The sequence below is a fragment of the Lonchura striata genome, chromosome 23, assembly GCF_050655825.1.
Source record: "Lonchura striata isolate lonStrDom1 chromosome 23, ASM5065582v1, whole genome shotgun sequence".
Taxonomy (NCBI): domain Eukaryota; kingdom Metazoa; phylum Chordata; class Aves; order Passeriformes; family Estrildidae; genus Lonchura; species Lonchura striata.
This window is the reverse complement of record NC_140725.1, coordinates 8,677,417-8,803,237: the sequence shown is the minus strand read 5'-3', so window position 1 is coordinate 8,803,237 and position 125,821 is coordinate 8,677,417. Positions and strand designations below refer to the sequence as shown.

At 46.5% G+C, this 125,821-nt stretch overlaps 1 protein-coding gene and 1 pseudogene across 31 annotated transcripts; both read left to right on the top strand.

Moving 5' to 3' along the window:
* The first annotated feature begins 9,500 nt into the window (after positions 1 to 9,500).
* On the top strand, positions 9,501 to 28,587 carry LOC144247526 (CCN family member 2-like; annotated as a pseudogene).
* Positions 28,588 to 29,433: 846 nt separating this feature from the next.
* On the top strand, positions 29,434 to 123,463 carry EPB41 (erythrocyte membrane protein band 4.1). Of its 31 annotated transcripts, none has more exons than XM_085559943.1 (26): positions 29,927 to 38,277; positions 72,487 to 72,946; positions 75,492 to 75,722; positions 77,963 to 78,067; positions 81,047 to 81,089; positions 83,033 to 83,108; positions 83,556 to 83,774; positions 85,934 to 86,021; positions 86,547 to 86,699; positions 87,466 to 87,563; positions 87,892 to 88,064; positions 89,583 to 89,699; positions 90,950 to 91,078; positions 92,282 to 92,389; positions 93,865 to 94,070; positions 95,867 to 95,923; positions 96,041 to 96,082; positions 96,830 to 96,892; positions 99,833 to 100,012; positions 101,895 to 101,930; positions 113,246 to 113,719; positions 114,921 to 115,049; positions 117,032 to 117,133; positions 117,584 to 117,664; positions 119,049 to 119,176; positions 120,030 to 123,463. In XM_085559943.1, the coding sequence occupies exons 1-25, from the start codon at positions 38,000 to 38,002 to the stop codon at positions 119,145 to 119,147; spliced, it is 3,747 nt and encodes a 1,248-aa protein (XP_085416069.1). In that variant the 5' UTR covers positions 29,927 to 37,999; the 3' UTR covers positions 119,148 to 119,176; positions 120,030 to 123,463. The 31 variants fall into 31 exon arrangements, with proteins under 31 accessions (XP_085416063.1, XP_085416064.1, XP_085416052.1 ...); XM_085559935.1 differs by lacking the exons at positions 29,927 to 38,277; positions 92,282 to 92,389; positions 101,895 to 101,930 and adding exons at positions 38,284 to 38,459; positions 39,196 to 39,286; positions 110,422 to 110,472; XM_085559937.1 differs by lacking the exons at positions 29,927 to 38,277; positions 92,282 to 92,389; positions 101,895 to 101,930 and adding exons at positions 29,434 to 29,526; positions 110,422 to 110,472.
* The last annotated feature ends 2,358 nt before the right edge of the window (positions 123,464 to 125,821 follow it).

The following is a 125,821-nucleotide window of genomic DNA, read 5'->3' as shown; positions in this document are numbered from 1 at the left end:
GGGAATCACACGGTCCGGGAGCTCTGCTTGGAGCCGTTGCTACATTCAGAGGCCTGCGGGCCAGAATAAAATCTCTGGATTAAAATCCTTCATCAGAATTGACTCCTTTCCTTCAGCATAGCCTTAAAAGATTCTCTGGCAGAGGAAAGCCTCTGAGGAAAGGGACCCTCTACAAGAGTAAGCTCCATCCCGCCGTCACCAGAGCTCTGGCATGTCTGGACTTATCTCCCCGTGCCCAGCTGCAACATCCAGCTGGCCAAAGATGTCTCTGGGGTGAAACACCACAGTTGCTGCTATTTGGTTCAGCAGCAGGGCCAGACAAGCCAAGGCACGTCCAGTTCTTGATATTGGTAACACCAATACTGGGGAAAGCCCAGATTCTGCCAGAATACCAGTTTTTCCACTACAGCTAAATCAGTAGCTGCGCTATCCAGGCAGAATGTTTCAGGGGACACACACAGAGCCCTAGCAATTAATGCCAGAGCCAGGAGCATTTCTGTGGGTTCTGAAGGTGCTGAGTGCCAAGTGACCAACAGCTGCCCTGGCAGGAAAAGCCCTTTTGCCTAATGTCCTTGAAACAGAGCTTGGCCCTAAATTTTTCATCTCCTCCATCCCATTTTGTGGGGTTTGGCCATCTTGGGCTCAATTTTGTAAAAATCTGAAAATCCCCCAAAACTTCCTTTTTTAACAAAGCACCTTGACCTTGCAGACTTGTCTCTCTCTGCCAGGCAGGTCGTCAACTTCCAGTCTAATACACCAGAGAGAACATTGTGAAATGACTGCGCATGAAGAGGCATTGGAGTAAAGGTGATTTGGGGCCATTCATTTGGCCAAGAAATGGAATAAGCTACAGCTTTTCTTTAGCTTGACTCATGGCCATATTGCAGGGATCAGGTTGGAAAAAACCAAACTGACTGTTATTCACCTAAAGTCTGCCTTCAAATGCATCTTGTGCACCTCTGTTGCCAGATGACATCATGTTTCTGAGGGAGAAACAATTTCAAATACAGAGATGCAAATAATTGATTCAAATAACTTCTTTAAAACAGAAAAAAATAACAGACTGAGGCTTTGGAAAACTGATTTGAAAATATCTGTTATTTCATATCTGAAGTCAAATGGCCTAAACTGCAAAAGTTTGAGCAGTGTGTCAGTGGTTGCTTTATAGTGACTGGGAATTTAAAAGACAGCGTGGCAAAAGCTGTACTGAAAACTGAGATTCTGAAGTGTTTTAAGCAGTTTTATAACAGTAACACTGTTGTACATAAATATAAATATGAAAAAATGCAGCATTTGTAACAACTTTCCACTACTAATAATAAAACTGTCACCTCTAAATATATATAGGGGTTTCTACCACCACACAACTTTCTGGGAAAGTGAGCTGGGGAATTGTGTAGGAAGAGAGTCCTCTCTGAAAGAGAGTAAACTCAGCTTGTGTGAGTTTGGTCTGTCTGAAGGCAATGATGGTTCCAGCCACAGTTATCAATGTGACACTGCTGTGCCAGGGACGGGCGAAATTACTTGTACAATTTCAGAAGGCAAATGAATGTTTACTCAAAAGCACTCTCTCTTTTATAGAGAACATCAATTCCATTGGTCTTAAAGTAAAAACATTTCACTTAATTGGTACACTGGACTTAGGTCAGTGTGGTAGAACATATCTATAGACAATATGAATGGAAAACAAGATAATAGATTGTTTACATTCGTCTCAGACTTTTCCCCAGGCACTGAGGGGGTCCCAGAGGGTTTGGGGGGTCCTGGAGGAGTTTAGGGGAGTCCTGGAGGGGTTGGGAGAGGTTTCAGGGGGAATTGGGGAGGTTTGGGGAGGATTTGGGGGGTCCCAGGTGAGCTGCAGGTGAGCTGGGGGCACAGACAGAGGTCACCAAGGGGGTCCCAGGGGTTTGGGGGAGATTTCGGGGGTCCTGGAGGGGTTTGAGGGAGATTTGGGATGTCCCAGGTGAGCTGGGGGGACAGACAGGAGGTCACCAATGGGGTCCTGGGGGGATTTGGGGGGTCCTGGAGGGGTTTGAGGGAGATTTGGGGGGTCCTGGAGGGGTTTAGGGCAGTCCTGAAGGGGTTGGGAAAGGTTTCAGGGTGAATTGGGGTGTCCCAGGTGAGCTGCAGGAGAGCTGGGGGACAGAAAAGGGGGTCACCAGGGGGGTCCGGGGGGGTTGGGTAGGTTTTGGGGGGATTTGGGGTGTCCCAGGTGAGCTGGGGGCACAGACAGGGGTTGCCAAGGGGGTCCTGGGCAGGTCCTGGGGGGGGGTTGAGGGCATTTGGAGGGGATTTGGGGGGATTTGAGGTGTCCCAGGTGAGCTGCAGGTGAGCTGGGGGACAGAAAAGGGGGTTACTTTTATCTATAAACATAATGAACGGAAAACAAGATAATAGATTGTTTACATTCCTCTCAGACTTTTCCCCAGGCTTAGCCTGGCAGAAATCTTTCTCTTTTTCTCTCTGACTGAACTAAGAATATCCACAGCAATGTGTGTAAAATTCCATAATTCCAATAACAAGGCTCTTTATGGAGCTTGGAACTTGTCTTTTCTTAAACATTTGTGATGTGAAACTTCAAAAATATTAGTAAGGAAACAAATGAAAAAAAAAGGCCAACCTTATAGATGTCTGTCTGTAATCACAACAAAAAGAATTAAGAACAGGCAAGTGAAAGTCTTACACTTAACATTTCCCAAATAATTTTTAAGGTTTAGTAACTCCGCTTGTGCAGTCCCTTGGAGGAAGATGCTGCTCTTTAATCAGTAGCTTTGCAGCTGATTTTGGAGGTGTCTGTGTTACATTCCATGGTTAACAATCCCTTCAGCTGGGAGAAGTCCCTGCCACTCCAAAGGTGCCAGCCCTTTGTTTCAGGGGGCTGGAAGCTAATCAGATTCCTGTGCTGAGATTCCTGTGTACAGGAAAGGCTGGCAGAGCAGTAGCTGGCTGAGCTGGGGACCTCACTGACCTGCTCACCTCTCCTGGTCTCTGAAATCTACCCCTCTTCTCTATCCTCAGGGCTGGGTTGGGCTGCAGGAGGACCAGATGACCTGAGGGTCCTTCCAATTTAGATTATTCACTAATTCCATGTAATGAGCTGGACTATTTCCAAAACCTGAATGGGAAAGGTGTGGACAGGCACCCATTGGAATCTCAAACTCCTAATGAAAGCTACACAAATCCTGGGAGGCCACCCATCCCTCCAGGTCCTCTCAGGTTGCCAGAGCTCAAGGACTTGCTGCTGCCTGTTGAAGCTCCTGAGATGTGCAGCTGGTCTGAATTACAGAACTATGTCAGAGCTGTTTTGCCTGAGTCCTGGATTTTAGGGCTGAGATATTAGGTGATGCTAGAAGTCCTTGGAGGGATGGGATCCAGAAGAGAATTTCCCCTTGTACGCTTTTGGATTGAGCTGTGTAGACACAGGCACAGGAGGAGGCTCCTGGTCCTTCTGGCAGAGCTGCAGCTTCTTCAGGAGTTGGCAGATCCCAGTGTCCATAAAATGGGATGAGAAAAAGCATTTGTAGGCAGAACCGGTAATGTTATTTCATAGCCCAAAACAGGAGAGATGTCCCTTTGTCCCTTCTTTTTCCCAAGCAATGCAACCTCCAGCACATCCTGCTATGCCTTGCCTGTGCAGGTGCTGAGGACTAAACCCCCAAGACACATGGTGGTCACAGACACCAGAGCTGTGGTCCAGAGGAGTTCTGTGGCACTGGCAGCCTCCTAAAATCATCCTGTCCAAGTCCACCTTAAACATGCCCTACCTCCCTGCAGTTTTCCTTTGGGATAATTAAGCATTCAGTAAGTTAAGAAGTGGAAAAACCTGAGGAAGCATCTGTTTCGCAGGTGGGTGTAGCTGTTTCTTCCCATGACTTGTTCTACTGTAGTTCTGTGCAAGCCCGTGCCTTGGCACAAATGCTTCTGGCCATGATGGTGACTTACACTTGTATCTAAACATCCAAATTTTGCAGTTTTCTCAGGGGATCACTTGCTGTCATACCTCAGTCTTGTTGTATGGATGTCCTTGGAAATGCTGAGTTTCTCACGGTTCACCTATTCTGAAACAAGGATCCTGTGTTTTGATAAATAGGGTTTGGTGTTTTTCCCTTGGGTGCTCCGGGCTGTAACTCTGGTACTGCAGAACTGAGGTTTGCATCCTGCCAAGATCAGGCTTCAGAGTGCCATTTATTTTTTTCCTAGAATAGAACGTTTGCTTTTGCTGGCCAGCTCTGTCAGAGTACCATCTCTTTCTGAACTTACGATGTTAAGATTGTATATACATATATATATATATATATATATATAAAATATTACAAGGACATCAGCAGCCACCTCACCCATCCCAAGTGTCACATTCCTTGATAAACTTCAATGTCACAATAAATTCTCAAATACAATAGTTCCTCCCAGAACTAATTTCACGGTGGATTGCTCAAGTCAACTCTGCAACCATGGACAAAATTTTCCCCCTGCCTGACATCCCTTGTGCTATGGGCACAGCAGTGTGGTCTTGGGGCTGTGTATCTGGCAAGCTACACAGAGGGAATCCCAGCTCTGCTGGAGCCAGCAGGTGTTTCCCTGCAGTCAGCATTTCATCGCAGGGCTGTGCTGGACTGAGGAGGAGTTGTTTTCCTGCCCTTTCCATCCATAGAGAAAGGAAACCTTTGCACCCAAGTTGGAGTTAGACAAGGTGAAGCAATGAGCCTTTTCTGAGCTCTGGTGCTGCTTTTCTGTGACACTGTCTTTTGACAATTTACAGCCAGTACTGTGGTGCCACAGCTGCTGCACTTGGACAATAGGGCCAGTGATCTCAGGTGTTCAGGAGCCCCAGCTCTTCTCCACTTATTAAAGAGAGCCTAGAGAGATTAGGCTACAAAAGGAGATGCCTTAATTAATTTTCTATCAATTAGACAGCATGAATCTGACCCTAAATATCCTTCTAGATATACTGAATTAGTGCTAACTTGAACTCAAACTCAGGTCTAGAAGAGCCCTTCTCAGCTGTTAATTCTCTGGGAACCATGCTGAGCCCCAAAAAATATCCAGGGCTGTTTATCTGTCTTGCCCCAAGACACACAGACCAGCAGAACTCCTTCCCAGCCTTGCAGTAAACACAGATCCTTGAGAGACATTGGCGGGTTTTGTTCTGTTACAAGTAATAAACCACAGATGAAGAAACCACCAGTGGCACTTGAGTCCTGTAGCCCTGTGCCAGCAGGAGAGAAGTGAAAGGGCATAGCCCAACTTAAAAATTGCATTGTATCCTCAGACTGGAACAAAAAACAGGGAAAGAACTCCTCCATTACCCTGTATCTGGCACTTGTGACCAGCCTGAGTGTGGGAACAGGATGCATCAAGCAGGCAGCAGTAGTTGGGTAAATGACCAAGGAAATGGAACCCCTGTGTTTCCAACCATTGAGTTGGATGGATCTCACCATTGCTGCTGGGCCAAGTTCGTGTTTGCTGTCATCAGGTTAAGAATTTTATATCATCAGGTTGAAGGAGTCCCAAATGGGAATAAGGGCCTGCCATCCACTCCAGAGGTAACTTTTGCCAGAACTGACCAGCTGTGAGAACACAAACCTGCTGCAAGGCTCCAGAGGCCACCTGTGTGTTCTGGGGGTGACCAAGCAGCTCTGGGACTGGAGACAATTCTGAAGTCACAGAGGACTGTGTGAGCACAATTCTCTGTACTACGCTGCTTATAGCAGCTTTTATTTTGGCTTCTGCAGGCAGAGGGACATGGAGAGAGATCCTGCTGAGCCAAAAAACTGTGTGCGCTTGCCTTCAATTTATTCTTCGGCCTGACATGATTTTTAGCAATTATTTAAATATCTTCCTTTCACATAACTATAAATCCATAGAAGCTGCTGATTGGGCATGGTAACTGAACCCAGAAGAGTGTAACAAGACACCCACTATTCTTTGCTTGGGGAAGATTTTAAGCAGGGTTGCCGTATTTATCCCTTCACTTGAGGCAGCTCAGGCAAAAGGAAGAAATAGAAATTGGTGCTAACTTGGGTGTTTCTTGCCTTTGATCATTCTGAGTCACTCAACCATCATGTTCTTCTTATACCTCATGGCATCTCCAGTGGGATAAGCAGCTCAGTTCTATCATGAGGGGTAGTTTTGGTTGTCCCAGTGCCCTATTGAAATCTTGGATAATGGGTGGAGTGAGCTCCCAAAATCAAGGGATCTCCAGCTGATACTTCTTCACATCCTGCTTCTATAATCCGAGAGTGGCTTGAAGGATGGATAGGATGGAACTTGGTGTGTTTTACTGTGATACTCTGTTATTTCACAGTTTGTTCTTCTGTAGTAGGTTTTACATATTCCTTGTTATACCTTTGTAATGGTTCATTGCATATACCCCATTTGGCTTCTCTAATGGTTCCGTCCTGAGTTGTTTATCCCAAGATTTTCCCATCAAATGTATGTCAATCCACCTGTCAGTCTCCTTGTACCTCCTTTGTTCCCTTCTGGAATGTTCCCTTTCCTTCACCCCCTCCTCGAAGCAAGACTGGGGTGCAGGGTTTGCTCCTTCCCCTTGGTGGCCTCTATTGAATACAACTTACCTTGCACTCCTCCCCTAATGCCTTCCTATTGGTAAAAGGTTGTGTCCTTCCCTTATTCCCACCTGTTCTTAAAAGCAGCTTTTTCGTTGTTTGTCCCTGAATCCTCTGAGGAAATAAAACTTTCTTGGAACTCAAACAAGTGACCCTTCTCTATTCCTTTGCCTTGGTTTCTTCTACTGTGCTGCTGCTGTGTTACCCAGGCCACAGCTGTCGCTGCAGGGAGCTGCGAGCCCCTGTACCCAGCGCCAGCTGGGGGAACTCAGCAGAGATCTGGGGCAGCGCCTCCGTGACTGCACACCGGTCTGGGGAGTGAGCTGGCTGGAGAACATCTCCCCTGTGACCGCAGCACGCAGTTACATTTTACTGCCCTGGCATGGTGGAAGCATCCAGGTGGATGATCATGATGATGAGAAGCTTGGAAAGGATGGTTCATAATGGAATTATTCTTTACTTTTGTTGTAGGTTGAAAACTTAATCAGCTGTCATAATACTGGCTTAGTCGGAATATTCCCCACGGAACTCCTGACAAGTGAGTGATGTTGGTATTTTGGCTGAACAGCTCATCCGAGGTCACACAGCAGGTTTATGTTAAAGCAAAATTTGGAAGATCACAGTTTGAGGGGCAGCTGCTGCTTCTTATAGAATCAGAGAATCATGGAATGATTTGGGTTCGAAGGGAACTTTAAGTTCATCCAGTGCCACTTCCTGCCATGGGTAGGATCACCTTCCACCATCTCAGTGTGCTCCAAGCCCCATCCAACCTGATCTTGGACACTTTCAGGGGTAGAGCAACCACAGATCTCTGGGCAACCTGTGCCAGGGCCTCACCAGCCTCACAGGGAAGGATTTCTTCCTAATATCTAATCTAAACCTGTCCTCTTACAGCTTAAAGCCATTTCTCCTTGTCCTATTGCTGCACAAAGGGGGATGTGTTATTCTAACAGAAGGAGGAATAGATTGAGCAACACATTACATACTGTCCTTTTAAAAAGCCACAAATATGCCATCTTCCCATCTTCAGAGGCCCTGGAGGGGTCAGAATTCAGCTTGGGGTTTATATTTGAGAAAATTAGACCAGAAGTGTGCAGCACTTTATCCCTGTCTTATTTACAAACAGCAGGAGAATGTCCTGGGAAATGTGAGCAGCTAATTTTAGGTGACAACATAGTTCAGGCCCTCCAAAAGGAGAAGGAATCTATGTCCAGCCAAACTGCCTGGAGCTTGAAGTGCCTGAGGGCAGTGGATGTTTATGGCATCTCCAGAACCTGAAATCTTTTGTGTGCAGACATAATCGTCTGGCGTGCCTCGGGCAGAGGTGGCTGTCATGGATGTGATTTTGAAATCCCCCATCTCATTGAAGAGGAGAAGAGGTGCATGTGGAGTGGTTTGCACTGTGCTAATGCTCTCTGGCCCCAAACCCAAGGGGCTTTCCAAATGCCAATTACGAATTAGAGTTTTCAGTTTCCAGTAGGGGACACAGGGAGTGTGGAGGCTGATCTGGTGTTGCACAGGAACCTGAAAAGACCTGGATGAATTGCAGGGCTTGATTCCCAGTTAAACTGACCTACCTTGGAGGCAGGAAGGAAGGAGGCTGAATTTAAATAACCACTATACACTCCCTGTGTTTTTTTCCATCTTCTTGTTTCCCAGCAGCACTTAGCTGGAACTGGGATATGCTGGGGCTGCATTGCACAGTGCCTGGGCTTCTGGCCCGGCTTTGAATTGGCTCAAAGAAGGTACCATCCTTGCACCACTTCTCCCCGGGTAAGCTTCCTGACCCTGAGGAACGGCTCCATCTTTCTTAAGTCACTCCATATGTACAGAGGCGCCTGTTCAATACCCAACTGCTCTGTCTCACCCTGGCCAGCGAGGACTAAGAGTGCCCTCTGCTGCACTCCTTGCGTGGCAGTGCTCTGCTTGCTGTTCGGGAATAAACAAAATGATTCTTTAACGCAAAACCCAACTGTTTCATGTTTTAAAGTTCTGCCGTTCTGGCTGTGCACAAGCCTGGTGCTGTATTTCAGCAGCAAACAGAAAGGATCATGATCCAAAATAAAGATGTGTGTGATCCTGCAACCATTCCAAAGCACTTTGGGGAACTGCTGTCTTTTAGGAAAAACTTTCATCCAGGAGCTTTTCATTGCCTTGTAAAATACACGGCTCCTCATGCAGGAGCTCTAATTATGAAACTCATTCTCCGGAGCTGACAGGTGATGCACAGCCAGACGTGGTACCTGGCAGCACCGAACTACCTATCCCTTCCTCCTGCTCAGACTCTGAACACCACAAATCTCTGTTTAATCACTCCTCAGCTCTTGAAGCCGAAAAGGAACGGTTGTAGGTAGGGAAAGGGGGTCGGTGTCAAGGAAAGCTGTGCCAAGCTTCATATTAGGAGGTACAAAGAGGAAAAATTAAAAAACAATTCTCCTGCTTTTACTGGGGTTTGATTTACCCACCTGGAAAGTAACCAAGCTGCAGGCAGCGGTGGCAGCTCCATCACCGCCGGAGCCGCAGGAATCCACTCGTGTTCCCTGGAATTTGGGCATTTTTTGTTGCACCCTTCTGAGCACGGTTCCAGCCCGTCACTCAGCGCGGGGCCAGCCCCTTCCAGAGGATATTTAAAGGGAAGCTGATGCACAACTTACTCCGAAGAGGCGGGGAAGCTCCGGAGGAGCGGGAGGGGGCAGCCGGCAGCCTGAGATCGCTGCCCTTCGCAGTACTCGGGATGCTGCCAGCTCGGGGACGGTGACCCGGACTCCGTTCCTGCTCCTCCTCGCCCCTGGCTGGGTACGTACGGCCCTGCAGCAGCTCTGCCTGGGCACTGCAGCTTCTTGCTTCGATGTGTGCGAGGGCTTTGGGCCGAGAGACTCTTCCCGGCTGCCACCTGCTCCCGAGTTTCCGAGGGAAGCTGGGCTGGGAGCGGAGTGATGTAAATGTCCTGGGTAACTTGGACAATGGGTTGTCCAGTCGCACCCCCCCCCCCCCCCCCCCACCCCGGGGGCTGCCCCGTGTAACGTGTGTTATCCACGGGCCTTAGAGCTCCTGGCACATGGGAATGGGTTTTGTTTTTTCCTACTCCTGGAAGCCAGAAATTCGCCCTGGTCTAGAAGCGGGAGAAGAGAGCAGAGAGAGGGGAAGTCAGTGAGTTTGTCATTACAAAGAGTAACAGTCTCATATCTCAATTCCTTACTATCACCATCCTTCCCCAGCTGTCACTGAATCCAGCCATGTGCTCCCAAAAGCAGTGATCGTGAGGGGAAAATTAGACTGCATCATCTCCAGAGCAGGATTTGTGCTTGTTTTCCTGTTAATACAAGTTCTCGAGAGAGCACCTGATTCCTCTTAGGACATTTGAGTGCTGTTGTCGTGTCAGCAGTATCAGGAACATCACTACCATCATTAAACTGCCAAAAAGCACTAAAAGAAGCACTAAAAGAACCAGCTGAGTGTTTATTATATGACCTCTACCTTGCAGCATTAACTCCTGCCTCCCTAAGCTCTTTGTAAATGCTCAGCTCAGAGTTAACCTTTTCCTGCCCTCTGAGTGCAGTCATGAACCCAAACACATTTTTAAGACAACCTCATTGTTTTGGCTCCCCTAGCTGGTTCCCTGGGCTCCTGTGGACATTGGTCAGGAATGAGAAATCCAGACAGTGCCATGGACCTACTGCAGTGGTGGGAGCTCATGTTGCAGCACTTGTACCTCCCTAATGATGCAAGGGAAGAGGTTTTATATAAATATGAAGCAGGAAGAACAGTCTCAATTTTTTTTACCTGCATGTAACTGGGTTTGGCTCTGGCAGTTTGGGAGGGAGCTTGTTCTGGCTTGTCAGCCGAGCAGACAGCTCTGGGCAGCTAGAGGTAGAGAACACAGTGGAGTGGAACAGAGCAGGGGAATCCTCTGGTGTGGCTTGGCCATCACTCGGGGGTCCTGGGAGTCCCACAGTTTCACACAGTGTTTGTGATGGATGCAACAGCTGTCAGAAAAGCCAGAAACAGGGAGAGCCAACATGCCAGGCTTTAGAACCTTCTTAGATCCATGGCCTTGATCTCCGAGTTGAATCCCTCTGGACCCGGGTCAGTGTCAGGTTATTTGGAATTGTTGGACTTTGTGTTACCTTTGGGTCTACAACAAAACCCTGAATTCTGATCCTGGCAGCTCTCGGGAACAGTTTGTGGAGTTCTTTGCGGAAATTTTAAGGCAGTTCTTTGGGCAGAAGAACCAGAAGTAGCCTTTGGAAAGAATGCAGGGTGAAAAACCAATATAATTCACTATTCAGCCTCTCTGAAAGAAAATTCTGTAATGGAGGGCTCAAGGACGTTGGCTGAACATTGACTTTTCCCCAGCTGTTCTCCCACTTGAGAGCCTCCCTGGCCAGGCAGTTGTTTCAATGCTCTGGCTGTTGGGTGTGTGTGAGCCAAACCCCATTCCAGCTCATTCCCTTCTCTACCAGGCCTAGGAGAGCAGCAGGAATTATAAATAGTTTGGGCTGACTTTGCTCAGCAATAAAACCAGCCAACAGGAGCCCCAATACCTCCTGAGCAATGGAGGGAGACACATCTGAGCCGACTGGGAGCATCTGGGTGTATTTAGAAGGGTCCTGAAAATCATTATAAATTGGGATTTTGAGCTGACGGCTGGGGGAGCTGAGGTACAGAATAGGTGACTGCAGGGTCTCCAACTGGTCTCTGATACAACAGAGATCTGAATTGATATATTCTCCTGCTGAAAAGCAGCTGTGATACTGAATGAGGAAGTCAAGCTACTGTGAACAGAAGGTAAAACCATGTGGGCTGGTTTATGTGACTGAGTTATGAAGGAAATAACTAGTGCCAGCCGTGATTAATGAGGGCGGGAGAGAAAAAAACCACAGAATTGTAGAATCATGGAATAGTTTGGGTTGAAAGGGATCTTGAAGATCATCCAGTTTCATCCCCTTGTCACACGCAGGGACACCTTCCACTAGACCAGGTTGTTCCAAGCCCTCTCCAGCCTGGTCTTGGACATTTCCAGGGGTGAGACAACTCAGTTGGGTTTAAAGCTGTTGCATTCTCTTGTCCCCAAAGAGCTTGGTTTAGTTAGCATTTCAGCAGGAAAGCTATTTTGGGAGTGTTTCTATCTATGGCCTGTGGCTGACAGTGCATTGGAAAATACTTGTTACCATTATTTTTTATTAAGTGCATGGATTACATCTTGGTATAGATCCCATGTTAGGAATGCTTTGTTTCTTGTGTGATCTCATGCACTCCCTCTGTCTCATGTGGGATTGAATAATGCGTTCCTTGGCAGCTGGAGCTAGAAAAAAGTAGGCAAGATTTCTGTATTTTTAGTTCTTTTAATGCACTTCAGCAGTTGGGAATCGATTCCTGGGACAAGCTGGGTTCTGGTGAGTGGCTCCAGGGCAGTAGGCTGGGAACAGCTGAGCTGCAGGCTGGAGAGGCCTGTTTCCAAAATACTTAGTGCTAGGAGTTATCCAGGACAATTATGCTGATTCCTGCTGAGGAGAGAGACTCTGGAAGGACTCACCCCTTGGGACCACATGAGAGAATGGCTGTAGCTGTTTCAGGAGTAGTTTAGATGGATATTAGAAAAAGGTTCTTCTCCCAGAGGGTGCTGGGCACTGCTCAGGCTCCTCAGGGAATGGTCATGTCCCCAGGGCTGCGAGAGGTCCAGCAGCATTTGGACAACACTCTCAGGCACAGGGTGGGATTGTTGGGGTGTCTGTGCAGGGAAGAGGGGTGGTACTCCATGATCCTTGTGGGTCCCTCCCAACTTGGATATTCCATGACTTTGAGGGCATATTTAGCCCAATCTCAGTCCCACAGGTGCTGTGTTGGTGACACAGCTGAACAAAGAAGTTGGCACATTCTGACCCCAAATGAACTGAAGGCAGAGCAACAATCAAAACAGGTGGAAGTTTTCCTGCTCTGGTTGGTGACAGACACAATATCCAAGAAAGCTATTTCACAAGTGAGGGGTGGATGGGATCTGACAAGTACAAACAGAGCCTTAACAAGATACATTTTTTGACCTGTTTCAGGTGTGTCCCCCTCCCTGCTGCTCTCAAGGCTATTACCAGCTGTCCTAGGGTGACGTTATGGTGTTTGCATCCCCAATCGTGTGTTCTGTGTATGTTTGATATTCTGTTCTGTGCTTTCAGAACCGACTCAGAAAGTGAAGGTTTGTTTTGTCTTGTTATCAGCCGGCTCACCTCCCCCATGGTCTGTTGTCTAGAAGAGGCTGGTGCTGGCTTTGCTTTGCTTTGCTTGCTTGCTCTTGCTTCTGCTTTTGCCTTTGCTTTTGCTTGTTAGTTTAGCTAAGCAGTCCAATTCTTTCCCTGGACTGTTTCTTTTCCCTTTCCCTTTCCTGAATACCATCCAACCTGCTCCAGACAGGACCTGGGAACCCCGAGGAGCACCGGGAGCCTGTGCTCTGTGATCTGCAGCAGCCATCCCCAGTGCCCAGAGCAATCCCCAGCGCCCAGACCCGGCGGCCACTCCCAGGAGAGACTTTCTGGATTTGTCATCTCTGCAGAGTGGTGAAAGGGTTTTGTTGTCATCTGGTGTTGTTCATTTTTTGGTGCTGGAGAGTGTTTTGTTTGTTAAATAAACAGGTTCTTTTCTCACTTCTCCCGGAGAAAATTCTTCCCGAACCAGGTTGGGAGGAGGGGCTGTGGGGGTTTGTTTTCTGAGGGCTCCTTCCAGAGGTTTTCTCCCAAATTTGCCCTAAACTAGGACACCAGCTCAGCTGCTGCTCTCCTGCAGAGCTGTGAGGGGTCTACCCCATTGGATGCTTCCCGCTCCACCCTGCTCATAGCAGTGTAGGATCCCAGAGTGTTTTGGTGGCATCATCCATGTGCCAGGGTTGTGTCAGCTCTGGGTATGAGCTGAGCCGTGTCCAGAATAGTGGAGTGGTGCATAGAGTGGGGCAAGGGGGAGTTTGGATGGGCAGGATCTGAACAGTAAACCAGGCTGGAGCTGGCACTGATGTTTCTGAGGAGGTTTCAGAGGATCTCTAGAGGCCACATGTTCTGCACTGTTCACAGTCAGGGTGTTATATCTTGCCCAAATCTGGGTACAGGCAGAGCTGAGCTGGTGCTCCTGCTCTGAGCTGATGCAGAACAGGGATGGCACACACTCAGTGTACTGGGATGCTAGTCCCATCTGGGTTTTCCAGAGCAGGTAGTCCTGCTTCCGCTGCAGCCTGGTCTCTGTTTGGTGTCTGAAGTGTCATGAAGCCAAGGGTGGGTTTCAAGGGCTGTCTACTGAAATGCTGTCAAAGGGAGGCATCTGGGCACTCACAAGGTTCCAAGGAAGATTGGTTATGCTGTGTTCCTTGGGAAATGGAGAGGGCGCATGTTATAAGGAAGAAAGTGTGAGATGCAGGGGACAAAATGAAACCTTCGAGCTTCTGGGTTGGTTTTCAGCATCCCCACAGTCCCACTGCCTGGCTTTGGGCAAGTCCTGTTGCTGTGCATATTGTTTTTTCAGCTTACACTGTGTCTGATGCTGGTGCAGAGACTTTGATGGTTGTCCCATGTAAAAGCTGGTGCTCCTTGTTGTTAGTGATTACAACTTTATTGCTTCCAGGGTGGGTGAGGTGTACAGGGGCCTCTGAGCTATCACTTGTCCTGTTTGTTTTGGCTCTGTTTCCAAGAGGCATCTTTTTTTTTTCTTTTTTTTCCCCTTGAGCTCCAGATGAAGTAGGGATGAGGAAAACATGAGTCCTGTGAGTCCTTGGGAGCTGCATACACCCCTCTGCAGCAGGGCTGTTCCCCCTCTCTTCTGCGGTATCTGTGCTTTCAGCAGAGCTGTATTTTTCCTCTCCCTGTCCAGCTGCCTTGCAATAGACTCATTCTCTCCATGGCTTTTGCCTTCCAGGTAGAGCCACAGGCCTGCACGTTCCCATGCCAGTGGCCCTGTGGGTACCAGCCATGTGTGGGATGTCTGTGGCTGCTGCAAGGTGTGTGCCCAGCAGCTGGGTGAACTCTGCTCCTTGCACAGGCCCTGTGACCATCACAAGGGACTCTACTGTGACTTCTCCAAAATCCATACATGCAGTGGGATTTGCTTAGATGAGAGCTGCAGGTTCTGTCCTTGTGTGTTTTTTTTTGTGGTGCCTCCACAGAACACCCATTAGAATTTCCTTGGAGCTTCATCCAGTGTCATGCTGAGAGATCAGTGCCAGCCCTGGGAACAGCAGATCCCCTGGCACACACACAGCAGGCTTCTCACAGCTCCAGTGAGGCATGAGTGGGGCTGTGGGACTCCTTTTTCTTACCTGCATGTAACTGGGTTTGGCTCTGGCAGTTTGGGAGGGAGCTTGTTCTGGCTTGTCAGCTGAGCAGACAGCTCTGGGCAGCTAGAGGTAGAGAACACAGTGGAGTGAAAGAGAGCAGGGGAGTCCTCTGGTCTGAGTGTTGGCACTTCTGGCGTGGCTTGGCCATCACTCGGGGGTCCTGGGAGTCCCACAGCTTCACATACAGTGTTTGAGGACATCCTGCGACATCCTCTACCCTTTGTGCAAATATCAGCAGTCCGAGCTCTTGCTGAAAGTACTTTTACTTGGAATATCCTACCCCAAATCCCTCTGCCTTTTGCCATGGATGGGTGTTCTGCACTTGGCTGCTCCTATGCAAGAGGCAAAATGTATTTCTGGCCATAGCATGTGGGTGGGAAGAGCTGAACATCTCCTTTACCACATTGTGTCTGTGTGGAACATAGAATTCCTGAGCCAAGTAATGCAAATGTGGAAGCTGCTTTACCTCCTGACACCTCTTTTCACCTAGAAAAGAAAATTTTTTAAAGATTTTTTTTTTTAGTAGTTCCTTCTGAAACAAGCAGAAATAATTTTGGTCTAGAGGAAAACAACGTGTTTCCATAGCCTCCTGGTCTTTGTTTCAAAACAAGACTCCTCTACCCCATCTCTGACAGGAGCTGGTATTTTTTCTTACATTTCAAAAGAATCAAATTTTCAAAATAATCAGGAAGACCTAAGAGTTGGCAGTTTGGTATGAGTACTTAGGGAGATGTTTGGCTACAGCACTGTCTCTGGAAATGATCCAGCACCAATCTGAGACAGAATCATAGTATCATGGAATGATCTTAAAGCTCTTCTTGAGCCATCCCCTGCCATGGGTGGGGACACCTTCCACTATCCCAGTTTGCTCCAAGTCTCATTCAGCATGGCCTTGGACACTTCCAGGAACGGGGCAGCCACAGCTTCTCTGGGTACCCTGTATCCTCATGGCCTCAACAGCCTCACAGGGAAGAATTTCTTCTCAATATCCCATTTATCCCTAGCCCTTGTCTAAATGAGTCTAACTTGTTGGCATTTGCTCATTCAAGAAGTTTTTTCAAGTTGCTTCATTTTCATTCCCCAGTTTTGGGGGTTTTTGGAAGCCATGTGAGCTTCTGGTACTTTCTGCAGACATTGAGACACCTGAGAGCTGAGGATTGAAGCTTAATAAGGCAAACACAGGTGTGATGACATCCACCAGATAGATGTGAGCAGCATGCTGCCTCATTCCAAATGGGAATGCAGTGTCTGTTTGTGGAGGGAAGCTAGCAAAAATTTCCTCAGGAGCGTGGGAGTCACCATTTCAAAATCTCTCAGTGAAGCCTTGAAATCCTTCTAATAAAGGTGCTTTGTATTCAGCAGACATCCAGGTTTGATCCAAACATTGGAAGTGATTCTGCTGTGGAGGAAATCAGAATTGCAGACACAACTGTCCTTCCTGATTTTAAATGAGAAATTAGTCTTTTCACAGCAAAAACTGCTGTGAACAGAGGCCAGGATTTATTTCTAAAATGGGCTGAGGATTTGGGCCATAACATCCTTGGGTGACGTTTTTATGATGTCCACATGGGTTTGTTGGAAGATGGGGGATTTTGGAGGCAATGAAGGAAGCTGGAGGAGTGAATCAGAGGAAAGGAAAGGTCAATGTTTTGCCTTAATTTTATCCAAATAAGCAGATGTGCTGGAAGGAGAAAGGAGCTGATGTGTCACGGGAAAAGTATCATGCTTGGGTATCATGGGGAAAGTGTCTCAGTTGAGACCAGTCTGTCGGCTGTATTGGGAGAGATGGGAAGGGAACCATCAGAGGGAAACTTATTTTATGTTGTATAGAGGGAGGATGGACGGATGGCATCCACTTTGATGGAAAAAGTGAGGATTTTGAAGTGTCAAAGTTGGAGCACAGGAGTATTTTTATCCCAATGACATTGTAAAGAGTTACAAGATGAGATGCAAATCTTTATAGGAGCAGTCCAGAAGGATTTGTGTCCCCTCAAGGGATAGAGATGGGATGGAAAGAGATTCTTACTCCTTGTTTGATTCAAACACTTTCTGTCGGAAATAGTGTCCTCCAGGCAAGAAGGACTTAGGGGAAAACAAATCAGGTTTCCTGGGAAGCATCCCCAAACAGTCAAAAATCCTTCCTTTTGCTAACTTCCCCATAGAGGTTTGCATGGATTTTTAATTTTTTTTTTTTTTTAAGGATCGCGATTGCAGAAAACAGAAGCTTCTGAAAACTGTCCAAAATCAAGATTTCTGTCCTGTGAAAACTCTGAGATTTCAACATTGAATTTCAGGCTGAGAGAAAAAAACTACATTAATATATATTAAAAAAAAAATTAAAGTATTTAAAAAAAAAACAAACTCAAAACTTTCCATTACTTATTTAGAATACTCATTTGGCTGTGTCAAAACTTCCCATTCTATCAAAATACTTCATCTTGATCTTTATAATAGCAAAATAATTACTGAACAAAGTGCTTCCCTCTGTGGATACTATCCCATGTGTACTTTGGTTGAGCATAAAGTAAATCTTTCATATCAAATGGTTCAGTTGGTTCTTGAAAATATTCTTGATCTTAATTAGGTAAGAGATTTCTGCTGGAAAGCTTCACTGGGAAAGTTCTGGCTAATGCACTGGTAAGAACTTGGGAGTGTTTTCATGCCTGCAGAATAAAAGTTGCTACTCTGTGTCAGATATTGTTGAGTTTCCTTTTTTTTTGCCCATTTGCCCATTTAAGTTTTATTGGGAAGGAGGCAGCAACTGGTAGGAGATCTGGAGATGAGAGATCCAGAGATCAGAAGGGTGAAAACTGGAAAAAATTTGGGCTGGAAGGAGGAAGAGATTTGTGCATCACAGAGGAGCCAAAAAGGACATCATCCCAAAGTATCATTTTCATTTGTAGGTACCATTTGCATGGGGGAACCAGCCATTCTTAGAAGAGTGTTGCCTATTGGTATCCCAGGAGTACTGAGGAGCAAAGCCGTGCTCACATGTCATGTCAGTGTTATGTGTAATAAATATAATTCGTGCCATTCCTCGTAGGAAATATGTAATATTGGATATTTGTTAAATCATGCCCGTTGTATTAGTTCCCCCCCCCTTTACAGGCGAGACTGGGTGTATATTAGAAACTGATTTACAAGTAAAAGGATGTGGCTTGGCCAGGAGATGGGCCATGGCTGGGCTCCAGGTGTTAATCATCACGATCATCAGTGCTTATCGTCCAAGATGGATATCATGGAAATCCTCAGACAGATCCATGTGAATGCAGCCTTCCTGTAAACTCTCATCAAGAATTCAACTACTCCGGACATTGAATTATTTCTCCTCATCACCAAAAAGAAATTCTTATTAACATATGGACTCCGAATAGAAGAAAGGACTGATTGCTAAAACCTTGGCCTCAGGCAGAATTTTCCCTATAAAAACTGCCTGTGCCAGGATGGAGGTGTGGGCATAGGGGAAAACCTCTGCTGAGGCTGACTCCTTGTTGCACACCCAGGGTCGACCCCGGGCTCGGCTCTGTCCTTTCCGTGTGGCTGACTAGATAGAATCTGACCACAAATAAAATGATTTTTATTTTTAATCTGTCTGAATAAATTCTCATTTATAACATCAGGAATATGTCTTGCACAGCACCACTGACCAGTCACTTCGAGGTGGTTGGGAAGAACTCTGACAGAGAAAAGGCTCTTTACAGGCACCAAACACCAAATCATACTTAGTAGCTCATCCAAGTGGAAAAGAATTTTTTCTAGAGAATTTTGGGAGGACCAGCACTTCTGAAAAATCAGTGTCAGAAGTAGCCTTGGGTCCACGGAGGCAAATAGGATATATTCAGGACTGGGATGGCAGAGCAGAGGAGGATGGGCTCTGTCCCTCATCAGGAGTTCTGTGTCTCCAAGGCAGGGCTTCAGCCTTCTGCTTACTCCTCCTCCTCTTCTTCCTCCACCAGCTCATGAGGGTGCAACGTGACCTGCTGGGCAAGATGTACCTCAGCGGGGAGAGATTCCAGCCCACATGCAAAGTGCAGTGCATCTGCACGGATGGGGCCGTTGGCCACATCCCGCTCTGCACTGATGACCTGTGCCTGCCGTCCCCCGAGTGCCACGACCCCCGAGGGTGAAGTTCCACAAGTGCTGCGAGGAGTGGGTATGTAAGGAGGGCAGCAAGGATAACTGCTTTGGAACGGCCATGGCAGGTCAGTGGGGCACGAGGGATGGAGCTGGGAGCTGTTTGGTGGGGAAGTGGAGTGAATTTGGGGCACTGGCTGGTTTGGGGCTGGTGGTGGCTTTGTGCATCATCATGATGGGGATGAGAACCAAGTGTTGTGTTCTAGAGCTAAACACCAGCCCACCCAGCTGCTCTATCACTCCTCTTCCCAGCTGAACAAGGGGGAGAAAATAAATGGAAAGTGACTTGCAGGTTGAGATAACGCAGTTTACTAAAGCAAAAGCAAAAGTTTGCATGTGCACAGGCAAAGAAAAAAAAAATAGATTTATTCTTCACTTCCCATCATCAAATGGTGTCCAGCCACTTCCTGGGAAGCAGGGCTTCAGCACATGGAGCAGTTGCACCAGGAGGCAAGGATATTCCCCCTCCACCCCCTTCCTCCTCCTTTCCTTAGCTTTTATATCTGAGCTGACAGGATGCGGTCTGGAATATCCCTGTGGTGAATTTGGGTCAGCTGTTTTGGCTGTGTCCACTAACAGGATCTTGCCCCAGCCCTGATGACACGTGGCTGAAAAATTAAAACTCTACAATTTTAATAAAGATTTGTAGGGAATGGTTATTTTAAATTTTTTTTAGCGCTGGGCACACACTGGAATTTTTCTTGTTGCAGGGATTTCTTTTAAAGGGCATGCACGCTCTTTGGGGATTTTTGATTTTTTAAAATTATTTTGTACTAATTTATATAGAATTTTATAATAGGTTTATGTATATTTATTTTGTTGATTTTGAGTTATAATTTATAGTTGGCTTTTTGTATAGGGAACTTTTTAATCTTTTTGTCTATTTTTGTAGACATATTTTTTTTTGTTTTAGAGTTTAAGGGGCCCCTCTTATCTCTTCACCTTGGAGATTGCATTCTTTTTTCTTTGGCTGGGACAGTTTTACAAGCACAGCAGAGTTAACAGACTGTCTTGGTTTGACAAGACAGGAGTCTGTGAAGGAGGGCAAAAGCCTCCTGTGCAATGGAGAAGGTAAACCCCCTCCCTCCGAATTACTAGGATTTTTAAATTAAAAGGCTCTCAGGCAAAGATATGGGAATGGGAGTAACAATACTTTACTAGGAGAAAACTAGATGACAATTTAAAAAGGCAAATGCAATCGGTACAAATAAAACTAGTGATAAAGTCCACAACCGGAGGATTCGGGGTGCTGGTAGCAGTCCGATTGAAATGATAGCTGCTCCCCTTGCAGTGGCTGATGAATTGCAGCTGCAGTGGTGATCTTTAGAAGGGTATAGTTTTCTCTGAAGATCTGGTGGCAGTGGGGCTGGTCTTCCTCTGCGCCGGGGTTTCCTCCGAGCTCCGCCGCCGCCGCCTCAGCGCGCTCCGGCTGCTTCGCTGCGAGTGCCGCCGAAGAGAGCTGCTTCTCTGGCAATCCCCCAAAGTAAAGAGCTGCTCTGTCCCCAAAAAGGTACCCCCTTATATCCAATAAAAGAGTGCTTGGCTTCCCCCTCTGGGTGGAGCATCTCAGCCCTGCAGTGAGTCAGTCAATGGCCCATTAACAAACCATTACCTCTTCGGAGCAAACCATTGTTCTTGGAAGAGATAACAAACCTGCCCAACCTCCAACAGATGGCAAATAGAATACAAGCTTATCTTACAAACCAGGACACAGACTAAACAGCAGATTTTACTCATGTTAGCAGGCCACTTTGCAGTACACTTTACCTAGATCTAGATGGATTTTTTACCCCGTTAAATTTTACTCTGTTTCATCTCACCCTTTCCTATATATAAGTAAATTCTTTTACTTAATGTAAATTATTGCAATAATAGGTGTTTCTTAACGCTTTATTATGTATATTTGATAAGGAGGTTAATATAACTATTTGTTGTAGTATTTTTAAATTAGTAATATGAAGGATAAATTTAAATTTATTTTAATATTAATAAAACTATAATGGGGTGGTACAATTTATTAAAAATTTTATTTGCAGTTGGTGATTATTTAAAGATTATATTTTACTAGTGATGATTTGCATATTGGGTTTTTGTAGAATTTTGGTTACGTTTTTGGTATTATGATGACTAGTAACTAGGTTTTTTTTGTTTTTTAATTATTTTTTTTTTATCTTTAATAGGTTCTGGTGTTTAGTTAATTGTGTTATTAATGTGAGGTTTATTTTAATAGGAGTGGGTGATAGTTATTGATATATTGTGTAATTGGTTTTAATTAGTTGGTAGGATGTTACTGGGGCTAAATATGAAAAATTATATTTAATAATTTTAATAAAAGTGTAAATATAAAAATTAGAATTATTTATAGTAGACAAAATTAAATTACTGTTATTGATTTTTATGATATTATAGGCAGGTTTTAAGTATATATAATTTTTACTAGTATATATAAGTATAGTTTTTTGATTAGTGACTGGATAGATTTTAAAGTGGCAAATAATTTGTTTAGTGTTGCGACATATATTGAGCATTAATGTTATTGCTTTTATAAATGAATCTTAGTTGCTCTTTAGCAACACAGGATCTTAAGTTTATTGTTTGTTACTTTTTATTTACTTTTTGTTCTTATACTTTATACTTTGAGGGGTAAAGTATTGGTTTTTTATTATTTAATCTTAGTGTGATGATGGAGTGGATTATATAAACAGTGATATTATGTATAGTAAGTACAAAGATAGTGGCTATATTAGAAGTAGGATTATAGGTAAAATTTACTAAAGTTTACTAGGACTGAAACTTTCTTTTGAAATTAATTAACAGGCTGGGAGAGTTTTACAAGCACAGCAGAGTTAACAGACTAAACAGCAGATTTTACTCATGTTAGCAAGCCACTTTGCAGTACACTTTACTAGATCTAGATGGATTTTTTACCCTGTTAAATTTTACTCTATTTCATCTTCATCAGGGGAGAATGTTGGAGAGACATCAGTGATGCTGTGTCAACCCTGCCCAGTAGTAGCCAAAAACACTGATGTGTTACCAACACCTTTCCAGCTCCCACTGCACAGCACAGCACTGGAGTGGCTGCTCAACTCCAGCTCAGCCAGACCCAATACAAAGTGAAGCCTCAGCAGGGCTATGGGAAAGCGTCTGCATCCTGAAGTGTCACAGCAGAACTGTCTGGAGCTGGGCTATGTAGGAAATGGACCCTGCTCACCTGCATCCCTTTTCTGCTGAGAGACCAAGTATCTCATGGGATGGGCCAGACCTTTGCTAATGTTCCTGAAGTGTTAAAGTGTGTTGGGAGCTCCCATGGAGCTGCTACTCTTTGTCCAAAGCCCTGAGCCTTGCCTCGTGTCTCTTCCTCATGGCTCAGTTTTCAGGAAGGATCCAGCTCATAAGCCGGAGCTGAACAACCTGCAGGAGAACTTCTTGGTGCAGACCACAGAGTGGAGCATGTGCTCCCGGAGCTGTGGAATGGGCATCTGTTGTGGCGCGGTATGCGCTCCTCGCCGCGGCACTCCGAGCCGTGCCAGGGAAGAGAACGGGTGGCCGCTTTCCCCTGCAAGCTCTGCAGTTCAGTTCGTGGCGCGCGGGGGCAGACGAAGGCGACATGGGACTTGGGGGGTGAACGGGATGGTTTTATTCAGTGAGCCCCAAGACCCCGGCGGGCGGGGGGGCAAAGGTTTTATACAGAACTCAGGAGGACGGGTGTAGGAACAGCAACCAATGAGGGAATAGCAGGGGAGGAGTTTAGGGCAGAACTAACATCTGGAAGCTGAGGAGGGGGCTAGAATGAATGACAGGGAAGGTTCTAGGGAAAGGGGCAGGGAAAGGGGGGTTGGGGGGGGGAAAGAGATATTAAACTAATATTAAATGAAAGAAAAACACACCACCGCATCTCCCTCTTTTCCTTTACAAAAAGAAGGAGAATTTTGTGGTTTAAGCAAATTGATAAAACATGCAAATAATATAAAATCATATGATAACATTGTAAATTACTTAAAGGACATGAAAGACACATTATTGCATTTATAGGGCAGGAAGAGTAGTAACATCCTAAATCAGACATAAGACTGTATAAAACTTGCTGTTTTGCTGCTCTGAGTAACAATCTATAATAATGCAAATAATTGAAATAATTGAAATAGAATTGAAATCAGATAAAAACTAGGTGATTGAAATAAAATGAAATAGTTAACAGAAATTAAATTTAAAAATTGAATTAGAATGATTAAAATCACAATTATTTAATTTAAATAAAATAATTAAATGGAATTATTGGAATTAAATATAATAAAAAATCAACTAAATATAACTAATAAATTTTTAAATTTCGCAGCAATGCAGCAAGCCTGAAGTGATATAGTAGCTGAGTGATTCCTGTAGCAGTAATGGTTAAACACAGCCTTTAAGTAAAAAAATATCAGAAAAGACTGAATTAATTATAATTACAACAAAACAACTTAATATAAAATCAAATTGTAACATTACATATTATTAAAAAAACATAAATTGAAAGACATTAAAAAATGATAAACTAATTGTGATTATAACATATGAAACATATAAAAACTTCATCTGGAATATATAAAATTGTCCTAAATGAAAGTCCAAATTAAGGGTACAAAGCACAGCAGGATTTGTGACTTCATCTGATTTAGAATTTGCTTTGTCGCGGCGCTTGCGATGTTCAGCTTCTCAAATTCTTAAAGCAGAGTCAGCGGATAACGGCGCTTGTCTTAAAGCAGAGTCAGCGGATAGTGATGTGGTTTGTTTAATTTGAATGTTTGTTTGCGAGGTGGGCATAATATCTTGAGTATTAATTAACTGGGATGATATTTCTTTCTATAAAATATAACTCAACAAACAGATTATTCAAAAATAATCAAAAGCAAAAAGAGGAATTTGTAGTTAAATAAAAAGGAATATTGGGTAGGGTACATTAAGGAATAGGATAGGGGAATCAGACAATCACTTAATTAGTGATTGCCATGATTAACAGGGGGTATCGGTAAGGGGTGGACTGGGGCGCTGCCATTTTAGGGGGAAGACAAAATGACGGATCCTCAATCCCGGGTTTCGGCTCCATTTCCTTGGGAGAAGATCCCTCCCGACCCTCCCCCCGGAGGACGAGCCCGAAGAAGGATGGGGAATATCCAACCCCGCCTCCCCACAATAGGGACTAGCCTCGTGCAGGGACGGTGCAGGGCTATTGGGGGAGAAATGGGACTGGCGGGAAACTAGGGGCGGAAAAGAAGGGTCAAGGCGGGAAAGCGGGTCCCGAGCGGCGTGGCCAGCGCCATCTTGGGAGGGGGTGCCAGATACACTGCACTTGGCCTGAGCAGTGTCCGGCAGGGCACTTGGGGCGGCTCGGCCACAGCAATCCCTAAGGGAGGATAGGAAAGGGTTTTAGGAAAGTCTGAGGGGATGGGGGCATAGGGAGCTTCACAGAAGCAAAAAGGGGAAATTTATAGGGGGGGGGGGGCCGCCCGACGCAGCTGGATGTCGGCGCAATGCGTGGGTGTAAAGGGCCCCTTTTAACAACTCTCCTATAGCTAACGTGTTGCCCTCTTAGCTGTTCCCTACTGGTGTCTTTTCTACCCCCTCCGTCCAGCCCAGAATGGGGAGGGGAGGATAGAGAAGACAACTTTTTCGAGGAGAAGAAAAAGCGATCTAATCTAGGTCCCCACAGAAGACTAGGCGAAGGATAGCACTCAGTGCTAGCTTCCCCCAGAAAAAGAAAACCCACCCGCTTGCCAGGGACATGCACGGCTACAGCCCCAGTCTGGGCGCAGACAGGGGTTAAAACGCGAGAAAAAAAAAAAAGGTGGCAATCCCAGCCGTCCGTCGGGGCGACCCCCACCCCGTGTAGCCTACCTTACCTTGCAGGCTCGGACGGAGATGGCTTGAATCTTCTCTTCGACTCGATGGAAAAGTCGCGCTAAAAACTGGGGATGTTCCTTCTCTTTCGGTTTGGCCCTTCCGGAAGCCTGGGTGTTCCCGTTAAACCAAGACTCGTCCCCGAAGCCTTGGTTTCGGCCACTATCAGCCTCCGGTGGTCTCACTGCAGCTGCTGACCGAGGAACCTCTTCTCGGTAGCCTTTCTTCAGGCTCTCCTGAGCCGCTGCCAAAACCGCTCTCTCTGTGTCCTCGGGTAAGTCTGCCCGCCAAAAAGCTCTGCAGCCCGGCTGCCCATGCAGCGCGGCTGCTTCTGGGTGGGTAGATGGCGAGAACAAAGAGGGTCCCGGAGCGTCAGTTTTTCGCTCGGCGCTCAGCTCCTCTTAGCATCAGGCAGAGCTTTTACGGCCGTAGATGTTCCTCTTCCCTCCTTCTTCTTCTGTGAGGCGGGCGCCCCCATGAATTTGCCCGTTTTTTTTACAAGACGAAGGAGGGAACCATCCTCTCGCTACCATATGTTGTGGCGCGGTATGCGCTCCTCGCCGCGGCACTCCGAGCCGTGCCAGGCTGGGCGGTGAGGGAAGAGAACGGGCGGCCGCTTTCCCCTGCAAGCTCTGCAGTTCAGTTCGTGGCGCGCGGGGGCAGACGAAGGCGGCACGGGACTTGGGGGGTGAACGGGATGGTTTTATTCAGTGAGCCCCAAGACCCCGGCGGGCGGGGGGGCAAAGGTTTTATACAGAACTCAGGAGGACGGGTGTAGGAACAGCAACCAATGAGGGAATAGCAGGGGAGGAGTTTAGGGCAGAACTAACATCTGGAAGCTGAGGAGGGGGCTAGAATGAATGACAGGGAAGGTTCTAGGGAAAGGGGCAGGGAAAGGAGGGTTGGGGGGGGGAAACAGATATTAAACTAATATTAAATGAAAGAAAAACACACCACCACAGGCATCTCCACCCGTGTGACCAAGGACAACCCCTAGTGCTGCCTGGAGAAGGAAACCCGGCTCTGCATGGTCCGACCCTTCAACTTCTCCATGGAGAAAACCAAGGTATGGTGAGGTATGGTGCTGGATGAGAGGGGACACAGCACCCCAAATGCTTGGGACAGCCTTTGGAATGATCCTGGCTCACAGGGTTTGCTCTGTGCTTCCACTGTCTCTGTCTAATGTGTCCCATAGCCCAGCGATGGGGTCAGAGCACAGGCCTCAATGCATCTTTCCTGTCATGTCCATGGCAATCCATCTGCTCTCTCCCTAGAAGGGAAAGAAGTGTGTGCAGACCCCAAAGCAGTGCCAGAGCCTCCACTTTGAGTTTTCAGGGTGCACCAGCACCCGCTCCTATCAGCCCCGGTTCTGTGGCAGCTGCTCAGATGGGTGCTGCTGCACACCGTTCCTAACCAGCACCATGGATGTGGAGTTCTACTGCCCTGGTGGGGACTTCCTCCCGAGGAAGGTGATGCTCATCAAGATGTGCTCCTGCCTCTATGACTGCCCCCAAGACAATGACATCTTCCTGGCCACATATCATCATTGGATGATCAGAGACCATGTCAAGATTGAGCAGTAATAGCCCTGTCTTGCCAGATCTGAGCTGTGCAGGAGGGCTCTGCAGTGTTTTTGTGGCTGTGTCCAAGCCAATGCAGCCTCTTCCCCTTTTGTGAGGGGCTGTGCTTTCCACAGCAGCACCGTTCACACCAGTAGTCCCTGTGGTTTTCCCAATGAGCCAAAGGAGGAGCCTCTGACCCCTACCCACAGTGGTGCAAAGGTCAGTGAAGAAACCAGAAACAGGCTTGAGCTGTAAACTTGATTTGTATTCCTGCTGGCCAGAAGAGAGAGTGGATCAAAGTCATGTGGCTCCCACCTGTCTCCAGCCCAGAGCACAATTCCTGATTCAGACCCTGAGAATTCTTCCAGCATGAACTGAGGGTGAACCAAGCTGTCAGTCCAAGATGTGTCCCCTGAAGGTGCTGCTGTGGGCAGCTTTTAGTGCCTTGATGAGCATTTCATAGAACCATGGAGTGGTTTGGGTTGAAAGGCACTTTAAAGCTCATCTAGTTTCAACCCACTGTCATGGACAGGGACATTTTCCACTAGCCCTGGTTGCCCCAAGCCCCATCCAACCTGGCCTTGTGCACTTCCAGGGATGGGGATGGGGCAGCCACAGCTTCTCTGGACAACCTGTGCCAGGGCCTCACAGGGTGGAATTTCTTCCTAATCTTGTCAGTAATGGCTCTGGAGTGGGAGAGGGACTGGACCCTACAAGCTTGCATATGCATAGTGAGACTGCAGCTGTTTCAGCTCTAGAGTCTTTTCTCTGGATGTTTGTAAGTAGGAGGAACACTGTTCAGCTCCAGTCTCCCTGGACAGTTTAAGATACTGGCAAGAGAAATTCTCCTATTTGTAAATGGAGCAGATCCCATCTGGAGTTATTGGGGCAGTGCCCTGGGGAGCTGTTGACACTGGTGTCTCCAGCAGTGGGATTTCCTCCTGGCCACAGACCTGGCAGAGTCCCTCTGCCAGGAGGGGACCCTATTGCCAGCCCATAGTGCCAGGAAAGGCCACTAGCAGCCAGTGCCAGTGGTATGTCTCACAGCACGTTGGCAGCTTTGTGGGACTGCTAAGATCTTGTCAGGTGTGGAGGAATCTTAGTTTTAGCAGAAACATCCAGGTACAGGACCTGATGCTGGTTTTTATGTCATCCTTGCCATTGGAAATCAAGAAGCATTTCTGTTCCAGTCAGGCAGGAGCAGCAGCCCCAAGGCTTCACCTCACCATATCTTCCTACCCCACATTAGAGCCTGATGCCAAGGGACATTCCCAGCTGTCCCCAACTGCTGCCCTGAATTTCCAGACTGTTGACACACCAGCTCAGGGCCCATGTTCCATCTCAGCCTCTGTTCTTTCTCTCAGCCTGCAGCAGCTCGTGAGTCTTCACCCTCCTGTCATCAATTTGAACTGTAAATAATTTATCTGATGTTGTTTCTGTTTTTAAGGCTTTTGTGCAATCCTGAGATCCTGTTGACATAACCCTACTCAGGCTGTTAACCCTCTCTGAGCTTCTCTCCTGCCATTCGTACAGTGCTGAGTCTCAAACCATCCTGAGGTTTCACTTTACTCAATGCTAATAAATATCTCTATTTGTTTATATCTGAACTCATCCCCGCTGACCTTTCCCCAGTGTAAGGATCCTCTGGAGAGTTGATGGCTGGGTGCTGGAGGGGAGGGGGTGACAGGGGTTTCTTTTCCTGTTCCCAAATAGCAGCAGGATTGATGTTAAGTGTTTCACAGACAGCTCTGCAGCCCACAAAACATAGCTCCTCCCTCCGCGGCTTGTCGGGGGGGACAAGCAGAGCCCTCCTCTGCCTGCAGAAGGATCCACAAGTCCTTAATACCAGATTAAAAATAACCCCGGGAGCGGATGTGAGCAGAAGTTGGTGATAACAGGGCCAGAATGCAAGGGGCTTTGCAGTGGCTTAACAGCTTACGGATTCATCCCCCTCTCATCACATTCATCACATTATCAGGGACTCCCCCCTCTCCCACTCCACAGGGCCTAGAGCTTCTTCCTGCCCCCGAACCTTCATCCTCGCCGGGGAAGGCTTAGGGCTTCCAGGGAGGGGCGGAGGAGGGGGAACAAACCCCTGCCACGCTTGAGCTCAGCACGCGTTGTGTTGAGGTCCTGAGCTCAGGGCAGGATCCGGCCCGTGCACCTCTGCACGGGCCCTGGGAGAGGCAGTGGGGGACACGCAGTGATGGTCCTCGACAGTGCCCCAGGGCGGTGACCATTAGATGCCACCAGGAACTTCCCCATGGGGACACGCCGTCCCCAGCGCAGGGTACAGGGGCGTGCGGGGCCCCTGGCGTCCTGGGGGGACTCGGCTGCTGAACGTGACGCCGAGTAGCACCCCAGGAGTGCCCGCTCGGTACTCCAGCCCAGTCCCGGCAGCCAGTGCCACCAGGAGGCCGCCACCGCCAAGCCAGCGGAGATGGCAGCGAGGCCCCCGGTGCCAGGGCCGAGCTCCATCCCGCCGCCTCCTTCCCCGTCCTCGCGGGGGCCCTATTCCGCCTTATCTCCGCAGCCGCCGCCTGCGCGGCGCCGATAACCCGGGCGTGGCCCCAGGGATGGGCCCGGGTTCGGGGGCGGCTTCAGGAGCCCTGATGTCCTTAGCGGCTGCGGCCACACCGAGCCTCCTGCGGTGGGCCACCACCGGCTCCTCCAGCCCAGAGCAAGGACGGGGTTTTCCCTAAGATAACTTCGGAAAATAGTGAAAATAAGCAAAAAGGTCTACAAAAGCCCTGATTCTGCTGGTTAGGCGGGACTTTGAGCCTCTGCCTTGGCGCGGGGGAACCCGTGGGGGCACCTTGTCCTTATATGGGCTTATGACGTCACGGGGACGCTAGAGGACTCGCCTGGCCCCACCCCCGCTCGGCACCTGCGGGCCCCGCCCACTGCAGCGGCGCGCGCCGGCCCCGCCTCCTCGCGCGGTGACGGGAGGGGGCGGCAGTCAGGGGGCGCGGCCAGGGGGCGGGGCTCGCGTGGTGACGTCAAGGGGCGGGGCGGGGCCGGTGGTGCAGGTGGAGGCAGCGCGGAGCGGAGTGGCGGCCCCGGTGAGCGGGGGCAGGTGAAGTTCCTCGTGTGTCAGGCCTGTTGTGGGGCGAGAGGGCTTTTGAGGGGAGGGTGAGGGCTGTAGGGGTTGAGCAGGTTGCGGGAGTGCTGTGGGGGGTATAGGGGTCAGGCAGGTTCTGGAAGATTTGGGGCTCCCTAGAGGGATCCATAGTGAGTCGGTCTGGTCATGGGCTGCCGAGTTGTAGGAAGAGTTGTGGTGCTATGGGGGCACATGGGGGCTCAGGCTGGTTATAGAGTGGAGGGGTTGCCAGGGGACATGGGGTGCTGTGAAGCAGGGAGTTTCCGGTACGGTCAGGCTGGATGTGGAGTGATCTGGAATTGTGGGAACCAGGGGCACCCGTAGAGGTCAAGGTGGATGTAAGGTGGTTTAGGGTGCTCAAGGGTTTGGAGGGGAGGGGGGGGGGGGGATGTCAGTCTAGGTATGGAAGACCCATTCTGACTGAGGTGTAAAGCAGGGGGTTATGGAGAAACGGGGGATGTTCAGGGACTGGGGAACACTAGGGAAGCACCTGCAGCGCTTTCAGGAAGCCTATAGGGCAGAAGGGAAGTGAGGTGCTCTGGAGTGGGGAGATTCCTAGTAGGGTCAGGCTGGGTATGGGGGGAATGGGGTGCACTAGAGCTGTCCTAGAGACTCTGAGTTGGGGCTGCAGGGGAGGATGTGGCGTGGAGGGCCACCCACAGTAGGTTCATGCTCAGGAGGTGTATGGGGCCTTGCCTCACGGGGAGTGGCCAGCCCTGGGACTCGGATGTTTCCCCCCCATACTGTTGTTTTCTCTGATGCAGTGGAGTGGAAAAGGCAGGTGCAGCCTCGGGAAGTGGGGTCCCCCCTGCACCTCACAGTCACGGCAGCAGCGCTGGTGTCCGTTCCTGGGAGGTGGCAGCTCCCGCTTTGGCATTTGGGTCCAGCTCTGGTTCTTGGAGCATTCGGTGTTGCTGGGGCTGTACCATAGATGCAGCAGCTCAGCCTGGGGCTTCGGGGCGGCCGCGATCTCTTCCCAAGACACCGTCTGTGCCCGCCGGTTCGGTTCCCAAAGACAGCGGCAGTGGCCGAGCTGCGGGGCGGCGGGGGCTGCTCCTGCCGTCGATCCCTGTCCCGGCGCCGCGCTGAAATCTCCCATCGACTTCCTCACACCCGTGGGGGGGGGGTCGATGTCTTCACGTCCCACCTCGACGGGAACACTTTACGCAACCCCAGGCGTGTGCGGCGTGCCCAGCGGTTCCTGCAATCTCGTACTCTCCTGAATTTCGCCCTCCTGCAGTCGTGGTGGGACGAGAGGCTGGTGAACCTGCTCTGGTGAACCTGTTCGATAGTCCGTGTCGTTGGCTGTGCCGGTGGCGGGTCCGAGCTGCTGGTGGGATGGCAGGGGACAGTGGGGGACAGTCACTATCTTTAGAGCTGTGTTGCAATGGAGGGGTGTGCCTTGGCTCGGCGCTGCCGGCAGCCGCCTCCTCGCCCGAGGATTGACTTACGCCGAGGCTCCCGCATGAGGAAAGTCAACACTTGGTCTGCGGTTTGTGTGAGCAGGAGGGGCTGTGATGGGGCTGTGAGGCTGAGCCAAGGGTCGGACAGTATGGGGGCTGGTGTCAGTCACACATGCCCTGCGTGAGGTCAGGCTGTGTGAGGTGTGCAGGGCTGAGGTTTGGGGTGCACTGTCGACCCTCGGCATATCACACATGCTCTGCCACTGCCAGTCAATGGGAACAGCTGACCTGGAGCAAACAGCCAGCATGCAAATGTTGATGGTCCAAGGAATCTCTGCTGCCTCCTGGGAGAGAAGTTGCCCTGGAGCACAGGAATAAGTTGGGTTCTTGCAAGGTGCATCCCAGAATGTTCCCATCCCTGTGCTCCCTTCCTGATGAGGCTTAGTGGAAGCACAGATGAACCTGTAGGAGAGAGCCAGAGTCAGGTCTCTTTTCAGTCCTGTTTCTGCCAGAGTAACCTGGTTAGTTCATGGGAGTAACTTGCACCAGAGTTGACACTGAGGCTCCATGTTCGGCTTAATCCTTCCTCTAAGCCATTGCCATGCTCATGGCCACTGTGCCTGTGGTGGTGCAGCTGCATGGTATGCCTGTCTCTGAGAGAAGGCAGCTGAAACTTGTGGAACAATTTGCCTCCCCCCACGAGTATAGTTTCTCTCCCAGTTCTGGGGCCTGTGAAGACGTGGGTCTCCTCTATCTCATGATGCTGGCAGTCCCTCAGTTTCTCTGACAAAGTGGGGCATATGCTGCTTCTGCCTGTGGCGATGATAACAATGAATCAGCAGAAGCAAAAAGTTGATCTGTGCATCAGACTGCTTCCCATGGTTGTTCTCAACATGTTCTGTGGATGTGGGCCACTCCTGTCCCTTCATTTCGCTTTTCCTTGTGCATAGGAGCAACTTGAGGCATTTCCAAGAGGGCTTGAAGCCTGGTGAGGAGAGAAAGTGCCTTCTCATCTGCAGCGGTGCTGCTGGGATGAGGCTCCCTCTTCCTGACGCGCAGCCTGGCAGTTGCTGGAATTGCCTGCAGCCGCATCGCTCCGCACCGCAGGTCCCCCCCCGCAACCCCGGCTGGCATGGTCCTTTCTGAGCCAATGGCAGGGAAAGGATTTCTCAGAGAAAAGGCAAAACATGAGATGTTTTCCAAGGAGGGCATTTTGGACTTAGGTCACTGATTTAATATATAGCAAGGTTTTTCTGAGTTCCCTCCCCACCTATTTCCCAGAGAGGAAGGCAGGTTGCAGGTGGTCCCTGTCCCAGAGGGCAGGAATTGTCCCGTCTCTGCTAAGCAGTGTTTCACCTTTGTGTTCACAGCTGCAGGAAGAGGCTTGAGGCTGTGGTGGCTGGAAGTTTAGGGTCATAATTGGCTCTTGGCCACGTTGGATGCTGTGGTTGGATGTGTGATTTGGGAAGGGGGAGGACTTGCCCATCGTTAGCCTGGAGGTGTCTCTCACTGAGCTGCCCAGGAAGGAGGGGGATGTCTTGGTTGTTCTTTTTATGAGTTTTGCTTCATGCAGTGATTTGTGAGCTCTGGGTGGGATTCCCCAGGGGGAGCTGCAGTTGGCTGTCCCTATTTAGCCTGGGACCAGCACCCGGAGGATGAGCAGTCTCACACAGCAGTAATCGCAATGAGGCCATGACGGTTCAGGTCCCTCATACCATGATATTGGGACTTTGTCATGCCATCCCCTTCTGGGCTGGTGGGAACAGCCAGGGTGGGCTGGCTGGGGCTCTGGGGTCTGGCCAAAGCAGCCACCACAGCTGCCCATCTCTCCCCACTAGAGGCTGCTGATGACCAGAGCACTTTCCATCCCTGCTCTGAGAAAGCAGTGGGATCTGGAATTTGCAGGGCTGAGCATTCCAGCTTGAGCTTTTCCTGCTCATTCACCCTGGAGACAACAGTGTGCTTTCCTTGGCAATGGCTGGGTTCAGGGGGCACATCTGCTCCCCTGCCAGCCTCACAATAGATCTCCCTACTTCATTAAGTCTTAATTAGGTAAATGCACCGGGACCATGTGCGAGGCCATTGCCAAGGGACATGGATCATTCATGGAGCTGTGTACCCGCGATGCCGGCTACCATCCTGCCTGCCTCAGGGGTTTTTCCAGCTGGGTGCTGAATGTGGAATGAGTTCAGGCTCTTGTATTGTTTCCCCAGAGGATGGCTCAATTGGCAGAAAAAAAACAAGGATTAGTTAAGCTATGGAAAGGATCCTTCACCTCTGGGCACAGCCATGGTAAAGCCACCCTGTAGATAAAAAGGAGACTCTTAGTCCAGGCCACCAAACACCTGGGCAGGATGGGTTGGAAAACCAAGACCCTGGAAAGATGGTAAATCATGGTTAAAACAATGAGGTGTAAAGTGAAAGGCAGTGGCTGCTGCTCTGGAAGTGCCTGAGAAGGAATCTGTGGAGTTGCACAAGCCCCACTGTCCTTGTTGGTGCAGGCAGTGCTGGGTGGGCAGTGTGGTGCCAGCTGGCTCTGGCACAGGGCACGGCTTTCCTGACAATGGCAGAGCAGCACTTTACATAATCTGTGACTTGCCAAGCAAGCTTGAAGGTCTGGAAAATCCTCTTGCAATTGTTCATGCTCAAAGTTCGCTAAATTTCCTGGTTTGATCTGCAGGGCTGGATTTTGTTTTGGGACAACAGTGGGGGGAAATGCTATTTGCACAGAGGGAAGAAAAGGGTATTTGTGGTGTTTCATCCATTCTCTGTAGATGAAACTATTTTTGTGGTTTACAAGAGGTTCTGAGCAGCTGCTCACAGCTTTGTCGGGCTGCAGGACTCACTGTCTATCCAATTAGTATGGTTTGTGTCTAGTCCCTTCCTGATGCCCCCCTGAGAAAAGCCTGGACCACCAGATGAGGATGGGGCACCGTGGGTAGGGTTCACACAACCACCATCTGGGCTCCCAGCTTGGAGCCTGTGTCAGGACACAAATGCCGTGTCAGAACAGCTTTTTACTGTCTCAACCCCCTTAAGTCAGACCCCGAGGCTCTGGGAAGGCTCCAAAACTGCCACTCGTTGGCAGATTTTAGCAGAAGGGGCTTGATGGGAGCTTGAGGTGGATTGTTGTGCTATGTCAACCCTGGTGACTTCCTGGTGATTTAGAGTAGCTGGGAACTCCTCTAGGAGGATGCTGAGCCGGTGGGAGCCACCCCAGGCCCATCCTGGCCAGTGTAAGGCTGCAGGCTTGACCTGGATGTATTTCCTGGCCCCTGAGAAGTGTTTTGGGGCATGGAGCCTGCCCTTGCTCTTCCATTTGCTCATCCCAAAGCCCTTTGCCAACATAAAGCCCCCGTGTGCTATTCAATTAAGTGAAGAAATCCTGTTAAAATGTTTGTGGATAAATGACTAAGAAACCTGACTTTTCCTTCCATTCCTGGGAAAGGCAGGTTTTGTAACAAGGAATGAGGTGAAGTTCTTGCTGGTCCACTTACTGTGAGGCAAATTTTTGAGCCCTGGAAAACAGCAGATGAGGAGGAACCTCAGCCTAACAGCATGAATATATCCTCTTGTTAGAAGTGGCTTTGAGTGCCTTTTATGTAGGTAATTACATCTGGCCACAGTTGACCAGAGCTGGATTTAAAGAGGGGAACATAAGGCTTGGCACATGCTGGGAGCCTTTGGAGTTGACTGCAGTGGTATTACAGCAATCTGGTAGGTGTTGCTAACAAGGCAGTGCAGGGCAGCTGTGGCAAAGCTCTGAGCCTTAAGGCCTGGAAAACTTGGTGTTGGCACTGACTTCAGCTTTGTGGGGAGGAGTGAGGTGGACTGATGCCTCAAAGCATCACCAGGGTGTTAAGGCAGCTGTGTATCATGCTGTATGTGACCTTTGTGACCTGATCCCTCTGATTGCTGTGGTGGTTTAGGTGCTCACCGGGTAGTACCAGTCATCCAAGGGCTTATATTTCTATATCCACTCTCCAAATACCCTTGGAGATGGATAAGCTGCTTGTAGGCACTTCAGAACTTGAGGGGAGCGCTTTGTCTGTGCTGAGGGTATGTAACAGGACAGCACGAGTTGCCTCCCTGCCCCCAGGTGAACTCAAACATTGAGTGTGGGAACAAGGGAGGGCAGATGTTAGCCCAGCACAGAGCCACGTTGAGCTATAACGTGACTTTGTGCTTCTGTGTTGAAGTTGTGCTGGAGGTGCTGTGTCTGATGTGGAGGTGAACCCCTCCCGTACGGCCGGGATTGGCCTCAACCAACCCATGGCTGCTCAGAGGCTCACAGGCTGGCAGATGGGGTTAACACTGCTTGAGAATTTCCTTGGGTGCAGAGTGGAGGCTTTTAATAGCAAATGCAGTCATCTGCATCATGACATGGCCTGAAATTTGGCCCTAAGGATCCACTGGCAGCTGGGCACTGGCTGAGCAAGATGTCCATGCTGGTTGGATTTTTTTTTAAATGTTAAAGTGAAATGGTTTTGAGTAAAAATTAAATAAGACTTAAACCTGTTGCTGGTGGGTTTGAGGTGCAGCACCTCCCTGGAAGGGGTAGCCTGGAGAAACCCTGCCTTTCTTGGGAAGTTTATGTGGCCCCATCCCAGTGTGCTGTGCTGACAGATCCCATGCCTCAGCTGGGTGCCAAGACTTCAGCCTTCTAGGAAAGGCAGCAGGAACTGGTATGGGTTTTCTTCTGCCAACCTGTGGGCACCTGGTGCTGTGTGAGCAGCGTCCAGAGTTGCAGATGGGTTCACATTGTGGCTGCAGCGCTGCTTGCTCCGTCCGAGCTGCCTTTGACTGGGAACATACAAGATACACAAGTGCAGAATTGATCTCTGCTGCTGACCAGGGTTGTTTCTGGTGCTGCTGTCTTTTCTTCTGCTGTAGCATGAGGTGAATGTGATTTCAGCAGCTGCCTGGCTCTGGCAGTTTGCATCCTGCCTTCCCTACAAACTGTCTTCATTCTGCTCAGCTTTCTGACCCCTGTCCTAGTCAATACAAGGCTGTTATTGGAGCTCAGCAAGCCATGATGATCACATCCAAGTGCTGGACCTCAAACCACCTGGCAGTGCTGGGCTGGATGAAGAAGCTCATTTGCATAGTGTGGTTAATTCTCTGTATGCTTTAATCTCTGTGACCATCTGTGTTCTTTCCCAGGCTAGGGAGACGGGAGCTCTTCAGATTTTCCCAGGAGGTGAACACAGAGAGGACTGCTTATTCTGTGTATGCTGAAAACTGCCCAGGGTCAGGGCAGGACATCCTCATTAGCTCTGGGAGCAGTTGTTCTGCACCTTTGGGCAAGGAGGCATTGATGTGTCAACTCTATCCTGAAGGCATATCCCGAGGAGATGCAGGGAGGAGATAGGGGCAAAGGCTAAAACTGTGACTGTGAATGCTGTCCAGCCTTCAGTCCCAAACATGGAGGGTCTGTAACCAGTTTAGCTGGCACCCTAGAGGGCTGAGGTTCCAGGGAAGGCTGTGTTTGTCTGAGGAGAGATAGTACACTAAAGCATCTTCTGGCCATCCAAAAAACCCTGCCAGGTTTTGGCAGCCTCTGGGGTGTACCCCACCAGCAGCTACTGCTGTGTCCTGGTGAGCTGCTTGATTTGAGCCTTAAAAGCTGCTTTGGAGACTGGGGCACACACAGTACCAAAATAAGAGGACCAGTGCCTATATGGAGCTGAACTAGCATCTCCAGACCTGTGCAGGCTGCTGCTGGCAGAGTTTTTTCTGCAAGCAACACCTGAATTCTTCCTCATTTTGTTTTCTCACATTTGGAGCCTGCTTCTGCAGACCATTTGCAGCCCAGCTGGGATCCTGCTCACCATGGGCAGAGGTGACACTGGCTGCAGGTGCTTTTGAGGAATGCCTGTCCCGGGCGGCAGCATGGCCATGCTGAGGCTGCTGCTGGCATGCAAACCCAGAGGGAACAATTCCTGCCCTGTAATTAAGCTTTTCTGCTTCTGTTGACAACACTAATGAGCTGTCTCATGGATGTGCTCCTCACAGTTGCTCTGGATCCTCTGTGTGGCTCTGAAATTGGAGGTGACTTTCCAAGAGAGCCACCTGCAAAGGGCAAGATCTCCATTCCTGTCATGTTGGGGTGAGGTATGTGGGCTGGGAATCTTTGACTGTGAAGGCTTTTCCCTGATGACACCCTGTGTGCTGTAAATTCTTCTGACAAGGAACACTAGCTAGCTTCTTGGTGAGGAGAGCCCTTCCTGCTGTTCATGCTTGCAAAGCTGGAGAAGATAGAGGTGTTTTCCCAGCCTTCAGCTGAAGGACTGAGTCTGCCTCTTGAAAGGAGAGCTGCTCTCTACCTGCATCCAGGCTGGATAATAACACTTAAAAAATAAATGGTGCTTCAGCTGGTCTCCTGGTTCACTAGTTTGGGTTTTCAGTCTTGATGGAGATGATGGCACCAGGACTGTGCGTGCATGATGCATGTTGGCATCATGGTGTATCCCAAAGGATGGCTATAGGCTTGTGCCCATATTTCTACCTGGTCTAGTGGAAGGTGTCCCTGCGTGTGGCAGTGGGTTGGAATGAGATGAACTTCAAGGTCTCTTCCAACACAAAGCATTCCATGATTCTGTGATTCTTTGGCATGGCAAGGTGACTGTTGAGTCCAATGTGTGCCACGAGTGCTCGACTGTGTGCTCGACTGTGTGCTTATGTGAGGCAAGTCCCTGTACCCTCAGTGGGGCTGTTGCATGGGCTGAGGATCTGACTGAATTTCAGGCCCTGCTGTGTGCCCACTGGAGCCCACAGCCAGCCTTGCTGCGGGTTGCTCACTTGAATCTCTTCATTTAGTTAATGATCCTTTTGTTGAGAGGATTAGGGTTTAGAGGCCTCTGGCCGAGTGTTAATTAAATTAAGGCTCTGGTGTTTTGTGGAATTTTTAAAGCCCACTAGAGGGCTCAGCTGGAGCCCTGTGGAGCCCGGACCGGTGGCGCTGGGCTGTGTCTGTGTCCAGCCCTCCAGAAGTTTGCAGGAGAAATTTTGTAAGTCTAGAGGAGCTGAACAGGCGCAGAATTTGCATGGAGCCCGCTGCTCCTGCAGCCTGGCTGTGCCCAGAGCTCGGCAGAGGCCGGCCCGTGCTGATGGGAGGCTGGCAGGCTTGGGGTGCCTGCGTCACTGCTCACTGCATAATCAGCATTAGGCAATGCCAAGCTGATGTTTCTGTTTTTTTGGTTTTTTTTTTCCCTTCCCCACTTGGTGTTTACATTTCTAAGAAGTGGCTGACCGTGAACATCCGGTTCCACCTTCACTTCTGGAAGAGGCAGATACTGAAGTTGTGCTCCGTTGCCTTGCTCATGTGGGTAGAAGTGTGAGCTTTTGGCTTTGTGGCTTGGGTTTTTTTGGTGGGTGCATAGGTTTTTTGTGTTTAGCTGTAACTGCTTTTTAACCAGTGTCTCTTCTCCTTTCTCTTCTATCCATTGCCCCACGACCGATTTTGGTGCTTCGCCTGTGTGGTTGGCCTGGCTCGCTCATCTCTGAGTAAGTACCTGCTTTGTTAGATCAGTGGGCAGAAATAGTTGAAACCAGTTGTTTTGACTTAATGATAGGACTTACTTAAATAATTAACTGGCCTGTTTATTTTGTCTTAAATTCTGAAGCATTGATTATTGTCAAACAGCATGATTTATTGTCTGTGTGTGTGTCAAGATTTTGGATATTGAAAAGCACTTAGTTGGCCTGGAAAGTGCTGTATTTTTTAATATGAAGAAGCCCCCAGTAGTAGTTTTTCCTACCAGTCTAGGTTGTGGAGCACTGACCTGGGGGTAAAAACACACCTAAGTGCCAGCAAGTGAGCAAATGGAAGGGAAAATATATTTGCAAATGGAAAGCAATGCTTCCTGTTCTTTGCAGGATGTCTCCTGACATCTGTTGGTGGCAAGTCAGCACTGTGGTTGTGAAAGGGACTCTCTGATGGCACTGGACCACTTTGCCCTTTGCAAACCATGGGTGTCTGGGGCTTTGCAGGCCACGGAGAGGAGGCTGAGGCCCTTCTGGCAGGAGAGGAGGGGAAATGCATGTTGAGCTTGGAGAAGAGCATCAGGCATTGGTAATTTCAGTTTGTGTTCATGGAGAGCCTGCTTTGCAGGGAGGAAAAATTGCCCTGGTTGGGTGGATTCTGATTGTTTCCCTACAGGGGTTTGGTGCCTGCCATGAACTTGGTTGTGAGGTGTTGTTTGTATATTAAAGCCTCTGAGGACAAGGTGTGTGTTCTCAGGGTGGAGGGAAGGAAGGGATCTGCTTGGTGAAGCTTTTTCTCTGGATGCAGTGGTGCCTTTGCATCGAGGTTGTGTTCTCTGGCAACTTCAGTAAGTTTAAATTTACTTTTTTTTCTTTTTTAAAATTCAAACTATCCTCCTGCTAAGCTTTCCCCTCTCCATCACTCCTCTTCCCCAGTAACACCCTCTTCTCTCCTAGTAAAAGGGAAAGGGCTGAGCACATTTAGAGCAGTTCTGCTCTGTGCCTGAGTATTTAATGTGCTGCCAGTCATTGATGAAAGACTTGAAGGGAAAGCAGAGGAAGGCGCTGGGAACAGATTGCTTTATTCTTAAACCCAACATCATTATACAATGTCTCATTGCAGGGCAGGGGAGATGAATCAAATCCAAGCATAAACCTGTTGTTCTTACTCAGAAGTGAGTAGCTGCCTCCTGATCTGAATGAGCTTTGCTAGCAAATCTCCAAAAGCAGGATTGTTAATTGACTAGAAAACCTCCCTTGGTCAGAATTGCTGAGCTCCAACCCCACCAAATACCCAGCAGCCATTTGAATGCAGAATAAAACTCCTCTGTGTGGAAGGTACAGCTGGAAGCTGCTGTGAGCTTGGATGTGGAGCAAGATACAAGTGCTCACTTGCATGATAGTTGGAATGGGTTAGTGAGAGGAAAGCTATACCAGCACCGCAGCTGCAGCTGTGCCAGGGTAGCCTGGAGCAAGTCTTTGGCCAGACAGTGTTCCTGCTCAGTTCTTGAGCAGACCCTCAGGACAGTCACCCATCTGGCTATCTCTGTATGACAAGTCTCTGGTCAAGGGTAAACTTCTCCCTTGGGAAACACTGATAACCTGGACCATCCCTGGTTTGCTCTCCCCAGAGAAGTCTCCATGTTACTTTTGTAACATGTCAGTTTTCTTGCATGTATTGCACAGAGGGGAGAGAATTGCATTTTGGTGGTCCTGCTTGTTACAGGCTGTGGAGGTTTTGATCCTGATATGAGATAAAATTTGCTGCTTGCTGAATAATTGGTGTCAATCTTTGTCAGCAAACAAGAAAGCCACGTGGTACCTTGTTAGGGATAGCAAAGATAAAAGGGGTGTGGTACAGTATCACTGGCTCAGAGACAGCTCTGACCTTCACACAGCAGAGAAAACAGCAGGCTCAGATTGCCTCTCCATCTTTAAGCCTAGCTTATATCATAGGTAAACATAAAATGGATAGATGTTTTAGTAATATATTTATATTAAATATTAATTTAGTAATATAATCTCCTCTCCTGACCTGGTAGATGTTGGGCAAACCACCAACACACCAACAGCTTCCATGGAGAGAAGCTCTGAGTAGCTGTGGGGCAGAAACCATGAAGGAAAATGCTGAAAATGGTAGAGGAGCCGCTGTTGGGGATTTTACTCTTGACCTTCAAGTTGAGATTTACATATGTTGCCATTATTTAAAGCCTGTCAAGAAATCCAAGGTGAGGTCACTGCTGAAAAATTGGTCAGAGCTGTGTCTGTGGTGGTAAGTACAGAGTGTCCATTCATGGGCTGTGTTTGGGCTCTGTCTTCCATACAGCGGCACTGGTAATGCTGGAAGCCGAGTGCTGTTATTTTTATTTATACATGTTGTTTCTTTCTATCCCAGAATTCATGGGTGACCTGGAGAAGGGCACTGCTTTGAGAGCCCTTGAACAGCTTGTTGTGTTGTGAATTTGGGTCTCCCCTTAGTTCTTGTTTACACATAGCCCAAAGAGGAAGAACAAATGAGGTTTCCAGCACCTTTCAGTGATATTTTCTTCTTTGACCTCCCCTGTTGGTTGACAGTGCCTGAACATGAGCCCAGGTAGGCAGGAAGGCAAATGACACATGGTGTGTACGAGCACTAGTGTGGCCAGCAGGACTAGGGCAGTCCCCAGGTACTGGTCACTGCTGTGGCCAAACCTTGAATCCTGGGGTCAGTTTTGGGCCCCTCATAACAAGAAAGACATCGAGGGGCTGGAGGGTGTCCAGGGAAAGGAACAGAGCTGGAGAAAGGGCTGGAGCAGCAGGAGCAACTGGAGGAGCTAGGGTGGCTTACCCTGGAGAAAAGGAGGCTTGGGGGACCTTCTGTCTCCTTAACAGAAGGGGGCAGCCTGGGAGAGATCGGTCAGGGAACAAGGGACAGGGCAAGAGGAAATGGTCTCAAGCTGTGCCAGGGGAGGTTGAAGTTGGATATTAGGGAAAAACTTCTTCATGGAAAAGGTCATCAAGCACTGGCACAGGCTGCCTAGGGCAATGATGGAGTCCCCATCCTTGGAGGGGTTTAAAATCCATGTAGATGTGGCACTTAGGGGCATGGGTTAGTGGTGGGCTTGAGAGTGATGGGTTAATGGTTAGTCTCTTTGATCTTGAAGGGCTTTTCTGACCTAAATGATTCCATGATTCTGTGGAGATGTGGCAGCAAGGTATCTCTTTCACTTGTCCCACCCTGTCAGAGACCATGGTCTCTAATGTGGTGTCAAGTTCTAGAGCCAGCTTAGCTCAGTGTTTTCACTTTGTTGCTTAGTAAAGGAGTGAAAACAGTTCTCATTGTGGCATTCAGAATAGCAGTGCTGCCCTCTGAATTACCATCTAATTAAATGAAAGCAAAAACTCCAAAACAAGTGAGGTTTCTGTTGCATAAGGAAAGTTGTTTTGGTTGACCTAAAAACCTACACTGAAAACCAGCCTAAACAGAGATGCTTTCCCTCCCAGCTCCGCAGGCCATGCAGAGCAGTTGCTACTGTTCTTGGAGAGGCATTCATGCCATGGCAGCTGTGAGCCCACTTCAAAACAGTTACGCCTTTGAGACTTGCTTCCCTTTTGCTTGATGGTTGGGGAAACCCTGCTGTGGAGACAAATAATTAAAAAGAAAAGATGGCAGCTTAATGAATATTAGCTTTTCTGAGGTAGTCTGCAGTGAGTGCAGGGTGAGATTGGTGTCTCCAAGCTGCTGTTGCATCTCCTGCTCCAGAGATTTACTGTGTGCACTGTTATTGTGCAGCCTTAGTGGACCTGCAGAACACCCTGAACTAAGTTATTTATTTTAGTAACAAACCTTTTCAGACTCTTGGCAATTAACTGCGACAATGGTAGTATGCTTTCTGTCCTCAGCTTCCTATCACTTCATCCATGCCCACAGCTTTCCTTGGCAACCTTATTCCCTTTGCCCTCCTCAATTTCTTGGATTCTGTCTATTAATATGAACCACTTTGGGTTGGTTCTCCTATTAAAATAAGCATGTAAAGTTACTACCTTAAAAAAGCCTCAAAATGCCTTATTTTGAGCTCCAGAAAATCTGGCAGCATTGGGATGCTATCCTCTGGGATTCTGTCTTATTGATATTCATCTTTTTGAAGCTGGTATCCATGACTGCCAGTTTCAGAGGTTAATATACTGCATTTCAAGCAAGCTGAGGTCTTTTTAATTTGTGATATGGAAATGTGCACCAATTAATCATTGTGCACCTGCAGAAATGCCTGTGGGCAGACTTTGGCTGTGCTCTATCAGGTTCTGGGAATATCAGTAGGCAGGACTAAGAGTGACAAGTCTGATCCAGTTTAGTAGCTCAGGACAAACCCTGCGAGGTCCAAGGATATGTCAGGCGGGGGACACAGTGCTGACCAAGGTGGTACAGAGCTTTGGCTCTTATTTCTGTAAAAAATAATGGTTAGAAGTTGTATTTTTTCTCCACAGTTAAAGTTTAATCTAAATAAATGTTAAGTTTTGCCAGGTGCCCCTCACTGGCACACAGGTCTAGCCCTCAATCACCAATTGCTGTCTGTTGACTAGAGCTGGGTTCATGGCTTGCATGAATTTGCTGCCTGGCCTTTGAATTACATGGAATATGTTAGTGCAGACTCAAACTCTCTTGGCCAAGTATCTGCCTCAAACTTACTGCTAGGTAAAGTTAAATAGTCTTAAATAGCTCTAAATAAACCCTGATCTTGAAACTGTCCTTCCCATACCAAAGAGCTCTACGCATTTTGAAGGCAAGGGGTGCTGTTTGCCCAAGAGCATAACAGTATGGAGTCAAATCTCCTTCACTGAATTGGGGCCTTTCTGGGGAGAAGCTGCAGTTGAAAACACACCTACCTGGTGTTATTTAAAGAAGCCAGAGCCTCTCTTGGCTACAGTTTGACTCGTCATCCATGCAAGGAGTAAATCAGCCCCTGACATATTTTGTTTGTAGTGCAGCTTGGCTGCCTCCCTGCTGGAGGTCTGGTCTCTAGGTGGTACTCACTGATATTTTTGGGTGCATTTCAAGAAAGGCTGCATAGCTGAGCTTGTCCCCCACTGAAGGGACAGCTGCCTCGTCCTGCTTCACTTAGGAGGTTGACACAAGGGCTTGAACTTCTTCCTGCTGCCCAAACATAGGAGTTTCCAGCAGCATTACTGAAAGAGGGATAGGGAATCTAGTGCTGTCTGTGAGCACACTCCTCTGGTTTTAGTTTTTTACTGCAACTGCCAGGAAATTAAATCCTAGTAAATGCTTGGAAGGAGGGTGAGCTCTCGAGGTGATGGAGGTTAGTGTTCTGTGGGACAGTCTGAGGCTCCTGTGATGGTTCTTTCCATAGTTCAGTGTTGCAGTGCAGGGTCTGCCGGGCAGCTGCGGCAGGGCCACGACCGTCCCCTGCGAGCTCTGCGATGCCCAGTTACCGGCAGGGACAGAGCAGGGACAGACAGCGATGCCACGGGGCTTGGGGTGGAACAAGATGGATTTATCCCTGGGCTCCCAGACAAGACTGGGGCGGGGTGAACAGAAGTTTTTATAGAGCAGCTCAGGAGCAGTGGTGTAGGAAAGTGAACCAACGAGGATATGGTAAGAGAGGAGTATAAGGTGGGGCAAATAGCTATCAGGGAAAATGGGGGGGGGGGGGAATAATGCAAAGTAACAAATGGGGTGTCGAGGGCATCAAGACAGACACAGAACTCTTTGGAGAAAGGGGCAGGGATAGAGGGAGGATCGGCAACTTGGAAGGGAGGAGGTTAGGGAAGGGCTTGGGAAAATTGGCAACTGGGAAAGGGAGGGGATTAGGGAGGGGAACAGGGAGCAAACATGGATTCAAAGATGAGCACACCATAACAGTCCAATCAGTTTCTTAGATTGTGTCTGGAGCTCAGGCTCATGCCACACTGACTCTGCTGTTTCCTGAGCCTGCTTGAATTCACAGCATCACTTGTAATATATTCTCCAGGATTTGTTAAGCTCTTTGTAGATACTTTCAGTGCAACCACTTGTGTGTTTAATACTTCCTACTCATACTTGAGAGGAGAAGTATTTCTCTGTCAATGTAGAAATGTTCACACATTCACCATATTAACACCTGATCCTGCAGGCTGCACCTGACCTCCTCTAATCTTTAATCGTGCATCTTGGTAGAAATGTGCTTTACATGCTGACTCTTAAGCCATGAATCTAAAGAAAGCTAACTCTTCAGGAACTGTTCTTCCATGCACTGACACATAGTCTGGAGAGAACTGAAGCTCCTCTTTTGTTTTATTCCTCTTTCTATTTGGAGTTTATCTGCTGTGCTGCAAGACGCTGCCTCAAATGAACATCAGCTTCATACAAATCAATGAAACTCATGATGGGAGTTTCTTCTATCAATTAACCAGATTGCAGGTGGGATGGGAATTCCTGGATGTACAGACTCAGTTCCCAGCCACCCCCTCTGCTTTCCCCATCTGCCCAAAAGTGATCCATATGAGCCAGCCCAGTACGAAGAAGATCTAATGGCTAAAAAATGGGATTCTTTTGCCCACGGGAGAATATGTGGTTGTAGTTTAGCAACAGTAGCTTTTAAAGGCTACAAATTACAGTTAACAAAATAAATTTCTCCAGAGAAGAAGAAGGATGGCAGAAGCAGTTTGGATTTAGCAAAATTGGAGGTGAACTGCCCTGGATCCAGTACCTAAATCACTCAGTCTCTTTAGCTAATGGAGGGTGCTTCTTGGCCCTTTAATAACTATCTCAGCAGTGAGTCAATGGTAGGTTTTGGAGAGTACTATGATGGGCTGGACTAGATTTAATCTTTGGTTAAATACTTCATACAGAGCCAGGTGAGTGTTGATGTTCCAGGTTGCCTTCAATGTGCACACCATGAGTTGTAGCAAATCAGTGCAAGTGTTCTAGACCTTAGTGAAAATTCCTTGAATTTGCAGTTCAGCCTGTCAGAGGCTTTTTCATCAGTGAATTCTATGCTGGAATGAAGGGTGGGCAGGGGAGAAATGCAGTGTTAGTTGAAGCATTCTTTCCTTCCAGCTGATAATTTATCTGCAATATTTTAATTCTAAATCGCCATTTTGCAGGAAGACAAAGCTTGAGAAGTCAAAAGGAGGTTTCCTTTCCTCCTCATTCTTGTCTTCTGCTCATGGCCAAATCAGCACTGCTGATGGTGACAGCAAAGCTGGAAGAGGAGCCAAGGGCAGAGGGCCAGGAACTGACAAAACTGAGCCACCTGCTCTCCTCCCACCTTGTTTGCTCTTGTGAAATGGCTGCTGCTGCAATGGAGACTGTCACTTGTTTGCAAAGTTTGCAAGTGTGAGAAAGGGAAACAGTGTGCCTGGTGTGTGTTCACATATGCGTGCGTAATACAGCTCATTTAGAGCAGGATAGATAGAAGATTCATCTGACCAGCCTATTTTTTTTCTTTTCCTAGAACTCGGTGTAATTCCAAGTATTTCTCTTCACTTTAAATCCTGCTTGCTTTGGGGAAGGGAGCACAGCACCAGTGTGATGCACAATTGTCTTGTTTAGACTGGGAATTCCTCACTGGAGAAGCTCCTCAGGACAAAGAGGAGAGCTCTGTCTGTGCCTTTTATTGTTGTGCCAGTAATGCTCTGGGCAGTATTCCCCAGCACTGATGTAAACTGGGAGCCCTGTTTTGCAACAAATCCTACCAAGAGTGTATCTTGTGGGGCCTACAGAGTGCTGGATCACCATACAAAGATGTGTTCTATGAAGACCTTAACTTGAGCTAGATTTAATCTGCTATCTGGATGCTCCTAGGATGCTGCAGTGTGTCCTCCTGAGCTGCTTGAAAGTGCCTGCACATTACCCAGGCAGAGGGCAGGGTTTGGCATTGTCTTCCATGACCCAGTTAGTTTGCACTGACTGAATCCACCAGGATCTGAGTGCTCCCAGTGGCCTTTCACCTTGTGAGGAACGACCTCTGCCTTAGCGACTCTAAACGCATGCCTAAAATGAATATAATTCCTGTCCTTATTCCTATATCCAGCAGGCAAATACCAAGAAATCCTGACTCAATAAAATAATTCGCAGTCTCTAAATTACTCCCATAAAGCGAATTTAACCAGCTGGGAGAGTTCTTCAAATAGTTGCAATTCAGGCTTGGCACAGAACGAACTGTTCTTATAGTGAAGAATTAAAGAAATTTCCATTACTTTCTGTGGGATTTCAGAGGTCACTTTGGGGCTGTGTAGGAAGGAAAAAGTTTGAAGCTAAGCCAGTGACTTCCAGCAGAAGTGTGGTGGTGATCGGTTTATTTCCATGTGCACAAGAGTAGTGGTTTCGGGTTTCTTTTTCCCTTTTTTTCACATATTTTCTGCTCCCTATAAATCATCGCTTTATGTAGGCTTAGATCCCCTTGCCACAGAAGAGTGTTTTTCAGACTCTCATGCCATAGACCAAGTGCATCTTTTTGTATTTGATAATTCAACTTTTTTGTTTCTCTTCCTTTAGCTTTTTAGCCAGTCAAGCTCTCAGCCATTTGTTTGGGGTCTGAAGAGATGACAGAATCCGTTGCCCTCGCGCACAAGCGTGTCGGCAGCTTGCACTAGTGCTCCCTGTGGATAAATGCTTCACCTGGGAATATAAAATGCAGGAGCTGCTGCTTCTGCTCTTCAGCTGCTGGCAGATGGAGTTGAGGATCATCTGGTGATCTGAGCGCAGTGGATGATGCGCAGTGTAGTGTTAAATCACCGCTTTGATGTGAAATTTTTGTTGCCCTGGTCTCTCCTCCACATCATCTGCCATGTGTAGTATACAATGAAGCAGTGTGGGTTTGTTTGCTTGTTTTTCTTTGCTGCAAGAAGCTGTTGCCAACCAAAACTTGTGGTTTCTTTGCTCCCTGGGTTTCTCCTCAAAGCCGTTTGGAGTGGTATTTTTATTCTGACAGTGTTTTAAGCTCACCCATGGGTGAGCAGTAGTAAAGGCAGTAGTTGTAGTGGGTCAGCACTGAACATCTGACACTCCTCCATGCACTGCCTGGGCTATTAAAATGTGCTAAATTTTTGCACTGGGGATGGAAGTCAGAGCTTCAGGACATGATTCAAAGGAACTACCTGTCCCTATTGTAAGAGTAGCAACTTAGAGCTGCCAGAACTTTCCCAGCCTGTCTTTTTTTAATCAGATGTGCTCATCTAAGTCCAAGAAAACCACCAAGCTGTCCAGATTTAAAGGAAGAAATATCTGTCTTCCCTCTCATTAAGGAGCTTTTTGCAAGTGGTCTCAACACTGAGACAAAGGGGAGCTGCTCCGTTCTTGGCAGAGCTGACTGTCATAGACACATAAAGGAGAAGGGGTAAATAGCTGTGAGAAGCATGTTGATTTTTTCTAAAAATCTGGGTATTTTTAGCTTCATATAGCACAAATGCCGTCAGTGTGTGAGTGGTCCTTGCTAGGTCGGTACCAGTGATGGAGTGATCCAAGTCAGGGTATGTATCAGCTTTGGGTATTATCCGCTGATGAAGAGGCAGGGCAGTTGCTCTTAATCCAAGCAGAATAATGTGCCTGAGACCTTAATTCTCTCTGGGAGACAAACGGAGATGCCTTAGTGCCAGGCGTATTTTGGAGCTGTGCAAATATATGAGGGGGATTTGGTTCCTGAGCTGGGCAGACTGACAGCAGCTTTGCTGGAACCTTTGGAAGTGCTCAAGAGGCACTGGGCAGCGTGTTTTGCTCTAATGTACAAGCTCTGCTTGATAAAAATAACTGATTCTAATTTGGTTGTAAGCGAGGAAAATCCAGTCCATGCTGGAGGTGCGGGATTCCAGAGCAGGAGCAGGGCGGGCCCCTCGGTGGGGCTGTGCTGGGCTCCTGGGGGCGTTTCTTGTTGACCAAGCTACCTCAATTGTCGCTTTCTTGGCTTGCCACAGACTGAGGCAGCATCTGTTCGATTACGAATAGCCTTATGCTTAAAAAAATGAAGACTATAATACCAGCATAAAAAACCCCCAACCCTCCCCGCCACCTTTCTTTATATACTCCTCCTTGCTTCTTCACCCCGGGTTTCCCTTCAGAGCTGCGCCACCACTTTCTCTGGGAGGCAGCGAACGGTATTTAAAATTTAGGTCACGGAGGGAGGGGGAGTGGCGCTACCGCCCGCGGTACCGGCGGGCAGGCCCCTTCTTGTCCCCTTCCTATTGGAGCCGTGCGGCGCCAAATTATCTCCCCCCCGCCACCATCACCTTAGCGGGGAGGGTGTGGCGGTGGCAGGAGCGGGTGGCAGTCCCGCTGTTTCAGCCTCTCGCTGCCGGGTGTCGCCGTGGCGGGATCAGGAGGGCGCTCCGGGCGCTCCCTCCGGGCCGCCCGCGCGAGGGAACGGGAGAGAACGGGATGAGCTGAGCCAGGAGGGGGCGCACGCTCCCCCGCCCGCGCTGCCGGCCGCGGTTTCCCCGCAGCCAATGGCGAGGCGGCGCTGGCGTCCCGCCCCTCGCCTCCGGCCAATGAGAACTTACTACAGTGTGGTGGGGGGGGCAGAGCCGCGGGCGGGCGGCGGCGGGCGCGGAGCGGCGGGCGCGGAGCGGCGAGGGACGGAGACAGAGCGGCTGGCCGGGCACGGCGCGGCCCGGGGTGCCGCACCGCAGCGGGGGCTCTGCGGGGCCCGCTGTGAGGCCGGCGGGCGCCGCGCGCAGGGGCGGCCGGGTAAGTGCGCGCGGGAGCGTGCGCGTGGCCTTTGCGCGGCGGGTCCGTGTCCGCAAGCGGCGGGTCGGTGCGCGCCCGCGGTCTCTGTGCGGGCGAGCACGTGTATGTGCACGTGTGTGGTTGTGCGCTGTGTGTGAGTGCGTGTGCTCATCTGCGTAAGGTGCATCTGCACCGCGAGTGTGTGCGGTTGGTGTGCCTGTGTGTGTAAAGGGTGCGTGGGATATTGGAGCGTGCACGCGTGGTCTGCACAAGCACCCTGTGTGTGTAGTTGGTATCGGGGGTGTGTGGTGTGACTGCTGTGAGCTCTGCGTGTGAGCACTGCATGTATACGCAGTGCGTGTGCAAGCTGTGTGTGTGTGCACCGTGTGTCTCTGCACACCATGTGAGTGTGCCCCATGCGTATGTATGTACTACGCGTGTGTGTGCAGCGTGTCAATATTTGCCCTGTGTGTATACAGTGTGTGTTCGCAGTGGCCGAATCTAGTGCATCTGTGTGCGTACAGTGTGTGTGTGCGCGACTGGTGTGCCACCGCTCCGTGGGGCTCTGTGTGACGGAGTACTGGAAGTCAAAAGGCGGAGGCTCAGCCCGAGACAGATTCTGCACGAGGCAAGAAATAGGGATAGCAGGATTGGGACACACAGCTCAGGAGAGCTGGCACCCAGTGTCTCCCTTTGCTGGGCCGAGCTGGCATCCCCAGCTCTGCCCCGAGTCCATTGTGCAGGAGGAGGAAGGAGATAAGGTGGGGAAGGGCTTAGGGCTCCACGGAGCGATGGCTGTTCACCAACCCGTGGGACAAATGTAAATGCTGTGGTCTGGTAAGCGCTCTTTGCTGTCCGAGCACGCTGCTTTCCTCTGAATTCCAGCTCAAGAAAACACCTTGGCCCACTGGGAAGTGATGCTCCTACTGGATTTTCCACCAAGGCATGTTTTTATTTCCTATCTCCAGCAAGGCACCGTTTGTGATGAAAATTACTCCAGAAGGTCTGGAATGAGTTAAAATCCACTTCGACCACCTCTGAGTGCTGCAGCTGCAAGTCTCCCAAGTCCCCACTTCCCTATCTTTTGGGGAAAAGGAACTTGTTCACCCTTGCTGCACTGGTTTGAGGAAGCTGGTTTTGGGCAGGGTCTGGCAGCATTTCCCTCTGTGGCTGTGCAAATGGTAATTCAAGAATTGCATGATGAAGGTAAAATTTCTCAGAGATTGTCCAGTTTCTGGAGTAGGTGCTATGTTGGTTCAGGTATAATTTCATGTGTTAATTAAGATACTGGACAAGCAAAGCAAAATAGGTCCTTTCCAATCCAAACTATTCCATGAAAATCTAATTTTTGAACAGTACCACAAACCCCGTTTTTGCCTATCCTTGCTCTTTCCAGTTAGGATTTGAAGGCTTTTCAAACATGCTGGATTTTGCTTGCCTCAGTTTGCTAAATCTGGATGGATGGTCTTTGAATTAGTAATTCTTATTCAAAGTTGAGATATGTAAAAATAATCCCTGTAAGATCTCGGGGGCAGAGAATATGGTGGGTCTGAATGAGGGATGAGGAGGGAATCTGCCGTGGCTGCTGCTACTGCTGTGATGCCGTGGAGTGCAATTCCTTTCACAGTTGGCTAACTCTTGTGTTGCTGCCCCAGGATCTGCTCCCTTTGCTTCAAAGGTTGTTTTGTGGAGATCCAAAGTAGGTTGTTTTTCTCTTTTAATGGCTGGTCCAGCAATATTTTTAATGAATTGAAGGTTTTCCTGCAGCATTGTGGTGGTTGATAAGGATTGTGTGTCACATGTCAGTGATGCTGATAGTCTTGATGTTTATATTTTACATAATCTTGCATCTTCAGTTGCACTTCTATGGCAATTTTGAGCATTGGGTGGGATCTAAAAGGCAGTGTATATCTCTGCTGTCATGGCCTTAATAAAGAAGGTGAGGATTTTATAGGATTCTCATGGACAAGCATAATCTGCTGCAGAAGATAAATATCAAGATAAACATAGTGCTCACGCTCCTTACCTTGAAAACTCAATTAGAGCCTTACGAAACGGAGAGAAGGATGATTTTTTTTCCTAATATAAACTCATTCATTATTTCCTATATCAATTTAGATGACGTGAACAGGAATTACCTGTGTTTTCATCTGATCTCACAATTGCAAATTAAACAAGTAATCTTATAAAAAGCAAAGCATTTAATGGGAAAGCAGCAGTCCTGAGGGGTAAGGACTCCTCTTGGCCTGTTTCCAAACACTGTATGTTCCTAAAGCCTATAAATGCTTCAGGGCAATGATACTCCAAACCTACAGCTCCTGACTCCAGATCTATCTCCCTGCCACGTGCCTATATGCTCTGTATCAGCATCCGTGGTGTTTTTCTTTTGACATCCTTTGATTTTTGGAAAGTGGTAAAACAATGTCTCTCCTACTGCCCCATTTACTGCTTGTTGAGCAGATATTTGAATGAATGGGACATAGGCTGGCAAGGATGTGGCTTATTTAGTGAGCAACCACCTCTACAAATTCATTTAGTAGAGATCCAAGTGTTGCTCTGCCAGGGTAGCTTGCTGGGGTGTTGGGATGCTCCATGTGCTTTGATACATTGATAAATGGATGATGATGATAATGAGGTTGTGAATGTGGCATGTTACATGCTGGAATAAAGTTGGGTATACAGAAGTGTTGCTGATGGAAGGCAGTGACTCTGTACTAGGTTTTCACCAGCAGTTACTTGGCATCTCAAAGGAATCCTGGATTTTTGGGGTCAGCAGGTGAACCTCAGGCTCTTCATCCTTGGATGTTCAGTGGAAGTGTTGGCTGAGTATCCACAGCATCTGATTTCTTCTCAAACATCTTTCCTTGTGTTCCCAAATGAGAGTTATATGCCTAGAGCCTCTTCATTTGGGGGAACTGTGACAGTACCTGTGTTACTGCAGGTGGATTTTTCTTCTGCCTCTTACTCCCATATTTCACCTATTTCTTGGAAAAGCCCTGGAAATTGGTAATGCTCAGAGATCTTGTGTCCATGTCGAGTGGGAAGGCTCTGGGCTCTCCCCACCTGACCAGGCCAGGGATCCCTGCTCTTAGTGGGAGCTTCCCACCCCTCTGTGAATGGAGGCATGTGTGGGTGAAGCTGCAGTGGGGAGGTAGAGCTGAGCTGTACTCTGTGCCACACTGGGTCAGTGTCTGAACTTGCTGGAGCTGCTTTTACATTACTGGGAAGCTGTGATGAATCTAAGGGCTTTAATAGGACAGTGTGAGGGTCCCTGCAGTGGCCCTATGGATGCAAATAATTTCCCATCATAAACCTTTCTTTGTACTTTCAAGCGCCACTGCAGTCCTGTCGGCTTCCTTCTAACTTCTGTGCAGTTTTCCTAGAGCTTTAAGGAATAGCAGATACTCGGGTTGTTCAGGCTTGGAGCTGTGTTTCTTGCAGTTGTGTATTTCTCTGGGGAAGTTCAATATAAAGCTTTGCATCAGGAGTAGAAGTTGCAGTCTGGGTTTGGGGATCTTTTGCAATGATTATTCTTTCTTGGTACTTGGTTTTTGCTGTAATCTTGTGTAGATTAAGCAGAGAATGATGCGTAAAGATTTCCATTTGTATGTCTTATTTACTACTGTTTTGATCAGTAGTTTCTTAAATTGCAAAGAACTGTAGATGTGGCATAGCGGGGATTTATCTTTGTCCATCAGATGGATTAGGTAGGAATGTTTATGGCTTGTACTTAATCCAGATTAATATTATTAGTTTCTTTATGTTCAGTCAGTTGTTTATGCTTGTTTTCTGTTTATGTGAATTTTTACTTGTGTAATGCTGCAAACATTGTGTATTAAAAGACAGTGCTTTTAATTTGTCCATGTAGATGGACTAAACCTTTTTCTCTCTGTCTGTCTCTCTCTCTCGCTCTCTCTCTCTCTCTCTGTCTCTCTTCTTTTCTTTTTTTAAATTAAGCACTTCCACAGAGAGGCAAATTGTATGGGTTTTGGGGGTGTGTCAAGCAATTGTATTCTTTCAGGGCGTGCTCCTCCAGACCCTGCTGCATTTCTGATCTGGGATTTTTAAACACATTCCCATGCCAGCTTGCTTTAGCTGCTGTGCTCAGAGCAAATGTTGATAGCAGTGGTTTGTAATTTATAATTTATAAAGTCCTACAGCACTTGAACTCTGGTGCTTTTGGAGGGGACTAAGAATTTTGTATCTCCCTGATCTCAATGCAGAGCCTAAAAGATGTAGGAAGATGAGAAGCACAGGGGAGTGTTTAGTCTTGCAGGCAGTGGGAGAGCTTGATGGCTGCCTGTTTGCATAGCCACGGCCACAGCCACAGTTTTGGGTGCTTCCCTTCCACATGTGTGTTTTTGGGGAGCAGGCCAGTCCCTCTGCTGGTGAGGGTGAATGCCATGGCTTTCAGACTGGGTCACATGAAGGTATAACTCTCTGTGGCTGCATCAGGAAACCTGGAGCCCAGACCTGGGCTGGATCCTTTGCTCTGTCAAAATTGGGTCCTTACAGGATCAGCTCAGCCTGAGATGTAACCACAGCAAAACATGCCGTGGCTGGAGCCTGGGGATGGGAGTATGCTCTGCAAGCAGTGGAAGAATTGGCCTCGTTAGCTATTTCTGTGAAAACCACAATTCCTTTGAACCCTCCAGTCACTGGTGGTAGGCTGATTATTCTGCTCCTTCCCCACCCCATGGAATGTGTGTGTGTGAGAAAGATAACGAAGAGCTTTTAGTTAAATAAATAACTAAGCTGCTCACATGGCTTTACAGTAGAATTGCAGAGCCAAAGCCTTGGAAGTGGAAGATGGTGTGTGCTGCTGCTGGTCCCACAGCATCTCCTTGCCTTCCCATGCTGGTGTGGAGCATAATTTCACATGGACTTTTCACTCCTAGAGCCTGTGTATCGCTGAATTTGAGAGCAGGCAGGGTGTAAGTGGGGACAGTCCCACCCCATTGTGTCCAGGGCTCCAGGCTGTATTTATTCCCTGTTATTCAAACAGGGAATTACTCTGCTCTGAAGACAGGATTAATAATTCCCACCCAAATTCATCTGCAATGTGTGTGTACAAATGAATCAAAAGCATAAGCTGGTCTTTGCAATTCATTCATTAGATGGTCTGGATGCTCCAGGATGGCTTGAAAGGTGATTTGGTTTTATCCCATTGACACAGAGCTTGATGAAATGTTTTATGTTCCAGTCCTGGTTTCTGCCTCTGAGCTGCCTGCAGTGCCTTGAGCCAGGCACTTGGAAAATGACAAACGTTCAGCTGGTAACCATTCCTGGGGAGTCTTAGGAGTCTTTTGTCATTGGGCAGAGACTGGTTTATGGAAGGATAAAAATATTTTGGCTCCAGTTCTAGCTGCCCTATCCCAGTTCCTGAACCAGTGGATAAGAGGGCCCTATAACCAATATCATAGAATCTCCTGAGTTGGAAGGGACCCACAAGGATCATCAAGTCCAACTCCTGGCCCTGCATAGGACACCCCAGCAATCCTATGCTGTGCATCCTTGAGGGGCTTGTCCATTGTCCAAACACTCTTGGAGCTCTATCAGCTTTGGGGCTCTGACCATTCCCTGGGGAGTCTGGTCAGTGCCTGACCACCCTCTGGGGGAAGAAGCTTTTCCTCATATCTCACCTAAATTATATTCCTGATTTCTCCTCTTAACATGAGGGCCTGAGGAGAGGAGGATGCCCTGGGGCTTTATGGGAAAATGCAAATTTTAGTCAGTGCAGAGACAGCTCAGGATAACATTTTGCAGACTGACAAAAAACTCTTCTAAATCCCCGAACGAAAACTGCTGGTCTGTCCTTTAAGTACTGGATTCTGTGTGTGCATAGTGTATTAGTCCTGTTGGCAAAGACACATATCCTGGCAGTGTCACTTTGACATGCACATCAGACACAGCCAATGGGACTCTCCAGGGATGCTGCCCCTTGGAGAAGAGCAGTGGTAGGCTGTCATCCTCCTGGTACAAGGGTGTCCTCCGGTCCTTCATGTATCATGAAATCTAAGCTGCTCATTTGGTCTGAATATTCTTGAAATCCAGCATTAGGCCAAAATTTTCTGGCCTAAATGCCTGTTTTGCAACTATTGGTTGGCAGTGAACTGACAGGCAAGATGGAAATTGTGTGTTTAAATTGTGGGGGTAGTTGTTGGTCTGAAGTCAAAAGAAGTCACCTATCCAGTATCCCTCTTTCTCCTGCATGAGTGCATGTGAGTGTATAGAGGCAGTAAAAAGGCCATTTGTCATGTAATCATACCCTGACACAGGCAGAATGCAGACCTATAGCTTGTTGGAGGAAGGGGTCACATTCCATGCAAGAAAACAGTATTTCTAGGACCCTTGGTAGTCCCTTGGTTTGAACAGGGAGAAGCCAGGTGGGATGAGTATCAGGCACTTCCCTGATGTCCCTCCATCCCTCCTCCTGGGAAGTACCAGCACTGCTTCCATGTCCCTCCATTCCTTCTGGGATTGGTGCTGGTGGCTGATGCTGATATTGCTGCTTTTTTATCTCCAACTGCCAACTTGAAAGTTGAGTGTGCGTGTGAGAAGCTCATGAGAGTCTTGGTGAATATGCACATGAAGTAGCAACAAGATAAACTCAGTGTGGGCTGCCTGGTCCAGTTGCGGGAATAACTTTCATAATTTTTTCTCCTTTTCAGAGGAAAAGCTGGAAGCTTTTGGTGCCTGGAGAAAAGTTCAGTTGCAGATTCAGCTGTTCATATGAGTTTCTAGTCAAAAGGGTTTAAGGACCCCTACACTTTCACGAAGAGGGGGAACAACTAGCAAGAGAAACTATTTTGGGAGGGGAAGAATGTAGGGTATATATATATTGCTTTTCCATGGATTTTCATGTGCAGCCAGGCTCCCCCAGGTGTTTAAACATAATGAAAAAGGGTTATTGCAGATGTGAGTTTGCTGATTCACACACATGAGTTGGCTTCTTTCTTCAGGGTTTTCTGAAAAATTTAATATTGTCAGGATGGTCCTGAAGAAGGGAGTTTATCTGCAGTGGGAGCAACTGCATCAACATAGGAAGGGTATGCTGGTGATAGAGGGGGGAAATTGCCACATGCTGAATTCCTCTGATACTGCTTCTAGTGAGTGCTATAGTTTCTTCAGACTTCTGGAGGGGTTTGTTGTTGTAACTGCTGCTTCTGTTACTTCCATCAGATCTACCTAGATGCTGCCTTTAAAAAACACTTCCTTTGTTTATGGGTGGCAATATCAGTTTGTTTGCTGCCACCCATCTCTGCTCTTTCCTTTGCTCCTCCAGGAAGTGGTGGAATAAAACTGGGATTGGTTGATGAGGTCAGAGCAGCTGTTGTGCCCATCCCGGTGCAGGACCTCATCCTTGCCCATCTCCTCAGTGAGGTTTGGGATGCTTCATTCCCTTGATAACGAGAACCAAAGGGACTTGGTCTTCTTGTCCAAGCAAGTTTGTCTCAGAAAATGACCTTTTTTCCTTTGTTTACAGACTGAAGCAAATTTTTTTATTTTGTTTTGTCCGAAGCAAGGTGCTTTGAGTAGCTAATGTCTCCCCATCTCCTCAGTTTTGGGGCACCAATGCAGAAAGCATTCCTCTTCTTGGTTCAGGTGCTCTTTCTCCCACCTGCGAACACCCATCAGATGCCTGTGGAGAAACCAGCAGTGACACCAACAGTGTTAGTGGCTTCATGTTTTGCAGCTGCTGCTCTTGGTTTATTTAAAAATGATGATTGACTCTCTTCATCTAGCCTGATGATGACGTATGGCGATATCCCTTTTGCAAAGATGTGGTTTATTAAAAAAAGAGTCTCTGTTGCATGATGAATCAAGAGGGAGCGCTCAGGGAAAATCAATCTATTGGTGTTATTTGCCTGTGTGCCTCCTGAGGCAGGAATAGGAGTAGATAATGGACATGAGGGATGAATTCACAAAGCAAGGAGGCTTGCAATTACAGAGAAATTTGGTATTTCACTGTGATGCTTTTCTTGCAGGTTTATTTTTTTTTATAATTGAGCTGGACTCTCCAGCATGAGCATTGCTTGACTATTGCACTGGTGAGTTTGACCTGCACAGTGCTAATCACAGTAAAGGCTGGCAATAAAATACATTATATTATACACCGTATATGCAAATACAGTGGAATTAAACTTTTTTCTCCCTTTTTGAGGTATATGCACAGCTGCATCTGTGCCAGTGATAAGGTTCTCTGCAGGCATAGGTGAAGGAGTGGTACCAGCACCCCGTGCCTGCAGCTCCATCACACACAGGTTCAGGAGGTTGGAAGGTGTGCACGGGGCTCATTGGTGTCTCAGTGAGGGGCTAACCTGGTTACAGGGTTGGCTCTCTTTGCTGGGCTGATGCTGCTGGGGGACGTGGTTGTATGTTAAACATTTCTCATGATTTCTCAGCACAAACAGTTATAAATCACTCCTGTGGTAGGAGCAGCTGCAAAAAGTGCTCAGCCCTGGTTTTGCTGTGCAGAGGTACCACCTCCTGCCTGGCCTTTGAAAACAGAAATGTAAGGAAACAAAGAACTCTGCTCTTTTGATGTATTAACTACAAAGTCAGCTGAAAATTTGTTGATAGATTCTGCTTGTTTTGGAAACAGGTTAACCTTCTGAAACTTCTGACTCTGGCAGAAAACCAAGGAGTGATGAGTTATACTGAGGTTTGATTAATTGTCACTCTCGTAGCACTTCAGCTTCCTCACTAGAAAAACACTATAGGGTTGGTGAAGAACATTTGTTTTTTCACTAAAACACTGTTCTAATAAATTTTCTAGACTTGGGGGGGAGAGAACTGGAGTTGCAGCTGTGCACCTCTGAAACAGGAGGCTTGAGAGTGGGTGGTTCCTGTCTACCTCAAACGTCTGCTTTTGTTTTTCCCCAACTCACTTCAGCAGAAATACACTCCCTAAGAAAATATTTTGAGACATTTCTTTAAAACAAAAAGCAAGGGGAGAGAGAAAAGCACAAGCCTCTCTGTTGTAAAGGATTATCAGAGCTTTGCTATTGGAACAAGAGTGTTTGGGATTTAGGGAAATGGACAGACACGCAGGCAGCTGCACCTCACAAGATTGAGCATCATCTCAACATCCCTGTGTCAGCCAAGCCTAGCAGTTGGTCTATTCCACATCTCCAGAAAAAACAGCGAATGGGCAACCTGCTGTTTTTCTCTGTTTTTCCAAGTTAATCTCCTTGCCTTGCTTTCCCATCTATGGTTTGTGGTTTAGCCTAGTCACAAGGTGTTTCATGGGTGCAGTCAGTTCAGGTGCTTGCAAGACAGAGATGTCTGGCGGTGAGTCACTAGAGCTCAGGATGGGGCAAGTTTCTCAAAAACAAGAAAACAGGCTTTGTGAAAACTTAAAATTAAGAGTTGATTCCCAGACACAAAAAGATCCAGACCTCTTGGTATCAGCAGTCATGAGCTCTTTTGATACGCCTTGAGAAATAGGCTTGAAATTTGTTGCCGTGTTTAAAAAAAGAAAGTGTCTTGGTTGCTCCAAGCATTTAATTATATTTTTTTAAAAACGTAACTTGAAAAAAAATGCAAAATGGAAAAAAATTCAGCTTGGGACCATGCAGAGATTTGATTTTTAGGTTGATAATCTGGCACACAAGTAATTAGCCAGTGTGGTATCCAGCACAGTCCCTTCTGACTTTTGTGGTGATCATATATGTGATCTGCTCTTACTGTGGAGAAAAATGGATGTGGCCACTTGAATTTTAGTTGGAGGACTGGCTTTTTTGTGTTGAATCACTGTAAATGGGGATGTGTATGTTTAATTTGGAATCTGAGATCCACCCATCTGGTACTAGTGAAGTGTTCGGTATAAACCATCTGCAACAGAAGCTTATGCAGCCATTCCAGATTTCTCAATGACATGAACATGTGTATGCTTGTGTGGCACCTTCTTATTTTAAGCCGTGCTGGAAGTTGGTTTTGCTGCTTAAAATGAACTTCTGTGAAGTAGCAGCTCACTGGGTAACCACTAATTGATTTAATTACTGCTCTTAATATGAAATATGTTGTGGGTTATGGAAGAATGTTCTGCTGCTCCACAGTATTTGACCAATGCTGTCCCAGATGTGGGATGTGTTCCCCGTGTCCCCGGGTAGGCATGTCCCTGGTGTGAGCAGTTCAAGCCACCATAGTGTTTCCCGCCCCAGTGCTACAACATGTATTTTTCTCAAAAGCTGTGCTTGGCAAGGTATGGGAGCAGAAGTGAAGCTCAGAGAAGAGTTATTCATTTTTTCATTTTTTCTCTTGTATTTAGATGTCTAGCACTGATCTTCCCTGCTGTTGTCAAGACTGAGTTCTGCAGTGCTGTTGGTGAAACACTTTCGAAAGTGCACTGCACCATGCAAAGGGAAACACATTTTTGAGAAAGAAATCTAATATTCAATTTAAAAATAAGTAGATAATCATGGTGAAGTGCTGTTTCCTTCTGGCATATCACTGTTTCATGCAAGTGGCGCTGCATCAGGGCATTGTGCAATAAAGATCTATTTGTGGAAAGCAAAAAAAGAGGCCAGAATTTAAGGGGATTATTAAATTTGAGCAATGTGAGTTGCAAAATAACTTGTTACACTGCTGTCTGCAGAGGCCACTGTGAGAAGGCAAACAGGCATTCTGTGCTCTTCCCGAAGGCTCATGCTGTACTCCTGTGTCCCTGGGCTCTGCACAAGGAGTTGTTTTGGGTCTTAACCTCACAGGTCTGTTATTAATGTCTGAACAGCTCAGTTCTTGGCATAAAGTTACCTGTGCTTGAAGGGCCACGGTACACAGGCATTTCTCCCATAGAGTTTGGGTTCTTCATCCTGGTTTTGACTGCTTTGCCAAGGCACTTAAAACTCACGGACACTGGCTGCTGTTGCTGGTGTGTGCCCTTAATCCCAGAGATATCTGGGTTAACATCCCCAGGCTTGAACTGGTGTTGTGTTTTGTTGAGTCCTGTAGGGAAAAATGGATATTTATTGCTGTGAATATTTGGGGAGTCCAAAGGGCTGCTGAAATCTGAGCATTGAGGCTGTGATGCTCATGGTCTGTTTCACCAAACCTGCTCTTCATGCTCAGGACTGTTAATCCACCACTGAGACGAGGAATCTCTGTTTCTTCTCCCAGAGGAGAGATCCTGGTCCTGGATACTTCAGCTCTGTGCAGTTCAGCAGGCAGCAGCCTTGTTCGCAGGGTACCCTGTAATTAATGTTGGCTCTTGAGTACCGAGTAATTTGGAGCAGTAATTGGATGGTAGCTTAAGAGTAGGAGCATGGTTTAATAAAACAAACAGGCTTGCAGTTGTAATATCAGCAGGTAAAATGCCTGGGAAACAGCAAATGCACATGGCAGTGACGCCAGTGAGGTCCGTACTCAACATAGGTGCTTCGAAGCCCAGGCAGCGAACCAAAACCAGCAGGGCAGGTCCTCTTCTCCTTCCCTAGGTGCTGAACAGGGGACACAGCCTGGTTAGGCAGATATTTTTAAACATCTCCCATGCTTAGGAATAAGAGAATTAAATCTTCATATTGTTGAGTTCTAGTTCACTTCTAAAGAGTTTTTGCAGCTTGTTTAGCTGGAGAGTGCCTGAGCTGAAGTGAGCTCAGGCTGTGCACCAGTGTCCTCACCAGAGGCCACCTCAATGCATTTGTTTCTGTCCTGTTTTTGCTGTTTACTCTTAAACTACACTTCTTGCCACTACAAGAGCTCCCATTTCTCCACTTTTATTTTCTGTATTGCCCTGCTCACAGCTTACACTGGTGAGGAGGTGCCTCCCAGCTAGCTCAACCTGCTTGGACCTCATTTGTATGTTCATTGTTTTCATCTTAGAGAGGAACAGGTGACAATTTACCTTCAGATTGTATGTATAGAGAGAAAACCTGAAGGAAGCGCATAGGAGGTAGTTTTAGAATATATTTATTGGAGGATCAAAGAGGGGGTTTGGCTGGAGCACCTGGGTGAGCTCACTGATGCTTTTTGCTCTCTCCAGTCTTTTTACCCTGGCCTCGTTTGAAGGGTCTTCTCATGGCAGTTTTAACCCGAACAATGGTATCACCAGAGCCTGCAGAAAAGAGGATCTGTGTGTCATTCTATTCCCTTGTGCTGCATGAATGTGGATTTCAGCAATATTGTTGTGTGGCTCTTGCTGTCAGCAGCACTGTGAAAAGAGCGGCTCACTTGTCTGGAATTGTGACTGTGGGATTCACAGCACTTTAGCAGCATAATTTTAGCTGAGGCTCTCCTTTTATTCCTCAGTAGTGGTCCAGACCAATTGATGTTGGATCAGAAATACTGAGAATAATATGGTTTATTTTTAATTTGCTGTTGCCTTTGAGACTTGATAAATACCTGAGCTGCACTGAGTCCCCATGAGCTCCCTGTGGAGCTTTCAGCTGGATGAAGTACTCTTGGGCTCAGTGCAGCTTCAGCTGTGCATGAAGCAATTGCACAACAAGGATTTAAATATTAAAAAGAGTAAAATAAGCAAAGCTTCTCAAAAAACCCCATGTGATTGTTCCTACCACCATTATATTGTTGCGGGTTTGTGTGTATACACACAAGCACACACTTTGAATAGAATAAGGATTTTTTTGAGACCTAACTCATAAAATAAGTATAAATGGGATGCTGAATTGTGTATATAAGGCCAGTAGCTTATCCAAAAAACAACCACTAGCCCCATGTAACCCCATGTAAAATTTATTTTATTAGGGAGAAATTTAAACCAGTTACTGTTTTCTGCATATGCTTTATCCCTACTAAAGAATATATTTTATCTTTATTGGCTCTTCATTTATTTTAAAATATTGCAATGTTAAAACAGCTGGAAGCTGTTTTTTGTTGTCTTCTCAGCTGGTTGATGGCCAGCAATGTCCTGGCTGTGCCGTGACAGTTGTGTTGGCACTGGTGCATTGGCACTGGTGCATTGGCACTGGTGGGAGTGGAGAAAGCTGGTTTACAACTTTCAAGTGGTGCCCCAATTTCCCCAGTGCACATACCCACCTGACTTCATAACCATGCTCCCTTTAATGCCCTTAGGGGCGTTAAACTTCTCTCAGTGTGGTGTGTAATGCAAGATAAAAGGGAGAGGACTGGGGAGAAGAGCGTGAATTAGTGGGGAAGGGGATCCTGGACAGCCCCTGGAAGTGGGGGGAAGGTTGGAGGGAGTCAGGGGGTGGTGGTAGAAAGAGCAGGGGTGATGGAAACAAGAGCAGATCTGGTTGGTCTGTGCAGCCAGACAGAAGGGTAGGAGAGATCATTTTAGTGCATGTTGTCCATGGAGCCTCCTGGATGGAGCAGTGTTTGGATCAGCAGGATTAAGTGTGGCTGGAGGGGAAGGTGCTGTCGTGTTTTGTTCAGAAACAGGAGGGCCATCCAGGAGCACCAGTGTGATACTCAACACTAACCCTGCTATGGTGTGCTGGGAGGCAAACGTGGGCGTTGAAGAGGTAGAAAATACCTCTTGAGAGCCGGTGGAATGTGGCCGTGCTGGTGTTTGTTTAGTGAAATCACAACCTGCGACAGCCTCCCACACCAACCCATCCAGTGCAGAAAGGAGGGCGGTGACCAAAAATATGAGCAAACAGCCCCTGAATGTGGGTGCAAAGTGTATTTCTGACCCCTCCCTGCTATACTGAGGGTGAGCACAACTTCCTTTTCCTTTCTGTAGTCTGAAGAAAGCGATGTTTTCCTCCATGCAGATAATTGCAGCGACCCTGGGCTGATGCTGGAGCTGAGCAGAGTGTGCTGCCAGAACCAGCATGGATCCTTACTTGGGTCTCTAGTGGTGAAAAACCCCTCACAATACCATCTTATCATTCATCCCATGCCTTAAATCAGTGCTCTCCCTTCCCCCCATGGTGGTGTTTAATATCCTGTTCACTGTTTCCTACTGCTTATAGGCTGGGCTGCTGGCTGGAGCTCAGCTGCTGTGCCCTGGTGAGCCATTAGTGCATCAGGATGGGATCTGGGGCAGTAATTCAAAGCAGGAGTGAGCACAGGCTCCATGTGGGATAATGCTCCCATGGCTCTGTGGGCAGGCAGAAGGTGTCGGCATAGTTATTTTCATTCTGCAGTCTGCAGAAGTGGGGGTGATAAAGTGCTCACTGAGTGCTGTCCCAAAGGATCAAAGGGATTCCTGACAGCTGAGCAGCTGAAATGGAGCATCCCCATTGTCTGCCTTTAACTGAGCTACTGAATTGTAATGGACCAAAATCATCAGGCTAGGCACTGAAATGCTGTTCCTCCATCCGGTGGGTCAGTATTGGAGAGGATTGCTTGAAGTGGTCACTTTTTTTCTGTAAACTTCTGAGACCTGCAGTCCCATTCCGAAGCCTCAGACTGCCAGTGGTTTATCTGCTCTGCCAGAGAAAGAGGTGATTGTTTAATGAAAATGGCATTTCCAAGCTCTGTAGCTTGCTAAAGCATCCAGAACTGCATGTTGTGTCTTCTCCCCATTGGTGACACTGCACAGCCAATGTGGGAATTCAACAGCAATTTTGATTCAAAGCCACCTTCAGTGAAAATGGTTGTTTGTAAATGTGTTGCATCAGATGTGTCAATGAATGTAATTAAGGAATGAAGACTGCTTAATTAAGGGAATTAAAAACTAAAGCTGCCTGATTCCACTGCAGGATGGAAAAAACAGACTGGTGGAAATGGCTGGAAGCTGAACCTTGAGGGGGTGAGAGGGGGTTCTGCTACAGTCCCTGTGCTCACATAAGGAGTAGCTCTGGGAGGTGGCAGGACTTAGCTGCTTGGCTACATGCCGTAACTGACTGCTGACTGTACATGATAGTATTTAATTGCTGCTTCACAGTTCCTTTCTGCTTGGTTCCTGTTCCTGGTGGGGATGGGAGGATTTTCATCCCTGCCAGCCATGCTGGGTGCAGCCTTGGGAAGCTGACAGTTGTGTCACCCCAGATTAGTTTGGTGTCCTCATGTTTCCTACTATCTTGGTACCTATCCCCAACTCTTTGGCTGTTCTGGATGGTGCTGTGGGATCTTGTGTTGAAGCAGAAGCGGGATGTGTGTGAGGACACAGGGCAGAACCTCTTGGCATCATGAGGTGCTTTCTGCGTGCGTGAAACAGGCCAAATTGTGCCAATAGAGGACAAAGAACATTGTGCAATGGAAATATTAGGAAGCTGTGCTCACTGAGAGCTTCTCCCTAGCCTTGCTAAGAGGAGAATGACTTTGTTATGGGATGAGGATTGCCAACGAGGCTACCTCATTAATCCAAGCACTGATATATCCCATTGCTTTTTTAACTCAGGGTGGGCATCACCTGCCCTGTGGTTCAGGATCCCTGGAGGGATTCTGGAGAACATCCTCTGTGTGGGAGGTGTTACAAAACCTGCTGTGATTTTCCAGGAACCATCTTCTTTGCTACCTGGCTTGTGGAACCACCCCAGGGTCAAGGGTGACTGTGTGGTCACTGAGCATCGCGAACAGGAAAGCTGGGAAGAAAACTGTCCCTATGGAGGTGGTGTGAAGTGTCCGAGCATTTTCCTGGGACATGCAGTGCTCTTCTGGTACTGCATTCATTGGGGCGACATCCTTCTGGGTCCCTGGTGACCTTGGAGTTTGTCCCAGTCAAACCAAGTCAGTACTCTGAGGCTTTACAAACAGCTCCTGATTCCTGGCTCTGAGTGTTTGGAGGAGCAGCTGAGTGACTGGTTTTCTGCCTGTTGCCTGTGGACCAGGTCGTTGGGAACATAATTACACCCAGGATTTAGATGTTTGCCTGCTCTTCTTGGGCATAGAGTAGCCTGCAGATGTGCAGTAGGGTCATCCCCATGGGCTTTTTTGCTGGAGTGGTGCAGAATTTAGCCATCACCTACAATATTTTTTAAAAAAGGAGATAAAAAAAAAAAAAGAGGGCAGCTTTCTGGAGGAGGTGTCTCCTCACCTCCCTCCTGTGTGTACTGCCCAGAGAAGATGCTTTCCTGTTCTCAGTCTTGAGGCAAGGTCAGCAGCATCCCAGTTTGTATTCCTCATTGCTATGTGCCTTGGGGAGCTGCAGCCAGCTTGGAGTGGGCTTTTGCTGCTGCTTTTGATGGGGGACCTCAATTAGTTTTAAGTGGACTCTAAAACCAAGCTGTCTGATCTTGTGAGTTTCCAAGTTGTTGAAGGTTGTGTGATACTGGGAGTTGACAGCTTGAAGTTTGTGGCGGGAATGGATTTCTTCTCCTTCTCTGTGCTCAGTTCAAATATTGTACATTTCACGTGTGCTAATAGAATCTGAATAACTATGTGATCATGGTTATTTTTAATGAATTTGGGGTGTTGTACCAGGGTGCGGCAGATATATTTGAGGCACTTGGGTGAATGCAAATTGCATTACAGTCGTGAAGTAACAAATTAAGTGCTTAAGTGCAATGTCCCTGGCAAGGGAAGAATAGCCCATGTGTGTGAGCTGGGACAGTCAGTGATGGAGCCTGTTAAGAGGTTTTAGCATCAAATATCCTTCTGGCTCTTGGTGCAGCAGTGGTTCATCCTGGCAGGTGCCTCTGTGTGTGTGTGTGTGTGTGTGTGTGTGTGTGTGTGTGTGTGTAGGGGTTGTATTTATCCAGCAGGCAGCTCTTTATCAAAGGAGCATGCAGGGCCCTTGGGGCTTCTAATTATAGCTTGGGTTTGGAAGCAACCAGAGGGAGAGCAACAAAAGCAAAAAGTGCTTTACTCACTTTCTTGGTAAACTGTAAGGAAAGAATATGAGCCTTGTTATGTTAAACCTTGAGTGTAATGAGGCACAGTGTAAGTAAACACATCTGTGTTCAGTCAGAGAAAAAAACATGTTATGAATAATTCATGGGAAAAATCCTCCTGTTCAGCTGATATAGAGCTATTGCTTATTTCTCTTGAACTGTTGCTTTAATAAGATGAAATGCTGCTACAGGGAGAGCCATCGTCACATGAAGCGATGGCGTTGTCATCTCTGCTGTGCTGTCATCGCCACCACGGGTATTCCTTCAGTGTGGAGTCAGGAGTGGCTGTGATGGAGTGACCTGCTGGGATGGAGACTGTCCTTGCCATTGCCTCCTGTGATGGAATGGCTCGCTCATGGTGCTTTTGTAAGCACTGTTCCCACTGCTTTTCTTTGCACAGATTTCTGGCGCCTGCTGAGTGCCTGTGCTCCCCGTTTCCATGGGAGGCTGGTGAAGGCAGCAGCCCCAGGACGTTATCTGCACCACGCAGGGGCTGAGCTGCTCATAGGGTGGGCTTGGATGGATCCCTCCCTCCCTGCGCCAGGTCAGGCAGATACCAGCTCTTTCAGCAAAGGATGGTTTTGGAGTGACTGCTGCCTGCCAGGCTGAGCTGGAGGGTTTGGAGACTTCTGAAGAAGCAGCCCCATCAGGCACTGTGTGATTGAGATGAAACTATGCTGTTTCTACTCTGGCCTCTGCTGCAGAGGGGAAGGGAGCCCCAAGAGTTACTGCTTGCTACTGAATAGAAAACAGCACTTATATTAAATGGATGCTTTTCTTAGTCTTCTTAGCCAACTACTACATCACCATGGGAGGAGGGATAGTCTATCAGCAGCTTGATTTTGCTGGCAGTCTGGTGCTGCATGTGCCTTCTTTGGTCCCTGTTCTGGATACAACTACTTCAAGTTCAAGTGAGTTTTCCAGACAGGTCCCACACAGGCAGCCTTCAAAACCCTATTGCTGTAGACAAGACCCCAGTGACAAGTACATGTTTTCATTTAAATTTCAGACTTCACCAATGAGCAAAGCCCATGAATTTCCATGTACAGAATTCTGTACCATCCAGGAGGATTTTTGAGGATACAAAGGAGGAGCTCACAGCTCCCTTTGGTTGTTTATAATGCACTTACTGCTCCATTTAGTCAGGTCATTTTAAAAGCCCAGTCTTCAATTTGACATAAATTATTTGCTTTCAGCAGATGGTGAGCTACTATTTTTGCCCTCATTTAAACAGGAAAGCTGTACTATAGCAGGAGATGGGAGAGGGGCACGGTGCTGCTGACATGCAGTAGATTACCAGGGCTGGTCTGGTGAGAATTAAATCTGGGCAGCTGTAATGTGCCATCTGTGTTGTGTTGGGTGGTTTATTTTTCCCCCATTCAATGAGGCTCCTGAAGTCTCCTGTTACCCTCCAGGTCAGGCTGAGTGATGGCATCCTTTATGTTCATGATCCAAAGTACCAGCACAGAAAGATGAGGCATGTTAATAGAAAGAGGGGATAGAAAATGTCAGCACTAATTATTCCTCTGTGAAATGTATTAAATAAATTTTGAAAGGTTCTGAGTATTTAGATTATTTTAAAACTGTTTTAATTTCTGTTGAGAGGCTTATTTTATTGCATTTGAATTTTTTACCTTGTTTGAAACCCCCAAGCAAACAGCTCTCTGCTATGGTCATAGAATTCCAGATTGGTTTGGGTTGGTAGAGACCTTAGGTCCATCACATTCCACCCCTCTGCCATGGCCAGAGATACCTTCCAGTAGATGAGGTTGCTTCAAGCTCTATCCAGTGTTTTCGTTACTGTAGTAAAAATCACATGTAGGACACATAACACACCCGTGGAGTGAGCTGTGCTGGTGGCAGCTGCAGTTTCCTCCTCTCCCGCCCACAGGTTTGTTGCACGTGCACCAGGTCTTGACAAAACTGAATTTTTGGGCTGTGCACTGTATTTCAAGCAGCATTCTGTTTCCCTGGTGAGTTATGTGCTTTTCACACACATTATGAAATAGGAAGGAATGCATTAAAAAAAAAAGCAAACACCACACTGTTGCTGAAACGATTTGATTTTTGCATATTTTTTAGCAGAAATTTCTGTCTTATCATTATCTCCAGTTCTTGCTGGAGCAGCAGTGTTCAGTAAAGCCACACATTTTTGCATAGGAAGGTCAAGACAGTTTGTTCCACCCGTTATTTGGTGTTAGGCATCTCTACAAGACAGTTTGTGTTTCCAAGAACTGAACCTTCCCCATGGACAGTCCTTTTTCTTCTTTCTCTGAAAGATTAAGCCACTGGGAATTAATTAAGTTATGGCATATTCAATAAATCATTTTTCCAGGTTTGGAAACAGGCATAAGTTAGATTTTTCACAGAATCTCAGGCTGGTTTGAGTTGGAGGGAACCTTAAAGCTCATGTCATCCCACCCCCTGCCATGGGCAGGGACACCTTCCACTATCCCAGGGTGCTCCAAGCCCCATCCAGCCTGGCTTTGGACACTTCCAGGGATCCAGAGGCAGCCACAGCTTCTCTGGGCAACCTGTGCCAGGGCCTCACCGCCCTCACAGGCAGGAATTTCTTCCTGTTTCTAATTAACCCTTCCTTCCTTGAGCATAGGTTCAGTTTACTATCACTAAACTTACTGGGTGACTAAATAAGAGAGACTGAAGTAGGCTGAGAGGTAGGAGAGGGTGATAGATATATATCTAAACTTACCTGTTTCATTGAGCCTCTGTAGCTCATCATGGAACAGCCCAAATGAGCAGCACTGTCATTTCCCGGAAGCTCAGGTGCCACCACTTAATGAGAACCTTCTAGAGCACAAGTGCCATAAGGGAGGGATTTAGTGTTCTCCTGAGGATTGAAGGCTTTCTCAGCAGGGAGCTGTTGTAGTGTGTTGAGCTACTCTAAAATCTTTTAGATAAGTCTCTGTGTGTCTGTGCAGCGTGGAAAATGAGGATGGTTTGGCTTAGATTGGGGTTGTCTTCTGATGTCTGCAAGAGCAGAGCCCATGGAGCAGTGTGGGGATGAAACTGAGTTTGGCCATTATCTGCTCACCAGACAATTAGTGCAGGGTGGATGGGGCTTGGAGTGACTTGCTCTAGTGGAAGGTGTCCCTGCCAATGCCAAGGGGTTGGAATGAAATGAGTTAAAGGTCTCTGCAACCCGAAGCATTCCATGATTTTATCATTGAACCATATATGTTTGGAACAGGGTGAGCAATGTGCACTTGCACACCTTTTAAGTCTATTTCAAGGATTTTGATGCAGGAAAGAGGGATGAGTATGTAGGAATTACACCAAGCCCACTGAGATATTGTGTGTTCCCTACAGCTGTGCCCTTGGCCAGAAAGAAGGATAAGCACTGAGGTTGGGGGGCTCGAGTACTGGGGGGACTGTAGAGTCCTTGCAGGTACAGCAGGTTCAGGAGATGCCCCTGCACTGTTTTGCTTTGACATTTTGTGTTCAGAGTTGCTGATGCCTTTTGAGAGAAGATCTGTGGAGCTCCCTCTTAATCACCAAAGCACCAACATTCCTGAGGAGGTCCAGGTTTACCCCCGGGGGCTGCCCTGGTTCAGATCAGGGAGGATATTGCTGGTGGGAGGTCACCCCATAATGCAGATGTGCTCAGCCTGTTTTCTTCTGTGGAAGTATTTAACACCTTTCTCGTCAGGTTGCTTCCAGTTCCAAAGCTGCCTTATCTGGAGGATGTTCTTCAGATTAAAAATCCTTAGATATAAATACATACTGTACTCCTTTCTGATGAGATTGTTACTCCAAAATCTCTCTCTGGGATTGTATCTGAGTTTTGTTGTAGTCTGCTTATTTCCATAGTGTTTAGTACCTTTTCCACTCCAGACTTGTAAAGAGTCTGTCTTTTACAGGCTGTCTGACATCAAACCTTCAGCCTCTACCAAAAAAGCCCCTCCAATTTAAGTATTTACAATGTGGCAGTTCAGAGCAGAAGGTTAACAGCACTGCTTGAGTGCTCATACAATAGTGGAGCATCTTCCTCCAGCATCCAGGGAACTCTGGAGACACCTGCAGGCTCAGCAAAATCATGTTATGGGATAGCAAGGGAAGAAAATTTAATTTAAATAAAAACCTGCTTGCGGTTTGGCTGTGGGCAGTGCTTTCTCTAAGGGATGGGTTGAAGAGCAGTGGAGTGGGAGCCTCGCTCTTTGTGTCTGCTCTGCTGTAGGCTGAGTTGGAAACAAAACACCACTTGGCACCCATCTCCTTGCAGGAAAAGCCCTTTTCTTCTGTGTATAATCACAGACTGGCTTGGGTTGGAAGGTTAAAGACCATCTTGTTCTACCCCCTTGCCATGGACAGTCTCAGTTATGTTACTTAAAAATATCTTTGCTTTTGATAATGAATGTAGGGAAAATAATTTCTGAGCATAAAACTTCCAAGAGAGGAAGCCAGCCAGGAGTCCATGCATTGGAGCAGTGCACTTGGGTCTCTCAGCAAGATGTTTGCTGTACCCAGTGAGTTATTAGTGCTGGCTGCTATTAAATGTTAATTGAGAAAAGAAGGTCTCCTTTGCATCCCCAGCACTGCCGAGGGGATCTGGCTGAGCTGCAGCATGGTTCTTGGGGGAGGGAGGAAAGACAAGGAGATGTTTGGTCATTGCCAGCCAGACCCACCTTCCTGCACCGGGAAAGGTCCATGACTGTGGCTTTGAAATGTAAACAAGCCAACAAATCTTGTTCCAAACTGTTGGTGTTTAAAGACCGAAAAGTACATCCAGAGGAAATGTTCCTTTGTGGACTGTCCCTGGGGCTTCCTGCAGCCGATAAGAGCTGCTCCTCAGCTGTGCCCTCCCCACCAACGTCATCTCTAAAGCTTTGGTTCTGCCTTTTTGGTTTGAAGAGCAACTCATCCAGTGTTACACGTTTTGATAATGATTCCTAAAAATGTATTTAATTCAAAACAAACACAGTGGGAAGCAACTACAAAGCAGGCTATTCCAACAGCTGGTGCCTGAAGGAGCTGGCTGCTGGTGTGTGATTGTGGTGGGACAGGCTTGCAGAACATCCCTTTCATTCTGTGTGTGTGCTGGGGCATTAGGAACTTTACCCTGGGTATTGGCATAGTGGGTTTGGGGTGATGGGTGTTTGGCTGAACAGAGTCCTTGGCCTCTTCACTGCCTTGTAGCATCTCCAGGAGTTCTTGGAGAGCTGACGAGAGCAGAAATTGGCTGTGTGGTGGCTGGGATTTTGTCTGCAGTAGGAGCCATGGGTTGCTAACAGAGTCTGCAGCATCTATGGCAAAGGATTGCAGGAGGAAGGGGAGCAGAAGTAAGAGCTGCAAGGACAAGTCACACATATGCTGCCATCTGCAAACTGATTGCAAACACATCTGGGCACATCTGGGTTTGGGCACCCTCTCTGCCTTGTAGCATCCTTGGTCCACTGGGTGCTCATGATGCAGGTTCTCTGCTTGGGTGCCTATTTCTTCAGTGCAAGTTGGAAGCTGGTGTTTCAGTGGCCTCTGCCACTCCACTGGGTTTGGAAATACCCAGAGCAGCTCACAGAGGGGAGATGATGAGTGGAGAATAATTCAGTCTTCTGCTTCTGCAGGAGACCATGCTAAAATGAGCCCTGCAGCTTGTCCCCAAGACTGGCTGTTGGGGCTGAGTCCAAGTGAAAAAGCCCAACAAAAACCCCAAATAAAACCCTGTAACCCCAGGAAATTTGTGTTGCTGGAGAAACAAATTCAGGGAAGATCTGTGATGCTGTGCTGATTTTACCATGGTGTTAGACATAATACAAAATGTTTGCATTAAGTGCAAGGGGAAAGTCCTTTGAAGTACTGGGGGAGCTTTTCTCCTTTAAGCACTCTTGTTCTTTTAATAGTCAGAATGAGTTAAAGTTGCTGAATGCAATAATATATAGGACGATGACATCTTGAAATGTTTCTTAATTCTAAGTGTATATTTTGAGCAAATGTTTATACACTGAGGCTCAGGCTGGGGGGTTGAGGCATATTGGGTTATATGCTATTTGCTCAGTGTAAGCAGGGGCAATTTATTGCTGCAGATATATGTGATATGGTGTGCAAAGATTATTTCTATCCCCTCTAAAGCATGATTATTTTGGGTTCTCTTTATACCTTAAATAGATATTCTTCTCATGTGATTTCCATCTTTCTGTGTCAACAGCCCAGGCTAAAGTTGAAATAAACATTGCATCAGCTTAATAGCACAAGCTCTGAGGAAATCTGCTCTCCATTATGAATGTTGTTTGGAAACCTTTTCATTTGACATTTTTCCAGTGTGCAGTGCAAATATCCTACGACTCCCAAAGTCTGCTGGGCTTCACTGGATTTGCCTGGTACAGAACAATGTAATTTCTTAACACTGATGGGTCCTATTCCCAGCAGTGTGGCTTGGTGTGTTTTAGCTCATAGAATCCTAGAATGGTTTAGGTAGGAAGGGACCATAAAGACTCTTCAAAGCAAACTTTAGGAAAAGGAATGACTTTGATTTTGCTGATGTAGTAGGCTGGAGTCAGCCAGGGTTTCATCCCCTTACAGGCCATTTGCTTCAGAGTTGGACTTGATGATCGCTGTGGGTCCCTTCCACTCTGGTTCTGTGACAGGGTGGTGTGCCTGGTGAACGTGGCGTGTCTGTGCTCATGGTTGGTTTGAATAGCTCAGTCAGACATGGGTATTGGAAACCTCTTGATTGAGCCCTTTTGCTCCTCTCATACAGCATCATCATGACAACAGAAAAGAGCCCAGCAGCCAACGCTGACAACTCGGAACAGCATCAAGCCAAGGAGGAGGAAGGAGCTGCTGAAACAAAGAAGCAAGAGGCTTCCCTGGAGGAAGAGGCTCAGCCAACACCAGAGAGGCAGCCCCAGAGGCAGAAGGCCTCCAACGGAGACACCCCCACACACGAGGAGCAGGGCAAGAAAGAGCGTCGCACTTCTGAGGGCAGAGGTCTCTCCCGCCTCTTTTCCTCCTTCCTCAGGAGGCCCAAGTCTCAGGTAGCTGAAGAGGACAAAGACACTGATGCTCCTAAAGAGGCAGAAGGTGACCAGAAAAATGCAGGATTAGGAGCCAGCCCTGATGAAGATATCCTGGTGAAAGCCCCGATTGCAGCTCCTGAGCCCGAGCTTAAAACTGACCCGTCTCTGGATCTCCATTCCTTGAGCAGTGCAGAAACACAGGTAAAACATGCTATTCCATGGAGCATGCTCCCTGCTGCATTAAAATGTGTCTTTGCAGCCAGACCTATAACAACTTCATATCCCAGGCTGGTGAGTTTGACCAGAAAAGGTTATGAGATGCCAAAAACGCTTTTGTTAGCTCCCTGTGTTTCATTGTGTACTCCCCACTCTTGCATCCCTGCATCACACCTGCAAAGTACCTGTTCTGGAAGTTAGGGTCACACACACATAATTTAAAATGCCCCGTGCTGAATCATTGCTCTGCGGAGGCTTGGGATGTCACTTCAGAACACAGAGGGTTCACATTCATTGAGTCCAAAACCAGGGCTGATCGTCAGGATGTCCTTGGTGTGAGCAGGATCAAGGCAAATCAGTGGCCCAAGGTGGACATTGCAAGAGTATTTGGATTTGGGAATGGGTTTCTTCAACTTCAAGGAGCACAAGCACGGCATTTTAGGACTTGGTCATCTGCTGTGTCTGGGCTAGTGCTGAGCCTGCCAAATATAAATATTTTCTGCTTATGCATCATGTAGACAGATTTCTGCATGGTACATGTACTGAACCCAGCTCCTGGGATGTGTCAGATGTCTGTTCTTTCCGGCCAGGGTAATTTTTCATGCAAAATTTAAAGTTTAAAAATCTAAAGTAGAAATTGAGGCAGAGACACCTCAGGGGACATTGACTAAGCTGTGGATGGTTATTGATGGTGCTGGTGCCCTCTCTTCCTTCTTGGGTAGTTACAGCTCTACTATTACTTGAACCTGAAGTGGAAAAAGGTGGGTATTCCTTCTCCTCAGTTGGGAATTTCTTACATCCCAACCAACCTGTGTGTATTCCTGAAGCCAGGAATCTGGATTTCTTACCCATTGCCTTAAGTTCACAGTGGTTCCAGATACCCACAAATGCTGTTTTGGAGCAATACTTTACAAATACAAGCATTGCCAGTCGGCAATAATTGTAAATCCACCTCCTTAATATTACAAAGTTGTAGAGAGGGTAGTAGGTAACAGCTTTTCCTTTCTTTTCCCAAATTTCTGAGTCTGTGAAGACCATGGGGTGATCTCTGCTCATGTTTTATACCTCTGAGGGTTGGGATTAGCAGGATGGGGAAGAGGTGGAGATCTTCAGGCAATTTCAGCCCAGAAATTGTATTTTCAAGAGGAATTTGTTCTTGGAAGTGTTTAAGGCCAGGTTGCATGCATCTTGGAGCAACATGGTCTCTCTATTTATCTCTCATTTGCTGGTCCTGAGCCCATGTGATTTTGCACCCCAACCTTTCTTCATGGATCATTCATTTTAGATGACACATTTGTGTCTTTTTTAGTTCTCATTTTAGATCACTGTCAGTGCCTTTCTGAACTGTGACACTCGGCAGATATTTCTGCAATGAAAGCATTTGTGAGGTGCTGCAGTTTGATAAATGCTGACCGATGGGCATTAGGAGCTTTGACTGATTCCCTGCTCCCAGTTGTCCCAGTTCTGCTGGAACAGAAGTCAGCAGCTTTTGGACATTATTTAAATACCTCTGTGCACTTGTGCCTGGGTGTGATTTCATGAGATGTGATGGGCTGAACAGACAAGGTTTTGCTCTTCCTCTGCTGCAGCTCTTTGCTCCTGCTGCATCCAGCCCCTTCCAGCATCATCACAGTCTGCCGTGAACTCGTTTAACCTGCTGAAGTGGCAGAGAAAAAAAGAAAATAAACAGCTTCCTCCCTCCTCTTGTCCCCAAACTGCATATCTTTCTGCTATTTGAGTGGATTAAACTGGCTTGCAAGTGCCTTCTATAGGCAAAGAGGATGGTGGTGTGGAGGCTGCCTTCCCCTTTTGGTGGCAGAGGGCTGCTCGGTCAGCCCCAATGGCTGTGAAGCCTCAGCCCTGACTCTCCTTTTAGTGCCACTGCTACCATAAAATCCCACAATGGTTTGGTTGGCAGGGACCTTAAAGCCCTTGTCAAACCATCCCCTGCCATGGGCAGGGACACCTTCCACTATCCCAGGGTGCTCCAAGTACTATGCAGCCTGGTCTTGGACACTGCCAGGGATCCAGGGGCAGCCACAGCTTCTCTGGGCAACCTGTGCCAGAGCCTCTTCACCCTCATAGGAAGAATTTCTTCCCAATAGTCCATCTGGCCTCTGTCAGTTTAAAATAATTCTCCCTTGCCATGCCAAAAGCCAGTGCGCTGGAACAACAGCTATACCAGTGGCAGTGGGAGCACTGGGGGTTCTGCCTGGGAGGGAAAAACCTCCCGAGTCCAGAAGATGCTGTCACTAACACCATGAATGCATGATGTAATCTGATTGCCCTGATTTGTCTAATCAACCCTTACTTATTTTTTATTACATCATTTACAAAATGAAAACTTGAAAATACTTGGAAGAGTTTTAAAAATTAATACCATTCCCTTGGTCACCCCAGTTGCTGCTGTGGATCCTGGGTTACAGGTTAAATTGGGATAATGAATTCTGAGTGAGATCCCAGCCCTGCAGTGCTTGTTCCATGTGATGCTTTGTTTGTTTGTTTGACACCTCTAAATCTGGGGTTTCAGCCTGCTCAAGAGGAGAGGAGGGACGACCAGGAGCCAGAGAGAAGAGAACTCGAGGACAGGGAAGAAGGGGAAGCAAAGGAAGAGGGTGCCAAGCCAGAACTGAAGCCAGAGTCTCTGGAGACGAGAGCAGACAAGGATTTGAAAGCTGCCCAAAAAGTAGTGAAAAGACACAGAAGCATGTTCTGCAAAGTTGTCTTGCTGGATGACACCATTTTTGAGTGTTCTATGGATGTAAGTACTTTGGGAGTTTGGTTCTGTTTCTCTCTTCCCTCTCCCTTCTGCTTCTCTTGAAAAATCACCACAAACACAATTTTATAGGAGCCTAATGTGCTGCCAGGGAATTACATGACAGGTTTTACTGCAGAACAAGCCTGCTGTAAGCTATAACAACTTATTTACTGTGTTGTAAAAACCCCTGGGTACTAGGAATCTTTATTGTTCTACAATTCCAGGGTGCCTTACTTTATAAAGGTGGGAGAAGTTTAAAACAAACCCAAACTTTATATTACTTGTTCTTCATGATTTCTTATTTGCATCCCAGAGTTTTTGGGGTAGGTTGCAATTGTCTAAATAACTTTTGCCTACTTGACTTTGAATAAAATGTGTTGTATAAAATGGATTTGTGCTTTTCTAGTCCCCCAGGGTACCTTTACCTCTCAGGCTGCTGGTTCACTTAGCTCCTGGTGCTTGGATGTAAAGAAAAAGACACTGTGTTTAGCCTGCAGTTGAATATATTTCCAGTAAACAATTTAAAATTATGTTGACTTAGAACACTGTAACCCTCTTCGTTTGAGAGCTTTTTTCCTCCTTTATTTTGTGTATTCTCTCATAGGGCTGTGATGCTGTCAGGGCAATAAAAAGCAAGCAGAAATCCCTATTTTAATATCAAAATACTTGTCTGGAATAATAATAATCTGGTACTTATTATTGGAACGTACTTCCACCAGCTTGTTTTCCCTCAGTTCTGCTGGTAAGTGGGCCAGGAGAGGATATGTGGGCACAGGGCTCCTTGTGGAAACAATCACCTTGGGTGATCCTGGGCAAGTAGGTCAGTGCTGAGTGTTTGTGTAATGGTGGTGCTGCTGGTACTGCCTGGGATCAGCTCAGAGCATCACTGCCCCCATCATCTCATCATCTTCCCCTTGGCCAGGGAGACTGTGTGTAGCCCCAGGGAACCTCTTCCCCAAATCCCAGTGACAGCTTGCTGTGGCTTTGTGCCTTAGTTTGCTGCAGTGATGCCTTTGGATACCATCATGGACACTGTTGGAGGGAGAGCCATGGAAAGTTGGTGAGAGTCTGACTTGAGCAGGACATGAGAAATGTCTCTCTGTAGGTCCAGAGTGTTGTGATGGACATTGCAGAGGGTTAGGGGGGCCAGCCACCGTATCAGTGAAATTCTTAACTTGAGAAGCATCCTTGGCTTTTACACAGTGCCAGTGTAATTCTGCTCTGGTGGTTTGAGCGTTTATTAAGATTTAATTGGGAAGGAATTGCAAAGGTGTAGGCAAAGAGCAGCACAAATGTCTTTATTCAAGGAGAATTAGTGTTTTCAGGCATCCTTTCCGACTGACAGCCCTGGAAGCTTTTTCGTTCCAATATTAGTGCCAATTCCTTGAGAATAGTCAGGTTAACACATACATTATGTTACCTATAGAGTCACAATGTGTGGACAAAGGACCTGACAGCTGAAAGGCTGAAATAAAGCCAAGGAATAAAACAAGGTAGGGGTCTTGGAGCAGTTTACCATGCAGAGATACCTGACAGGAAAGCTGCAGGCTTTAGTGAAGCTGATTTTGCGTCACTGGAACTGCACCTTCTTCTAGCAATGGAATGAGCTGCTTCTGGTTGCCATAGTTTTATGCCTCAGGGATGTTTTCCTTCATGCTTTTGGACTAAAAGGATGTCTGCTCCTTGGCCAGTTCACTTCTGCAGGATTTGGGGAAGAGAAAAAGAGGAAATAGGAATGCGCAAAGTGCGTTTCTGGAGGTAGGAAGCTGTGTGCTGAGCAGCTTTGGGCACGTAAAGGAGATGGGAGAAGCTGGTTGTCATCAGCAGAGCAGGGTGATAGAAAGGCCATGGAAATAATGGGCTTTGTTTTTTTTCTGAACGTAAGAAAAGGCAGGTTGGCCCTGAAATGAATAGGTTGTAGCAGCAATTTCATCTCTTGATCCGCACCTGAATCTGGGAGATACCAGCACTGTAGATGTACCTTGGGAGGGAAAACTTGTACAGATCTTTAATGTCTATTAAGCTGTGTTGGAAAGTTCAGCTTTGGGGGATTTTCAGACATGGAGCTGGTGGGAAGAGAGAGACCTACTGTGTTTCTTGTTGCCTCCATGGAATTTTTATGTCTGGTTGCCTTACTGATAGTACACAATGCAGTTTGATCCTATTCTCTTCTTCCCGTCTCCTGTGAACAAAGACCGGCAAAACCCAGCCTTGTCCTACAGGATTTATTTGTCTGTTTGCAGAAACACTCCAAGGGACAGGATCTACTTAAAAAAGTCTGTGACCACCTCAATCTGCTGGAAGAAGACTACTTTGGTTTGGCCACATGGGACACGCCAACCTCCAGGGTAAGCAGCTGCTGGTCCCAAGGGGATTCAGCTCTTTCTGCATCATTTCCCCAGGGCAGGAAGTGGGGCAGAAGCTTCTCTGCAAACTTGTTTTGGTGTCCTCCCTTAGTATGGATTGCAGGTCATGACACAGGAAGAAATGGTGAATTAATTACTACAGGAGTGTGGATTTTCATCAAAAAGCTATGTGAATCATAGAATGAATCCTAGTGAACTTGGGTCTTTACCTGGAGAAAAGTAATTCTATTCGTCTACTGCAAAATGATGTCATTAAGTTATAGAGCTGAAGGAGTCAGGCTACCCTGGCACTGGTGTCAGCATTGGGAAGGTTTGTTTGGAGCTGTCCAGAGCATTTGGAGTTGAGCCGTTGCCCTGCAGAAGAACAGATGTGACTCTGTACCAAAGCTTCTACTCACGGTTTCAGTTTAAGGTCTGTCTTTGATTTGACTCAAGCAGTGTCTTATCTTTTGAGACCTTGGTTATCCTCTAACTCAACAATTACTCAAGTCTATTTCATAAAGCCAAAAGTGAGGTAATTGAAATTAAGAGCCCAATTCTGTGTGCTTTACACCAGTTATGTTGGTCCATATTCTGATTCTTCCTCTGCTTCACAACAATCCTCTGTGGCCAGGTTACTGACTGAGAGATGTTTGTCATTAAATACTTTATATTGTTTTATACAGAAGCAAAATAACAACCAAAAATAACACTATTTGGGACAAGGCAGAACTCCTACTTTGTTTTACGGTCTCTGGTGTCTTCCAGTTTTCTTGGATGTGAAATGTGTTTCCATGTATATAACCTGGATATTTTTTATATCAGAGGATTTTTTTAAATCAGAGAGTGTTTTGCAGAGGGAGGGGTAGGTGTACTTTTAGATCAAATCAAGAGCAAAAAGATTGTAGCTGGAGCAGCTCAGCTTCTGTGTGTGCTGTGGGCAGCTCACTGCTGCATTTGGATATTAGGAAAATTTCCTTCCCAGAAGGGGTTGTCAAGCCCTTGGCGCAGGCCACCCTGGGAAGTGGTGGAATGTCCCTGGATCAAAAAGCTTATAGATGTGGCACTTGCAGATACTGCATAGTGCTAAAACTTGGCAGTGCTGGAGTAATGATTGGATTTGATTAGAGGACTTTTCCTGTATGATTCTGTGGTCTCCCGGACCCTCGGACTTGCTCTTCTCATGTCTAGGCTTTTGGCATTGATTCTTCTGGAAGCAGAAGCATGTACCTTCTCCCCCTAACCAACAAGGGCTGAGAGGTTGTGCAGCTTTTTAACTGTAGGGAGTGAAAACTGATTGTTTTGTCAGATCTGTGTCCCAGAGCTGGAAGCTGGGGCAGATGAGGTTGTTCAGCTCCATTGTGGAGAAAGCTGGTTTGGTTTGCTCTGATGGGTGAAAACACCATTACTTTTTTTTAAATCTTTCTGGTTATGTTTCATTGAACTTCGAAATCTGAAGCTCTCATGCTGTAACTTCCAACAAGACCTTCCCCAGAGTTACTGATTCACAGGTAAAATGGTGTTAATGGGATCCAAGGATTGGGCTATTGCACCTCACCTGCAGTTGTGTAGAGCAGGCGGAGATATACGTGTATATTCCTGGATAGGGAAGGGTTGTATGTGACATTTTCCACCTTGATATTCAGGGAATAAACTTTCTGAGGATCAGTAATTACCCACATGGGCATAGCAGAGGGTGACAGTGGGATTAGGAGGTTGTGACAGTGGCTGGATCAGCTGGGCACCATGGAGCAGCAAGGAGCTCATTGCCCTGAAAGGGAGGCTTGTCTGCCACTGATTCATGACCCAGTGGGATAAAAGTGCTGTTAATTGCTGTTCCCATCATTGTTGGCTGGATCAGGCGGGGTGGGATGCATGACTGCACCCTGGGCTCACCCCAGTAACGAGCAGTTGTGGCACCAGTTTAGCCATGGAGATGCTGTGCTCCAAGCTGTGGCCTTAAAAAGGCAGCAAATCTTCCTTTCAAATGGATTTTGTATCCCCACTTTTATATATTAGAGTAGGCATATAAAAAAAGGAGATTAAATGTAAGTATTACTGTATCCCTGCCATGAAGTTACGTGTCCTTCTGGTCAGGAGGGATTAGCTTGGGGGATTCAATGAGTTAATTCCTTCACCTCAGGAGACCTGGATGTCCAAATCCTATTCAGACCTGGTGAAAATGAAGAGGTGTTTAAATGTAACCTCTGCAGGAGGGTTGCTAGCCCAGTGCCAGCACCTGCAGCAGGACAGGCCCTGACTCCTGAAAATGGAAAGGCTTAGACCATGGAAAAAACGGGAATTGTGTTTTGAGGCTTAAATTGCACCACCATCCTGCAAAACCCCAAATTACAGAGGAGGAGGAAAAAAGGATCTATTTCTAAATTTGTAGCAGAGATAATACTTGAATCATAGATAAAAGACATGAAGTTTATGTCACACTCCTCTAAAAAATTCCAGCCTTACTCAGGAATTGGATGTTTTTATTTGTATTTCAGCAATTAGGTCAATGAAAACTATAGCTAATAATAGAAAGTCGTGGTGATCTTTGATCTGAATAGGGTAAGTAAGGATATACAGGGGTTCTTAAAATTAATGTATCTGTCCTATTTACCTATTTTTAAGGGTTCTGGAGAATAAAAAAGGTGTTGTACAAGTACCCCTGATAGCTGGATGTGGCTGTGGCCATACCTGTTACTCTGTTCTTGCAGCCCCAAATAATCTGCTTTTTTGGTTTTTTTTCCCTCTTGTTACTCCTGCCTCCCTTGTGAGTCCCTGGTAGGTGAATGGTTGGAAATACACCCACGGAGACCACAGCCTGGAGTGAAAGTAGTGAAGAATGCACCATCTTGTCAGTTTCCATGGTTGCCTTTGTGTCAAATATTTTCCTTTCTTTTTCTTCCTGTATTTTTAGCAATTTTCAGCTTTCTGTGGTGTTTCTGGAATGTCTGGTAAACTGTGAATGTTTTTATCCTCTTACAGACATGGCTGGATCCTGCCAAAGAAATAAAAAAACAGGTTCATGGTAAGTAGATGTAATTTATCATTTGTAGTGGGGTGTGGTTTCTCCCAGTGTGGCTCCGGTGAGCCATCCAGGGGGCCCAGGAATGGGGAGAGGTCAAGTGAGGGTGTCTGGCAGGGATCAACACAAGTTCAAGCAGTCTGTGCATTCTTTGTGGCCTTCTTAAGATCTTCTTAATGTAAATTTAGAAAAAAAATGTAATTTCCTTGGCAAAACAGCTTGACTTGTGTTTGCCTGAAGGAAAGCCACACTGTCAGTGCAGTGCTGAAATGGGGATGTACTTCTTGCTGGAGGATGGGAAAATGGGTGTCAGTGGGAGCCACTGAAATCCCAAAGGAGATTGCGAGACCCCAGGCAGAATTTTATGCTGGAACAAGGTTTATGGACTGTGAGGCTGTTTTGGGCTCCAAATAGGGGCACTGGAATGATAAATGGCTTTAGAAGTATCAGCTCAAATGTCAGATGTTCTCTCAAGTTGTGTTTTAAGGTCTGCTAGCACTGAATAAGTTCAAGATGAGGGCAGTGTCAAAATTAAATATGTTTTAGAGGCTTTTGTTTTCTCTTGGGAGTAAGTCTGACTGCTTTAGAAGTCTTGGGAAGGAAATTACTGGTTTTTGGATCCTTTTGGTGGGAGGCCGAGGACAAAGTGTGTCATCAAATGCAGCTTTGGGGGGCAGTGCGAGGCTGTGGAGTAGGGAAAGCTCCTGGTCTTGCCATCTTCTCTTGGAATCAGTAGCAGGGTGCATGTGAAGGGCAGGAGCTGCTCCATCCATAAAATTCATCCAGTGAATGTAATGACCAGCAGCCTGCTGTGAATTCTGTTCCTATGGGGATGGGTTAAATTACTTGATTTTACTTCAAGTGAAGGTATTTTGCATGTACATGCAAATATGTGGACACCAGTGTGGTGGTTTTAGGTAACCTCTGCTCCCTTCATTGTCACCTTGGAATCACTTGTTTTGAACTGTGTGTGATGGAAACAACGTGCCTTGTGTTTAATCCGTTATGGCATTGCATAAGAAGTAAATTCAGGAATTCTCCATTCCCCCTGTTGCCTTTGTGAGATTGGAATAAACCTCTGAGTGAGTTAAGTGCAGGGGTAGATCTTCTCTTTCTGAAATAAATCTTATTTTGAACTAGTGTTAAAAGGCACAGCAGGGGGAGATGTAACTATGGAAATCACTCCGGACTAACTTCTACTGGGAAATGGGATTCTTTTCAAGGAAAAGAGAGAGCTACCTCTTCAGCTGTGTTATCTGGGCTGTCCATACCACATATCATGCCAATTCTATGTGTGTTTATGTGAATTCTGACTTAGTTCATGCCTGTAATGGTGCTATACAAGGTTTGAAACAAGGAGTATTTAAGCAATTAGGTCTGGACTTGAAAAGCTCTTCCTATCCTAGTGCTTTTTGTCTTCATCCAGAGGTTGATGCTTGTGTTGGGCTAAATTTAAGCTGTGTCTGAGCAGCTAATCCCAGTGCATTCATCTGAGGAATGATTTAGCACAGCCTTCCTTGAACTTTGAAATTTGGGTTAAGCAGTAAACCAATCTATTCAATTGGTCAACCAACTAATTAATTAATTTATAGTCTATGCCTGACCTATCTTGATGAATCCATTTTCAGTCAATGAAAAAACATGTCAGTCATTGAGCTTCTTAGCAATTAATTTAATTTTTGCCACAAGTTGTGGTTAATCCAGGTGATTTTCCCTGACTTGCTTTTTTTCCTCCTGCTTTTCTTACCTGCTGTAAATGAAATCACATCTTATGCTTACACAGGTGTTAAGCTGCAGCCAGCTGTGAGAGCAAGCAGTATCAAATCAGTGTTGCATCTGCTAAATTCTGAGATCAGATTGGCTATTCTTAGCTCTTTTTTATATCAACTGGTCATCACAAAGCTGTCCCAGTGTGTTTATTTCTCTCAAGTTCTCTCTTATTGCAGGAGGCCCCTGGGATTTTACCTTCAATGTCAAGTTTTATCCACCAGATCCTGCCCAGCTAACAGAGGACATCACCAGGTGAGTTACCTGGGGATCCTACTGCCATGTTCTCTTGGATATGGAATAGAAATGTTTCATATTTCCCTTCAGGAAGGAGATCAGATGCCTTCACCATTTGGAGAGGGTTTGGTTTGCTTTTAGTGGATGTGAGGATTCTCCCACACTCCACTAAAGTCCATGTGTAAAGCAATGTCATTTATAATTCTGCCATATGTATGTTCATATAGAAAAGTAAATTCTTACCTAAAGCCAAGATTTTCTGGTCATAGTGTCCTTTACTCCCTTTGCAGAGTGGAGGTGACCTTGAATCCCTCAGTCCTCCACGCTGTTTACCTTGGAAATGAGTAAAAATTGGAAACAAGCATTGTCATATATTCATCAGTGGCATAAAAAAAGAGACTGATCCTCAAGTTAATAAATTTCTCTCTGTTCTCTGTGAATAAGTATTTTCCTTTCTGCCCTCAGGTATTACCTCTGTCTGCAGCTTAGACAGGACATCCTTACAGGGCGGCTTCCCTGCTCCTTTGCCACCTTGGCTCTGCTGGGTTCCTACACGGTCCAGTCAGAGTTGGGAGACTATGATCCTGATCTCCATGGCCCAGATTACATCAGTGAATTCAAACTGGCCCCAAACCAGACAAAAGAGCTTGAAGAAAAGGTTGTGGAGCTTCATAAAACATATAGGTAAGGTGCGGTGGCTGGAGGACTTGTTCGTGCACAGCAGCACAAAATAGGGGCAGTAATGGGATTTTCTGGTGTTTTCCCTACCTCTGTGAGATACAGAAAACCTGTGGATGTCCTATTGCTGGAAGTGTTTAAGGCTATGCTGGATGGAGCAGGGAGCAACCTGGGATAGTGGAAGATGTCCTTGCTTATGGCAAGGGTTGGAATGAGATGATCTTTGAGGGCTCTCCCAATGCAGACCATTCTGTGATTTTATGATGACTCTGTGAACATTAACTTTTAACAAAAAATCTAATACTTTGGACAAAATATTTCTAGAAGCAGGAACTATTTTTTCCTGCATGAAGAAGAAATTATGTTTTTATAAAGCAAATGGGAAGTCTTGCAATTATTTAGTAACAAGTGTTTTTTTTCTCCGCAGAATAGTCATGAAAAAGTGGGGTTTGGTTCATGTGCAAATGTAAAATTTACTTGTTTTAACCTCACCCTTTGCCTTTTAAAAATATATTTCTTTGGGATTTATGTAATTTTGGATTGTAGTTTGATCTAGTTTCTCTGTTTACACACTATAGCCTACAGCCTGTTTGGGACATTCTTCTACCATATTTAGTGAGTAACATTGTGGGAGGACTCCAGGTGATCCAGGAATTAGAAACCTGCAGTTAAGTGTTTCCTAGTGCAGCCATGACCTGGGCAGGTGTGTCTGGTTCAGGTAGGGTTGAACAACTCCTGCAACTCTCCCTGGTATCAGATTCAAGGATAAACTTTGTCCTCATTCTGTTTTGGACATATCTTCCTAGAAAGGAAAAGATGGAGCAAAGACAAGACTTTCTGACAGGCAGATGGGAGCAAAAAACTGGAGCACATTGGGAAGGGTGGATGTGGGCTGTGACTGTGACCACTCAACACCTCACTCAAGCCTTCAAATCAATATTTTAAATTTATTCCCTTCCATTTACACTGAGAGAAGAGGAAATGAGGGAAAATAAGTACTGGACCTCTGACAAGCTTCATGACTTGGAGTCAAAGGCCGTTTGCTGTGCTAGAAGTAGTGGATCACAGTGCTGAATTATTCATGCCCTCATCAGAAGGAGACTTTAATGTATGAGATGTAGTTATATTTAATCTGTCTGCATGTGCAGGAGAAAACAACACATCCCCATTTAATTTCTAGTCTATATTTTGTGAACATTAAACTTCAGAGGGTTTTCAGTGGGAATGATAGAATCATGGAATTGTTTAGATTATAAAAGACCTTGAAGACCATTGAGTTCAGCCATTACCCAGCACTGCCAAGCCCAGCACTAAACTATGTCCCCAGGTTTAACATCCATATGTTCTATGGACATTTCCAGGGAAATCTCTGCTAAACCATGCTCTGGCTCTTGCTACTGTATTTGCAAAGCACAAGGCACATATCAATATAGTGACTGATCCTGGGGCTTTCCTACAAGATTGTCCTTATAGTGGACTTCGCCCTGTCTCCCACCGCTCAAACCTCTGTTTACATCACTCACAAGATGTATGTGAGCGTTCAGTAAGGAAGACATCAAAGGAGGGTAGAAAATGAAATGTATGCAGCTGAATCCTCTCCCAGCAGAGCTGTTATTGTACCTCATACACCAGAAATGTACTAACAGGGACACTTCAATAACGTTGATAATGGCCTCTGTTATCAGGATGTCTTTGTTAAATTGTGCCCCTCCTGCAGACAGGGCACCATCTGTTCCCAGAAAGCCCTCATTCATCTGGTTCCCTGGCTGGAATCTCTGCTGAGTGGTTTCAGCTGTCTGTGTGTTTGGTTGGAGAACAATAGCTGGGTTTGGGGAGGTCTCGAGGCAGCCAGTCTGGAAGGAATAGGACCTATCACCTCTTGCTCAGTTGGGTTTCTTCTGCTGAATCAAGTTTTGTCCCCTCACTGCTTTTTCTCACTTCCTTCTCTAGTGCCTTTACAACTTCACAGGAATAAAGTGCAGCCGTGTTATTGGGATGTCTCAAAGCACAAAATTGGGCAGTAAGAGTGATTTCATAATTCATTATCTGGTCACAGATTTGTTTGTGTTGAAAGCAAAAGAAAATCTAATGAATTTCATTAAGTCTGATCTGTCTCCTCTTAAAAGCAACAGTTTTTAGAATACCAATACCTTTTTTTTCTGCAGATCCATGACTCCAGCCCAAGCAGACCTGGAATTTCTGGAGAATGCAAAAAAGCTATCTATGTATGGAGTCGACCTTCACCAAGCCAAAGTGAGAGCCCAGCATGTGTGCACCTACCTGTGGATTTTGTAATTTGCTTATCCTTCCCTTGCAGGAGCAAGTTTACCTGTTTTGGGAAGCTCCTTTGGAAAGAGAAGTATTGAAATACAGACATATAACAGGAATACCTCAGGCATTCCTGCAAGAGAAGTGATTGTGGTTGCTTATTATTTATATGTCACAGGAAACTTTCCAAAGCTCCTTGTATAGACAGGTCTTTGCTCTGAGTAATTTAGAATAAATATATATTCCCTGCCACATGAGCCTCTGTGCTCCAGGAAATGCAGGAAGGGCTCTTGATGAGCCCTTTGGGCAACCATCAGAACAGGAGAGATAAGGAGGAGGGAGGAGGTTGTCAGGAAAAAGGTGAAAGAAGAGTGGCCTTGGAGCTGGGAGCTGGAATCTGGGTGGTGAGGAGATGGATTTATGGGAAGACCAGAGGGATAATTTAGAAGGCAGCTGTTGACATGAAGCTCATAAAGCTGACACTGCTTAAATCCTCATCTGCATTCCCAGGACTTGGAAGGAGTGGATATCACTCTGGGAGTCTGTTCCAGTGGACTTCTTGTTTACAAAGATAAACTGAGAATCAATCGCTTCCCATGGCCCAAAGTCCTGAAGATTTCCTACAAACGCAGCAGCTTCTTCATAAAGATTCGGCCAGGGGAGGTACGACTGGCTCCTGTGGGCTCCTGTCATCCTCTGTTTCTTTGGGATGGTCGCTGTATGTGTCCCTGGAACGGAGCAGGGTGGGGTCAGGCTCTTCTCTGCAGAAACGTTGGACATCGGGGTGTCTGACCCCAGCTGGGGCTCCAAGCCAGCTGCTGACAGTGTAACAACGTGTCATCCAGCACCACCTCCTGGCATCACCGGGTATTCCCAACATCCAGGGAAAGGCCTGGGAGGTTGACAGATGAAACTGGGGCAGAACCAACTCATTTTTTGGAAACGGGGCAAGACAGTTGCTCTTTGTCTTGCTTGCATTCAAAGAAAATAATTAAAAATTAGAATCAGCTTTTCACCTAAGTGCAAGAAGCAGGGAATGGATGCATTGGTGCTGCCTCTCATGAATGGGGAAATCCCTGGAGCAGCATGGTTACATCAGGGAGAGAGGCTACAAAGGGGATCTGCCTCTTTCCTCTTCTTCCTCCTTCTCCTGCTTTCATGACCCAGCCTTGCAGGGAGGTCAGCCCACAGCTGGGCAGTATGACAGGGGGGATAAATCTACGGCCTGTTGCTCTGCAAATCCCTGTGCATCCTGAGGGATGCCTGGGCTAGTGGCCAGGCCCTCTCTTTCTTCTGACCTGAGGTCCTGCTGCACATTGTAAGGCAAGTTCAGCAGTTTGTGCCACAGCAGACCAGGGTAGTGGGCTGGGGACTGGGCTCCTACCACATATATTTCCTGCTATACGTAAATAACTTATGCTTTCCACAGCAAGAACAGTATGAAAGTACAATTGGGTTCAAGCTACCAAGTTATCGGGCAGCAAAGAAGCTCTGGAAAGTATGTGTTGAACATCACACCTTCTTCAGGTGGGTTTTCTGAACAGTAGCCTCACTCTGAGTAACTTAGTGCTTGAATTTAAATATTGAAAATGAACATTGCTCCTTAGCTTTTTGGAACAATGGGAGAGAAATGGTTTCAGGGACGGTAGCTGTTTATTTTGCAGAAAATTTTTAAGCAAGTTCTGCTTTGTAAGACCCATGATTTTTGGGTCATGTAGATGTGAGGCATCATCAGTATGTGCATTTCCTTGGCCAAGTAGATGAAAGAGGGTCCTTTTTATTTCTATTGTAATTCTTCTTCACATGCCCCTTCCTGGCTTTGGAGGTATGATTTTTAAATGTGTGTGTCTTTCAGGCTGACTTCCACTGAGGCCATCCCGAAAAGCAGGTTCCTGGCGCTGGGCTCCAAATTCCGCTACAGTGGCCGGACGCAGGCGCAGACGCGGCAGGCGAGCGCCCTGATCGACCGGCCCGCGCCCCAGTTCGAGCGCACAGCCAGCAAGAGAGTGTCCAGGAGCCTCGATGGAGGTGAGTCAGTCCCTGCTGCGTCTTCTCTCTCCCTTCTGGAGTCACCAGGATGCTGAAGTACTCCTTAAGGAACATCTGGATTCCCTGCTGTACCAAAATGCAGGTGTAACATGTCAGTGTCGTACAAGACCTTGTTCCTGCCCCTTACATGTTTAGGAATTATGTGCCTGTAGTGAGACTGAATTGGTGCTCAGTTGGTTAGAGCAGGGTGCTGATAACACCACAGGAATGGGTTTGTTCTCCATATTGGCCATTTACTTAAGAGTTAGACTATGCTCCTCATGGATCCCTTCCAACTCAGAGTATTCTGCGATTCTCTGATTCTGAGTTGGACTTGATGATCCTTGTGGGTCCCTTCCAACTCAGAAAATTCTGATTCATCACACAACCTTCATTCACATCAACAAAACCACCCAACCAAACCAAAAATTCCCCCAACACAGAATAAAAGTGGATGATTTGCACCTAATCCACCCCTTTTCCCTTCACCACAATTACAACAAGAGTTCCCCGTGATCATTCTGCTCTCTAATATTGCTCAGTACTTTTGCCCAATACCTCTCCCAGTTTTTATCCTTATCTCAATATCACAGCACTGTGAAGGCTGTTATGGGTAAATGAGCTCCATCTCAGCCAGACACAATACAAAAATGCAAACCAAGGGTGGTCCCAGCAGAGCTGACTGATGAAAAGAATTTAGGTAGGTGCTGAAGGCTTATGGCTAAGTTCTACTTGTAAAAATATTTCTTCATTTGATCTCAAAGCATTTTCCTTTGGAAAATCAGAAATTAAGCCTCTCTGTTTGTTTTGTTTAATGTGACTTCTTGAATTCTGTAGTTTTATGTGAGGAGGAAATTTTTGCCATGATAAAAACTTTTTCATTGTCTCTTAAAGCGATGCTCAGGTTGGAGTTGAGATAGGCTTATCTTTGAGATTTTAGAAAGAAATTGATAGCAGCAGAGGAGGTGAGGCATGGAAAAAGGAGTGCCTAAGTTTGGTCCATGTCATCTGTATCACAGGGTATTAAGATCCAAGGAAAGAGGGGCATCCCTGTGCACCACAGGCACCTGGCTGATGGAGCAAGGACCGTGTTGCTTTGATCCCTCAGTTTGTGCTGCAGCCTGGGGGGACCAGGGCTGTTCAGCATCCCATGGCCAGAAGCAGCTAGGCTGTCCCTGCTTCTGGGCTCAGTGATCTCCTGAGCCTGGGTTTTATGTCGTGGAGCTGGAGGGGAGGGATGGTTCAAACTCCATAAAGCAGCAAAGCCAAATTCCAGCTTTGGAGTCTGGGCATGTGCAATTCCTCAGGCACAGTGCACAGCAGCAAGGGAACCAGTGCTGCTGGTTGCCTGTTGACCATGTCATTATGACTCCAGTTGAGTAGAGAAATTGCAGCTGCAGTGCTACACCTGGATGTCAGAGCTGGGAGAAGAGCAGCCTGGGAATGTGACACTCCTGCCCCCTAGACATCTGCGCCTTTGTCATGTGGGTGGTCGTTAACATGTGCCCGTTTCTTCAGCTAAACGTGCGACTCAAAAGGTTGAGTTCAGAGCCATAGAGGAGGAGAAGCAGAAGGAGGTGGTGGTGGTTGAGGTTCCTGAACCAAAACCTGTGGATCAGATCCGAGAGAAGCCAGGTATAGCTGTGGTGGTGTCTAAAACTCTCTGCAATGCCTTTCCTATCCTCTCTACATGCTCGTTCCTGACAATTTCCAATTTTCACCAAATCTGGTGGCTTTCTCTCTTCATTTCTTTGCAAGAAGAGTTTCCCAGTGAGAGGAGACACAGCCCAGCTCTGGAAGACTCCTTAAATTTCCATCTTACACCTCATTAGATTGCAATTCTTGTGGGGAGGTGGGGAAAAGATTAGGATGTGGTGGCACTTGAGAACTCTTGTTAAATGTGGGTAGTTTTGTATTTATGGATTTGAAAACTTAAAAGTTTTCAAGTTTTGATCGTGAAACTTCTCATGAAGTTTCTGAAATTCTTCATCCCAGAACCTCCTTGCGATTTTGGGTTGGGTTTTTTTTCATGTTTGAGAAATGCTACCCATTTTGCTCTGTGGAGCTTATATTTCTCTTAGAATAGGTATTTTTAATAAATATCAATGCCCTTAAGAGGTGTGTAGGTACAACAGCACATTTGAGTACTCATAAATGTTATCACAGCAGCAGTGTTGCAAATATTTGCAGTCTTCATCACTTGGATAGTGACCACCTGTGGTGTGTTAGGGTTGGAGATAATTCACATGCAAATGCTTTGGGTATTCTCCTACCACCCAGAATTTTTTGACTGCATTACTGCTTTTGACTGCATGACTGCTTTTCTAGGATATAGATCAAGTTTTCATGAAGTGTGACAAACTTCCTCTCCATGGGCATTCCTTGAATCCTCACTAATCAGCATCTCCTGGTGGGGAAAGGCCAATGCTGTAAAAGCAGAAGGTGGGGAATTTAAGACACCAGGGCAGATTTGAAGTTGATCACTCAAGTATATTTAATTAATGCTGCTAGGTTTCTGATAACTTTTTTGACTGGATGTGTTTTTCCTGGATTTTGCCAGCCAGCACCTGCGTACCTCCAGACTTAGCAGGCAGAGCCCTTTCTAGTTCCACACTCAAGAACTGTTCCTGTGTGCCACATCTCCTTTCCTGGGCAAGGAGCCCATAAGTCTTATCTTTCCTCCACTCATCCAATACACTGCTGGGTCTGACAGCACTAAAAGGACTGACACACAGTTCCATTGTGGAAAATGACTATTGAGCTGCCTGCAAACTTCCTTGCTGTTCCCAGCTACTGAGAAGGGTCTCCTCATTTCTTGCTGTGGTGATCATTGTGTGTTTGTGTGGGTCCCCAACCCCCATTAACACCTGCAAACCTCTTTTTAGCCAAACACACTCTTGAAACTTTTGAAATGAAACCCATTGCAGAGGAGGAAGAGGAGGAGGAAGAGGTAGAGGTCGTTAAGGTTCCTGTTGTCAAGCCAAAGTCAGTGGAGCTGGTGCAGCCGCGGTCAGGTACAGCTGCAGTGGTGTTTGGTGGCAGTGGCTCCTGTGCTGTTGTTACTGGGGTGAGGTGATGCAGTGCTGTAGGACAGGTTACACTGGTTGTAGTGGTGTTTGTTGGCACTAAAATCACTCCTGGCTTTGCTGTGTGCTGCTTTTCAGGTGTGCTCTGGGTGCAGTGAGGGGGTGCCATGCCCTGGCTGTGTGTGGAAGTGAGTGTGCAGTGGCCTCTTGGAGCTGCTTCCATACTGTCCCTTCTTGTGAAGTTTGTTCCCCTGAGCTGCAGGAGTGTACAGTGCCTGGAAATCAGGTTATGAGATCTGGGACTGCTAGAGGTCAGCTATATTCCACTTTATTTCTTCACTAGGGAACTGCTATTTGCCTAGCTGGGGAAGGATGTCAGAGCAACATCGCTGCTGCAGACAGATCCATATTAATCATAACTAAAAGTAGAGTTGGTTATTTGTTGCAGGAAGAGGAGATTGAAGCCATAGAGGGAGGTAACTGGGAACATCACATGTTTCCTTGGTTGCTATGAAAACCACTGGAGAATGGTCATGGCCCCAAGGCTGCCAGAGCTCCAGGAGCATTTGGACAATGCTTTCAGGCACTGGGTGGGATTGTTGAGATGTTCTGTGCAGGACCAGGAATTGTACTTGATGATCCCTGTGGGTGTCTTCCACCTCAGCAGATTCTGTATTCCATGGGATGTGTGGCAGCAGATCAGACATCAGCTGGTGTCAGACCTGAGCACATCCAGGGCTCTCCCATTGTAGCTGCCTCTTCTCATCCATCTCTGCACTTTCCCTCATCCTGACTTTTCTGCTCCCAGTAGGGACTGTTGGTGAGGTGATGGTCATGGTGATGGTGATCGGTCATAGAATTCTGGAATGGTTTGGGTTGCAAGAGACCTTAAAAATCACCCCATTCCAACCTATGCTTTATATCTCAGTGCTTTTTACTGTCTTTAAATCATATGTCAAAATAGCCAAAGGCAGTTAATCATGAAAATGTAACTAAAATACAGTTCTGGCAGCCCAGAACTCATTGTTGGATGGCACAGGAGAAGCTTGGTGTCTGTTACCATTTTTCCTGTATGTCTTGATACTCTGGGAGAGCAGGAAGAGAGATGGCCCTGCAGATTTACTGATGGCAATATTTCCTTTGCTGCTTCCTCTTTAAGGTGGCATTTTAACACATCCATAACTTTTTTAGCCAAACGTGATCTTGGCAGTATTGAGATAAGCCCAATTGAAGAGGAGGAGGAGGAGGGAGACAAAACGATGGTGGTGAGAGAGCTAGAGCCGCTGCCGAAGGAGTCAGGTACCACCTCAGTGACAGCTTTGCACTCCCAGCATCCTCCTCATCCCAGCCGTCCCTGCCATCTCACCTCTGTACAACCTTCCCAGCAGCTGTCACTGCTTCTGTGACATGAATACACTTGGACACCACACTTACTGTCCTTTGAAGAGGATAACACAGTGTCTGGGTCACAGAAATGAACTGCTGTGCCGAGGAGCAGGGAGAGGGTGGAGCTGGCAGTGGTTGGGTGGGTTTTAAGATTGTTTACAGCAGGATGTGATGTCTAGGAGTTTGTCTTGAAAGTGTCATTCCAATCTCTGGAAATTCAGAAATTTAAAAAAATTCTTTTTTTGCCTCCACCTTGTACATTTTTGGCCACATGGATACCTTATTCTCTCTATGTTTTATTAAGACACCGATGAGATGTTGTTACCTTTTCAGTACAACAGGATTTCTTACTGAGGAGTTGCTTGAAATTACAATTTTTATTTTAACAGCAAATTTTCTATGAGTGACCTCATGTTGGCTGGAATATGATACACAGTATGGTCCTGCTGCAAACTGTGATTTTGGGAATGTGAGACCATGTCAAAGGTATTCTTTTATGTGACAGGGTATCTTTTAGTGAAACATCCCTAAAAACCAACATCAGGAGGACCAAATAGCTTATTATATACCTAGGTGCACACAGGAAATGAATTTGGGCTTGCTTTGTCACACAGCTTTGGCTTGACTATTTCCTTGGGTTTGGGCAACTACCTGGCAAATCAGGAGCTGAAGGAAAAGAGTAGGCAGTTGATTTTGTGTTCACCCAGTGCTTATATTTACAACTGTCATCCTCTGAAAAGATGATTTTTGGCAGCATGCTGTTCATTTCTGCACTGTCACTGGCCTGGAGGTGATGGGTATCTTCCTGCTGTGCTGCCTTGAAGATATCCAGCTCAGACATACAGCCCCACCTGCCTTGAAACCCACCGGGAAGTTGCTGAGAAGTTTGCTAGAGCAATGCTTATTGATTATTTTTTGGGGGGGGGGGGGGGGTGAAAGCGTGTTTTTCTTCCAGAAGCCATATGTTTCTGCATGAGGAGATGCCCATGAGTACAGAACTCCTCACGTTGTGTCTTTTCTAGTTGCATTGGAAGGAAGTCCGTGTCAGTTGTGTGTGAAGGACCCAAAAATTCATGGCACAATGTCAAAAATAGATTTGCCTTTCTGGTGTGGCTTCTCTGCAGAGTGCAAGCTTGCTTTTGTAAACCATCTGCTATGGGGTTTTATTTGATTTTATTTTAGGCCATAAAGAAAATAATCTCAACTCTCCTGTACTAAATGCACAAGCTGCTTTGCTCAACATCTTTATTTCTTTTCCCATTTATTTGTCCTCCTCCTCCTTCTCCATTTCTTTTTAAATGACAGCACTGTAATTTGGAAAGACTTTGCACAGTCCTTTGAAAAGTCACCTGCTCTGAACTGTGTCCCTGTCTGTCTCCCATCCTCAGCAGTGGCTGTGATAACCCCAGAGCGGAGTCCCCGGCCCACTTCAGCCCCAGCTATTGCTCAGAGCCACCCTGCAGAGCCAGCCCCAGCTAAGTCCAACGTGAAGGACATGGCCACATCTAAAGTAGGGAAGGAAACAGCAAAATCTGATGGGAGACGTGAAGAATATCCACTGGAGAAACATGAGGACCCAGTGGATGCCTCAAAGGTAGGTCAGAGCAGTCTCTTGGGAAGAGCTGGGCTGGAGCATTGCTCAAGAAAGTCACCCCAAAGCAGCAGCTCTGTCCTGGGAGATGGGGGGTTTATCCCTCATCCCTCAGTGTTGGGTGGGAACAGGCACAGGGGTCTGGGTGCCAGGGAAATCCCAGCTGTGATGTTCCAGGTGGAAGAAGGAACTCCAGGGCAGTTTGAGTATTGGTGGTTGTAGTCAAAGCAAGTGCAGCCTGCTGATAGATGGTAAAAAACACTGGCAAGAGTTGCACGTGATCATGGAGCTAGAGTTCAGAGCTCACCCATGGCCAGACTGTGCACCCTGATTCCTGGTATGACAGCAGGAGGGAATTGCAGTGAAATCAGTGATAATGGATCTGGTCTGCAGCCCAGTGCCAGAATGTTTTTCAGCATGATAGGCCTTTGCTGGGAGAGCTGGTAATACAGTGCCTGCAAACTGGACTAAAACTTCAGTTAGTTTAAAACTTGAAACTTGAAAATGGCACTGGTGAGACCTTGGGGAGTTTATTGTTTATATTCTGTACTTTTAATGGTTATTTGATTTTTATATAAATGTGTGAGTTCTTTGCTGGGGTTGATACTTGTGTGCTGTTCTAATAAGTCAAAATAATGTGCAAAATTATTGCTGATATTACGGTGTCCATAATATTCAGCAGATATTACTGACTTATTGAAACCTTACAGTGGTGCAACAGAAGTGTTTGCCTTGAGACACAGTTTTCACATTACTCCAAAATTTAGCTGTTCTCAGCATTTCTGGAACCACATAATTCTAAACATATCACACAAGTCAGTCTTGTGAGCATCTCCAGGGAAGATCCCTATTAATTAAGGTTTGGAGATGGAGGTGAAGAAAGAGCAGTTGCTTCAAAAAATTCCATGGCCTGCATGAACAGTAATTTTTAAATGAAACTGCTGAAGAGAACTTCAGACTGGCAGTGTGGGGTGGGAATTCGAGCACAAAGATCCTGCCCCGCTATTCCTGCCCAGCTGCTCCCCCCAATTATGTTACACTGAGAATGTGGGAATTTTACTTCTCCCATCCTACTTATTACAGGTTTTTTTCCTAAATGCTTAAACATTAGATTTTTTTCTTCTTTAAATATAGTTGTGGGAGGAAAATATGGATTTGAACGTACTAAATTTACTTTTCTCCAATGGAGCTGCATCACTTCTTCTAACACCCACTGATGCTTTTGCCTTCAGAGTATTTGTCAATCTAGTTTCCCTAAAATACTTCCTTTAGAGTGTTAAGACAATCTTGGCTTTCTACTCATGGACAGGAAAGAACTTATTAGGAATAGGAAAGAACCTATTTTGTGATGTTAGGCTTGGTTTTGTAGCTATGTCTCTTCTTACTGCCTCCTCCACCATAGTACCTGTGATACAACCAATAATTTCTGGTTTTGAGAAGGTGTGTGTTAATTTGAGCATGTTGCTTTGTTTGTATTTTTACTGGGAGATCCAGCTGCCAATGCCATTTGAAAACATTGCCTAACCAAGCTAATGCAAGTGGGAAGCCCTTCTTCAGAAGCACTGGTTTCAAATACAAATAATTCTCAAGCTGGAGGAATTATTTAACATGCTGTTGACTAACAAAGTGCTGGGGAGCTGCCATGTTATTAACCCCTGCCCAGGGCTGCATGTTGGTTTTTGCCTGTTCCCCCAGCACTTCAAAACCAACTTTATGCAGCTGTTTTCAGAAACTAAATGGTTTCTTAAAACAAATCTACTAACAAGAAATGTTTTTGCCAATTTATTTCTTAAATGTAGGTGAGGAAAACACACACTGAGATCACAGTCCCCACCATGAATGGTGCCCAGCCCCAGGTTTGTGCTAATAATTCAGTTTAGGTTGCTCACACTTTTTTTTTTCCAAGGTTCAACATAGTTATATGAACCAACAACTCTTTTTTTCTTTTTTTTTTTATCACTGCCCAACACCAGCAGCCTGCAGAAAAAGAGGAAGAGCTGATAAGAATGAGGAAGGTTAGCCATTTTACGCTTTCACTGGCCAAATTTGCCATGTCATTCATGCATCTGTAACCTGTTTAAAAAGACAGTGCTCCAATTTCTTCATGGGTTTTGGGCTGGGGTATTGATTTTCTTTTAAACTATCAAATACTTGATTTGAAAATTAATAGCCTTTTGTCCCATAGACCACCTCATTGCTGAAATTATGCATGTTGAATTTTCAGAAGGAACACGTATTTTGATTTATGAAATTTCTTCTCTGTAACAAATTTAGCTAGAAACTAAACGTAGCCTGCATTGCCAGAAATGCAAAACAAAAATCAGGAGAAAGCTTCTTTGGTATTGATTAAGTAATAGGGAAGCATCCAAGATGGGAAAGTGGTTACAGTGCAGTTGCTGTGCACATTGGGACCTCGTAAAAGTCCCCAGTGCGGCCTCAAACTTGGGGGTGGGCCTGCATCTCTCAGGAATATGGTGTGGTGACTCTGCTTCCACAGAAAACCAGGAGCTGTCTCTTTGTGGCCAGAGCCAAGGCCCCCTGGGAGCTGTCTCTTTAAAGGACTCATTGCATCTCCCACTCGCCATGAACCAGACCCCCATTCCCAGCGGAATTTCCACTCCATGCTGCCACAGCGCTGCACTCCCAACGCTGAGTTAACTTTTTAATTTGCTGATTTATTGATCGCACAAGACCAACATTTTAATTTTTTGTGCTTTTTTTTTTGTTTTGTTTTGTTTTCCCCTTTTCTTTCATTTTCACAGAAGAGATCAAAGAGGCTAGATGGTGAAAACATTTATATCAGGCATAGCAATTTAATGTTGGAGGTTTGTATGAACTTGAAGCTTTTTTTGAGTTGCATTTGCTAAAACTTCTGTATCTGCACTGAACTTCTTCCTCTTCTGCTGCTGCCCTTGTTTTTGCATGCTCTTGCATGAAAGACCTTTTGATTTTATTTGATATTTTAATTATGCTTCTGCATGGTGACAGTAAGCATGATGATGTGCAGGCCTTCTTCCTTCTTCCTCTTCTGACTTTCATTCTCTCATACCTCCCCAAAATACATGATTGGCAGTGCTCAGATCTGCTCTGGGACCCACTGGCTGCTCAGGGGGGTCATGGATTGTAGTGCTGGGCTCATTGACCAGTTTTTCACTACTTAAAACAAATTTTTTTCCTGGGGGAAAATCCAGTCTGTGAAAATATAAAATTCAGGAGAAGCTGTAGTGAAGGCAGATTGCCTAGAGCAGCTGTGGTTGCCCTTGGATCCCTGGAAGTGTCCATGGCCAGGTTGGATAGGGTTTGGAGCAAGCTGGGATAGTGGAAGGTGTCTCTGCCCAGGACAGGGGGAGAATGGGATGGACTTTAAGTTCCCTTCCAACCCAAAGCATTCCAGGATTATGTGAAATTGTCACCTCTGTGGTGTCCAGGCCACCACAATGTCAATGTTGCTTCAGGCAGGAGTGATCTTTTTGGATGATGCAGTAGTGTTTGCAGCTTTTCCATGCTCTTCCCAGGCCTTTTTGGCCTTGCAGCACCTCACTACCCTTGGGCCTCATCCTGCCTCAGTGCCAAGTCCCTCTGGATCTGACAGAGAGGCTCAGTGGTCAGGGGTGGCTCATCCTTCCATAGTACAGCTCCTCTCTTCGGATTTCAAAGCCCTTTCCACTTGTTTTCACCTAAGCTCAGTCTCAGAACAGACCATGCCAATCATATATTTTCTTTAATACACTCTGTTATGGGAGATGTTTTGTGGCTTCTGATACTCAGTCCTGTGTTACATGTTCCTACTCAAACTTGCAGCACCAGCAGCTTGTAGGGTTTTCCCTAGTGGTATCCCTTGAAAGTGGAGTGTACTAACTGCCTTCTCATCAGAATGTTCAAAGTTTTGCAGCTCCTGTGTGGGTTTCTTGGGGTTTGTTGTTTTTGTTTTGGTTATTTTTTTTGACTGCTACATCATAGAACTTTGAGTCACAAGTGAAGGATCTGCACATGATAGGCAGAGTTTGGCCACCGTTGGAGCGCTCTGAAGACCGTGCCTGTTGCTTTTTCACCTAATTCAAACAGCTCCAATTCCCCAACCCCAAACACAGCTTTATTATTGCTTCTAACTTATTTTTTCCCCTCAGTGCAATACTTGCCTCCAAGCCCTTTCCTTCTCCAGTTCTCTTCCCACAGTTCTGTTGCAGGTACTCCAGCCCTCCCCTACAATAGGGCTGACTCAGCAGCTCACCCCCTTTTTTCCCTTTATTTTTTTAATCCATGCACTTGGCAGATCAGGTATTTTCCTGGCAGACCTCACACTCCTGAAGCTGCCTAGTGATTTTACTGAAAGCCTTTTAACGCTCCATGTGCACTGGCTTCCTGCAGAAAGGGAAAACCAGGAGGAAAAGGGTGACACTGAGCAAGCTGGTTCCTCAAGGTGCTCCCAGACCTGGCTCCACGTACCTCCTCGTGGCTTTGGCTCCTCTGCCAGCCTCCCAGGCCCTGCTCCTGGGCAGTGCTGGAAAGCCAAGGTGATCCTTCTTTCTTCTCTGAGCCAGGAGCAGCTGTAGGGTTCTTGGACCAGGCAGGGACTTACCCCAGAGTCCACAGCAGACTCATTTCTACTTTTTTTCCCTACCTAACAGGCTCTTGCCTTATACTTTCATCTAGGATAGAAGCCAAAATTTGTTATTTTCTCCCCAGAACTGTGCCAAATAAGGTAAATATTTTTAAAGAGGCATTTGGAGTTAAGCCCTGTGGAGGGAGAGTGGTGTGTCCTTGGTGAACTGCAGGAATGGAGATTTTTGGGAGGGCCCTCCTTTAGGGATGCATTTGCTGTCCCATTTTCTAAAATCGATGGGCTGAGTACCACCTAAAAGCACAAAAAGAGTGACATTTCCTGGTGATGCTTTTACTGACCTTGATTTTCCCCTTTCTCGCTGCTTTTTGGCCTTGTCCTGAAAAGTTGTTTGCCTTCTGCAAAAGCTTTCTTTTCTACAGCCTCTGATTTGCTTGCAAGGAAGAGCTATTTTTAAAGGTTGACTTGCCTTGAAGTATGTGTGTTTATGCTGTAAACTGGCATCACACAGTAAAAATCTGACTTTTTCCAGATGAAACATCTTAGCAGGAGTTTCTTGATTGATCCAGCATAAAATAAAATTTCAGTTTGATTTTTTTCCAAAAAAAAAAAAAATCCCATCTTTGTTTCTGAAGTGTAAAACTGCCTATGATTGCTCCTGGAGGGATGAGATGAGAGGGAGGGAAAAAAAATGGCAATGGGGATATTCTGGAAGCAAAGATAATTTCTGCTAGGAAAAAAGAGAAACAGGTATGAAGTGAGTAAATAAAATTGAGAAAATATTTTCTTTATCATCAATTGTATTAATACCTGGAAGTACTCGTGTTAGCAGAGGGTAAAGAAAGCAAGCCCACAAAATTTAAAGATGTTAAATTTAATAACCCAAAGAAACATAGTCTGGCAAATTTAAAAAATCCTGTTTGGGGAAAATCCATGATATTCTAGCTCAGCTGTCACCTGGTTTGGTGTAGCTTGAGATGAATCAATGGCATGTCCTGCTGCTGGAGGAGACCCTGTTCTGGGGTTGCAGTTTATGTCAGTTTATCAAAGAGGAGGAGAGAGGACACTCCCTTTGTGTGTTTGCAGTGTGAGCACAGTTTGGGAAGTTGTCAGTAGTTCTGCTAAGTGCAGCTTTGCTAAACACAGTTTAGGCAGTCCCGAGTCTCTCCGTGTCCCTTCACTTATCCTGTCCTTTTGCTGATAGGATCTAGATAAGACCCAGGACGAAATAAAGAAGCATCATGCCAACATCAGTGAATTGAAGAAAAACTTCATGGAATCCGTCCCAGAGCCTCGGCCGAGTGAGTGGGACAAACGTTTGTCCACCCACTCCCCCTTCCGAAGCCTCAACGTCAACGGGCAGATTCCCACAGGAGCGGATGGAGTGAGTACCTCGGCATGGGGTGTTCCGAGGGGCAGCGCTGCACTGTGGGATTCAGCTCCCCTTAGCTTCTGCTTATTTTCAATTTTAATAGTTAGTATTGACTTGTACCATGTAGAATGTTCTCTGAGAGAATCAAAGCTTTAGTCATAGTATCATAAAAATGTGGTTTTTTGGTAGAGAAGGATGTAAGAATTCCTTAACTGGTATTGATGTTACTTTTCCTAGTGTTGCTGTCAGTGTCAGATGCTAGACAGCACTTCCCATGGCTGGTTTGGGGACTGGTTCATTCCTGGATCTCCTCAGAATGTGGAAAAAAACCCTGACAAACCCAATATCCAAAGACCGAAATTATTACTTCAGTTATAATATTACAGATAACCCAGCGTAGAAGCACTGGGATCGGATGATTTTTCCAAAATCATTTTGTTCTCCAGTTAATCTGGTATGTTGTTGGGTTTTGACTTGCATTAGGAACTCCAGGGGCTGATCTGCTGTGGAGGCTTTGAGAAGACTCCTTGAGTGGCCACAGCAGGGCTGTTCAAACATGATGAGAATCTCCCTCCTTCCAGGAACTGTGTGTTAGTAACCACATACACTCACAGTTTCTCTGCTAATTTGCTTAAAATGGTAATTTTTCAAGGAAAAAACAGTCACCAACTGGTTTCTTCTGGCTAACAGACAGTTCTGTGTCATGCTGGTGGTAACTGGCTCAGATTTGGAGTCTGTGAGTAAAACTGTAGTTAGTGCCTGTGGTAATCAGTCTTTTAAGTGGTAAATGCAATTTTTTATTGCAACAGAAAAATTGCATCCTGACTGCAAGTGGTGGCAATTGGAGACTCTCCTTCCTTCCCAAAGCCCTGCAGATGAACTAGTATTTCATGTTCAAACAAGGCAGATACTTATTAATCAGGAAATAATCTTTCAGTGGATGGAGGGAGGGTAATTGTAACATGTACAAAGGGTTTAACACCGAGTTTATTACTCCTCGAAGCTTGGAGTAAAGCCAGGGCTAAAGGGCTTTTTGTGCCTACTGGAAAAATGAGATCCCCAAAATGAACTTAATCAGGGTTGGTTGTTACAGAAGTTCAGAATGGTTTAGATTGGAAGGGAACTTAAAGCCCCTCCAGTCCCACCCCTGCCATGGGCTGGGGCACCTTCCACTGTCCTGGGTTCCTCCAAGCCCCAGCCTGACTCTCCAGGGATCCAGGGGCAGCCACTGCTTTTGTGGGCAGCCTAACATTGGGATTACCCTGTTTAACAAATGGATGGACTTTACCCTCTGTGGCTGAGCCTCAGTGTAGATTCCTCAGGAGTGTGGGCAGCAGAGCTCTGCTCACAGTGCCCCGTGGGTGGGATAGAGCAGAGGCTCTCAAGCTCTACAACTGCAGTTCAAGAATGTTATTCTTGGTTTTTATAAAGAATTTCTTGCAAGGTGACCACACTGAGACCTTGGAGGGCTGCTGGTCACCATAACTGGATGGTGTGGGCTTGTCCCACCTAAGACTGCAGTGGATCTGGAGCGCTGCAGAATTGGTGTCAGCCCTAGATTTGCATTTCTGGAAGTTCCTTCTTAATCTGGTCCTCTTTGAAAAAGTGATCTCACCCTGAGGTTGCTATGTCCTACTTTGAACTTCCAGAAATGCATCTTCCCCAGGCACTGACCGGGGAAGAAAGATTTCCCTCACGTGCATGTGTTGAAGGATCATAAATCAGATGGTAATTAAGGATTGTAAATCATGGTGCAAAGCCATCGCTCCTGTTCATGATGGTACCTTCGACCTGCCTTAGTGGCCAAAGGGTTTTTTGCCAGAGGCCACTTCTCTGCTATTCCTGTATGTTTTATTATGAGACAACTGAACCGTAACACGCTTTGTGTGTCCAGGTCAAGAAAGTCACTGTCCCATCTTCTGAGAGACAGGTTGGTGGGCTTGAGGCAAAGCTGCTGCTCTGATCTGTGCTTCTGAACCAGATTTGCTATTGCAATGGCACTGAGCAAAAGCTCAACAGCAGCTGCTGGATAATGGTTTTTCATTTTTTTGCTACATTAAGTAGTTTTGTAACTCACACCCAGAGGACTTTGGCACTGCTGCAGCTTTTGCAGCTTTCAGTTTTTGCTTATTTTGGTGCATGGCTGGTTTGAAAAAGCTGCATGACCACTATAACCATGTATTTGGAGACAAAAGCAATTCTGAAAATTTAACTGTTCCCTGTTTTTTTTATGTCGTCTTTATTTTCTTTTTTTTCTTTTTTTTTTTTTTTTTTTTTGGTTGTTGTTGTTTTAATGATCATGTTACTCTTGCATTTTGTATTTTCTTTCGCTGCCCAGTCTCCCAGCTACTTTCTCCCAAATTCTCACCACTTAGGGGTGTGCAAAGAACCAGTCCCAAAATACTGCACTGACCAGCGGAGGTTGGCTCAGCTGAGAGAGCTTAGAGCCAAGTTTTTCCTCTCCTAAGTACACTTGGGTTTGACCAGGGCTGGCAAACTAAAGGGATGTAGAGTTACTGAACAGCAACATTCCCACAATCATTCCTTTCTTCAGCAGAAGTGCTGAAGCACTTGCATGCTGTGTGCTGATTTATTCATTCTGGGTTTTTATCATTCTTTAGACTCCAGAAACAAAAATGCTAAAACACAGAGCAAAATTCCAGGATTTTGCACTGCTCCTACTGCCACTCTGCCCATTCCATGTGTGGGATTTCTAAGATTTACAGTTTTTCACTTGTTCAATAGAATTTTCAAACCAATTGAAATTTTGATACTCTGATCAGAACTTTGGAAAAGTGTTTTGTATCTGCTCTGCAGCCTGGCTGTTCCATGGGATTTTCCAGACACTGGGTTTTAAGGGCACTGTAGATTAGGAAGCTGTCAGAGACCACATTTTGTACTGCACCATTCCTGCTTTGAATGCTTCAAACGTTTTTCTCACTATTCCAATTCCAAAACAATCTGGAAGATTTTGGGCATACACTTTTCTGTGAGGAAAGTCACCAAAGACCCATGATCCTGATACAGATGTTGATGAGCAGAGAAAACATGGTTCTGTGGCTCCAGGGCTGGTGTGACCCAGGCCACCAGCAGCTCTGCTCCCCAGGGCAGTTTATTTTATGTTGAGAAGAGCTGCCATAATGCTTTGCACATCTCCAAGTGTCATTTTGGGCACCTTCCATCTGTCATTTTTGTTCATTTCTCTCTGTCTTTCTTGATCTTCTACCATGAAAGCAGACACAGGAACGGCCTCTGTTAGTACAGAATGAAGACAAACTAAAAGAGCAGGAGATACCTACTGAGACAGCCTTTCCCCGGCCAGCAAGTGAAGCAACTCTTCCAAAGGTTTCTATTACAATCCCTGAAGAGCAGAAATCACTCAAAAAGTGTCAGCTATACTCTAGCATTTTTCCTTCTCCACGTATTCCCTTTATGATGTCCTTTCTCCTGGTCATAGCACTGACTGTTTGGTGGTTGCTCTTTCTCTGAGTGGCAACAGGGTCATGTTGAAACCTGAAGACCAAAGCTCCTGAATTTCTGGGCTGTAGTCTCTGCTGCATCTTCTTTGTCCTGGTCTTTGGTCTCCGTAGTTTGCTGTCCCTGGGAGGGACACCCCGTGACTGTCATGTTAATCCCGCTGTATGTCTTTGTGTGGCTGTGATGGGACCTGGCAGGAGTAGCTGTGGATTGCCAGGTCCATTCTGAAGTTTCCTATGGTGCAAAAGCAAATTCTTTGAATTGTGTTCCCAGCTGCTGTGGGAGAGCAGATGAGGGAAGGAAATTCTGAAAGGAGAGTCTGGTTTCCCAAGCCCCTGACGACTACCCATAGGAATTGCTGGATAATTGCTTTTAAGGTTATTGTTTTAAATGTAAGATATTCACAAGCTGAAGAACATTTGACACTGATCTAAAATGTGCTTTACAGTAATCTGCTGAATCACAGAATACTGGAATGGTTTGGCGTTGGAAGGGCCCATAAACATTATCTTGTTCCCTCTCTGCTATGGGTAGGGAACCTTCCCCTGGACCAGGTTGTTCCAAGTCCCATCCAACCTGGCCTTGAACAATTCTAGGCATGGGAATCCACAGCCTCTGTGGGCAACAAGAGGTTGACTCTCTAGGAAGAACATTGGAATCTAATCCATAAGCACTAAATTTCTAGGAAACTCAGATTGGCATTTAAATAAAAAGTGTTCACTGCTCCTCTTGGTAATAATTTAGGGGCAGGGTGTGCTTTTCATTTTCTAGTAGGGGCAACCTGTGACAAAGTATCCCAGATTCCCTCTATACCCCTGTTCTCACATCCAAGAAAATACATAGTGTTACAGGAGAAAACCCATTGCAAGGAGATATTTATTGTAAAGATAGATTTTTTTTTTTTTCTAATTTGAAGGTCTTGGTGCACTTGGGATGTGTTTTATTTAATTTGTGTAGAACTAACTGAGGCATGTTTGCTTAGGTCACAGAGATGAAGTTGCCTGTTGTTTGAGTATTCCCTCTGTTGTCATGTTGACTTAACCACATCAGGACACACATCTAATGTTAAAGCCCTCAATTGTTTTTGACTTCTTTAACCAAACTGTTGCATGCCGGTTGTTTTTCATTGCCTACAATGTAAGTGTCTGGATGATGCTCCCATTTATCCAAGTTATCCTGGCTGAGCTGTGCAGGCTCCAGCCCAGCTGGACTGAGCAGAGCTGGTTTGTGAACTGAGAGAAAGTGGGACTTTGTGTCTAAGGGGTTTCTTTTCTGTAAATAGTAACGATGGGGCTGAGCTCAGCCCCCCATTTCTCCTTTCAGCACTAATTCGTGCTCTCCTGTGTCCACTGGAAGACTGGGCTGGACACAGTCACTCTGAGAACACCCCCTCATGTCATCAGTGGTGGCAACTGCTCCAGCAGCATGGAAGAGAAAGGAGAAGGCCTTTATTACATGGGCTAAAATGAGTGAATATATATAAATAGCTGTATTTATAAGCCTTTCTAGATCTGTATCTATGTGAACAGTATTATTTAGGAAGCTAGCAGATAAATTTGAAGGAATAAGGCAAACATGGCATATGCTATGTGGTCTGAGGGTCCGTGGGTTATCATGAGGCATCTCTTCCTCTTGAGGTACAGGTTGAGGTTCTAAATGCTGTCTCAGAAACTTAGATTGCTAGACAAACCCTTTGTTTTAATCCCACAGGAATCTTTCCAATTCCTCTTGTAACCTGCTCCGATTAGTTCACCAGTTTGTGCCTTTAGGACTTTGTTTTGTGAGGATGCTGACTTTTCATTGGAAAATATTCTTCCCTTTTTAATATACTGCCTTTAATACACAGTCTTCCTCCTTTGGCACTAGGAAGTGTTGAAGTCTGAGGGTTGTTATCCAGGTGTAGTCTGGTTTGAAGGAGGGTGTTGGCTGACTACCTCCCTGAATCCTTGGAGCATGCCTTGGAATGCACTTGGACTCCAGCACATCTGGTGTGGAGTTTAGGAAGATGGAGGTGGGCCCTGGAGTGGAGAGGTGATGGAGGATGCTGGGATGCCATGTGCTGTGCAGAAAATGCAGGGTGGAAGAAGTCAGGGGATGCTTGTAGCTGGCATTCCTTGCCTGCATCTCCTTTCCAAAATAGTAACAGTTGTGATGAGGAGCAGGGATTGTTTGTTCTCCTCAACCTGACGTGAAGAGGGAAGAAACAGGAGTTTCTCTCTGTCATTTTCTGTCCATATTTCCTGGAGTTTGAACACACAGGTGCTTCCTTTCCAAAGCCATTGCTCAGGATCACTGCTTGGCATGCTGCAGTGAGCACGGCTGAGTTTACTGCATTTCTGATCCACTGACAAGAACTTGGAAGCCACACTAGTGGCTTTGGCAAAGCCATGATTTCTATAGCTCTGTCGCCCATTTTCAAAGGACCTGAATTCTAAAACTTTTTGTCCAGAGCAACCTTAGGCCAGAGTGCTTGGGGTGTCTCATCCCAGCAGGATAAGAGATGGGCTCTACTCTACTCAATTCTGTAATGCTTTAATTCAAATGGTCTCTTTCTCTCTTTTTTAATCTTGAGATAAGGCTGGTTGTCATCAGCAAAAAGCCTTGGAAACTTTACATTCTGAGAATGCTCAGGAACATTTTTGTTCCTGAACATACATACCAATTATCACTGCAGAGTATAAAGAAATTGAACAAATGCTTTCTGTGTCTCTGGCAGTTTAGTCACCAGTTATCCATATTCCCCCAGGTAGCTATGATCCCTCCTGACAGAGGAAGGCTGTAACTTAGCAAGAACAGAAACCTTGTCTGTCCAAAGCCCCAGGGATGTGCCCGCTGGGTTAGAGCCCCTTTCCTAGTTGCTCCATTGCTTTTTTCCCTGTTTGCTTGTGATGCAAAGGGAGTGACAGTCCATGGCAATCCACGTAAGGATTCTGTATCCCGTTTGTGCACATTCCATATCTTTGACACCTTGGTGCTCTGGTTTCCCCCTTTTCCCATGATGTCAGCAGAGGATGCAGCATCAAGAGGAGGATTTTGTGAGTCCTGCTGTCATCCCTGTGGCACAGGGAGAGCTGATTTGCTCTAGTGCTGTTTAAAGTCTGAGATTTCAGGGGATCTATAAAGGAACCAGTACATGAACTCTATTTTCCTCAGAAATAAACTTGCTGGGGACACGAGCAGCTCCTGGCTGCCTGCCCTGACACTGGCACCCATTGACACAGAGATTCACACACCCTGTTCAGCCTGGCTTGTGCAGTGCCAGGCTATGAGCAATGGAAAACTGAGTTATCCCTCCTGCAGAGAAGCTGGAAATGTCTGCAGCATGTAGCCTCATCCAGGCTGGCATGAGAAATCATGGTTTTTCAATGTGACCTGCTGCAGAAAATGGCATTCTGGAGACTGGCACACTGGTGATATAGGCAGGATAAGTCTGCCAGCAGTTTTGCTCAGTGTTTTGTGGTGTGGTCACTTAGCACTTTGATGCTTGTGTGTAGGATCCCGTTGGGAGCTGTAGAGGGTTCAGTGCTTCCCATCGTTATATTGATGGTTGGCTCCACACTCCCAGATTCAAGCTCGTTTGGACACCACCTAAAACACACAGGAGTTTCTTGTGCTTTCTTGCTTTAGGAAAAAGCTGAAACACGTATTTTGAAGCAGCAGATGTGCCAGAGCCAGTAGCTTGGAACTCTGATTCAGCTCCAAGGCTGTGCTGGGTGTGGGGCTCTGTGTGTGATGGTACTTGAGGTCTTCATTGCTGTGAAACAACATCCCTTTTTCTTTTTTTGACTGCTAAAAGGGAGCAGATAAATTAGGGTGTTGGCTGCATCTCCTCCCACCTTCTGTCTCACTCGAAGAGTAATGGAAGGTAAGCTGAGGACTCTCCATGGGCAGCTCAGTCAGGGTGGTCTTCAGCCAAGACTGGATGCCCTCTCTTGTGGTTTGTCCAGTAACTAGTGATGACCCTAAAGAGTAGGTATTCCATATCTCCCTCCTATCCTGAAATAATCAGTAGAGGTGGGTTTCCTCAGCGCCAAAGGCAGTAGTTTGTGTTTGGAGGAATGAGGCTTGGCTGTACCACTGGCTCCTGGGAAGGTTATCATAGAATCATGAAATACCCTGAGTTGGAAGGGACCCATAAGGATCATCAAGTCCAGATCCTAATGATGATGGTCAATGTCTTTCATTTCACATCAGTCTTAGTAATTTGTCACTTTGAGAATTTTTTCACTGGTTTAACTGGGTTTTCTTTTTTCCTTGTCATGAGTTGATGGTGCCTGTTCTTACCTACAGGATGAGGGAGGAAGTTTACTGGATAAATTCAGCCCAAGAAAGGGTTATGGATTCATGCAGAGACTTTGTGGTCTGTATTTATTAGTACACTTGAGAACTGGGTGACACTGGAGAACCTGACAGAGGTGATTCCTCTGCATCTTTTGTGGTTTGTGGGGTTGGAGGGAAGGACAGGCCTTGGTTTGAGCCCCTTTGGGATCTTTTGGCAATGGTAGACAGTCCTGTTAGACTAGTCCTGTGGGGACTAGAAACAGTTTCTTTTTTACCTAAAATGCTCTCTTTTAGAACACTTTTTTGGTTTTGTATTTTTTCTCAGATTTTTCTTTGTAAATATGTACATTTATCCATTAATAAATGTTATTGCAAATCAGATCTTTCTTTCCACTGCTTATTAACAAAAAAAGCTATATATGGTCTCTGTTAATGACTTCTTGGACTAACCTTCAGTATTCCTTTCTCAAAGCAGGAGCCGTCAGACTCTGAGTCATTGCTGATGACACTCAAAGTGTAGGGTCTGTTGGACACTCTTGGGTGTGGGTTGGGTGCTCCTGGGGAGAGGGAGTACACAAGGCTGCAGCTCTAAGATATCAAACTGACCAGAATAATTCAGTTGAGTATTAAATCCAGCTTGGTTTAAGACAGGCTTTGTTTGCAGGAGTCCTCTACTAAGTACTTAATGTCACTCTTGCACCTTCTCCCACTTAGCTTTGGAGACTGTGTGGTAGGAAAAATCAATTGCAGAAAGTTGTTTTGAGAGCAGAAGTGAGGCAGGTCCTGCAGAGCTCAGCTACAAGAGCCTCTGTCCCACATGGTGTGTTAATATGGGGACAGAAATGTTCCTTTTTGGTTTTGTAAGTGAAAAAAAACACATTCCTAATGAACTGCTGTTCCTCAGCTCAGTTGAAACAACATGAGCTTCTGGTGGGTTTTTTGTGGTTCAAGCTCAGGTTGTGTTTTGAGGTTGTGTCAAGAGTCAAAATTAAGTCCCAAGTTTTTCAAGATTACAGGAAGGCAGATCTGACTGCTCATAATGCTAGTTCCCGAGATGAGTGTGGCACCGAGGCAGAGCTTTGTGTGACTTCATGTCTTGGTTTAAACAGACAGGTGTCTGTTAAGGAAGGCAGGAGCCTCTCTTGAAATGAAAAATGTAAACCCCTTCCATCTAAATTGTTATAATTTTGAAATTAAGGGGCTCTCAGGCAAAGATATGGGAGTAGGAATTGCAGTTCTTTATTAGGAAAGAAATATATTAAAAAATAAATATAAAAATAAAAATGCAGTAATACAAAACAACACTGCCAGAGTCTGAGCAGGCCCTGTCCCCTGTGGGTCAGGGAGTGGCTCAGCCCCATCCCAGGGGGGCTCAGCCCTCCTGCAGTGCCAGCTGTGCTTCTGCTGGAGCAGGATCTGCACAAGGGGGGAGTTTTCCTTGGAGCTCCAGGGCTGGGGGAGATGGGCCTGGGCTCCTCTGGGAATGCAGGGGGGATAAAGCTGCTCCTCTGGGAATGCAGGGGGAAGGAAGCTGCTCCTCTGGGAATGCAGGGGGAAGGAAGCTGCTCCTCTGGGAATGCAGGGGGAAGGAAGCTGCTCCTCTGGGAATACAGGGGGAAGGAAGCTGCTCCTCTGGGAATGCAGGGGAAGGAAGCTGCTCCTCTGGGAATACAGGGGGAAGGAAGCTGCTCCTCTGGGAATGCAGGGGGAAGGAAGCTGCTCCTCTGGGAATGCAGGGGGCAAAGGCTGCTGTGCTGTTCCCAGGTCAGATTGGATCCAGGTAGGAATGCTTGGCTCCTCCCCTGGGCGCAGCATCTCCCCATGGATGATGGAATTTTCTCAGCCATGCAGGGACACTCAGTGGCCATGGACAGCAGAGATCTCCTGGAGGGAGGATTGGCTGTGGGAGAGAGAAAGAAAAGTGCCCAAAGAGCAGCCGAGCCCTGCCCCAGCTCTGACAGGTGGCAGTAGAATACACACCCCCAGCTACATCTTGCAACCTAAGACACTTCATTTATGGAATGAGGGAATTGGAATGAGCAGCACAAAATTGATGGGATTTATAAACACTGACTTTATCCCCTCTTTTCACCTGCTGCTTCTGCACTAAGGCAGCTCTTGCAATGCCACTACTTTATTCTCTGAGGAGGGTTTTGGAATAAAGAGCCCTTCATGGGAGAGTACCTGTCCTGCAAAAGAGATGGGAAAGGAGACCAGTGAGGGTGGGCAGAGGAATTGTATTTTTAAGTCTTGATCTTGGGGTTGTTTCATGTTGCCAAGACATTGATGTAGTGTTTGGAGGTGATTGCTGTGTGTTGTGTAATATATTGGATTCTTGTTAATGACAGAATTTAGTCTTTTGAAGGTTTGAGCACACTATGTGTTTTCTAGCATTACTTCTACTTTTGGTCAAAATCTCTTTTATTTGTCTGTCATTTGAGTAGGCTGGTCAGGATGTTCTGATCAGATCAATGGCAGTGAGAAAATCCACTGAAAACCACAAATCCATAGGTAATGTCCATCCTTTTCATTGCCAGGGTGTTTTGAACAGCTTCTGAACATTTTTAACTTTTATCTTAAGGCAAAGCAGTTTGGTAAGGCAGTGGTGGGTACTGTAAAATAAGGATCTCTTGTTTTCTGCTTTATAATACTTTTTATCTAAGTGCTTTGCCAGCTGTGAGATTGAGCATCAGTTGATCTGGGAGCGCTCTCTGGTGAGTGTGGTTTGCTACAAAGCAACATAATCTCCTTTTGCATCCCTAGACAGTCGCACCAACTCTGTGAGCTTCTGTGGATCCTTGTTTGGGGATAACCTAATAACAGTGTCAACAATTCCGTTGCCATGCTGGAAAATAACAGGTCTGGGAAGTATTAACCAGCTGGGATACCTAGCATTTCATGTGGTGGTTGTAGGCAGTTACTGTGCACTACAACTTCATGGTTTTAGCAATTTTTATTTAATAGTAAGTAACTGGCAGCTGACATAAGTTCAGCACTCCTTGAGTTTTCTGCAGGATAGTAGTCTGATTTGGGATGGGAATAGTGAAATATTCAACAGAAAGAAGCAGCAGCATGAAAAAAAACATACACTCTGACAACACAGGGCAGCTGAATCATACAAATAGATCCTGATCCAAAACAGCAGAGTCTTAAAAAAATGCAAGCAAACCAATTTATACAAAACCATTTTTTGAGAAAAATAAATTCTTTTGGCCACTGGTGTCAAACATGAAATTAAGCCTGTTATTAATTTATCCCCAGTCTGAATTATTGTGTGTCACTTCATTGCAATGCTTCAGCTGTATCTTCAGAAGCACAAAGATTTGTATTTCAAGGATGATGCTTTAGTTGCATTCATGTCTGGGTCAGTTTGTTTCTTCTGGGGCATTGCATCCTCTCCTGTATTTAACTTACTCTGTGTTTGACTGCTTTGTGCTTGATTTAGGCCTCACTGGTTTGGGGCTATGTCCCTGGAAATAAGTAGCTGGCAGTCCAGGTATCTGTCAGGTTGCCAGGGTCTCAAGGTGAGCTTGGAACTCTACAAATCTAAACCCTAAACATAGGTGTGCTTTGGCATTTGCAATTTAAAACAAATCTTGATAAGATCAGAATTTGTGACAAATGCTGAAATTGCTATGGGGGAGTTTTACATAGATAACTTTATTTAGAAACAAATACCTTCCCATTAGTTTATCTTCTTAATAATAATAAGTGGAATAGGAAGGCAAGGCAAAAAGTGTTTCTGACCAGTTGATCTTATCAGGATTTCATTCTGTCTTTCCAGCTTGCATGTTTGCTGCTGCACTTGGCTCTACTGGTGATGAGAATATATGTGGCACAGGCTTCATTCCAGCTCTCCCTTCCTTTTTGCATCTGTCATACAAGATGCTTCCAAAATGCAGATTATTTTATCTGTCTGTGAAAGGGAACTGGGAGGTTGTTTTGACTGTATACAGATTTTTGCCTTTTAAATACATCAGTGTTTGTGTAGCTGCTTAATCTTCTTTCTTTTATCTGTGATTCTCCTGTTGGCTGAGTAGTGCTCCAACTCTTACATAAGGAAATCTCACTCCTAAGGCATGTTCCATTAAACCCCAGAAGATGAGCTGTGTCTTCTCAAGGTCCCATGAATAATTTGCAAGGTTTAGCAGCTATAATTAAGGGAAGGTCAGCATATTGGCAGTATATAAATTCTAGTTTTAAGCCAACAAGACATGGCTGTCCACAGCTGAAAACCCCATTCATTTTGTGGAATATTGCAATGTAGAGTCTTGGGTTAGGAAATGAGGGTGGGATCTGGGTATTGTACTGTGGAATATCCTGAGTGGGAAGGGACTTGCAGGGATCATCCAGTCCAGCCCCTGGCCCTGCCCAGATCCCCCAACAACCCCTCCTGGGCATCCCTGGGGCTCTGGCAGCCTCGGGGCCGTGCCCATTCCCTGGGCAGCCTGGGCAGTGCCAGCACCTCTGGGGGAAGAACCTTTCCCTGAGCTCCAGCCTGCTCTGCCCTGGCCCAGCTCCAGCCGTGCCCTGGTGCTGCCCCTGTCCCAGGGCAGGGATGGGAGCTGCCCCTCAGGAGGAAACTGCAAAGTGCCTTGAGGTCTCCAAGCTTCTCCATGTTTGGAGAAACATGTGGAAGTGGGTTTGGATCAGAAATAGCCTTTCCCTGTGAGCACAGTCTGACCTGCCCATCTCAGTGCTGATTGTTCTCCCTCCATTCCTATTAAATACATTTTGCTGAGCAATATCCCAACAACTTAAGCACAAGAGGCTGGAAATTCTAATAAATAGAAAGCTTACAGCTAACCTGTCTGCAACATAAAGAAGCAGAGAACTGAAAAATACCATGAGAAATGGGGGAAGAGTAATTTCTTGAAATTATACTTTAAAATAGTATATCCTACCATTGAGCTGTGCTGTGAGAGGAGGTCAGTCAAAGTGAAAGTCTCTGGGGTATAAAAAATGTATCATACCAAATAACTCACAGGCTTCAGGCCTCACATTTTAAACACAAATTACAGTTTTTTGGTTGCCTAGGGAATCTTGTTAGAAAGTGAGGCAACAGTTTCAAGGAGTTAAAAGCAGAATCAGGGAATGGTTTTGGTGGGTTTAGTTGCCCATGGAAGTTTTGGATGTGCACAAGTCTCCTCAATACACTGATACACTGAAATTATTCCAAACTGAGCAAAAAGCATTTAGCGGTGTCTCTTCCTCTTGGTGCAGAGAGTTGTTTTCTTATTACTTCCTTAGAATTTAGGAGAGTGGACTATTAATGTACCAGGAAGGCTGTGTCAGTAAATGCACTGAGTACAGCACAGAGGTTTTCCAGTGTCCCGCCCCACTGTTGCATGTGTTACTGGAGATGTGATATATGATAAGAACCTGATGTTTTGCCTTGATGCCTTCTGACCTCCTACTCTCCTTAACTCCCTGCTCTCTTTCTCTCTCTCTCTCTCTGGCCTTTTTTGTCTATCCATTTCTTTTTAGAAAATGAGTGACTTTCTCTCCCAAGAGGATGTGGCTGCAGTGGCAGAGTGGAGCAGTTTTAACACTGGCTTTGCATGGGAGGGCTCAAGGCAGTCGGTAGTTTTTAGTGAGACTCCAGTGCCACCCACCTCACAGCCTTCTGCCAGCTGGCACTTTGGTGCTTCCTCCCTAAGCAGCGAGGAGGATGAGGAGAAAGAGGAGGAGGAGCAGGAGGAGGCGGTTCCCAGCCGATCCGCCAGCGAGGAGGACCTGACATGTGGAAAGGGGGTTTGTGTGGATGTGGAGAAGGACTCGGAGCTCTCTGAGCTGGAGCCCCCACCCAGCCTTGCCACACTTCCCTGGCAGCTCTGGGGAGGAGAGGAGGAGGAGGTGGCAGAGGATGGTGAAGACAGCTTTGCCTTTAGAAAGCCACATGGCGAATATCCCAACCCAGATGCTCCTAACAGGCTGCTGGAGCTCATTCGCTGCTTCCAGGTAGTGAGCCCAGCTCCTGCACCCCACGCCCCAGCTTCCTTTGGAGTGGGAACCCAAACACTGCAGCAAGCAGATGCCACAGACCCGCATAGGAGTTGGGTTTGCTTGGCTTGGACTTGTGCTTGGAGCTAATGAGCTGGTGAATCTCCCACAGTCAGTGCAATAAACCCCTCTCAATTTATCTTTGAATTAAATATGAACCACTGTCAATTTGTCTTTGCATTAAATACAAGTCCCTCTCAATTTATCTTTGCATGAAGTACAGTTGCCACAGTGCAATGCCCTTTGCTCTTCTTGGATTGAAGCATCCTGTGGCATTCCCATGAAAAGGCAATATTTAGGCTCAAAAATAATGTCATTTTAGCTCCTTAAGGAGTTTGCTGGCTCCAGCTGGACTGGCAGCTGACTCTCAGCACAGCAGAGCAAATTTGAGGTGCTGTCCAGTGTGTCCCTTTATGCTCCCCACTGTGGGAGGGATTTTTGCCTGCTCCAGTGTTGTTGCTTTTGGTTCAATAGATGCCTGTTTCCCCCTGATGATCGCAGTGGCATCTGGCCGGGTTGGGGATGGTGGCAGAAATCGAGCTCTCTGGGAAAGCAGTGGCTCTGAACTCACTCTGTCTTCTTCTGGATAATCATCAGGTGTTGGAATAACTGATTTCTCTCCACCCTTACTTTTCTTCCTGTTTTATCTGACATTGATTTAATAAAAGTTAAAGATTTGATGAGGATTTTTCATAACACAGGATTACTCTTGAGGTCAGGATAAAGCTACTCAACTGTGGTAAAGTCTTTGTGTGCCCATGGTTGGTGTTAATCCTGACACTGGCATCAGCAGATGAGGGTCATCTTCTCCTGGCAACTGGCAATGAGCTTCTGGTAATTAGAAAGTTAAGAATCAGTGGAGACAGTGTCTGTGGTATTGTGACACACCTGTTAAACCCTTAATGCCTGGTTTGGGCTGACCAGAGTCCACAGTGTGGGGAAGGGCTGGAGGATTTTGCTGTCTGTCTAATCCTCATGCCTGATTGCTGCCCTCGGAGCAGTGTGTTGTTCCAGACACTTAAACCCAAAGATTTCCAGGCTGACCTTGGTTCCCACAGTACTTTTATCAGATCAGTGTCAGAGCACTTGCCAGCAGCCCAGTCAGGATGTGGAGATGGGAACTAGCTGTTTACAAGATGTTTTTAACCCTGTCTCACAGCCCCCGCTAGTGAAGACACAGACTGTCACCATCTCTGATGTGTCCAGTGCCGTCAAAAGTGAAATTCCCACAAAGGAAGTCCCTATTGTCCACACAGAGACAAAGACCATCACCTATGAAGCTGCACAGGTAAGGTGTGTCTGATAAATTTCCCAGGGGCTTAATTAAACCCAACTAAACATTTTGTTTCCAAATCCTCAGGATGAGACAGCAGCACCTGCCTGTCTGCATGTCTGGGTGCAGCACAGGCATTAACTGATACTGTGGACATTATTTCCAGATGCATCTGGTATTTTTAGGGGAACAGTGGTTTTGCTATCCCTGAAGAGTAATTATTTTTTCAAGATGTGCTTGCAAACAGAATTTATCTTCAGCCACTGGTGGCTTCAGGATGTGGCTCTTTCTGTACAGAGTTAACCTGAGTTGGCCTTTTTTTCTGCAATAAATGACTTGTTTTGTTTTCCCAGATCACCCAAAGAAGCTGTTTATGCCTCTTCAGAACTTGGTTTATAAATTATTTGGTCATCCTTAGGTTTCAAGACTGAAATGGTTGTTAAACACCAAATGTTTTTTATAAAATGAAACCTCGGTGTGTGTTGACTGGAAAGTAAAAATCTTAGTGGAACAATCTTATGAAGCAGAGGATATGCAGATATGGATTCAATGTTGTTTTAGAAGGTTTTAATCACAAAATGGCAGGATGGTTTGAGATGGAAGGGACCTAAGAGTTTACCCAGTTCTAGCACCCTGTTGTGGGCAGGGACACCTTCCACTATCCCAGACTGTTCCAAGCCCTGTCCAGCCATGGACACTTCCAGAGATCCAGGGACAGCCACAGCTTCTCTGGACAATCTATGCCAGGACCTCCCCACCCTCCCAGGGAGCAATTCCTTCCCAATCTCCCATCCATCCCTGCCCTCTGGCAGTGGGAGCCATTCCCTGTGTCCTGTCCCTCCATCCCTCTCCAGCTCTCCTGGAGCCTCTTTAGGCCCTGAAAGGGCTCTGAGCTCTCCCTGGAGCCTTGTCGTCTCCAGGCTGAACACCCCCATCCCTTCCAGCCATTCTTCATGTATTTGAAATTTTGGAGCCTGTGTTAGCTTGGCTTTGCCATCACTGTGGTTGTCAGCAGCAGCCTGTGCTCTGCTGTTACAGTGAAGTGACTGCAGGAATCTCATGATTGTATCATTTGGGATTCCTAAGGAATGCTGTGGCTGCTCTGCATCCTCCCAGCTGCAGCACCAGAGAGATCATTCAGACAATGGTGGTGAGCATTGCCCTTGCTTTCAGCAAGTGTGTAGGTGAATGGAGGAGTTTTGCTCTAACTGGAAAATGGAAAGGAAAAGTGATCTCTCCAGGGCTGGGATCAGTCAGCCATGTGTGCACAGGATGTGATGTGCCATGAGATCTCTTCCAAACTGTGGAAAATGGTCCCACCTTGTGGTAATTCCAGATATTGTCCCAGTGCTGAGCAAGGATGCTGCCCAGTGGGGACATGGACAGCACAGTCAGGATGAGCTGGCCAGGATAACTTAAGTTTGGGATTTTTGGCAGACCTTGAGTGGTTAAGTCAGGGTGAAATCCAAGAACCAGCTCTAAAAGTTATTCCTGTTTCAGCAAATTTCTGGACGTTCTTTGCTTCTGCAAAACATGAAGTGAGGGATGTGCAAGGTGTTGTCAGGAAGGAGGAAGGGTGACAATTACCTTCTGAATAAGATTGTGCTCTTGGCTTTGTTGATCTCCATGGATGGAGGCAGGTGGAATTTGGGATTGATGTCTGTGTTGGTCTCCTGTCATGGTTCAGGCATGGATGGTATGACTAGCACTGCTGGGCCAGCAGCATGCTCAGATTTGGGTACATCCCCGTGCCCCCGGTCTGAGGGGTGTCACATGTCCTCCCTGAAGGATCTGTGCTTTTCCAGCCTTAAAACATAGGGACTTTGAGCTTTCAGAGACCTCCCCAGCTCATGTGCACCTAGGCACAGGTTGACTTGTGTCTTGTACACGATGGAGCTGCTGTCCTCAGATTGTCCTCTCTCTGGCTCTGGTCATGTGGGGCCTTTGCTTCTGTCCCCATTACTCAGGGACTGATGGTCTGTTCTTGTGTCCCACAGACAGATGGTGGCAATGGGGATTTAGACCCTGGCATCCTGCTGACTGCCCAGACCATCACTTCAGAAACCACCAGCAGCACCACCACCACCCAGATCACCAAGGTAACACCAGAGAGCCCCACAAAACACCAATTTAACCAACAGCCTGATGGAGAGAGCAGGGATGAATGAGGGAAAAAAAAATTCTTGGACGGTCCTTTCAAATACACGATTAGTACCTGGAGCAAAGCACAAAGGCTTCAGTTCTGCCTGTGTTAAATCTGTGGACTGTGCATTAATTGCAGCACAGTCTGGACATTGACTCTGACTATCCTGTGGGACAGCAGGAAGAGCTGTACTGTGGGGATAAGTTCTTCCCTGGTTCAGTTGTAAAAAATAACTCTTTGACAGTTTTTCCTTGAGCAGCAGCAGCTTCCCCTGTGACTCTAATGCTGGGTACAACAGCACTATTTGGTGACACTATTTTTGGATACCATCTTTAGACAGGCAGCCCCAGTGAGCTCAAATGTCTCTGCACTTTTATACTAACAGCAGCTTTTCCTTCTGTTCTAGACTGTGAAAGGTGGCATTTCAGAGACACGGATTGAGAAGAGGATTGTCATCACAGGAGATGCAGATGTAGACCATGACCAGGTAGGAGCATGGATAAGATCCAAAAGAGTTTCCCAGAGTTGGAAAAAATCAGTCAGGCTGCCTGTTCAAAGACAATGTGACCAAAAAATGAACTAGGGAAATTTTACTGGGGTAGAGATAAAAGTTCGTATTTTTGTAAGTTGTGGCTGCTCCATCCCTGTAAATGTTCAAGGCCAGGTTGGACAGGGCTTAAAGCAACCTGTCTAGTGGAAGGTGTCCCTGCCCATGGCAAGGGCTGGAATGGGATGAGGGTTTAGATCCATGTCCAATCAAGCTATTCCATGTCAATAATAAATTCCTTTTTGACATTAAGCAGCTGAGCCAGGAAAGCTAAATTGTATGATGAACAGCAAAGTTTTGATTCCAGAATTGTTTTGGACAGTTGTAGGTTTTTTTTTAAAAATCCATAAAAATGTGAAATAAAAGTTTTCTTTGACATCTGGCTGATCTGCATTCCATTTCCCATAACTTTGAAGCACTCTTGCTATTCTGTAGTGCCAGAAGTCATTTCAGAGCACTTAGCACCTGTGTTACATCTCTTTGGCTTTATACGAAACCTTTTTGATGACTCAGCCTCATTGGCCTCTTGCATGTGTTGGAAGTGATGATTTTGTCATCAGAGAATTATACTTTCAATTTAAATTTAGTCACAAGTATCATGGGGGTGGAAAATATTCTTATGACAAGATCTAGTTTATTAACTCCAACAGAAAATGTCTGAGATGTGCCTATCACACTTGCTGGAAGAATAAGGAGGTTATGCTTAATTGCTCTCATCCATCTTATGCCATGGGGCAGTGGAGAGATGGGGGTATTCTTCAAATAGTGCTTTTCCTTTCAGAGATAATGTATTAGCAATAAAAGTCACCAAAGTATGTGGCTGAAGTCTTGGGGGCAGTGTTTGGTACCACAATTTAAGACCCAGAACTATTAGAGAGATTCAAAAGGAAGCTCTGAAGATGGGGAAGGATCAGGAGGGGCCATAGAGGGGGTGGCTGAGGGCACTCGGTGTCTTCAGCTGGAGCAGAGGAACTGAGGGCAGAGCTCTGTGGGCTCTGCAGCTCCCTTAGAGGGTGCTGGCACTGCCCAGGCTCCGCAGGGAATGGGCACGGCCCCAAGGCTGCCAGAGCCCCAGGGATGCCCAGGGTGGGGTTGTTGGAGGGTCTGGGCAGGGGCTGGACTGGACTGGACTGGACTGGACCGGACCCCTGTGGATCCCTTCCAACTTGTGATTGTAATTTTCCTGTAATTCTATTAAGTGCATCTACTTTGCTTTTTTACACCCTGGAGTTAGAAGAAGGTACTTGTGCCCTTGGGGATGGTGGATGCCATGCTCTGTCACTCTGACATGCTCTAACCCGTGCTCTCCCATGCTGTCCCTCAGGTCCTGGCCCAGGCGATCAAGGCTGCCAAGGAGCAGCACCCAGACATGTCGGTGACCAAAGTGGTTGTGCACCAGGAGACAGAGATTGCAGAGGAGTAGTTGGGCTGTGTGAGTAGAGACCACCTCAGGTGAGGGCAGGGGGTGATTGTTCTCAGTGCACAGGAGATTTGGGTAAAGAGGGTCAGCGTTGAAGTAAAATGATCATTGTTCTCTGCTGAGTCCTGCTCAGGCTGTTCCTGTTAGATCCGTGGAGGCTGATGAGGCAGTCAGAGACAGCCTAATCCTGTGGAAATGAGCCCAAATGGGTTAAAAGCTACACAGCTCTTGCCATGAGGCTACTTTGCCTTCCCAAATATCCATGATGTGCTGAGAGCACATGGAGCAGCTGTAGGCCCATGTCAGTGCCCAGTAACCCCCGAGCTGGACCCCAAGCTTGCCTGGAAATCCCGTTTCCTGCATTTTTTATAAGTTTGGGAAGGAGCTGCTAAAGGAATCCTGGAGCTCTGACTGTGCCTCAGTGCTTTAAAGGCCATCCTGCCCCATGCCACTGATCATAGAATCCTGAAATGGTTTGGGTTGGATGGGATGGTAAAATTCATCCAGTCCCACCCCTGCCATGGGCAGGGACATCTTCTATTATCCCAGGATGCTCCAAACCCTGTCCAACCTGACCTTGGACACTTCCAGGGATCCAGGGGGTAGCCACAGCTTCTCTGGGCACCCTGTGCCAGGGTCTCACCACCCTCCCAGGGAACAATCCCTTCCAAGTATCACATCTAACCCTGCCCTCTGACATTCTTGTCCTGTTGCTCCAGACCCTTGTGCAAAATCACTCTCCTGGGTCCCCTTTAGCCATCTCTCACCTGCTACTGGTGGTAACTCACCTGAATTCAGTTCCCATCCACTTCAGGGAGGCAGATTCCTATCATCTCCAGCATGCTGCTGTTGGTAGTGAAATCTACCATCTTCCTCTCTTGCTAGGAAATGTTCCTGCCTGCTACAACACCAGGAAAAAGAAACCCAGCAAAACTACCAAGAAACTACCTGGAGCACAAAGACCTCGGATTTCAGACTTGACACTCAGAGACATTCATGTCATTTATTAAGAGTTGTGCTTTGACATTTTACTTGGGATTTTTCCAGAGTCCACTAGATCCTATTGGATATAGGGTTTTGTTTTGTTGGGGTTTTTTTATATATATTGCAACAGAGATATGCCATATTTCTAACTTCTGAAATACTTCTAATATTTTTTACAGGTTTTCAGTTTTGCATTCCCTCTCACACAAAGCCTCTTCAGACACAGAATCCCATCTCACAGGGCTCCAGGGCTCCCTGTTTTAACTTGTATTCCATCTGCCTTGTCAGGGATAATGGAGCTGTTCCATGCATATTCCCAGTGCGGGATCTGTATGCGCCTTCACAAAGCCGTGGGTCCTTCTTCCAGGAGAGTCAGTTTAGAGTCAGACTTCATGCAGCACTTCCGATTGTCTCCAGCTTATTTTTGTAGCTCTGGAGAGCTCCAGTCCTGCTGCGACCCCTGGGCTGCTCTGAGCTTCCTCCCCACTGGGTTCCAGCCCTGACGTGTGACCACAGTAGGGTTTTGTGGTGTAGCCTATGCACTCATCTGAATAGTTGACTAGCTTTAAGGAATACTGGAAGTTGCTTCAAGTATCTTATACTGTGAATTTTAGAGCGTTAAGAGGACTGTGGTAGCATCTCGCCTTCTTCTTGTGTGTCTCTGCTGAGTGCTCCCCAACCATTTGTGTTTCCTAGGTGCCATTAAATTAAAAAGCCCTTAGAAGTGTGTGTTTAAGGTGTTTGGACTCAGGATGCTATTAAGGTAGGCTTATGCAGCATTCACGGGAACTGAGCTTTTCAATGTCATAGTTTTTCACTTGTTTGTGTTCATAATTTTTAAATTAGGGAGGGGTTTTTGTTTTCTTTTGTAAGTCATGGGTTGGTTTTTTTTCCTCCCCTCACAGTGCTGTTTAAAGCTGAACACGTTACCCATTTCCCAGAGCGTGTATCCTATTATCATTTAATGTAAACTCCTTTAGACAATTTTTCCTAGGCCTGCAAGCTGTATTTGGAGAGGCTGAACAAGGAATTTTAGGAGGTGTCAGGTGTTGCTGGTTGTGATAGAGCCAAACCACATGGGAAGTGTTGATGTTCTCTCTTCCACGCTGGCCTGTGGGTCTGGATTTGGTTTCATGACCCCCCTTGCTGGAATGAAACATCAGGGTGATTGTCTGAATTTTGAGGCTGAGCTTACAGACCCCTAGGGCAATCTCCAGCACAGAGGGGGTGATGCAAAAACACGATTTCAGGGGCTGGATGTGCTCTCACTGCTGCTCTCTAAGCTTCATGGGAATGTTCTTGCCTGGTTTGTCCTTCTATCATTTAAATTCAAGAAGCAAAAAAGCAACCAAGCTCTGTAAAGAGTCTGCCCAGACACTTGTGAACACTTTAGTCCACTTGAGGTTGTGATTTTATTTGTTTTTCATGTACAAATATACATATATATATATATAGTGTGGCACAGTGGTAGCTGAGGGCAGGGAGTGTGCTGCTCCTCAGGTGAGGATGGGAAAAAATGGCAATGAAGATAAAATCTCTCCAGTTTTAAATTTAAATCATGTGTTTCAGAAGTCACTGGATTTAGCTCAGGCTGCAATGAATTCACTGTTCAGCTGCAACTGGCCCTGGAACTATATTGGGGCTGGTGCAGCTTCTCAGCTTCAGGTGCAATTTTAAATAAGCTGCCAGTATTGATTGGAGACTGCTGGAGGTGCTGGATTTTGGTTCTATTTGAGACTTGCTGGCCCTGGGTCCTGCTCAGCTTCCAGCCTTCCTGTGCTGGCAGCTGCCTCTGGGCTGCTCTGGTGCCTGGGATGCTCTGCCTCCCTCAGGGCATCATGCTCTGGGGATTTAGGGAGTCCTGGGCTGTAGTGCAGAGATTAAGTCTATCCATGTCTGAAAAGCTCTTTCCTTCCTTATTCTGCCACACTGGCCCTGGAAGAGGTCTGAGTCTCTGCTGTTCTCAGCTTAGTTGGGTAATGCTTACCTTAAACACCCATCATGCTGTGCACCCTCTGTCACTGTCCTTTTTCTGGGAATTGAGTTCTTTGCTGCTTCCTTCTCACTTGCAACAGACACCTGAAGAGTGAAGGGGCACGTGGAGCAGTGGCTGAGAGGATTTCTGGGCTTTATCAGGCAGAGCCAGCATGGCGAGTTTGTCCATAGCACTCAAAGGTACTTGGCTGTCAGGAGAATTTAGCAGACTGTGGTCCGTGGGTGTTCCCTTGGGGTGTCCTGTGCCCTGAGCACAATGAGTGGAACAAAACACCCCAGGGGGTTTCTGGGGTGAGAAACCTGCTGGCAGGAGAGGTGGTTCCTTTCCAAAAGGATGTGGTCACTGTTGCTGCAGATATCCCTTGTTAAAGGGCCTGTAGACTAGAAAAACCCTATTTTTATTTTTTTCCTTGGATTTTGAGTGGCTATTTCCAGGTTGTCCATTTTCACACTTCCCCCTGCTGAGTTCTTGTTTCTCCTGGAGTAATTCAAACCAGTCATGGCCTCATGTGCCCTTTGCCATTGCCTGCTGTCTGACCTCAGGGGTTTCCAGCCCCACTCCTGCCAACACGGTGCCAGAGCCCAGGAGCTGGACAGGAGCCTGGGAAGAAGATAAAAGCAGAAGCTTCTCTCACCCTCAGCCAAGGCCATGGTGGAGCTGCCCACTCCCACTTCTGGTGGGATTTAAAACACTTGGCTCTGAGTGTGCTGTGTCAGCTCTAGGAAAAAAACAGCTAAGTAAGGTCTATTTATATGAATCTTCCCAGCTCTTCCCACTCCACAAATTCACCCAGAGACTGTCTTGATTGTATAATATGCATTATATGGAAGCTATTTATATATGAATGAATGTTTTTATAGAAAGGAAGGCAAGGAGCTCTTGTTCTTCTCCATTAAACTGGAATGGCAGCTCTGGTTGCCCAGTAGCAATCCCTGACCAACAAGAGATGTGTTGGCAAAGGACTGACTGATTTCTGGTTTTAATAAACTGTGGTTTGCTGATTTTCCTAATTGTACAATTACCTTAAGAGGTGGTAGCATCCCAGCCTTAGAGATGAAACTTGTAAAAAACAAAAAAATAAATTATTTAGTTGAGAAGATGAAGGAGCTTTGTAAAATTTTTTAAGGCAATTGTGAATCATCTAGGTTAGGCATTTACACTCTTTATAAAAATAGGAGCTTTTAAAAGTTGGCAAAACTTTCTAGATCAACTAGTGATGGGAGCTGTTATTTTGGATTTTCATAGTGAATCAAAGGGAAAGTTGCCATAGTGTTTAGGCAGACCTAAATGTTCAGTATTGCTTCTTGTATTGCATTTTTCAATAAATCTTCAAACAAAATTCTCTCCCTGGCACTGAATTCTCTTCCTCCTTCTCGCCTTCCTCCAGGTCTCTCTCCTTAGCCTGGCTTTATGGTGACTTGGTTTTACTAGCCTAAACCAAAGTCCCCAAATGTAGCTACGATGGTGCCAAAGCTCTTCCAGCCCTGGGCCAGCATTTCCCTGCACTCTTGGTGCCTTCAGGCCCTTTAAAACAGTTCCCGTTGTGGTCACATGTGGGACCAAAACCTCCAGAAGGGCCAGAAGCAATTCCCAGAGTTCCAGTTTGCCCCAAAGAAGCATCCCTTGATATAAAACCTTCCTTTGAGCTGTAGAATTTGTGGTGAGCCCAGTTGAGGTCTGTGCTCAGCAGCTGCTGCCCAACTCTTAAGTAAGTGTGACTCAACTGGAGTGGGGGGAAATGTCAAATCCATTGATATTTTGGTCCTATTTTTTTTTTTTCTGGCTGCAGCAGCTTTAGGAGGGACAGAAATAAGGCATAAAAAGCTGACAGGGCATCTTGGCTGTAGGCCTGACAGAGAACAAGAGCTAGATGGCCCAGTTAGGGCAGCTGGAGACTGGAAATTGGCTGGGAAGAGTTTTCCTGGGGCAGGGGCACTCCCTGTGCCTCAGTTCCCCTAACAGGCAGAAAGAGAAAGGTGGCACCTGACATGTGAATTCCCATTGCTCCAGACACAACCATCACCGCTTCCATCCTGACCCTGGGCAGTTTGCTTCCAAGTACTGAATCTCAGTGTCCTGTAAAGCCAAAATTACCAAGGAGCTTCAGAACCTGACCCTGGAGAGTTGGGAACCTGCCACCACTGGAGCTGCTTTCCCGTAAGTGTCACAGCAACATGACTCACTCCGCTCTGCGGCAGAGCCAGGTCCTGTTATCTCGGGCTTCTGCCCCTAGCCTGCCAGGGTGATGCTGCAAACAGCCCTGTTCCAGGGAGCTGGGCCCTGGGGAGGTCCCAGCACCTTCAGACAATGCACTGGTGTGAGGGGTCATGGCTGGGTACAAACCACAGCCCCCAAAACATCATGTCTGTGGACAACCAGCCAAAAAATGGCTTCGTTCCTTTGCTTAGCTGCACTTTGGGATGTCAGACCCCTGCTCAACGGCCAAGATGTCATCACCTGCTCCCACTTTTGGCACTATTGAGCATCACGTGGGGAGCAGCTACAAGCTCTGAGAAGCTCCTGCGGGTCCCAATCTGTCCCACAGCTATCAGCTCCAAAAACAGTATGGGACTGTGCTGGACTGCAGCAGTGTGTGCTGACAGAAACACCCTCATCAGCCTTGGGACTCCCACAGGCAGGGGAGATGGAGCTGATGGTTCCCAAGGGGCTTCTGGCACATCCCTGTCCTGGACACTGCAGGGATGTCAGTGGCACCAGGGATATGGTCCCACATTGCCCATCCACCCAACCCATGGTGCTTTGCTAGGCAGGAGTGTTGCCATTGCTAGTGAAGGGACAGGTGACCCTGGAACCCCATCCAAAGTGCCCAGGGGAAAAGTGTCCTCACCTTATTACCCCAGGGCACAACCACAGAGACAGCAAACACCCACCTCAATGCTTAGCAGTCTGGGGCTGTCCCAGGAGACTGAAAAGGCTTTTCCTTAAAGCTCCCCAAAGCCCTTCTGGGTCAGTGTCGCAAGCCCAGGGTGCTTTTATCCACCTCACAGCCAGAGCAGGAGGGAGTATGTTAATGTTGCCTGTGGTATTTTGCCTGGCTACCAGCTAGGGAAAATGTTAGGCAAACAAATACCATGGCAATCCAGATGCAAATAAATAAAACCCAACCCCTTGTCCCAGCTGCGCAGGAAGCAGCAGCTCCTGGCAGGCCTGCTCGTGGGTGGCCCCACACCTACCCCGGGCCCCAGATTCCACACCAAAGGCAATGACTGTCTTGGAGGTCCCATCCTGTGGGAAGAAGCCAGAAAAGTTGCTTTCCTTCATCACCCATCCCTGGTCCTTCTTCATGTCTCCATCGCAGAACTCAACCTGGAGAAGCAGCTGTCACATCAGGACAAGTTCCCATTAAGTCACCAGCTTATTCCAGCCCAGCTATTTTTAGGCTGTTCCTCCTGGTTTTGGGGCTCAGCAGCCAGTTGTGTTCCTGGAGTATCAGGTCTGCTCTAAGGGCTCCAGGAGGAATTGTTGTGGGAGCCAGGCAGCAGTGGGGTGACTCCATCCCTTCCAGCTGTGGGAAACAAGGGTCTGAGATAAACAGGATTGAAAGGGGAGGAATTATGTTGGCAATGGGCCAGGTTGGACACATTGAGCTCAGCTCTGAGTTCCATCACTGGGGAAACTGAGGCACAAAAGAATAGCCAAAACCAGGTGGGGAATCACCTCAGGTCCTGCAGCAGCT

Bases quoted from the DNA above. Each gene is read 5' to 3' on its own strand.
- EPB41 (XM_085559943.1), top strand. From the start codon at position 38,000: ATGGAGCCCGCTGCTCCTGCAGCCTGGCTGTGCCCAGAGCTCGGCAGA. The intron at 83,109-83,555 runs GTGAGTTACCTG...TTCTGCCCTCAG, and splicing joins CTAACAGAGGACATCACCAG to GTATTACCTCTGTCTGCAGC. The intron at 113,720-114,920 runs GTAGTGAGCCCA...CCTGTCTCACAG, and splicing joins AGCTCATTCGCTGCTTCCAG to CCCCCGCTAGTGAAGACACA.